At 44.8% G+C, this 144,179-nt stretch overlaps 4 protein-coding genes across 4 annotated transcripts in view; all 4 read right to left on the reverse strand.

The window, feature by feature from the left end:
- Positions 1-802: 802 nt before the first annotated feature.
- Positions 803-33,781, reverse strand: LOC121535708 (vesicle-associated membrane protein-associated protein A-like). The gene is made up of 6 exons (XM_045205928.1): positions 33,622-33,781; positions 11,959-12,111; positions 9,325-9,428; positions 8,388-8,468; positions 6,769-6,963; positions 803-1,875 (listed from the first exon to the last, which is right to left on the reverse strand). Exons 1-6 carry the CDS (start codon positions 33,677-33,679, stop codon positions 1,705-1,707), a joined length of 762 nt encoding a protein of 253 aa, XP_045061863.1. The 5' UTR covers positions 33,680-33,781; the 3' UTR covers positions 803-1,704.
- An 8,689-nt stretch (positions 33,782-42,470) lies between these two features.
- Positions 42,471-62,559, reverse strand: LOC121534512 (ras-related protein Rab-31-like). Its single transcript, XM_041841097.1, has 8 exons — positions 62,524-62,559; positions 61,833-61,912; positions 60,293-60,374; positions 59,719-59,780; positions 59,145-59,226; positions 57,810-57,916; positions 56,764-56,873; positions 42,471-42,568 (listed from the first exon to the last, which is right to left on the reverse strand). The coding sequence occupies exons 1-8, from the start codon at positions 62,557-62,559 to the stop codon at positions 42,471-42,473; spliced, it is 657 nt and encodes a 218-aa protein (XP_041697031.1).
- Positions 62,560-69,723: 7,164 nt separating this feature from the next.
- On the reverse strand, positions 69,724-115,441 carry ralbp1 (ralA binding protein 1). The gene is made up of 13 exons (XM_041842970.1): positions 115,375-115,441; positions 113,677-114,020; positions 110,191-110,324; positions 108,007-108,164; positions 107,701-107,843; positions 106,464-106,657; positions 104,541-104,696; positions 103,192-103,353; positions 87,616-87,747; positions 83,622-83,732; positions 79,132-79,253; positions 71,545-71,665; positions 69,724-70,225 (listed from the first exon to the last, which is right to left on the reverse strand). The coding sequence occupies exons 2-13, from the start codon at positions 113,918-113,920 to the stop codon at positions 69,902-69,904; spliced, it is 2,001 nt and encodes a 666-aa protein (XP_041698904.1). The 5' UTR covers positions 113,921-114,020; positions 115,375-115,441; the 3' UTR covers positions 69,724-69,901.
- Positions 115,442-134,271: 18,830 nt separating this feature from the next.
- LOC121534742 (twisted gastrulation protein homolog 1-B-like) overlaps positions 134,272-144,179 on the reverse strand; it is a 93,305-nt gene continuing 83,397 nt past the window's right edge. Inside the window, exons 3-4 of the mRNA XM_041841320.2 lie at positions 142,302-142,401; positions 134,272-134,709 (exon numbers count right to left, since the gene is read on the reverse strand). Of these exons, the coding sequence (XP_041697254.2) occupies positions 134,528-134,709; positions 142,302-142,401 (282 nt within the window). The 3' untranslated portion in view covers positions 134,272-134,527. The remainder of the gene's footprint in view (positions 134,710-142,301; positions 142,402-144,179) is intronic.

Genomic DNA, 144,179 nt, shown 5'->3' on the forward strand with positions numbered 1-144,179 from the left:
CAGAACAGCGCAAACTGGCTCTAACCAGAATAGAAAGAGGAGTGGGAGGCCCCGGTGCACAACTGAGCAAGAGGACAAATACATTAGTGTCTAGTTTGAGAAACAGACGCCTCACAGGTCCTCAACTGGCAGCTTCATTAAATAGTACCCACAAAACACCAGTCTCAATGTCAACAGTGAAGAGGCGACTCCAGGATGCTGACCTTCTAGGCAGAGTTGCAAAGAAAAAGTCATATCTCAGACTGGCCAATAAAAATAAAAGATGAAGATGGGCAGTCTGAGATACAACTCTACGTTGGGGCCTCCCACTCCTCTTTCTATTCTGTTTCCAGCTACAATAGCCATTTACAACGTCTACACTGTATTTCTGATCAATTTGATGTTGTTTTAAATGGACAAAAACATTGCTTTTCTTTCGAAAACAAGGACATTTCTAAGTGACCCCAAACTTTTGAACGATAGTGTACTTATATAGTGCACTATATAGGGAATAGTAGTACCACTTTGGACAGACTATTTCAGAGGCGATCCTGCATTAAGAAGCGAGGCGGTCGGTGTTTTGACAATGGAAGAAGTAGTTCTCGCCTTTTAAAAGGATTAGAGAGAGAGAGGTGGGCGAGAGAGAGAGAGAGAGAGAGAGAGAGAGAGAGAGAGAGAGAGAGAGAGGTGGGCGAGAGAGAGAGAGAGCGCGAGAGAGAAAGGAGGGGTAGAGAGAGAAGTGGGGTAGAGAGAGAAGTGGGGTAGAGAGAAATAACATTTACACTTAACATTTCATTCAACTCCTACTAAAAAAAAAAAAACAGAGAAGACGATTGGTTTATTTGACTGCTTCATGCCCCATGATGAGACTCTAGGGCCCTGTTCCAATACTAAAGAAATGCATAGTTCCTTCCTACCCATAGTTCCTTCCTACCCATAGTTCCTTCCTACCCATAGTTCCTTCCTACCCATCTTCCTTGAAATAATCACAGATCTGAATTGGTGGAAGTAATAGAACCTTGCTTTTCTAACCACTTGTAGATCTTCGCTCCTCAAAATAAGGTATGAACGCTACTGACGTATTCTAACAGTGTCCTCCATGTTGATCGATAGTGTACCACTTCCTGTGTGTGCCAAATGGCACTCTATCCCTTTTATAGTGCACTACTTTTGACCAGGGCCCATAAAAGTAGTGCACTATAAAAGGGAATAGGGTAATATTTGGGACGTATACCTCATACCTGCACAAACCTGTCTGTCCATCAAAAAAGCAGAAAAACTAAAATGGAGCAATCTTTTTCCTCTCTCATCCTTCCTTCCTTCCTTCCTTCCTTCCTTCCTTCCTTCCTTCCTTCCTTCCTTCCTTCCTTCCTTCCTCTGTGTGTACACTAACCGTGTAAGCGCTTGTAAAAAGGCAGCGGGGCCCTGGTACTTCAGATGCAGTACAGACAGACGACGTGGCTACTGCAGACAGAGCACTACTTCTGATATGGCAACAGAGTCAACAGAAAGACGACTTCTTCTTGGTTTAGTCAGTTCCATCTAGGCATTTTGATTCCGGAGCCGAGGGGTTGTCTTGAGTCTCCCAGGGCGCTCTGTCCGAAACGGCACCCTATTCCCCACGTAGTGCACTATTTTTAACCAGAGCCTTATGGGACTCCCTATCAGTTCTGTTCAAAAGTAGTGCACTACATAGGGAATAGGGTGCCGTTTCAGAGCTCCAGTTTACAAGATAAACTTCCCAATGAAGAATCCGATGAAGATGGCTGCTATGACAACGAGGAGAGAGGGAAGGGAGGTCGTCTGTTGCATCATGGAGGAGGAGGAGGAGCCAGTCTGGTTTGATGCCATGTGGTCAGAACGCTGGGCAGCCCTTCTCATTCTAACACCGTCGTCCTTGGATGGGTAGAAAGAGGAGACAGGAGAAAAAGGAGAGAGGAGAGAGGAGGGGTAGAGAGAGAGGAGGGCCAGAGAGAGAGAGAGAGAGAGAGAGAGAGAGACAGAGAGAGAGAGAGAGGGCCAGAGAGAGAGAGACAGAGAGAGAGAGAGAGAGGGCCAGAGAGAGAGAGAGAGAGAGAGAGAGAGAGAGAGAGAGAGAGGCCAGAGAGAGAGAGAGAGAGAGAGAGAGAGAGAGAGAGAGAGAGAGAGAGAGAGAGAGGGCCAGAGAGAGAGAGAGAGGCCAGAGAGAGAGAGAGAGAGGAGAGAGGGCCAGAGAGAGAGAGGCCAGAGAGAGAGAGAGGGCCAGAGAGAGAGAGAGAGAGAGGGCCAGAGAGAGAGAGAGAGAGAGGCAGAGAGAGAGAGAGAGGGCCAGAGAGAGAGAGAGAGGCCAGAGAGAGAGAGAGAGAGGGCCAGAGAGAGAGAGAGAGAGGGCCAGAGAGAGAGAGAGAGAGAGGGCCAGAGAGAGAGAGAGAGAGGCCAGAGAGAGAGAGAGAGAGGGCCAGAGAGAGAGAGAGAGAGAGAGAGAGAGAGAGAGAGAGAGAGAGAGGGCCAGAGAGAGAGGAGGGCCAGAGAGAGAGGGGGGCCAGAGAGAGAGGGGGGCCAGAGAGAGAGGGGGGGAAGTGGAGAGAAGAGAGAAGGGGGAGAAGGGAGAGAGAGGAGAGTGATAGGAGATAGTGAGACAACGAGAAAGGAGGGTTACAAGTAAAGTAGAAATACACAATGTTAAATGGCAACAGAAATAACGTGGTTATTAGTACTTATTTAATATTAAAACAGCTGATATTCCAGAGAAGCGAAACACCAGAAACCCATTTAAGCCAATATGGAGTAAACTGATCTCTTAAGACGAGCTCCTGGAAAACACACCAATAATCAACATGTAGCATGAACTGTTTCCATACATAGACTGTCACATTAGGTGGCTCAGAGAGCAAGGCATGAAGTGACACAAACTGCTCTGTGTTCTGCACCAGCAGAGGACCTGAGCTACTTCTCCCTGACATCCTAGTCATCCACCTTGGTGGAAACGACTTGGGATACACCAAGGAGAAGGCACTGGTGTGGTCATCCAAATGTTTCCCGGGACGGTGAAAGAGGAGAGAGGAGAAAGAGAGGAGAAAGAGGAGAGAGGAATAGAGGGAGATAAAGAGAGTGGGGGAAAGAGGAGGGAGGAGAGATGGGTGAGGGGGGAGAGAGGAGAAAAAGGAGAGGGAAAGAAGAGAGAGAGGAGAGCGAGAAAGAAAGAGGAGAGAGCGAGAGACGAGAGGGGGAGAAAGAAAGTGGGAAAGAGAGAAAGGAGAGATGGGGAAAGAGGAGAGAGGGAGCGAGAAAGATAGGGAAGAGAGAGGAGGGGGATGCACATATCAAACACTGCACAACACAAGAAAAAAAAAAGATCAAACAAGAAAATAGTTGTAGTAGTTCTCTACAGAAAACGTTTAACTGCTGCTTCTTCTGTTTAGTTTCCCCTTTAAATACTATGTACCGACTAACCCTTAGTTGCTAACAGTTCAAATCAGTCTGTTCTCCTAAGTCCGTTTTTCCCATTTCAGCCTGCAGTCTTGTTCATCTATGACCCTAAACCTGTAGTTATCAGTTACCAATAAAACGTCACATTACGGTGCAAGGCAGGGCGACCCACAGCTCCGCTACATACCGTTTTCAAGGGATTGGTGAATAAATTTAACTATTTGGTTTTAATATCGTCACTACACATTTCTGATTATTCCACATTTAGCTCCATCACAATTATACAGCAAGTAACTGTTATGCTTTTCATGATCAGTAAACATCAAGTGATCGTGTATTTTCAGATAATTGAGGGTAGCCTATACATCTGGCTTTTGGAAAGAGTTTGACGTCGGCAAGTCCTCGTCCTGGTAAAGTTGTCATCACCACTATAGTATAGATGGCAAGCAAATCAAACAACATTTAGCCATCTAGTTTATCCCCTGCAAGTTAGCTTGTTAACTAGCCATATTGATGTGATCTGTTATTAGAAGGTTTGAATCCTAAGCAACCTGCATTCATATTGTTTTCAGTACAATAGACCCACATAGCTACTGTGCACATATTGGTTCACATCCCCGTTAGTGAGCGTTTCTCCTTTGCCAACATAATCCATCCATCTGTCAGGTGGATTATCAAGAAGATGATTAAACAGCATGATCATTACACAGGTGCACCTTGTGCTGGGGACAATAAAAAGGCCACTAAAATGTGCCGTTTTGTCACACAACGCCACAGATGTCTCAAGTTGAGGGAGCGTGAAATTGGCATGCTAAATGCAGGAATGTCCACCAGAGCTGTTGCCAGATAATTAAATGTTCATTTATCTACCATAAGCCGCCTCCAACTTTGTTTTAGAGAATTTGGCAGTATTTAAAAATGGACAGTCTGTTGTTGTCTATCTTGCTTGGTTGGTTACAAAACAGTCTAAAAACAGTTGGTGTGTTGAAAACATTCACATAGCTAACCATGTTGGCAAGCATGGTGTTGTTTTCTTTTGCCTGCGCAAAGGTCGCGCAAGCAATGATGTTGGTGTCATTTTAACCTGGGTGCACCCGCACCCCCTGGCTACTTTTTACTTGGATGGGAACACATTGAAAAGTAACTTGACACTGTTAGTCAGAGAAAATCTGGCGTATAATGACAAGAAAATGTCATTGACAGAGGGAGCGTGCTGAATTAATGCATAAGGTAAGGGCTGTAAAGTTAGCTAGCTACATTGCTAAGCAAGATAGGTTGACTAGTGTATGGAGTAACTTTAACTTTAGATGAGCAATGCCCATTGCATGTATTATACATTAGCAGTGTGACAGGTTCCCAAAGTTTTGGTGTTGACTATTAACTTTACTTAGCTAGCTAGCTGTGCTTTGTGGAAAAATGTGGGAGAAAGTCAACATGGGCGGCAGGTAGCTTAGTGGTTAAGAGCGTAGTGCCAGTAACCGAAAGGTCGCAGGTTCTAATCCCTGAGCCGACTAGGTGAAAAATCTCTCGATGTGCCCTTGAGCAAGGCACTTAACCCTAATTGCTCCTGTAAGTCGCTCTGGATAAGAGCGTCTGCTAAATGACAAAAAAAACAACAACAAAAAAAAAACATTGAGTTGTGCTGGTGCATCGCAATCTGTCCATACAGCTAATGTTAACCCCTTGTCGGCTTGAAGCTAGCTAGCTAACGTTACTGGCTCACGTTAGTTAGCTAGCTAACGTTACTGGCTCACGTTAGTTAGCTAGCTAACTGGCAATAGTAGCGAAGGACGTTCGCCATCTTATTTATGCTTATTTGTTTGTGCTCTGATTACATGAAAGTGTCAAAGCCAACAGTTTACACAGCCAGTTACACAGCCATGTGAAAAACCTTTCATAGCAAAATCTAGCTAGCTTTTTATTGTAGCCTCTCATCCGACTGGTGTTCGCTAGCTACTAGCGCTGTTGCTGTGCAACCCAAGTGTTTGGTCCGGTTTTAGAACTCAAGAGATTTGGCTGAAAATATGTTAGCATGCTACAAAAAGGTAGCACCTCGTTGGTTTTTAAAATGGACAGAAATGAGCATGTGAGAGCGATAAATTATATATTTAATCAAAACTGTTGCCCCCTACAATTTTATTCAGTCTGAAAAGGTGGCAAGTCTAACGGTCACTTTATGGACGATGTAGTCTCGTTCTTACCCGATGCCAAGATATTGAGCTAGGTAGGGGCAAGAAATTGTATATCTTTTTTTTTTTAAATCCAGTATGTGGTTCTCGGTAACGGTTGGACGGCGCATGACGAGGGGCGTGGGAGTGGGTTGTGTTCGTCCAATCAAGTTGATTTACAAATGTTCATTGACATTGGTGTCACATTGGCTTAGATATGGTTTGAATTTAACGTCGAGCTTCAACCAATGCTATCGCCCCAACAATAATAATGTGACTAACCTCGAGTTGTCGGTTAAGCTTGTGGATCCATCTGTGCCTCTAAACGATGAGTTGTCTGTTCTGTCAGTTTCCCCATCTCAGCCTGCAGTCTCCTGTTTACCTAGTAACCTCGTTGCTAACAGTTAAATTAGTCCTCTAGTTAATAAGTACGTTTACCTACACACTTATAATTCGATATTAAACTGATTGTGTCAGAAGGCCGAGTATGGCAACAGTCACGTAAACACCTTACTCTGCTCATCTTTAAAAATCGGCGTTAAGTCAAAATGGAAGTGAACATACGGCAATTAAAACCTGCTTTTCTGAGAAATCTTTCTAATTAGCAGAAAGCTCATTGGGCGCGCCAGCAGCGTATCTGATCTGCGCATGTGCCAAGCCTCCCTCTTGTGCGTGAGTGAAGTGAGTTCGGAAAAACCGACATTATGAATCTTAGAAATAGTTTTCACATGTCCGAACTCAGAATCAAATAGGCTTCGCAAACAATAACATGGTCGCTTGTGGGAGAACGTTCATTTGGATGGAAACAGGATTATTAGGGAAATCATTATTCTTGCAAAAGCATGTAAACGTTTTAAACAACTATTATATTAAATCTGACCATCAACAATCGTATTATCGTGTGCATGTAACCATACTGTCTACCTCTAGCAGTCTCTACGGCAGAGATAACCTCCTCTGGCAGTCTCTACGGCAGAGATAACCTCCTCTGGCAGTCTCTACGGCAGAGATAACCTCCTCTGGCAGTCTCTACGGCAGAGATAACCTCCTCTGGCAGTCTCTACGGCAGAGATAACCTCCTCTGGCAGTCTCTACGGCAGAGATAACCTCCTCCGGCAGTCTCTACGGCAGAGATAACCTCCTCCGGCAGTCTCTACGGCAGAGATAACCTCCTCTGGCAGTCTCTACGGCAGAGATAACCTCGAGGCCTTACCTTGAGTTGTAGGTTCTCGTTGGTCAGCTTGTCCATCTCAGCTCGCAGTCTCTTGCACTCCCCCGTTAGTTTCTTCATCTCGGAGTCGTCCATCGAGGCGCTGATGGTCTTAGCTGCTGTTACCACGGGACCGTCCACCGCCTTGGACAAGTTCAGCACAGGGGCTGCCGCTTTGCTGCTGGCATCCACCTCATTCTGGATGGAGGGACAACGGAGAGAGAAACCACTAAGGTCACGTCCCAAATGACACCCTTATATATTTAAGCGCACTACTTTTGACCAGGGCTTCAAAAAGGGGCTCTAGTCACAAGTAGTGCACTATATAGGGAATAGGGTGCCATTTGCAGACATGGAGAACGTTAAAAAGAAAAACCACTAAACAAAAACCCAGCAGTGTCCTTAGCCAGATCTGTTTGTGCTGTCTGGCCAACTAGTGACCATTTGAGTTGGCCAGACAGCACAAACAGATCTGGGACCAGGCTAATGTGTCCTGGTCTGGTGCTGAGGACAGGAGGTTAGGACACTGTCCAGACTAGACCTGGGGTTCAAACAGTACTTGTTTTTCCCCCCTAAGTCCTTTATCTGATGCTGACTTGAGTTTGCCTGGCTGCAATATAACCATCGAAATAATCCCACAAATGCAAACACCAAACATCTGGGCAGGCTCAAATCAAATATATTTTTTTAAATGAAAGATAACAAGTACTGTTGTTCAATGTGTTTACGTCGCATTTTCAACTCTACCGATAGTTTTGTCCGAAAAACTGTTGCATTAAATAGCAAATGTGGCTCTTCTGGTGCTCTCCAGCCAACAGCAGGCAGATACAAGGTGTCCATTTGGTGGAGGCAGGCGTCTTTGCATTACATTATTTTGAACTTTTAGATTTGTATCATTTTCATTTAGATAGAATTTAGATTTAGCCACATGACAATGATTATAAGATATGAAGACGTTATCATAATTGAAATGTGCATATGAAAGTGATAACAGGCACGCAGACTGGTAGAAATGTTTAACCCTCGCTCGCGCTCTCTCCAAAAACACAAATGGTGGCATTTGGTTATGTTGAGATGGTAAACGTGGTAAGCTCTCAAGACTTCTCTACCTCCCTCCCGCTCTCCCTCCGTTCCTCTCCCTCCCTCCCCCTCCCGCTCTCCCTCCGTTCCTCCCTCCCCCTCCCGCTCTCCCTCCGTTCGTTCCTCCCCCTCCGTTCGTTCTTCCCCCTCCGTCCTCCATCCGTCTTCCCCCTCCCTCCCCGCTCCCTCCGTTCTTCTCTGTTCCTCCCCCTCCCTCCCGCTCTCCCTCCGTTCCTCTCCCTCCCTCCCGCTCTCCCTCCGTTCCTCTCCCTCCCTCTCCCGCTCTCCCTCCGTTCCTCTCCCTCCCCCTCCGTACCTCTCCCTCCCTCTCCCGCTCTCCCTCCGTTCCTCTCCCTCCCCTCCCTCCGTTCCTCCCCCTCCCTCTCTCCCTCAGTTCCTCTCCATCCGTTCCACCCCCCTCCTTCCCCCCCTCCCTCCATTCCTCCCCCGTTCCTCCCCCCCCCTCCCTCCCCCTCCCTCCATCCCCCTCTCCCTCCGTTCCTCCCCCTCCCTCCGTGCGTTGGAGCAGCAGCAGGACTTACCACTTTATTGTTTTCAGAAGGCTGGTCAAATACACATCTCAGCTTGGAATCCATGAGATCATCTGGTTTTGCATCTTTCCACTGGAAGAGGGGAGGGGAGGAATACATACGCATGTTATTCATCAGACTAAACTACTAGCAGCTGAACTCTATATACACACCCCATCTCTCTCTCTCTTGCACACAGACACACACACAGACAGACAGACAGACAGACAGACCATGGCGGGTGGAGGAGAAATCTTGCAACAAACTATTCCATTATCATTCAACTATTCAGCTCTTAGCCAATCATTGAAGCTCTGTAGATATCTTCCCTGTACTTGTTGTCACTGTGATGTTGTGTGGGGAGATAAACTGCAGTAGAGGAGAGATTCAGAGAATGGGCTTGGTTTTGACAGAGGATTGCTGCCCTCTGCTGGACTAGAGGGGAAACTACCACGACTGTTGCTGCCCTCTGCTGGACTAGAGGGGAAACTACCACGACTGTTGCTGCCCTCTGCTGGACTAGAGGGGAAACTACCACGACTGGGTTAAGTCATAGATAACACAGTGAGGTGTAAGATCGAAGTCAGTACCACTACTTTTTTTCTTTCTTCCCCTCTAAATCAGGGACCGATTTAAACCTGGGACACCAGCTGGGTGCACTTAATTATCAGGTAACAAACACAAAACCAGCAGTAGTCCAGACCTCGTAGGGGCGGCAGGTGGCTTAGTGGTTAAGAGCGTTGTGCCAGTAAACGAAAGGTCGCTGGTTCTAATCCCCGAGCCGACTAGGAGAAAAATCTGTCGATGTGCCCTTGAGCAAGGCACTTAACCCTACTTGCTCCTGTAAAGTCGCTCTGGATAAGAGCGTCTGCTAAATGACAAATGTAAAATGTAATTAGAATACACTTGATGTGGCAGATCACGACAGTAACAAGTTAGAACCACTCACCATTGCATCCATCTCGGCAACATTGGGAGGAGCAAAGATGCTCTGGACCATGAATTTGTGTTTGCTTTTCTCATTGGGGTCGTAGTCAAAGGGCTGGAGCATTACTGGAATAGATTGAAAACAAACTCGTCTGCAAAAAAACAATCAAAAGAGTGCTTGATTTACACTATAAGTAATCCGTTTTTTTGTGTGTTTTTTTTAACTACTACAACTATAAACAGGGATTGACATAAAAACTATAAATTGAAGAAGAAATAGAGAAAGAGAGAGAGGAGAGTGAGAGACTTGCGCAGCAGGTCAAATAATGATACACAGACTAACTAGATGACCAACTCAAAACATAGTGTAGTTTGGCTGCTTCTCGCTAGTTAGCTATTTAGCTATTAGCATGTGTTAATGTCACTCATGTCTGATGTTTTAAAATAACTTTCGACCATATAATCCCAAACGGCCAACAAGCAGTTGATTAAACCAGTGCTGCACACACCGGTTGTTAAACAGTCTCAAGAGCTCAACATTGGCTAGGATTCTCCTCTATTCAATACTGGCCATGTATTTCTGACAAAGTTAAAAAAAAAAATATATATATATATATCAGAATAGCCTAATTGACAAGTAGCTCGTACGCTGTCAAGATCTCCCTGGAACACTTAATATTTTAACCTTCCAAATAGATCAACATCTCAGTTAGCTACCTCGCCCCACCTTAGCCATTGATCGATCCCTGGTTCATTGAATGAGGGAATTATTTTATAAAAAGACATAAAAAGTATTTGGTTGTAATTGTAATGTTGCATGGTGGTCTGGAGAGATACTGGGCGTGCAGGGAGGCCAACCGTCCTCCAGGAGAGATACTGGGCGTGCAGGGAGGCCAACCGTCCTCCAGGAGAGATACTGGGGCGTGCAGGGAGGCCAACCGTCCTCCAGGAGAGATACTGGGCGTGCAGGGAGGCCAACCGTCCTCCAGGAGAGATACTGGGCGTGCAGGGGAGGCCAACCGTCCTCCAGGAGAGATACTGGGGCGTGCAGGGAGGCCAACCGTCCTCCAGGAGAGATACTGGGCGTGCAGGGAGGCCAACCGTCCTCCAGGAGAGATACTGGGCGTGCAGGGAGGCCAACCGTCCTCCAGGAGAGATACTGGGCGTGCAGGGAGGCCAACCGTCCTCCAAGAGAGTCCAGGAGAGATACTGGGTGTGCAGGCTTTTACTCCAGCCCTGCTCTAACACACCCACATTGTCAAAAATCCGCTGCTCAACAGGACCTTGATTAGCTGACACGTGTGTTTGAGCAGGGTTGGATCAAAAGCCTGCACGCCCGGTATCTCTCCAGATGAAAGGTTGATGGACCACATGCGTTTTATACAGCAGCCTCTCAGATCAGTATTTTACTTTGTGTGGGGGGGGGTTAAGTGCCTTGCTCAAGGACACAACGGCAGGAGATATAATACATGGGATCAGAGAGCAGCAGCCTTCCATTGTCAACACCAGTGACAATAATGAAGGTTATTTTATGAAGTGGTTCCTTGCATCATTACAACACAACTTTTTGGCCTGTGACTTGAGCTTTCAGACAAAAAAAACCCAAAATCTGGAGGGAAAAGTGGCTAAAAGAAAAAGTGAATGTCAATCCCTGTATAAGCTAAAGGACTAGTCCTGGCTGCACTAAAAAGCACTTGATCCTCCATTGAACATGTTTTTTTAGACCAGGACAAGCTAACCTAGTACAGTTTAGATGCCGTTCATACTTCAGGACACCATCAGATAATAAATTAATGAATAATGGTTTCCCCAGTTCGGGACTACTGACCGCGAGTTGGGAAGACTGGGCGTTACAGTCCAAGTTTATCGCATGGGGGATGTCATGCAATATTATTCCAACACTACGTAATTCCAGCCCGAGAGTCCCATTCTCTGAGCGGTTGCTGGTAGGGATGTGACAAATGGACAGCTTTGCTTAACGTTTAAAAAAAACAGCCACTTTATTGGTTTTCCATTTTTAAAACCCATAAGAAAACAAATCTAGAATCCCACGCAGAATAATGGTCCTATTACGTATGCGTGAGCGCTCGGGCCGGCCAACAAAGTTCTATCTACCGCAGCCTTCTACCTTTAAAAGCATCTCGGCTACGGCTTGTTTGTTTACACTACAATTTGTTTGTTTGTTTGTTTGTTTGTAAGGGTACACTACGGCTTTTTAAACACTAGACCCGCCTTTACCCTCCCAGGTGCATAATCAACCCGCAACATCAGCACCAAGGTGTGATAAATAGTGAAATAAATTGTAAACCATGAATTGCATGAATAAATATTTGTGGAAATATATCCATGTAAAAAAAATATAACAGTTATTGGTTTAGACACTGATATACGTTCTGTATAATTCTACAAAGTCCTAGTGTAAAAATGTATGGCTATAGCCTATTTTCAGTAAAGCAGCGCCAATCATCAATGAATACATTCTACACGCAACAGACCGAAGACAGAAGACACACTCGAAGTTAGCGAAAGAGCAGGCACTGGGATTTTTATTTTGCGGAGGGAAATAAAAATATAACGTTTTTCCCGTTAGCGATTTTTCTAAACATTAAGGATACCAATTTAAAAAACGTTCACACCCCCTAGTAACTGGACTCACCAGAGATGGTGACGGTAGCACCGGCATCGATGATGCCGCTGTTTGGCCGTACGCAGTATCTCCTGGGAGCTGTGGTCTTCACTTTGAAACATACTCTTCCATCAGATGGGTTCTTTAGCTTCAGGTTGGTGGTGACTACATCAGTGAAGGGACCTGGCGGGGGGGAGAAAGCGAGGGAGAGGGAGAGAGAGAAAGCGAGAGGGTGAACATGTGCTTCCAGTGTAGCACCGAGGGGAGCTGAACACAATTGGATAACGCATCCATCCATCCATCCATCCATACATCCATGCCACAATTTCAAAGATTTTACTGAGTTACAGTTCATATAAGGAAATCAGCCAACTGAAATAAATTCATTAGGCCGTGATCTGTGGATTTCACATGACTGGGAATACAGCTCTGCATCGGTTGATCACAGATACCTTAAGAAAAAGATAAAGGTGTGGATCAGAAAACTAATCATTATCTGGTGTGACCACCTTTTGCCTCATGTAGCGTGACATCTCCTTCGCATAGAGTTGATCAGGCTGTTGATTGTGGCCCTGTGGAATGTTGTCCCACCACGCTTCAATGGCTGTACGAAGTTGCTGGATATCGGCGGAAACTGGAACACGCCGTCGTACACGTCAACCCAGAGCTTCCCAAACATGCTCAATGGGTGACGTTTCATGGAAGAACTGGGACATTTTCAGCTTCCAGGAACTGTGTACAGATCCATGCGACATAGGGCCGGCCGTTCATTATCATGCTGAAACATGAGGTGATGGCGGCGGATGAATGACATGACAATGGGCCTCAGGATCTCATCACGGTATCTCTGTGCATTCAAATTGCCATCGATAAAATGCAATTGAGTTCATTGTCTGTAGCTTATGCCTTCCAATACCATAACCCCACAATGGGGAACTCTGTTCACAACGTTGACATCAGCAAACCGCTCGCCCACACATCATCATGCAGGTGGGTCTGCGATTGTGAGACCAGTGGGACTTACTGCGAAATTCTCTTTAACGACGTTGGCTTATGGTAGAGAAATTAGCATTCAATTCTCTGGCAACAGCCCTGGTGGACATTCCTGCAGTCAGCATGTCAATTGCACGCTCCCTCAAAATTTGAGACATCTGTGGCATTGTGTTGTGTGACAAAACTGCACATTTTAGAGTGGCTTTTGTCCCCAGCACAAGGTGCACCTGTGTAATGATCAGCTTCTTGATATGAAGAATAAAAAGCCATTGCTTAAAGAAAAGACTCCCCAAACATATGGAAGAAGGTACTCTGGTCAGATGAGACTAAAATTGAGCTTTTTGGCCATCAAGGAAAACGCTATGTCTGGCGCAAACCCAACACCTCTCATCACCCAGAGAACACCATCTGCACAGTGAAGCATGGTGGTGGCAGCATCATGCTGTGGGGATGTTTTTCATTGGCAGGGCCTGGGAAACTGGTCAATTGAAGGAATGATGGATGGCGCTAAATACAGGGAAATTCTTGAGGGAAACCTGTTTCAGTCTTCCAGAGATTTGAGACTGGGACGGAGGTTCACCTTCCAGCAGGACAATGACCCTAAGCATACTGCTAAAGCAACACTTGAGCGGTTTAAGGGGAAACATTTAAATGTCTTGGAATGGCCTAGTCAAAGCCCAGACCTCAATCCAATTGAGAATCTGTGGTATGACTTAGATTGCTGTACACCAGTGGAACCCATCCAACTTGAAGGAGCTGGAGCAGTTTTGCCCTGGAATGGGCAAAAATCCCAGTGGCTAGATGTGCCAAGCTTATAGAGACATTGTTAGATTAATTTGGATTTTAAGAATAATGACTAAAGAATTTCACCCCAAATACAGTATAAATGTTAGAATTATCATGTAGTGTCAACCCACTAACAGAAGGGGCGTTACTAACCATTCAAGGGGGAAGGCGGGAACTGTTTAAGAAAGCCACCTAAAGGTGGGAGGAGCATAGTGTCTTTGTTTGTCAAGGAGTATAAAAAACAGGATATTTGTGTTTTTGAGGAGAGCTCTCCATGAATAAATTTACTGATAATTACTTGTGGATTGTGGACCTTGAATCATTGATGATTAAAACCAGAGCTTTACAACCTCTGGTAATGATTCAAGCTTAGGTCGAATTAGAGATAGAAATTCACATGACAGATTGGTCCTTCTGAGCGGAGCTTAATACATCTTTATCGTTCTAGAGACACCGAAGTCCGTGCACGGCCGGGTGAATGCATCCGTGAAGAATAGTCCTGGCCTTCGACGTTAAGGTTAATAAACAGGCCGGTGATTACTCTTTATGAACGATAAAGACGTTAACAAGTTTGAAAAAGCATTTTAATCCAGACTGCGAGGAAAAGGTCAGTAATTTTTATTCATGGATTTTGGTAAAATGAGTTGAACTTAGTTACCAAAGTCAAAGAAGGTAATAATTATTACGACAGGGAGGGTCCGCAATTGATCCTAGAGGTAAATAGCTATTACAAAAAAAAACTAGTCCGAAATGACATGGTAGTGAATTGCAATCACAAATGTAAACTAAGTTAATATTGTCATTGTACGAATTGCAATGTTCAGTATAAACAGGGAAATAATTATCATCGTATGAGAGGGATATGTCGGGAGTTCTATATGCGACTGGGCATTTGCTAGAACTTTGCAAACAAGTTTAACAGATGATAAGGTCGTATATGTGTGAGACTTAATCCCTCGGGAGACGTGATTATTATTTCAGGGGTGGAGGAAAAAATAAGTCGCGTGAGGAAAATTGGGTAACTTACTCTTTTCATGAAACCGGAGTTTTAAATAGAAACTCTGGGTTAGGGGTTAAATAATGTTAAAGGGTTAATTACAAAAGCAAGAGGCGCACTAAGAGATTAGCTCCTACGAAAATAATTCGGGAGTGAATTATTTAAAAAACAAAAATGGGGGGAGGGATTTCTTATTGTTCCGCCATGGGAAAGACATCTTCTAAACAAGTCCGAGAATTAACGGGAGATGAGAGAAATATGTTTTATGGGTCCATTTGGGAGAAGAGGTATGGATTTATTGGGCATCTCGATGTTGCAAAGTTAGAAAATATGATTACGCAAATGCATATCAACTGTGGAGCAAATGTTAAAAAACAGCGAAAGGAGGGGCTAGAGACAGCGAGTGTGTTTTTTTTAAGCGCGAAAATGCTTTAACGGGGACAAAGGAATATTTAACTATCGTGACTGCAGGGGAAAAGGAGGATGACAGTCAATATTTTGGGTTCGAACAAATGTTTGAAAAAATGATTCGTGTCAATTAAGAATTGGCTAAAAACACCACAAAGCGATTATTTGAGAGGTACCTATAAAGTCCAACGATGTGGTCCTCTGTAGCCCAGCTGGTAGAGCACGGCGCTTGTAACGCCAAGGTAGTGGGTTCGATCCCCGGGACCACCCATAATAAAAAATTTATGCACGCATGACTGTAAGTCGCTTTGGATGGAAGCGTCTGCTAGATGGCATATTATTATGCATGTGTCTGGACTTTCGCACTCAAACGTAGACGTACGTAATGAGTGAGAAGGTGGAGAATATTTGCATTTTTGGTCAGTTGGCAGACGCTCTAATCCGGAGCGACTTGAAAAACCAATAGAGAGTTGAATTGAACTATTCTGTTGTGTTGGGCATTTGAATGGCATAAGGTGAAATATGTGTGTATGAGGAAATTCAACGGCGGGTATGAATGATAACCGGATACTACTTAGTATTTGGTTGGTTAAATGCTAAATAAAAGAGTTGAGGCGTGGTTATGGGGTAACTAGGAAGACGCACTTATTCAATAGAGAATGGGTGGAGAGAGAGTTTTTACGTGTATTAAAAGTTGCATAAGATAACTAGTAGTATTCTAAATAATCTATGAAAATATGTTACAAGTACGAATGAAATTATTTCCTAAGAAGGTAGATTGTAGGGAAGTTTCCTGCGCCTCCCCCATAATGTAGGAAAGAGCAGGAGAGGGGGGGGAGTGAGAGACAGGAAAATACAAATAATTGGAAAATTTTAAAACGATAATTTATTTTCGTTACAAGGAAGCAAGTGGCATTGGCTGTTGTGCTGGGGGAATAGCGCCAGCCTGTGGTGGGTTCTGGATTTGTTATAAATACATTTATATTTTAAACTAAAATGAATAGACTACAATTGGAACATCAGAAAAAGGACAATATAATTCGTAATAGTTATTATAATTATTATTGATAGTTATTGCAGTTATTATTATCCTGAGAGGCGCAGTGGTCTAAGGCACTGCATCGCAGGGCTAACTGTGCCACTAGAGATCCTGGTTCGGATCCAGGCTCTGTCGCAGCCGACAGCGACCGGGAGACTCATGGGCGGCGCACAGTTGGCCCAGCGTCGTCCAGGGTAGGGGGTAAAATGGCAGGCAGGGATGGAGCTCAGTTGATAGAGCATGGTGTTTGCAACGCCAGGGTTATGGGTTCGATTCCCACGGGGGGAGGCCAGTAAAAAAATAAATAAAGATTAAAATAATAAAAATGTATTCACTAGGTTGCTCTGGATAGGAGCGTCTGCTGGGTGACTAGAATGTAAATGTATTATCATTGATTCAGTAATGATAGGAGGGAAGTAGCGATAGAGCTGTGAGGGTTGAGTTGAGGACAAGGAGAATGATTTGTGGCTCTGGTTGGCGGGAAAAAGGAGAGGCAGAGACAGACTTAGAGAGACAGAGGAAGTTAGAGAGGGAGAGAATACAAGAAAAAGAGAGAAGGAAACTGTTTAGGTTTGAAAAACAAGCAGGCTGAGAGAGATTTTACTAGGGGGTGGATCAAATAATTGATAATGGATCATTTGAATGAGATCACATGTAGCAGATTTAGAGTAATCAATTAAATAATCATTGTATACTCGAGGAATTTTGAGGGATTTTATGAAGTTAGGCAGTATTTAGGTCATAAGAGGGAGCTACCAAATTAAGTTGAGCCTAACTATCTTTGATTGTTATTTTTCAATTGGGTTTTTCAAATAAAATAAAAACACACCCAGCATGATGTTTATAAAGGGTTGTTATGTTGAATTTAGGGAATTTTCAACAGTTCATAGGTGGTGTTTACTATGCTGTGGGATGGAACGGTTTATTGGGTGATATTTGAAACTAAATTCATGGAATAAGCTGCAGTAATCAGAAGAATGTACAATCTAAGGCGAGACAACTATTGCCTAGATCATTGATTTAGCAATAGGGTCAGGTAGATAAGGACTAGAAAAAATTTTTTGGATGAAGAATGATGAGCTTTTTGGTAAGGATAGACTGCTGTAAAGCTTGGGTCGTCATTAGGTACTGCATACGGGTAAATTAAGTGATCTTATCTATGGGAAGGCAATGGCAGCCCATGGTAAAATCATTTGGAACTCTGAGGAGGAAGAACAGGTTATGTTGTTGCTCTCTTCCCAAACAGTCTTAGCTTTTAATAAATATATCAGGGATGTTACCCAAATGGTAGAGAGTAAAGAGGGATGACATTGGTCGTGGTTTAAAGATGATGGGGTTTTTTTGGTGGGCTATTAGAGATAACTGGGTTAATCACGAACATAGAGGTTTTTATTCTTTGTTGCTAGGCAGAATACTTAAGTGACCTAAAAAATGGACTTGTCATGTCCAACAATCAGTCTTCAGGTCAAGCCCGGGAGAGCCGGGTAGAACAGAGGTTGAACTAAACATAAGTGTTTTTACAAGATAAGAGATTGTTTGATTGGATTACTAATTGATTCTGAACTGAATGAAAGTCGAATTTAGCCGCCATAAAGACAAAAGGAAGTGGGAGGAGCAATAAAGAAGCAAAAAGAATCTAAAGAATGAAAGGCATGGCAATTGGTTGATAAATAACCTAAGGGAATGTTTAGGAAGGTGGAAAAAATTGACACATAAGCAGAACTATGTGTCAAGAGGGGGGAAGAGGCTAATTGTATTAGATAATATACGAAGGAGAGGACAAAATACTTAAAAAAAAAAAAAATGTTTAGATAGTCTAAAAAGAGAATGCAGTCAGAAATTGTTACATTAATCTGAACATGTGTGAAGATAGTTTATTAACCACACCCGTATGTCAGAAGTTTTGTGCCCCACAGGTGAACTAAAGGAGAAGGTGACCCACTATCTAACCAGGTGACTGGTGAGCATCCAGTCACTAGAAGGAAAACTGGAAGCAGGCCTGTTGGGAAGGGCCCTATCAGGTTATGTTGGTCACCGCCTTGGCCATTAGAATAGCAGAGAGAGGAACCTGGGTCCATGTTACCCACTGCAAGAAGGTAAGACCACATACAAGCACCGCTTTGCACACGCAGAGTTGACGAGCGGAACTGCGCCACAGGGTGCGGGGGTCACCTCTGTCAACGAAGATCTCCTACCCAGACCTATCATCACTGTAGTGTGTTCCTAGGGTGTGAGTATGGGGTGGTACCGAGCAGAAGGACTCAAGACAGGAGAGGGTTGGCGGTTTTTGGGAATATGGGTGACCCTGAGCTGCATCATAGTCTCGGCAATAGTCGTGGTAGGTCAAAATCCACCACCACCTCGCACCAATTACGCTATGGCCTTACAACATTTTTAAGAAATAAAGGGAAGCGACCCGACATACTGACCGTCAAGGGCGAGTGATCTACAAAATAGGAGTCAGAGAGGGGTGGGGAGTAAGATTCAAAATTAGGATTAGGGATCTTATCAGAGCGGATAAGCAAGCAACAGGGGATTATAAAATCCCGTTGTATTTATGTTCAGCTCCCTCGGCAGATTGTTCCTGGGCTCAGGTATTTAGATATACTGGGGGACGGAGATATGAGACGGGGGGGCTGGACGTCCAGATGGAGGATAAGAAGGTATAACGACATCCCCACGGAAATGGTAGTAACAATAGTAAAAGTCACTAAAGAGGACATGAGAATAACTTACTGGGCTGGCGCGGACGTATACGGACGGGATACTTGTCTAAGATTATATTTGATGGAGTCAAAAGATATAGAGGGAGCAGGTACTGTCATTAATCCATTAATGACAATAGACCGAGTAAATCAGTCAAGGGATGACGGAGTCAATTCGACTAACCCGTCCACTATGAAATATTTTCTCCTCCAAGAATGGAACAATGGGGAAGTGGAGGGGGTCCCTGATGAGAATCTCTGGTTAAAGTGGATGAAATACACCGCTAGGGCCTTGGGGGAGACCAATTGTTATGCATGCTCCATTGGGCGACCAGCAATGTTGACCGCCCCAATGCCAAAGGCAATGTTTCCCTGTGTATTAGACCTGGGGTCCAATCAAAAAGAGCCAAATTGCACAGGGATTGGGCTGGCAAAATTGACATACTCGGCCAGCCCACCTAGATTCACTTTAACTCCTGGCGAATACCAGTGTTACAGACATAGAAATGGCACCCGTAACTTGGGTGATTTTGATGGCTGTAAGGAGATAATTAATGTGACTGATTTAGATAAGGAAGGAAGGGAAAAAGATTAAGAACCTAACCATCCCTCTGACTGATGTGTGGTGGGCATGCACTAAACAGGGAGCATTCGGCAGACATTACCAGAGGGATGGGTGGGTACTTGTGTACCAGTATTGTTGGTCCAACCTGTAAGAATTAGTCATCAAAGACCAGTGACAGGAAGAATAATTAGGAGAAAAATAAATAAGTCAGGAAGGAAATAGCCCAATTTGGATAGATGGTATCGGCATCCCCAGGGGTGTTCCAGGCGAATACAAAGCTATAAATCAAACATGGGAGAGTTTTACTACAACATTTTTCTGGTGGGTGACAAACAAAAATATGGATTGGATAAATTATATCTATTACAACCAACAGCGATTTATTGACAAGACTAGTGATGCAGTAAAGGGGATCTCTGGGCGATTATCCGCCATCCCGCTCATAACTTAGTAGAGGTTGGGTCTAGATCAGGCAGAAAGGGCCGGTGTCTATAGAAAGATAAGCCATTGTTGCATATTTATCCCTAACAACACCACACCGGATGGGACAGTCACCAGAGCTCTTACAGAGTTAACTGCACTAAGTGAAGGATGAACTGAACTCAGAAGTTAGTACATTGTGGATAGGGTGGTTTGATTAAATATTTGGTAAATGGAAAACCCTAGCAGCCACCATCTTAGGAGCGATCAGTGTTTGTATGGGTATTCTTGTATTATGTGGTTGTTGTCTTGTTCCCTGTGTCCGAGGATTGGTGAGTCAGGCGTTGGTGAAATGCAGTATCTAAACAATGATGAGAGATGGACTGACTCCGGACTCTGACCAGGGGAATGTGAAAAACAATCCTCCAGGCTTGGTGGATGACGAGGATTTGGACCCTGAAAGACCGCAATTGGATGAAATGTTTATTAGTTCTGATGTGATCTCTGAGATTAATCATGCTTGTAAAATACATTTATCCTGAATGTGGGAATATTTAGTCAAAGGGGTGGATTGTTAGATTAATTTGGATTTTAAGAATAATGACTAAAGAATTTCACCCCAAATACAGTATAAATGTTAGAATTATCATGTAGTGTCAACCCACTAACAGAGGGGGCGTTACTAACCATTCAAGGGGGGAGGCGGGAACTGTTTAAGAAAGCCACCTAAAGGTGGGAGGAGCATAGTGTCTTTGTTTGTCAAGGAGTATAAAAAACAGGATATTTGTGTTTTTGAGCAGAGCTCTCCATGAATAAATTTACCGATAATTACTTGTGGATTGTGGACCTTGAATCATTGATGATTAAAACCAGAGCTTTACAACCTCTGGTAATGATTCAAGCTTAGGTTGAATTAGAGATAGAAATTCACATGACAGACATACCCCAAGAGACTTGCAGCTGTAATTGCTGCAAACGGTGGCTCTACAAAGTATTGACTTTGGCAATCAAATAGTAACTGAAAGCAATCAGATTACGTTACTGAGTTAGGGGGAAACTCGTAACGTAATCAGGTAAGCCAGTTGAGAACAAGTTCTCATTTACAACTGCGACCTGGCCAAGATAAAGCAAAGCAGTGCGATAAAAACAACACAGAGTTACATATGGGGTAAACAAAACGTACAGTCAATAACACAATAGAAAATCTATATACAGTGTGTGCAAATGTAGTAAGTTATGGAGGTAAGGCAATAAATAGGCCATAGTGCAAAATAATTACAATTTAGTATTAACACTGGAATGATAGATGTGCAAGAGATGTGCAAATAGAGATACTGGGGTACAAATGAGCAAAATAAATAACAATATGGGGCTGAGGTAGTTGGGTGGGCTAATTACAGATGGGCTGTGTACAGGTGCAGTGATCGGTAAGCTGCTCTGACAACTGATGCTTAAAGTTAGTGAGGGAGATAAGTGTCTCCAGCTTCAGAGATTTTTGAAGTTCGTTCCAGTCATTTGCAACAGAGAACTGGAAGGAATGGCGGCCAAAGGAGGTGTTGGCTTTGGGGATAACCAGTGAGATATACCTGCTGGAACGCATACTACGGGTGGGTGTTGCTATGGTGACCAATGAGCTAAGATAAGACGGGGATTTGCCTAGCAGTGATTTATAGATGACCTAGAGCCAGTGGGTTTGGCGACGAATATGTAGTGAGGGCCAGCCAACAAGAGCGTACAGGTCACAATGGTGGGTAGTATATGGGGCTTTGGTGACAAAACGGATGGCACTGTGATAGACTACATCCAATTTGCTGAGCAAAGTGTTGGAAGCTATTTTGTAAATGACATCGCCGAAGTCAAGGATCGGTAGGATAGTCAGTTTTACGAGGGCATGTTTAGCAGCATGAGGGAAGGAGGCTTTTTTGCGAAATAGGAAGCCGATTCTAGATTTAACTTTGGATTGGAGATTCTTAATGTGAGTCTGGAAGGAGAGTTTACAGTCTAACCAGATACCTAGGTATTTGTAGTTGTCCACATACTCTAGGTCAGACCCGCCGAGAGTAGTGATTCTAGTCGGGTGGGCGGGTGCAAGCAGCGTTCGATTGAAGAGCATGCATTTAGTTTTACTAGCATTTAAGAGCAGTTGGAGGCCACGGAAGGAGTGTTGTATGGCATTGAAGCTCGTTTGGAGGTTTGTTAACACAGTGTCCAATGAAGGGCCAGATGTATACAAAATGGTGTCGTCTGCGTAGAGGTGGATCTGAGAGTCACCAGCAGCAAGAGTGACATCATTGATATACACAGAGAATAGGGTCGGCCCGAGAATTGAACCCTTACGTTACTGAGTTTGGGTAAAGTGACCTACCCAACCCTGGTGATAAGACATCCCTCCCGACAGACAAGCAAAAACTCTTTACATAAACGTTGCAGAAGCCTACACCTAAACATTAGCGATTTGACATGCTTTACGGGTTGAAAACAAGATGATTTTTCAGTCTGATCAACTGTAGGCTACTGATAATACATCGCTGCATGTCCCTCTGGGTAAACAAAGTGGTAACGTTGTGTAGTTATAGCCCATTTGTTTGTGTTGGGTGGGAAAAAAATTAAGCTTTGTTATTGTTTCAACTGCGGATTGAAGCTTTAAAAAGGTGTAAATGGATTCGATACCAGCACACCAACAGCTGACTGTAAACAGGCCACTCCATTCGTTACCAGCACACCAACAGCTGACTGTAAACAGGCCACTCCATTCGATACCAGCACACCAACAGCTGACTGTAAACAGGCCACTCCATTCGTTACCAGCACACCAACAGCTGACTGTAAACAGGCCACTCCATTCGATACCAGCACACCAACAGCTGACTGTAAACAGGCCACTCCATTCGATACCAGCACACCAACAGCTGGCTGTAAACAGGCCACTCCATTCGTTACCAGCACACCAACAGCTGACTGTAAACAGGCCACTCCATTCGATACCAGCACACCAACAGCTGACTGTAAACAGGCCACTCCATTCGATACCAGCACACCAACAGCTGACTAAACAGGCCACTCCATTCGTTACCAGCACACCAACAGCTGACTGTAAACAGGCCACTCCATTCGTTACCAGCACACCAACAGCTGACTGTAAACAGGCCACTCCATTCGATACCAGCACACCAACAGCTGACTGTAAACAGGCCACTCCATTCGATACCAGCACACCAACAGCTGACTGTAAACAGGCCACTCCATTCGATACCAGCACACCAACAGCTGACTAAACAGGCCACTCCATTCGATACCAGCTGACTGTAAACAGGCCACTCCATTCGATACCAGCACACCAACAGCTGACTAAACAGGCCACTCCATTCGATACCAGCACACCAACAGCTGACTGTAAACAGGCCACTCCATTCGTTACCAGCACACCAACAGCTGACTGTAAACAGGCCACTCCATTCGATACCAGCACACCAACAGCTGACTGTAAACAGGCCACTCCATTCGATACCAGCACACCAACAGCTGACTGTAAACAGGCCACTCCATTCGTTACCAGCACACCAACAGCTGACTGTAAACAGGCCACTCCATTCGTTACCAGCACACCAACAGCTGACTGTAAACAGGCCACTCCATTCGATACCAGCACACCAACAGCTGACTAAACAGGCCACTCCATTCGTTACCAGCACACCAACAGCTGACTAAACAGGCCACTCCATTCGTTACCAGCACACCAACAGCTGACTGTAAACAGGCCACTCCATTCGATACCAGCACACCAACAGCTGACTGTAAACAGGCCACTCCATTCGTTACCAGCACACCAACAGCTGACTGTAAACAGGCCACTCCATTCGATACCAGCACACCAACAGCTGACTGTAAACAGGCCACTCCATTCGTTACCAGCACACCAACAGCTGACTGTAAACAGGCCACTCCATTCGATACCAGCACACCAACAGCTGACTGTAAACAGGCCACTCCATTCGATACCAGCACACCAACAGCTGACTGTAAACAGGCCACTCCATTCGATACCAGCACACCAACAGCTGACTAAACAGGCCACTCCATTCGTCACCAGCACACCAACAGCTGACTAAACAGGCCACTCCATTCGTTACCAGCACACCAACAGCTGACTAAACAGGCCACTCCATTCGATACCAGCACACCAACAGCTGGCTGTAAACAGGCCACTCCATTCGATACCAGCACACCAACAGCTGACTGTAAACAGGCCACTCCATTCGATACCAGCACACCAACAGCTGGCTGTAAACAGGCCACTCCATTCGATACCAGCACACCAACAGCTGACTAAACAGGCCACTCCATTCGATGCCCAGCACACCAACAGCTGGCTGTAAACAGGCCACTCCATTCGATACCAGCACACCAACAGCTGACTGTAAACAGGCCACTCCATTCGATACCAGCACACCAACAGCTGGCTGTAAACAGGCCACTCCATTCGATACCAGCACACCAACAGCTGACTAAACAGGCCACTCCATTCGTTACCAGCACACCAACAGCTGGCTGTAAACAGGCCACTCCATTCGATACCAGCACACCAACAGCTGACTGTAAACAGGCCACTCCATTCGTTACCAGCACACCAACAGCTGACTGTAAACAGGCCACTCCATTCGTTACCAGCACACCAACAGCTGACTGTAAACAGGCCACTCCATTCGTTACCAGCACACCAACAGCTGACTGTAAACAGGCCACTGTGCTACAAGCAAAATCATCATAATAAATTAAACCAATTTAAGGTTCCCTTAGCTCAGCTAATAACATCTGGAGAGGAGATCCCATGTCCTCCATATTGGAGATTTAAGGTCTCAGGCAGCCCAATTCTGATTTTTTTGCCACTAATTTGTCTTTTGATCAATCAGATCAGATCTTTTGCCAATGAATTGGTCTGCCTGTGTAAACGCAGCCTTTGTGATCTGATTGGTTGACTCAGGTTGACTGACTCCAGTAAAAATGTTAGCTCCAAATCATTAGCCTGCTGCTGCGTGTCCCTCTTGGTGACAGCTAGTCTGCTGTTTCCTGTTAGGCCCTTAACCAGTCAGCATGGTCCCGACCCGGTCCAGCTTTAACCAGTCAGCATGGTCCCAACACGGTCCAGCTTTAACCAGTCAGCATGGTCCCGACCCGGTCCAGCTTTAACCAGTCAGCATGGTCCCAACCCGGTCCAGCTTTAACCAGTCAGCATGGTCCCGACCCGGTCCAGCTTTAACCAGTCAGCATGGTCCCGACCCGGTCCAGCTTTAACCAGTCAGCATGGTCCCAACACGGTCCAGCTTTAACCAGTCAGCATGGTCCCAACCGGTCCAGCTTTAACCAGTCAGCATGGTCCAGCTTTAACCAGTCAGCATGGTCCCAACCCGGTCCAGCTTTAACCAGTCAGCATGGTCCCAACCCGGTCCAGCTTTAACCAGTCAGCATGGTCCCAACCCGGTCCAGCTTAACCAGTCAGCATGGTCCCAACCCGGTCCAGCTTTAACCAGTCAGCATGGTCCCAACCCGGTCCAGCTTTAACCAGTCAGCATGGTCCCAACCCGGTCCAGCTTTAACCAGTCAGCATGGTCCCAACCCGGTCCAGCTTTAACCAGTCAGCATGGTCCAACCTCCAGCTTTAACCAGTCAGCATGGTCCCAACCCGGTCCAGCTTTAACCAGTCAGCATGGTCCCAACCCGGTCCAGCTTTAACCAGTCAGCATGGTCCCAACCCGGTCCAGCTTTAACCAGTCAGCATGGTCCCAACCCGGTCCAGCTTTAACCAGTCAGCATGGTCCAGCTTTAACCAGTCAGCATGGTCCCAACCCGGTCCAGCTTTAACCAGTCAGCATGGTCCCAACCCGGTCCAGCTTTAACCAGTCAGCATGGTCCAGCTTTAACCAGTCAGCATGGTCCCAACCCGGTCCAGCTTTAACCAGTCAGCATGGTCCCAACCCGGTCCAGCTTTAACCAGTCAGCATGGTCCCAACCCGGTCCAGCTTTAACCAGTCAGCATGGTCCAGCTTTAACCAGTCAGCATGGTCCCAACCCGGTCCAGCTTTAACCAGTCAGCATGGTCCTAACGCGGTCCAGCTTTAACCAGTCAGCATGGTCCAGCTTTAACCAGTCAGCATGGTCCCAACCCGGTCCAGCTTTAACCAGTCAGCATGGTCCCAACCCGGTCCAGCTTTAACCAGTCAGCATGGTCCCAACCCGGTCCAGCTTTAACCAGTCAGCATGGTCCCAACCCGGTCCAGCTTTAACCAGTCAGCATGGTCCCGACCCGGTCCAGCTTTAACCAGTCAGCATGGTCCCAACACGGTCCAGCTTTAACCAGTCAGCATGGTCCCACAGCTTTAACCAGTCAGCATGGTCCCAACCCGGTCCAGCTTTAACCAGTCAGCATGGTCCCAACCCGGTCCAGCTTTAACCAGTCAGCATGGTCCCAACCCGGTCCAGCTTTAACCAGTCAGCATGGTCCCAACCCGGTCCAGCTTTAACCAGTCAGCATGGTCCCAACCCGGTCCAGCTTTAACCAGTCAGCATGGTCCCAACCCGGTCCAGCTTTAACCAGTCAGCATGGTCCCAACCCGGTCCAGCTTTAACCAGTCAGCATGGTCCAGCTTTAACCAGTCAGCATGGTCCCAACCCGGTCCAGCTTTAACCAGTCAGCATGGTCCCAACCCGGTCCAGCTTTAACCAGTCAGCATGGTCCTAACCGTCAGCTTAACCAGTCAGCATGGTCCGAGCATGGTCCCAACCCGGTCCAGCTTTAACCAGTCAGCATGGTCCAGCTTTAACCAGTGAGCATGGTCCCAACCCGGTCCAGCTTTAACCCGGTCCAGCTTTAACCAGTCAGCATGGTCCCAACCCGGTCCAGCTTTAACCAGTCAGCATGGTCCCGACACGGTCCAGCTTTGATGGGGTGATGTTCCATCATGTTGTCAACACAGCTGGAGGCCAAGTCAAATTCCACCAAACTCAATCAGATGAATTAGTGGTTAGTTAGATCTGCACAGATGAATGGACGTTGTTGTGTACCCGTTTTCCCTGCTGATAGGTTTACGGCGGCATGTTTTGCTGTGACCTGGCTTGACGATAACACCGTTTCAGATCAGATGATATACTGAAAGACTGGGTCTATGTCTGTCATTGCACCAAACATCCTGACTCACTCAAGAAACATGGTTCTACGCTCATTTTCCACCTCTAGTGCCACTACGCGCCTCAGTTTTCACTGCTGTTCCATCGATACCCAGGGAGGAAATTATTCCATCAAATCAGGAAGAGTTTCCCATTGAATCTGTTGTCTGCTTTAGGCACAACAAGATCTGAGGGCCACTGGGACAGCATTTAATTCATGCATTTGGTTATACTCCCACAGAAACCTTGGGCTTTGTTTTGGTTATACTCCCACAGAAAGCTTGGGCTTTGATTTGGTTATACTCCCACAGAAACCTTGGGCTTTGATTTGGTTATACTCCCACAGAAACCTTGGGCTTTGATTTGGTTATACTCCCACAGAAACCTTGGGCTTTGTTTGATACGGACGCGCCTACATGACAACACAGGTCAACAGATTGAACCCATGATCACATCCTCTGCTTCGAGACAAGCTGAGGAAATGCAGATAGGATTCTGTTTTTGCTTCAGGATCAATGACCATTCATCAACCCTCTGCAAGAATCAATAACCAACGTTTTCTAGATTACTCTGGCCTACTCAATACACTGATCATCACAGCGACGTGAGATTACGCCCGGCAGAGCTTTAGATCTGAGGGGTTAACAGTAACAGAGCTAGACGGCAGGGGGTATCCCACCTACATAATGGTAGGGAAAACCCTTCACCCACCTGTGAAAAACCATGATTACCACTGGGTTAGCCCAGGACAGGACCATGACCATTGGGTTAGCCCAGGACAGGACCATGACCATTGGGTTAGCCCAGGACAGGACCATGACCATTGGGTTAGCCCAGGACAGGACCATGACCATTGGGTTAGCCCAGGACAGGACCATGACCATTGGGTTAGCCCAGGACAGGACCATGACCATTGGGTTAGCCCAGGACAGAACCATGACCATTGGGTTAGCCCAGGACAGGACCATGACCATTGGGTTAGCCCAGGACAGAACCATGACCATTGGGTTAGCCCAGGACAGGACCATGACCATTGGGTTAGCCCAGGACAGAACCATGACAATTGAGTTAAGGAAAGGACAGTCACAGAACCATGCATTGTTAAGAACAGCATGGCTAGAGGGGACCAAACATCCTTAACATTATTTCTGAACTTCTTGCCCAGCAATCTGTTCCTATGAGTCTGTGAGGGGCCGTTTCCCAGACACAGATTAAGCCTCTTCCCTGGACTGATGGAGAATCTCTATTGAAAGTACTATTTAGTCCAGGGCAAAGCTTAATCTGATAGTTGGTCTCTGTCTAATATCACAGTTCAGTTCACACCCATAGCAGTGATAAGTGACAGCACACATGACTGACTTGGTTTCGGTCAGCCTCAAATGGCACCATATTCTCTATACACCCTAGCACCATATTCTCTACACAGCCCTATTTGGGATACACCCTAGGTCTACATGGCTTGGCTACATTCACAAGATGATTCATGTGGGTCTACTAAATGTAGGATAAATGACAAAATGTTCTGATCGTTAGAGATGCCAGAGCGTAGATAGGTTGTGAAGAATGTGGTGGAATGGAATTCCTCCAACCAAACCTGAAAACCCACTGTGTCACCATCTATGCCAGAGAGCATCACCATCACAACACTGTCTATCCATCAGGAAGTTTCCCCACTTCCTGTTCCCTATTTCATATAGGCCTATAGTTTAACAGTGAATTGACTACATCTAAATCAACATATATGGCATTTTAGCCTTGAGAATGACTAGGCCTACATGGGTTTATTTTTAGGACTACACCATTGACATATAGCCTGATAAATGCCACTTAGCAGATGCTTTTATCCAAAGTCACTCAAAATACAGTGAGTTCATGCATGTGAGTTCAATGCAAATAGTCCGGGTAGCCATTTGATTAGCTGTTCAGCAGTCTTATGGCTTGGGGGTAGAAGCTGTTTAGAAGCCTCTTGGACCTAGACTTGGCGCTCCGGTACCACTTGCCGTGTGGTAGCAGAGAGAAGTCTGACAATTTTTAGGGCCTTCCTCTGACACCGCCTGGTATAGAGGTCCTGGATGGCAGGAAGCTTGGCGCCAGTGATGTACTGGGCCGTACGCACTACCCCCTGTATTGCCTTGCGGTCGGAGGCCGAGCAGTTGCCATACAAGGCGGTGATGCAACCAGCCAGGATGCTCTCGATGGTGCAGCTGTAGAACCTTTTGAGGATCTGAGGACCCATGGCAAATCTTTTCAGTCTCCTTAGGTGGAATAGGTTTTGTCGTGCCCTCTTGATGTGCTTGGACCATGTTAGATTGTTGGTGACGTGGACACCAAGGAACTTAAAGCTCTCAACCTGCTCCACCACAGCCCTGTCGATGAGAATGGGGGCATGCTTGGTCCTCTTCTTTTTGCTGTATTCCACAATCATCTCTTTTGTCTTGATCACGTAGAGGGAGAGGTTGTTGTCCTGGCACCACACAGCCAGGTCTCTCACCTCCTCCCTATAGGCTGTCTCATCGTTGTCGGTGATCAGGCCTACCACTGTTGTGTCATCGGCAACCTTAATGATGGTGTTGGAGTCGTGCGCGGCCATGCAGTCATTAGTGAACAGGGAGTACAGGAGGGGACTGAGCACGCACCCCTGAGGGGCCCCCTTGTTGAGGACCCGCGTGGCGGATGTGTTGTTACCTACCCTTACCACCTAGGGGCGGCCCGTCAGGAAGTCCAGGATCCAGTTGCAGAGGGAGGTGTTTAGTCCCAGGGTCCTTAGCTGTAGCCAATGAATAGCATTCTCACATAGGTGTTCCTTTTTTCCAGGTGTGAAAGGGCAGTGTGGAGTGCAATAGAGATTGCATCATCTGTGGATCTGTTGGGGGGGGGTACGCAAATTGGAGTGGGTCTAGGGTTTCTGGGATAATGGTGTTGATGTGAGCCATGACCAGCCTTTCAAAGCACTTCATGGCTACAGACGTGAGTGCCTTGGGTCGGTAGTCATTTAGGCTGGTCACCTTACGTGTTCTTGGGCACAGGGACTATGGTGGTCTGCTTGAAACATGTTGGTATTACAGACTCAGACAGGGAGAGGTTGAAAATGTCAGTGAAGACACTTGCCAGTTGGTCAGCGCATGTTCAGAGTACACGTCCTGGTAATTAGTCTGGCCTTTTGAATGTTGACCTGTTTAAAAGGTCTTACTCACATCGGCTACAGAGAGCGTGATCACACAGTCGTCTGGACTCTCATGCATGTTTCAGTGTTACTTGCCTCGAAGCGAGCATAGAAGTAATTTAGCTCGTCTGGTAGGCTCATGTCAGTGGGCAGCTCGCGGCTGTGCTTCCCTTTGAGGTCTGTAAAAGTTTGCAAGCCTTGCCACATCCGACGAGCGTCGGAGCCGGTGAAGCAGCTAATTAAACATCATATTCAAACATTTGCCCAAATGCAATTAGAGGAAAACAGAGTTCTAAACAACGCACCTAATGCGAGTTCCATATCTGACAGATGAAAATCTCTGTTAGAAACTTAGAAAGAGGGGGAATCTAATAGCAACTACTATGATGGATTGCTAATATGACTAGGATTGTGCCTTTGGCTTCTGGACAACAAAATAAAGTTGATATGAAAACCAATAAAAACAGGAGAGAAATGCTGGTTAATACCATGAGGAAGTATTTAAAACAATTGCCTCCACGTTTCTATGGATGGAGTTTCGCAAGGCTACTTTGAAACAAGGTAAGACATGCCTCATTAAGTAAAGTAAAACGTTCAAGTTTCAAACAATTATACTGCCTCAAGCTCACATTGCAAAGTGGTGGGTGAACCGCTGATGATAGTCAACGGTAGGCAGCCTATAGCCTGTGCAGCCGAATGGGAGGCGCGCTTTACAAGTTGAGATTGAGAAGGAAAACAAATCTTTTTTTTTAATCGTGGCCACGAGTTTTTAAACACGCGATTGCATTTAGATTTGTTATTTGTTGCGCAATGACTGGGCTTACAAAAGCAGGTTTCACTCAAATAGCCAACAGGGTTTTTTGAGGAGCTACTCTGATGCCGTCTGGCAGGTGATATTCCTCTCCTCTAACTAGTCTCTGTGTGCTGTGCGCGTGTGATAAATAAAAACGCATGAGGCCAAGTGAAAACACACGAGCCAATTTAATTCCACAAAATGTTGCTAATTAACCTATAAATCGATAAGCATGACCGGTCAAATGCATTTCGGTGGCTAAAGAATTAAACTGTTAACATCCTCATCTACCTAGAGAATACAGCTTTTTATTGCACAGCCTTGAGCCTGTGTTGAAGTTAAATTCAGAAAGAGCGGTTGAGACAGCTCTGTCAACTCCTATATTGTTCGTTTGTGACAGGATCTAGGCTGTTTTGTGACAGGATCTAGGCTGTTTTGTTACAGGATCTAGGCTGTTTTGTGACAGGATCTAGGCTGTTTTGTGACAGGATCTAGGCTGTTTTGTGACAGGATCTAGGCTGTTTTGTGACAGGATCTAGGCTGTATAGGGCCATCCTAGAGAGAATGTACTAAGCTATTAAACCTTCTCAGGTTCACTTCAGAAAGAGGTTTGAGAGAATTCTGTTACGAGAGCTTAAAAAAAAAAAAAAAAAGTCATTCAAATCCTAGTTTTTGCGGCAAGACACGTGGTACTCTCCCGAGTGGCGCAGTGGTCTAAGGCACTGCATCGCAGTGCTAGCTGTGCCACTAGAGATCCTGGTTCGAATCCAGGCTCTGTCGTAGCCGGCCGCGACCCGGGAGACCCATGGGGCGGCGCACAATTGGCCCAGCGTCGTCCAGGGTAGGGGAGGGAATGGATGTAGCTCAGTTGGTAGTATGAAAAATAAACTAACTGTAAGTCGCTCTGGATAAGAGCGTCTGCTAAATGACTTAAAATGTAAAAAAAATGTAAATGGTATTGGAGCGAGCAGTCTTGCTACTTATGCTACCTACACACAATGATTTGCATTTCAAGAGATTTGCATTAGGTTTTTCCATCTGGTGTTGAGGTTAAAGAGAAGATACACGTCTTCTCCCCTGACTGGGTGATCCTGACATGGCCTATTTACCTTCTCATTGAGCCTGGGAAGGGAAGGAGCTGGCCTATCATGTGACATGCTATTTATTTTCCTAAAATCGTTGCATGCTCTCCTATCGTTGTCCACCGGTTCCAGAAAGCAGTTAGCTAGCTAGTCTCAGGTTTCATTTAGTGAGTGGTAAATATAAAGCTTGTGACTGATGATCAGAAGACGTAACACTCAGGACCAGAGCTATCAGGGGCACTGCTAGCTCTGGTCCAGGTCGTTAGTAACACTCAGGACCAGAGCTATCAGGGGCACGGCTAGCTCTGGTCCAGGTCGTTAGTAACACTCAGGACCAGAGCTATCAGTGCCCCTGATAGCTCTGGTCCAGGTCGTTAGTAACACTCAGGACCAGAGCTATCAGGGGCACGGCTAGCTCTGGTCCAGGTCGTTAGTAACACTCAGGACCAGAGCAAATCAGCGGCACATCTAGCTCTGGTCCAGGTCGTTAGTAACACTCAGGACCGGAGCAATCAGCGGCACATCTAGCTCTGGTCCAGGCCACACCAGTCAAGTAGGCTTTCATCTCATCTATCAGTCATCACAATCCATAGATAGCCTGAGGGTTGGTATTAATGAGTTGAGGTGCCTACTTTAATATTGCCTCTACCAATACAGCTGCTGCTCACCAACAAAACAAAATGTTTTGTCTTTCAACAGCAGAATGTTGGTTTCAATTGTCAAGCCAATTAATGTATTTTTAGGACTTGTTCAAGTCACATCGAAACAAAAATGTCAGCACCTTTTTAGGTAACGCTAACTAGCTACAACTGGTATGTACGTAAGACAATCAGTACACTTCACTAAACCAGTTTTGACATCCCGAACACAACCATGTAACGTTGGGTGGAGCACCCCGCCCTCTGAACGAACCAGTATCTAGCTGAGCGTTAACCCAGAAAGCTCCGATTGACCAGCTAGGTGGCGAATACACATTTATTCGGTTACTTGTACATTTCGACTTTTTTTTTTTGTAAGTGCATAAACGGCAAGCTAACTAGTTAGAACTAACAGCTGACGTTAACATTAGCTACCTAACTACGTTCAAACTTTGCAACCTTTCAACCAACTGACTGACTGACAAGTTACATTAGTTACATACCTAGCTAGCTAGCTAGTATAACCACCAATGACTGCTTGACAGGCAGGACACCTTTAGCTAGCTGGTTAACTACATGTCCTCCTTGTATGTTAGTTGTTGGTTAACAAGTTGTAAACTTTTGCGCTGGTTAGTTAACGTTAGCCAGCCGCCCCAGACATTCCTTATCTCGACTGTCTGTCACAGGAAACGGGAAAGATGGCATGCAGTCAGAGGCAAAACGATTCCGCAGTTTTATGACAAGAAGCCAAGACCCACGCTGGTTGACCCACGTCACTACAGTACCGCGATTCACACAGCGGCCCGTCTCCGTTCCCGAACAAAATGGCGGTGGTGGCCGGCTAACGCGTTAGCTGCGAACCGAAACGAAGAGTGAAATCATTCGAGAGAATTCCTGGCTTGTCTCGGAGATGTAAAACATGTATAGGTAAAAACGCACTTACCTTTAAATCTGAGGTCATAGGGGGGATCGAGAACAAGGATCTGCTCCAACTTTGACATATTTCGCTAGCGTTGTCAGAGAGACACTGACAAGATGTAATCCTACTAGCTAGCTAGAGCTGAACGAGTCGCTGACTGGTCTCTGGGCTAGGGACGTGAACGAGCACACGGGAGCAAATATTTGAACGCGCGATTCTAGTGCGCGCTCACGTGGTGGGTCTTCACTAATTAATAAATAAACTCATTTTGTTGGGGCTGATTTGATAAGTTAGTTAGTTAATCAAATACGCAATAGTCATGTAGGCTACTTTTTGCCACAGATCCTTCTTGGAAAAAAATATGTGATTTACAGATAGGCCTAAATGCCATATTGGTTCAAGTTTGTTGATTTCAGCTAATTTGACTTGAGTTATGGGGTATTTTGGTAGGCAGTGTTCCAAGTACGGTATTGAGATTGCTTCAATTGATACTTCTCTGGATACATGTGTGTGTTGAGAGCAATGCCTGTATATATGAAGGGGTTGAAAAATAACTTGTGCATGTACAAGAAGGGTGTGTGTGTGTTAAAGGCTAGGGGTGTGTGCATGCATGCATGTGTGTGTGTCTGTTCTCTCTCTCTCTCTCTCTCTCTCTCTCTCTCTCTCTCTCTCTCTCTCTCTCTCTCTCTCTCGCTCTCTCTCTCTCTCTCTCTCTGTGTGTTACTGAAACGCCTAACCCTATTTGTTTTCAACTTTATACCCAGAACACTCTCTACTCTGCCTTTCTCTCTTCAAATCAAATGTTATTTGTCACATACACATGTTTAGCAGATGTTATTGCGGGTGTAGTGAAACGCTTCAGACCTTTGACAGGCGTGTCTAGCGTTAAGTCAATCTTCGTGACATAGCGGCAGTGCAGACCTCCCTGCCTGCAGCATGTGTAAACTGTTGAGAGGAGGGTAATCTGGAGTAGAGCACGGCTGAAAACCGAGCCTGCTCCACTCTCCATCTATTTACAGCATTCCCAAAGGTCAGAGACCAATACCTTCACTAAATAGGACAAACTCTTAAGACAAACCTTTGGTTTCCTTGAAATGAGAGGTGAAAGATAAGGGGAAGTTCAAGTGTGATAACTGTGCAGAAAATGTTTACTAAAACAGTAGTTATACTGTATGTCAGACTATGTTAGAAAGTTAGCTGAAAACTGTGAAAATGTCAAATAAAGTTGAAATATTTCACTGTTTCCCTACAGTAAGTTTGGGATAAATTCCATGTCATCTGTAAAATCAGGAGGGGGGAAAAAAAAACAGGAAATATATTCCAATTGAATTGTGTGTACTGTAAACAGCCAATCAGAGCAGAGCGGACAGTGTCTTTGCCACACTAGTTCAGTGGGTTGATACAAAGTATCATTTTCCAGTTACTGTCCTTGGAGCCATGAGACATGACACTGATTTCACTCACAGATCGTTTTACACGTGTTCTGGTTTCTCAAATAGCATCTGACACGTGTCAAATAAACTGTCACCACCATTTCCTATTGGATGTTAGGTGCTTATACCCTATGTAATCGCATATAACTACAAACAGCCTTTCCCCTAGTTTAATATATAGGCGGGTTGCCAAGGCCCCAACCGACCCAATCAACATCCAGGCACTCTGACATCAAAATGTCAAATGAAACCAATACAGTAAACACCAGGAAGGAGGTAACCTGCCTAAATGACCTCCGACCCCGTAGCACTCACGTCTGTAGCCATGAAGTGCTTTGAAAGGCTGGTCATGACTCACATCAACACCATTATCCCAGAAACCCTAGACCCACTCCAATTTGCATACCGCCCCAACAGATCCACAGATGATGCAATCTCTATTGCACTCCACACTGCCCTTTCACACCTGGGCAAAAGGAACACCTACGTGAGAATGTTATTCATTGACTACAGCTCAGCGTTCAACACCATATTGCCCTCAAAGCTCATCACTAAGCTAAGGACCCTGGGACTAAACACCTCCCTCCAGCTGGACTTCCTGACGGGCCACCCCCAAGTGGTATGGGTAGGTAACAACACATCTGTCACGCTGATCCTCAACACGGGGGCCCCTCAGTGGTGCGTGCTCAATCCCCTCCTGTACTCCCTGTTCACCCATGACTGCATGGCCAGGCACGACTCCAACACCATCATTAAGTTTGTTGACGACACAACAGTGGTAGGCCTGATCACTGACAACGATGAGACAGCCTATAGGGAGGAGGTCAGAGACCTGGCCATGTGGTGCCTGGAAAACAACCTCTCCCTCAACGTGATCAAGACAAAGGAGATGATTGTGGACTTCAGGAAAAAGAGGATCGAGCACGCCCCAATTCTCATCGACGGGGCTGTAGTGGAACAGGTTGAGAGCTTCAAGTTCCTTGGTGTCCACATCAACAACAAACTATCATGGTCCAAACACACCAAGACAGTCGTGAAGAGGGCACGACAAAGCCTATTCCCCCTCAGGAGACTGAAAAGATTTGCCATGGGTCCTCAGATCCCGCACTATTTTCAATGCCCCCCCACCTCCTCTTTTACGCTGCTGCTACTCTCTGTTTATTATCTATGCATAGTCACTTTAACTCTACCAACATGTACACATTACCTCAATTACCTCGACTAACATGTGCCCCCGCACATTGTCTCTGTACCGGTACCCCCTGTATATAGCTGTATATAGCCTGTATATTGACTCTGTACCGGTACCCCCTGTATATAGCCTGTATATTGACTCAGTACCGGTACCCCCTGTATATAGCCTGTATATTGACTCTGTACCGGTCCCCCCTGTATATAGCTGTATATAGCCTGTATATTGACTCTGTACCGGTCCCCCCTGTATATAGCTGTATATAGCCTGTATATTGACTCTGTACCGGTACCCCCTGTATATAGCTGTATATAGCCTGTATATTGACTCTGTACCGGTACCCCCTGTATATAGCCTGTATATTGACTCTGTACCGGTACCCCCTGTAAATAGCCTGTATATTGACTCTGTACCGGTCCCCCCTGTATATAGATGTACAGTGAGGGAAAAAAGTATTTGATCCCCTGCTGATTTTGTACGTTTGCCCACTGACAAAGACATGATCAGTCTATAATTTTAATGGTAGGTTTATTTGAACAGTGAGAGACAGAATAACAACAAAGAAATCCAGAAAAACGCATGTCAAAAATGTTATAAATTTATTTGCATTTTAATGAGGGAAATAAGTATTTGACCCTCTGCAAAACATGACTTAGTACTTGGTGGCAAAACCCTTGTTGGCAATCACAGAGGTCAGACGTTTCTTGTAGTTGGCCACCAGGTTTGCACACATCTCAGGAGGGATTTTGTCCCACTCTTTGCAGATCTTCTCCAAGTCATTAAGGTTTCGAGGCTGACGTTTGGCAACTCGAACCTTCAGCTCCCTCCACAGATTTTCTATGGGATTAAGGTCTGGAGACTGGCTAGGCCACTCCAGGACCTTAATGTGCTTCTTCTTGACCACTCCTTTGTTGCCTTGGCCGTGTGTTTTGGGTCATTGTCATGCTGGAATACCCATCCACAACCCATTTTCAATGCCCTGGCTGAGGGAAGGTGGTTCTCACCCAAGATTTGACGGTACATGGCCCCGTCCATCGTCCCTTTGATGCGGTGAAGTTGTCCTGTCCCCTTAGCAGAAAAACACCCCCAAAGCATAATGTTTCCACCTCCATGTTTGACGGTGGGGATGGTGTTCTTGGGATCATAGGCAGCATTCCTCCTCCTCCAAACACGGAGAGTTGAGTTGATGCCAAAGAGCTCGATTTTGGTCTCATCTGACCACAAAACTTTCACCCAGTTCTAATATACCTACCATTAAAATTATAGACTGATCATTTCTTTGTCAGTGGGCAAACGTACAAAATCAGCAGGGGATCAAATACTTTTTCCCCCTCACTGTATATAGCCTGTATATTGACTCTGTACCGGTCCCCCCTGTATATAGCCTGTATATTGACTCTGTACCGGTACCCCCTGTATATAGCTGTATATAGCCTGTATATTGACTCTGTACCGGTCCCCCCTGTATATAGCTGTATATAGCCTGTATATTGACTCTGTACCGGTACCCCCTGTATATAGCTGTATATAGCCTGTATATTGACTCTGTACCGGTTCCCCCTGTATATAGCCTGTATATTGACTCTGTACCGGTCCCCCCTGTATATAGCCTGTATATTGACTCTGTACCGGTCCCCCCAATATATAGCTGTATATAGCCTGTATATTGACTCTGTACCGGTACCCCCCTGTATATAGCTGTATATAGCCTGTATATTGACTCTGTACCGGTCCCCCCTGTATATAGCCTGTATATAGACTCTGTACCGGTACCCCCTGTATATAGCTGTATATAGCCTGTATATTGACTCTGTACCGGTCCCCCCTGTATATAGCTGTATATAGCCTGTATATTGACTCTGTACCGGTCCCCCCTGTATATAGCTGTATATAGCCTGTATATTGACTCTGTACCGGTCCCCCCTGTATATAGCTGTATATAGCCTGTATATTGACTCTGTACCGGTACCCCCTGTATATAGCTGTATATAGCCTGTATATTGACTCTGTACCGGTACCCCCCTGTATATAGCCTGTATATTGACTCTGTACCGGTACCCCCCTGTATATAGCCTGTATATTGACTCTGTACCGGTACCCCCTGTATATAGCCTGTATATTGACTCTGTACCGTACCCCCTGTATATAGCCTGTATATTGACTCTGTACCGCAGTTCCCCCTGTATATAGCTGTATATAGCCTGTATATTGACTCTGTACCGGTCCCCCTGTATATAGCCTGTATATTGACTATGTACCGGTACCCTGTATATAGCCTGTATATTGACTCTGCACCGGTACCCCCTGTATATAGCTGTATATAGCCTGTATATTGACTCTGTACCGTCCCCCCTGTATATAGCTGTATATAGCCTGTATATTGACTCTGTACCGGTCCCCCCCTGTATATAGCTGTATATAGCCTGTATATTGACTCTGTACCGGTCCCCCTGTATATAGCCTGTATATTGACTCTGTACCGGTCCCCCTGTATATAGCTGTATATAGCCTGTATATTGACTCTGTACCGGTCCCCCTGTATATAGCTGTATATAGCCTGTATATTGACTCTGTACCGGTACCCCCTGTATATAGCTGTATATAGCCTGTATATTGACTCTGTACCGGTCCCCCCTGTATATAGCCTGTATATTGACTCTGTACCGGTCCCCCCTGTATATAGCCTGTATATTGACTCTGTACCGGTCCCCCCTGTATATAGCCTATCTACTGCTATTTTACTGCTGCTCTTTAATGATTTGGTATTTTTTAGTTATCTATTTTTTACTTAACACTTATTTTTCTTAAAACGGCATTGTTGGTTAAGGGCTTGTAAGAATTTCACTGTAAGGTCTACACCTGTTGTATTCGGCGCATGTGACAGATACACTTTGATTTGAAGAATACAGTAGACACCAGGCAGGAGGTTAGAGGGGGCTGAAACCAATACAGTAGATACCAGGCAGGAGGGAGCTGAAACCAATACATTAGACACCAGGCAGGAGGTTGAGGGGGCTGAAACCAATACATTAGACACCAGGCAGGAGGTTGAGGGGGCTGAAACCAATACAGTAGACACCAGGCAGGAGGTAAGAGGGGGCTGAAACCAATACAGTAGATACCAGGCAGGAGGTTGGAGGGGGCTGAAACCAATACAGTAGACACCAGGCAGGAGGGGGCTGAAACCAATACAGTAGACACCAGGCAGGAGGTTGAGGGGGCTGAAACCAATACAGTAGACACCAGGCAGGAGGTTAGAGGGGGCTGAAACCAATACAGTAGATACCAGGCAGGAGGGAGCTGAAACCAATACATTAGACACCAGGCAGGAGGTTGAGGGGGCTGAAACCAATACATTAGACACCAGGCAGGAGGTTGGAGGGGGCTGAAACCAATACAGTAGACACCAGGCAGGAGGTTAGAGGGGGCTGAAACCAATACAGTAGACACCAGGCAGGAGGGGGCTGAAACCAATACATTAGACACCAGGCAGGAGGGAGCTGAAACCAATACATTAGACACCAGGCAGGAGGTTAGAGGGGGCTGAAACCAATACAGTAGACACCAGGCAGGAGGTTAGAGGGGGCTGAAACCAATGCAGTAGACACCAAGCAGGAGGGGGCTGAAACCCCCCGTGGGAAACGAACCCACAACCCTGGCGTTGCAAGCGCCATGCTCTACCACCTGAGCTACAGAGGATGGTGGGAAAACACTCCATTTGTGCATCGGAGGGATAGTGATTACCTTTACGCTTGTCATTCTATGAGGCAACAACACAACAGAAAAAATAGATAGACAAGAACAAGAGAACATTTAAATGTTACCACTTTATTATCATACAGATTAATATATAAAATGGTTACAGAAAAGGGAATAACTTGACTCAATCACACAAAAATGTAACAATTCAAACTATTAATAATAATAATAAATGGTATATTAGATTGTGTCTACAGAGGGAAAACAAAGTCACTTGTTTGCATTGCAGAGCGGACGGTACTGTATGTATACATGGTTACAGGCGATCTCAGGCTGGGAAGTTTCCAAGTCTAGTTTTATCAGATTATCGATTGATGCCACACTTGGACATTAGATATTGGTCAAGTCTGTACAAAATACAATACATCTCAGTATTGTGAGCTAACACCTCTGTGTGTATAACTGTACACTGAAAAATGTCAAACATGGTACAAAACCCGAATAGTAACAAAAAAAAAGAAAAACATGGACCCTTTTTTCTCTCATCTACAGTATCTTCCACAAAGTACATTTATAATAAAAAAATAATAATAATAATATATATATATATATATATGGCACTGCTAGTTCCGCAAGGACTGTTGCTGTAAACTCAGCTTCATTCTTTCAAAAGGCACACCTGTTGTACAGTTCGACATTATACCAATTCAGCTATCACCAACACCTCATTGGTGTGGGGTTGTAAGGAAATGTAGTCATTAATACTGTATCAATGTTTTTCATGAGAAAGTGCAGAAACTACCTACATAAAAGTGCCCCTATAGCCAATTTAAAGTCCCCAAGTCTATGTCCAAAAGGCTTCTTAACAGCTTCTACCCCCAAGCCATAAGACTCCTGAACAGCTAATCATGGCTACCCGGACTATTTGCACTGCCCCCCCACCCCATCCTTTTTACGCTGCTGCTACTCTGTTAATTATTTATGCATAGTCACTTTAACTCTACCCACATGTACATATTACTTCAACTACCTCAACTAACTGGTGCCCCCGCACATTGACTCTGCACCGGTACCCCCCTGTATATATAGCCTCCCTACTGTTATTTTATTTTACTTCTGCTCTTTTTTTCTCAACACTTGTTTGTTGTTGTTGTTTTATTTTACTTTTTTATTAAAAAATAAATGCATTGTTGGTTAAGGGCTGTAAGTAAGCACTTCACGGTAATGTCTACACCTGTTGTATTCGGCGCATGTGGCAAATAAAATTTGATTTGATTTGATATGCCTACTGTAGCTTTCTATGGGTTATAGGTGAGAGGTTCTGGACCTGGACACTGGTTACTGTGCTATAGGTGAGAGGTTCTGGACCTGGACACTGGTTACTGTGCTATAGGGGAGAGGTTCTGGACCTGGACACTGGTTACTGTGCTATAGGTGAGAGGTTCTGGACCTGGACACTGGTTACTGTGCTATAGGTGAGAGGTTCTGGACCTGGACACTGGTTACTGTGCTATAGGTGAGAGGTTCTGGACCTGGACACGGGTTACTGTGCTATAGGTGAGAGGTTCTGGACCTGGACACTGGTTACTGTGCTATAGGTGAGAGGTTCTGGACCTGGACACTGGTTACTGTGCTATAGGTGAGAGGTTCTGGACCTGGACACTGGTTACTGTGCTATAGGTGAGAGGTTCTGGACCTGGACACTGGTTACTGTGCTATAGGTGAGAGGTTCTGGACCTGGACACTGGTTACTGTGCTATAGGTGAGAGGTTCTGGACCTGGACACTGGTTACTGTGCTATAGGTGAGAGGTTCTGGACCTGGACACTGGTTACTGTGCTATAGGGGAGAGGTTCTGGACCTGGACACGGGTTACTGTTCTGTCCTCCTCCTCTCCCCTGAGACCAGTATACGCATAATAATATAATATAATATGCCATTTAGCAGACGCTTTTATCCAAAGCGACTTACAGTCATGCGTGCATACATTTTTGTGTATGGGTGGTCCCAGGAATCGAACCCACTACCTTGGCGTTACAAGCGCCGTGCTCTACCAGCTGAGCTACAGAGGACCACATGGTACATGAATGGTATATGAATGGTACATGAATGGTATATGAATGGTACATGAATGGTATATGAATGGTACATGAATGGTATATGAATGGTATATGAATGGTACATGAATGGTATATGAATGGTATATGCATGGTGGACTGTGTGGAGGGGACACAAGTAGTTGAGCCATGCAGCAGTGCATTGTGGACCCGGTGTCAAGAGGATGTGTGGACTTGATCCATGCAGATGCGTGGAACCAAGGACAGCGATAATCTCACTGGCAATCTGATGCTGAATTCTGAACCGACCCCTTGCTCCCTAGGCCTTCATGTAGATCCAAGAGGAAATGTGGTGATATCTCCAACTTGAAGTCAGATAAGCTAGGTAGGTGGATCACACACCCTCTCCACTTTACAATTTTCTAATTGTAAGGTGACTAGGTGTTAGGGGGTAGGGTGCTCGGGGACTATTTGGGACTCAACAGTGGTCTTACTAGCAGCAGAGTTGATTAGACGGAGGGGGCTGCCGGGTTATCTTGAAGGACTCGTTGCTGTCAACGTCTGGATTCTCCAGAGGCGGTATCTGTTTACCTTGTTGATAAACACAAGTTTACTGGAGAACGGAGACCAAGTAGAGACTTTTGGACAAGGTGGATAATTGTATAATATAAGGCAGTTTATTCAGAGGTAAAGATATCTGGAATCGCGTGCACGGACCCGTTCGTCAATCTCGTAGGGAGATATCTGAGAGAGCCCCAAAACATTGTGTGCTGACATTTTATACAATAAAATGAAGTAGGTTGAATCTAGTAGTTCTGATCTTCTGATTGGTCCTGATGAGTTGGGCGAGGTCACCTCCAGGCTAGTGTCACTGTTGCATTGGCTCTGAGTCGGGTTCTCTGTCTTCAGATGTTCAGCCTAAGAGAAGGGGATTTTTGTGTGTGTGTGTGTGTGTGTGTGTGTGTGTGTGTGTGTGTGTGTGTGTGTGTGTGTATGTGTGTGTGTGTGTGTGTGTGTGTGTGTGTGTATGTGTGTGTGTGTGTGTGTGTGTGTGTATGTGTGTATGTGTGTGTGTGTGTGTGTGTGTGTGTGTGTATGTGTGTGTGTGTGTGGGGGTGTGTGTGTGTCCTCAGAGCAAGAACTCGTGAGTTGGAAGAACTGAGAGACCTATGGCGTGGGTGTTGTCCATAGCCACCTGCTGACAAGGCTGACAAGATAGGACTCTTTTTGTCCATTGTATTGAATACAAAGGCCCAACACAAAATGGGTCATGCACAAGATTTTAGTCAGACCAAGCTATAACATTATATATTTACTACGACAAATCCCTCTCTTCACGTCTCCCCAGAGACGTGACCAAGTAACAGTAAAGAAGGAAAACTTAAGACGTGACACAAGCTAACAGTGTAATTGGCAAAATAGGGAAAACTTTATCAGAAGATAAAGTTTTGATTCCCCCTCTTCACGTCTCACAAGAGACGTGACAAAAAGCTTAAATGCTGCAATTTGGCAAAATAGGGAAAACTTTATCAGAAGATAAAGTTTTAATTCCCCCTCTTCACGTCTCACAAGAGACGTGACACAAGCTAATAGTGCAATTGGCAAAATAGGGAAAACTTTATCAGAAGATAAAGTTTTACATTCCCCTCTTCACGTCTCACAAGAGACGTGACAAAAAGCTTAAATGCTGCAATTGGCAAAATAGGGAAAACTTTATCAGAAGATAAAGTTTTACATTCCCCCTCTTCACGTCTCACAAGAGACGTGACAAAAAGCTTAAATGCTGCAATTGGCAAAATAGGGAAAACTTTATCAGAAGATAAAGTTTTACATTCCCCCTCTTCACGTCTCACAAGAGACGTGACAAAGCTTAAATGCTATTCATCATCCAGATATCCTTGGTCAGCATCGTCAATAGCAAGCAAAGGAAACATCTGACCGTTATCTGCAGGATTTGGATCAATAGCGGTGGTTATAATCCTGGTTGTCAGCGTCCGTATGCATGGAATGCAACAGCATCCACAAAGCACTAGAATTGCAGCAAAAACAGAGATGGATACAAGTATAGAAGAAACAAGCGTTTTATATTTACCAAACGCATCCATCCAAGAGTCCCACATTGAAGTATCCACCCCTGAGTGGCTCTTCATTTTGCCATTAAGAGTTCGTAACCCTTCCAGGGCGACAGTCAAGCTGCCATCTGAGGCTGTATTGTTGGGAATAAAGGTACAACATTGTTCACCAAACATAGCACATACTCCTCCTTTTTCAGCCAGGAGCATGTCGACAGCAATACGATTTTGGAAAGCCATGAGAGGTTGCAGCCAACTGGCCATGCACCTCCTCAAAACCTTGTTGTGTCCAATTGCCTAATTTTTTGAACATTAATGTATGTAGTTAATTCTATCGACGTTTTTATTAATGGTATAACAGTCAGCACCCAAAAGACACTAACTGTACTCCATGTACCCATGTTCAAGGACAGTTTCACAGACAACAAAGAGAGAGTGTTCTTATCAGCCTGTTATGTGAAACAATCCATATCAGTACAGTGCTCCTCCTTAATGCATTCCTTCCAAGCTATTCATCACATACAGATCCAATTAAAAATAAAAGCCAACAATTTTATTGTGTCACTCTAAACAGAGTATAATCACCCTTAAGAATAACAGGATATGGAAATTAAATCACAACATTTAATGTTAATAAAAATAAAAATAATAATTTTAACCCTCTATTCCTCCCCTACACCTAACATGTACTGAGTTGGCTACCAGCCACCCAGGAATCCTTTACCTTCACATCAGGAAGAATAAACAATCACAGTGGTTAGTAAAAACATAAGGTAATAAATGAGCAAGAACTGAAAATAAATGCGTGTATGTATTTTACTAGGCAAAACATGGATCATCCAGCTTGGTCTCAGAGTCAGTAGCAGAGTCACCTGCATCATCCTGGGCCGGTAACAACAGCATCATACCTGACGCCTGCACCACTCCTACCACTGACCTCCTGAGACAGGGGACGATGCAAGCAGCACAACACATTAACAGCAAAAACACAATTACTAGGGTCAGAAATCCAGTAACCACCATAGAAGAGTACTCACCAAACCAATCACTCAGCCAGGAAATAAGGCAACATCCACAAAGAACAAGTATACCCATAGAGGCCATAACTTCACCCAGAATAGTCACAACAATAGTTTTCCATTTACCAAATATGTTATCAAACCAACCGTTTATGGAGCTATCAATACCAGAGTTCTCAACCAGTTCGTTCGAGGTGCGTGGTGATGGTCACTCAAGCGCTTTGGTCACGGGCCCGTCCGGTGCTATATTGTTGGAGATGAAAGTACAGCACATATATCCAAACAGAACACAAACCCCGTCCCGCTCAGCCAAAAGCATATCTAAAGCTATTCTATTCTGCCATGTCATTAAGCTAGTTGCCGCTGTCTGCTCAGCTAATCCCTTTATTGCATCACGAGTGTGGTTTATAAATATTTTGCTGGTTATATTAAATATAATTTATCCAATCTACATTTTTATTAATTGTTGACCACCAGAAAATACTTACATTTACATTTTTTTTACATTTTAGTCATTTAGCAGACGCTCTTATCCAGAGCGACTTACAGAAGCAATTAGGGTTAAGTGCCTTGCTCAAGGGCACATCGACAGATTTTTCACCTAGTTGGCTCGGGGATTAGAACCAGCGACCTTTCGGTTACTGGCACAACGCTCTTACCCACTAAGCTACCTGCCGCCAAGCTACCTACTTGATTCAAACCCAGCTGCGATCTGATTGTGGATCCCATCAATATATATCCTTTCATCAAAGGATCCCGGGAGGAGGTCCTACTTTCTATGTGACAACTCACCAGTCTCTGACACGTTTGATTGTTTGCGTATGTAGGTGAGTTCACAATCAGTTATCACCACACATCCATCAGATGTCAGCACGGGTCTGGTTTTTGGCTCCTAAAATCCTCTGGCTGCAACAAAGAGGAGAGATTAGTCATGGTCTCTTTAGGTGTGACATTCTCTGTGTGGGAGCAGGAGCTAAAAGGCCCTACCCTGTATCCTATCCTTACTAGTCCTAGAAAAACAATTAGAATCCCCTTTGACTTCAAACTGAGGCAACCCAGGTCGGGATGACTTTGTTATCGGGGAAACAGATAGTGCAAGTTACCATAAGACTCTTTCACCACATTCCCAGGGTGGCTTGCATGGAGGATAAACTTGACAGAGAGTCAAAGCCTGTCAAAGGGAACTGAGTAGTTGTTAACCTTGGTTTGGCTGTCCCACAGGCAAAACAGTCCTCTTTAGACATCGTTTTTGCCATATACTGAATCCATTCCAACCACAGGTTAAGATTTCTATACCCCGTTTCCACCTGTACCACTTCCTCCAGGTCTATAGTTTTGCACTATCTTTATCACAGCCCCGGTCTCACTACCTCCCTCAGAGAGGTTTACTCTAGAATTTCCCCTTTCCCTACGTCTAGCTGTCTCCTATGCCTTTTCAACTTGTGTTAGGTTAACTACCACTTCTGGCTGAAACAGGAGGGTCCGTGTGTGTTAGGAATATGGCCCCCACAATCAGACAGCTACCTACCGTCGGGAGACCTGTGAATCCCCACCCTTGCCCTGAGAACATGTCAGATGCCAGAGGCCAACCCATTGCTTTACCTTCTATCGACCTCACACAGGGATGATCAGACAGGGTAAGGGAATCTTCGTTAAGGAGCCAACCCCCGAGCCCTAGTGGTAATCGGATCTTTCTCCTAACTCTGTGTTTGTTCGTCAGGTGTAGCTGGTTTTGCCTTTTTACAGTGTGTGACATGGACCCAGATGGATCTCTCAGCTATTCTGCTGGCAAAGGCAGTACTTGGTAGGGCCCTTCCCGCCAGGCCTGATTCAGTCTCCTGGTTAGATAGAATAGGTCACCTTCTCCTTTAGTTCACCTGTGGGGCACAAAACCTCTGACATACAGGTGTGGTTAATAAACTATCATACAAGTTTTTTTTTTTTTTTTTAAGTATTTTGTCCTCTCCTTCGTATATATTTAATATTTAATCCAACCATCCCCCTTTTTGACACATGATTTGGCCATGTGTCAATATTACCACCCAGGGACGGCTTGTTCAATAGGGCGATATGGGCGACGCACTGCCAAACGGGAAAAGGAAGGGATTTTTTTTCTAATCAATTATAAAAAAATAAAAAATTATTTAAAAAATTTATAAATTTATAAAAAATTATATCACGGCAACAGCAGTTATCAGTGTTCACGTCTGATCTGACAGCCACTAAATGTCAAATCAGGCTAAAGTCGTGCTTCAAATGGCCCCGCCCCGTTTTTTGGGCGATTTCAGTCAGGTTGAAAATCGCCCAGAAGTCTCTCATAGCCTGTCATGTAAAATCTATTTGTTTCACATTTCAAAGCTTTCAATACATTCTCTATGGGTGTCTGTGGGCTTGCACTTACGCGCTTTCGTCATACATAACGTAACCACGAATGAACGTAACTAAGAAAAGACCAGGTAGCAGCCTCAATCAATTCACTACTACTATCAAAATGGCTAGGCTTCAGTCCAACTCGATTGTGTCTTTGAAAGAAGTTCCTTTTTGTCGGCGAACAAATTAAGATAAATTGGCAACGAAACAATTAGGACCTCCCAGACCAAATTTAATAATTCAACAGGTTTCTACTAAAGGCGGAAAGTCCTACACCCGAGGATTTTCCAAAAATTGGTACGAACGAAAAAAGACATTGCCACTCACTCAACTGGATGACGAGGGATACAGGCTAGCTGTCCGCCGCCACAACGATGAGGTTAGTGTTGATAATCACAAGTTTACTGGATGTGGATATGGTGTAATAAAGGCAGTTTATTCAGAGGTAAATATATCTGGAATCGCGTTCACGGACCCGTTCGTCAAACTATAAGCTATAAATTAAGCCCCATTACTTACCATATCAGATAAGAGAAATTGCTGCAGCTACATATATTTTACATCCTGGCCCTACATAGTTCACTATTTGCATCACTTACCAAAATATTAGCGTTTGCTAGCGAAGAGATTTGTTGTGGCAAATGAACTTGGGCTGGGAATTGCCAGGAACCTCACGATAAGATATATGCATCAGCATTGCGAGTCTCATGATTCTATACGTATTGCGATTCGATACTGTGATTTTATTGCGCACCATATGTCTGTTGCAGAGGGATCAGAAAGCCATGAGAACGAGTTTTGATCAGTCATGGAAATAAAAGTGCTGAAAACTAATTGGCTCCCAATGTGAAAAGATTGAGAACAAGCTATGAAGGAACAATAATGGTGTTTTGGTGCAGGTACAGCCAACTAGCGCTAAAATATTGCGATATTGTCAATACAGTATATCGTAAAGTATCACTATGTAACTCGATTTATTTCACCCCAATCCCTCAAATTAACGGTAAATAACTGAATTGTTTGCCCCACATTTAGCTAAGATGATTAGCTAGCCAGCTAAAATGTTTTATTTAGTTAGCAGTCGCATCTACAATAGTTTACTGTCAATAACATGTCTCCAAAAATGACGTGGTGTCTCCAATTGTGTTGACATTTTACAATTGCAATGCGCATCCATGAGTATCCACTTTCTGTAGCTCAGCTGGTAGAGCATGGTGCTTGTAACGCCAAGGTAGTGGGTTCGATCCCCGGGACCACCCATACACAAAAATGTATGCACGCATGACTGTAAGTCGCTTTGGATAAAAGCGTCTGCTAAATGGCATATTATTATTATTATTATTATTATTATCTGAAGAGAGCCCCGAAACATTGTGTGCAGACATTTTATGCAATAAATGAAGTAGGTTCAATCTAGTAGTTCTGATCTTCTGATTGGTCCTGATGAGTTGGGCGAGGTCACCTCCAGGCTACTGTCACTGTTGCATTGGCTCTGAGTCGGGTTCTCTGTCTTCAAATGTTCAGCCTAAGAGAGGGATTTTTGTGTGTGTGTGTGTGTGTGTTTAACAGTGATGATGAGTGTGTGTGTGTGTGTGTTTAACAGTGATGATGTGTGTGTGTGTGTGTTTGTGTGTGTGTGTGTGTGTGTCCTCAGAGCAAGAACTCGTGAGTTGGAAGAACTGAGAGGCCTATGGCGTGGGTGTTGTCCTTGGCCACCTGCTGACAAGGCTGACAAGATAGGACCCTTTTGTCCATTGTTATTGGATAGGAACAGAACTTATAACCAGCTCCTGACCTAAATAGATCTTAGCACAACATTTTACTCAACATATCATATTCCATATTCACTATAACAAATATATTTACTACGACATTAGCAAGAACCGCCACATCCTCAGCCGGCTAATCCAGTGTGTGAAGTTTTGCGGAGTGTTTGAGTTAGCTTTGCGAGGCAAAGATGAAACTGAGGGCTCCACCAACCCTGGTAAGCCAACACTTTTGAGATCAGTCAATAAATGCTTCTGGTATTGACTTATATGCTGCCCCTGTCTTCATGTTGTTGCTGGACATATCTTTTTTTTAAATGTGTGTAGGTCACCTAAATCATCAGAAAAATTGCCCCTCCTGAGAATTTTTTCAGGAGCCGCCACTGTTACCACCTACCTATTTTACCCTCAACTTAGTAAAATAAACTATCTTAAAGTCCTCCTCTCATGCCTTTAGAATTTACTAGTGTGGATGATTAAAATAACACCAGAATGTTAAAACAGAGTTCAGAGGCCATTGAAATCATTTAACGAACTGTTTAATCCCATAGTATACTAAACATTACCATTATTCTAAATATTTCATAAATGTTAGTTATCCCAAGTGTTCATTAAGTCCTCATGACATTCATTCTCATAAGAAATCATATATACCCCAAACTCAGCCAAAACCTAAAAAATCCATAAAATTCACTGTGTGCACCTTTAAGACCTATAACCCTTGACCTGCTGAAAACCCTCCAAAATTGAAACAACAAGACTTTATTAACATCATACTAGGTGTGTTGTTTTCTATTTGAAAACCCCAATTAAAAACAACAACCAAACAGCCAGGTCATGAGGACTCCTGATTTCTCTCTTCCCCTTCTGCCTACAGTTTCTTAACTGGTGCCCTTTCCTTGCAGTAACTACACGGTTCCTCACATTCTCTAGCAAAATGTCCCGTTTTGTCACAATTGTAACACTTCCACTCACTCCTGTCTCCACTATTACTATTTCCTTCTTGTCTGTCTTTGCTACCGTAACCTCTCTTCTCTCCTAGGTATTGACTAATAGTCTCACTGTCTCTAATTCAACACAAAACCCCATCATCCAATTAATTTTCATACCCATTACTGTCAATGCCAAATTAGGTTTCTCTGTTCCTGTTGAAGTGCTGAGTCAATAGTAGCCAATTCAAACACCTCACAATTTGGATCAAAAGGGTTCCTTAGTCTTCCCCCCACTAGAGTCTACTATTTCTCCCTCAAGGACTAATCACGCCTTATCTTCCTCTTTCTCACGCTCAAAGCTGGGGGATGGACTTCTCTCTCCTCTCTCCTGTCTGATGGATTGCATGTCTCTCTGAGACTATTACACAATTCAGTTATTTTCCCAACATACTCTCCGTAATCGGCCCATGGCAAAAGTGTCCTATGGGCATCCCCTGAAACCCACTGCCCTCTAACGGCAGCCCAAACCTTACTATTCCTGTCATGGGGTGGGTCATTCTTTCTACCGCTCTGGCCACGTCCTCTGTGTTCATGGCCTGTCTGCTAAATGGCATATTATTATTACTGTATACATCTAAGGTTGCTGGGGCCCCTTTCATTCCCCGCCAATAGATTAGGTAAGGCTATCAGTGGGTACTGGCCCCCTCCTTTGGTTATATAATGGAGATTTCTTCTATTCCTGGATTCCATTTTAATTACATCAAACATTTCTCGTCCCCAGTAAATTCTGGGACCTCTTGTGAGGATTTGCCCCCCATGGTTGGTACTGTTAAAAATCCCTTAGCCACCTCTTCTATATTATAAGTCAATTTAACAAGTAATTCAAAATAGCTTCACACAACAACCCCTCATAAGGAGTGCCCAGCAGGAGTCCAATTCCTATCAGAAAACATACATACAAACATTCAGACACTCCCAATCTCTCCCAGGGGGAAAAAAGTTATTCTTCACCCTGGGTGAGATTGTTGTTCCCATAAGGGTTTCTTCATTGTGTTGTCAGGATTGGTTCTCGCTGCTCAAATCAGCTCTTACTTCAGACAATGGTCTGGAAGGAGTGGGGGCTGGAGTGCAGTGTGTTAGATGGTGCCAGGGTGCGCCTGATTTACCTCTGACCTGGACTGAGTGTGAAGTAACCTCCTTCACTTCGTACGGTCCAGTCCACCTGGGTTCCAGCCACTTTCTTTTGTGGACTTTCACCCTCACCCAGTCTCCCACTTTTACCTTCAGTGGCGCCGGATCTCCCGTCAGCTCCCCCTCTTGGACCTTGTGAATCTGTTTGGAGAGAGCTGCAGAAAGTTCCGTCAGTTTTCTCACAATTTTACAGATTGGTATTCAGTTTCATAAGTTTCACTATAACTTCCCATCACCCATTAACGCGTTATAATACATAAAAACACACAACCCAAAAAAGCCAATTGGAATTACAATGCTTAATGTATTCAGGCTATCAAAGCGTCCTAGAACACATTCTCAGTTCGACTGCCACCCTTCACACAGCCTTATTTAGGCACCTTCATTATGTGAAGTCACAGAAGCAACTGGATCCCTTAGAGATTTTTTTTCTCAGGTTAACTGCACCTTTCACACAACCATTTAAATGGAATGTTTTAAATGTGAAATTACAGAGATAGCTGGCATCTCCGAGAATTTAGTACCTCTGGTCAATTTCGGTGATTCTCCCCCACCCAGTGGCGGCTCCTGAAAAAATTCTCAGGAGGGGCAATTTTTCTGATGATTTAGGTGACCTACACACATTTTTAAAAAGATATGTCCAGCAACAACATGAAGACAGGGGCAGCATATAAGTCAATACCAGAATCATTTATTGACTGATCTCAGGGAGTGCTCCTAATCTCAGCTTGTTACCTGTATAAAAGACACCTGTCCACAGAAGCAATCAATCAATCAGATTCCAAACTCTCCACCATGGCCAAGACCAAAGAGCTCTCCAAGGATGTCAGGGACAAAATTGGAGACCTACACAAGGCTGGAATAATAATAATAATAATAATAATATGCCATTTAGCAGACGCTTTTATCCAAAGCGACTTACAGTCATGCGTGCATACATTTTTGTGTATGGGTGGTCCCGGGGATCGAACCCACTACCTTGGCGTTACAAGCGCCGTGCTCTACCAGCTGAGCTACAGAAAGTGGATACTCATGGATGCGCATCGCAATTGTAAAATGTCAACACAATTGGAGACACCACGTCATTTTTGGAGACATGTTATTGACAGTAAACTATTGTAGATGCGACTGCTAACTAAATAAAACATTTTAGCTGGCTAGCTAATCATCTTAGCTAAATGTGGGGCAAACAATTCAGTTATTTACCGTTAATTTGAGGGATTGGGGTGAAAGAAATCGAGTTACATAGTGATACTTTACGATATACTGTATTGACAATATCACAATATAACCATATCCACCCTGTCCAAAGTCTCTACTTGGTCTCAGTTCTCCAGTAAACTTGTGATTATCAACACTAACCTCATCGTTGTGGCGGCGGACAGCTAGCCTGTATCCCTCATCCAGTTGAGTGGCAATGTTATTTTTTCGTTCGTACCATTTTTTGGAAAATCCTCGGGTGTAGGACTTCCCCCTTTAGTAGAAACCTGTTGAATTATTAAATTTGGTCTGGGAGGTCCTAATTGTTTCGTTGCCAATTTATCTTCATTTGTTCGCCGACAAAAAGGAAATTCTTTCAAAGACACAATCGAGTTGCACTGAAGCCTAGCCATGTTGATAGTAGTAGTGAATTGATTGACGCTGCTACCCTCTCTTTTCTTAGTTACGTTCATGTGACGAAAGCGCGTAAGTGCAAGCCCACAGACACCCATTGAGATTGTATTGAAGGCTCTGAAATTTGAAAAAAATAGATTTTACATGGGAGTCTATGACAGAAGTTCTGGGCGATTTTCAATCTGACTGAAATCGCCCCCAAAAGGGGGTGGAGCCATTTGAAGCACGACTTTAGCCTGATTCGACATTTAGTGGCAGTGTGGCACTGTGGCAGATCAGACGTATAGATTACAACACTGATAACTACTGTTGCCGTGATATAATTGATTAGAAAAAAAATCCCTTCCTTTTCCCGTTTGGCAGTGCGTCGCCCATATCGCCCTATTGAACAGGCCGTCCCTGCCCCCACCTAATGATGGGTAAAATCTTATCCACTCATACGTCAAAACACACCTACCACACAACCTATCTAAAATAGGACCTTTTAAATGTGGAAACAACCTATCAGGGATAGTAGTGACGGCCATGGCTATTTCAGTATATATATATATATATATATATGTATATAGAATTTCGGGTAAGGTCCGACTATCTTAGTGTACTTAGCCCGTCACTGGCCGAGGCCAGCAATGTATTCTTGGTGCCAACACCGACTTATCTCAGGTGCCCCACCCTCGTACACAAAGAATTTTCAATAATTTATTATTAGGAATTATTTTGCAAAAGGTATTATTGTTTTTCAGTTATTCGAGTTATTATATATTTTCCCAAAAGGTATCAGAATCGCCCTTTTGGAACAATATATTAGCAAACCCGAGCGCTCCCAAAACAATCATCAATTTAATCCCAGGAATTATTTTGCAAAAGTTATTATTGTCTTTCAGGTACTCGAGCTATTATATATTTTCCCAAAAGGTATCAGAATCGCCCTTTTGGAAGAATATATTAACAAACTCAAGCGCTCCTAAAATAATTATCAATCTAATTCTAGGAATTATTTGCAAAAGTTATTATTGTTTTTCAGGTATTCGAGTTATTATATATTTTCCCAAAAGGTATCAGAATCGCCCTTTTGGAAGAATATATTAGCAAACTCGAGCGCTCCTAAAATAATTATCAATTTAATTTTAGAATTTAGGGAAATACCAACACCACAAGAGGGAAAAAGTACAAGTCAGCTTTCAGCGCAGCGGCTACATAACAGGCCAAATAGGACTCGGTGGTCCTCTTAAAAGTTATCAACTAGTTAGTCTCATGAAACGGCCAATCTTACACAACATTCAGGTTAACATTTTCAACATTTACATTTTGCATTTACATATCAACATCAACACACGAATTCAGTTTGAGTTCCTCACAGTACATCTAGTTGAGTGCCAAGTCAACCATTGCCCGACTATCTGAACTTGTATTTTTATTTTATTTTATTGATTCTCCTCAAGGAGACTCCCAGTTGTTTAAACCATTCAACTGGCGTCTAGTTGGGAGAACCTTTTCTGGACTTGGATTCTCACGGAATTAACTCAATCCGACTATCTGAATCTTTTTATCAAGCCACCAGATCCTTCTCTTGTGGATCAAATAAAAGGGTCCATCTCTTGTGAACCAAACCTCTGTAATAGGCTCCTCACTAGAGAGCCACACTTCAACAGAAAATAAAAGTCGGTCCTTCTCTTGTGAACCACTGTAACTAGACTTCTTCTCTTAGAGTCACATTTCAACAGTAAAAACCTAAGATTTCAGATATCAACAGTAAAAATAAAAGGGTCCTTCTCTTGTGAACCAACACCTCTGTAACTAGACTCCTCACCTAGAGAGTCACATTTCAACAGTAAAAATAAAAGGGTCCTTCTCTTGTGAACCACTGTAACTAGACTCCTCACCTAGAGAGTCACATTTCAACAGTAAAAACCTAAAGAATTCAGATATCTTTACACATGTGCCTTTTGAGTCATAATAGATATGTTATAAATTTAACAGTAATCCATACTCACGCTCAGTACTACTGATCTTAATTTTGGTTTATCCTATAATACAATATGCAGATTTTGTTTTAACAGGTTCTGCTTACCTTTGTATTGACGGCCGTCTAGATCAGTTTCCTGAGGCGAGCTGGATTCCCGGCTGCTCCTGCGAACAGGTCACCCGTCCGTTCTGATCCGTCTCTTACTTGTCTCCTTTCTCTATCAACTTTCTATGGACCGAATTCAGAGAAGAAAACCATCCTCTGCTACCAATTTTGTTGATAAACACAAGTTTACTGGAGAACGGAGACCAAGTAGAGACTTTTGGACAAGGTGGATAATTGTATAATATAAGGCAGTTTATTCAGAGGTAAAGATATCTGGAATCGCGTGCACGGACCCGTTCGTCAATCTCGTAGGGAGATATCTGAGAGAGCCCCAAAACATTGTGTGCTGACATTTTATACAATAAAATGAAGTAGGTTGAATCTAGTAGTTCTGATCTTCTGATTGGTCCTGATGAGTTGGGCGAGGTCACCTCCAGGCTAGTGTCACTGTTGCATTGGCTCTGAGTCGGGTTCTCTGTCTTCAGATGTTCAGCCTAAGAGAAGGGGATTTTTGTGTGTGTGTGTGTGTGTGTGTGTGTATGTGTGTGTGTGTGTGTGTGTGTGTGTATGTGTGTGTATGTGTGTGTGTGTGTGTGTGTGTGTGTATGTGTGTGTGTGTGTGTGTGTGTGTGTATGTGTGTGTGTGTGTGGGGGTGTGTGTGTGTCCTCAGAGCAAGAACTCGTGAGTTGGAAGAACTGAGAGACCTATGGCGTGGGTGTTGTCCATAGCCACCTGCTGACAAGGCTGACAAGATAGGACTCTTTTTGTCCATTGTATTGAAAAGGCCCAACACAAAATGGGTCATGCACAAGATTTTAGTCAGACCAAGCTATAACATTATATATTTACTACGACAACCTGAAACACATCACAGGATCAGTTTGAAGGTGCAGTTTAAACAACCAGGTGCAGTTTAAACAACCAGGTGCAGTTTAAACAACCAGGTGCAGTTTGAAGGAAGTTGAGGTCGTGGGGGGAGGGGGTACTATTCCATGGAATAGTATAACAGTAATCCTTCTACACGCCCCCCCTCCCCATAAAAAAAAAAAAGGGTGGTTGTGTCCCACTGGCTATCCTAAGTTGAATGCACCAATGTGTAAGTCGCTCTGGATAAGAGCGTCTGCTAAATGACTTTAAATGTTTCTGGAGTAACTAGCGTTAGCAATGGCTCCAGAAGCTAAATGGTATCCATGAGTTCCTCTGACTCTGGGTATGTAGAAAAGGGGCTTAATTGACAAGATCTCGCACTACATCCCTTTAAGTGGTGAATCCTAACTTTCACTTAAGTTGAATTGTCACTTAGTCATACAATAATGTCAATGGGAGACTAAGTGAAAATCTGACTTAAAGTGGAAGTTAAGATGTGTCCAAAAGAGAGCTGTTAACAGGCACTGTGCCAATATAATATGCCATTTAGCAGACGCTTTTATCCAAAGCGACTCACAGTCATGTGCGCATACATTTTTGTGTATGGGTGGTCCCGGGGATCGAACCCACTACCCTGGCGTTACAAGCGCCGTGCTCTACCAGCTGAGCTACAGAGGACCACTACTCTGTCTTACGAGGTTGAATGGAATGTTGTGATGTCTACAACGAACAGACGTCAAAAGACATTCACAAGGGATGCTCTAGTTTAGAACACCTTATGGACGCATTAACAATTCACGATAAACAAACTAAACAGTGTTTGATGTGGTTCGGGTGGAATGAACCACCTTGCCAACATAAACGCTGAACTAGAAACACTTACTGATCTTCTGAAAGAGCTCCTCCACGTTGACAGCGTTTCTGGCGCTGGTCTCCATGAAGATAGCTGCAATGGACTCAGCAAAGTCCTTAGCTTCCTTCATAGGAACTTCCCTGTTAAAGGAGAAACTAAAACTACAGCTTAGGTTGACTCATTTACATTTACATTTTAGTCATTTAGCAGACGCTCTTATCCAGAGCGACTTACAGGAGCAATTAGGGTTAAGTGCCTTGCTCAAGGGCACATTTACGTCATTTAGCAGACGCTCTTATCCAGAGCGACTCACCAATTGGTGCGTTCACCCTATAGCCAGTGGGATAACCACTTTACAATTTTGGGGGGGGGTAGAAGGATTACTTTATCCTATCCCAGGTATTCCTTAAAGAGGTGGGGTTTCAAATGTCTCCGGAAGGTGGTGAGTGACTCCGCTGTCCTGGCGTCGTGAGGGAGCTTGTTCCACCATTGGGGTGCCAGAGCAGCGAACAGTTTTGACTGGGCTGAGCGGGAACTATGCTTCCGCAGAGGAAGGGGAGCCAGCAGGCCAGAGGTGGATGAACGCAATGCCCTCGTTTGGGTGTAGGGACTGATCAGAGCCCGAAGGTACAGAGGTGCCGTTCCCCTCACTGCTCCATAGGCAAGCACCATGGTCTTGTAGCGGACTCAACAACAGGGCTTCCATAACAAACTTAGCCTTTAACGTATAGGGGTGAGGTTACACACTCGTGAGAATGTCAGCTCAGAATAGTATTTTAGTTGTTAAGTAAAGAAAATGAAACCTTTGTTGTGAACTTCCTACACTTCCTTAGCTTGAGACTGGTAGCTAGGCTAATACTTCCTAGTCTTAAAATATAAGAAAGGTGGACATCGAGGTCCTGTCAATCAAAGGGGTCCTTAAGGACTACAGAGCAGAGTTGTTTAGCTGAGTCCCAGGAACAGCCATACACAACACCGTGGCAAGGTGACCAATCAACAGGGTTCCCATGACCACGTTAGGCCTTTAACATGGCTCATTCTACAGTGGTGGTGAAGTACCAACACATGACTGATACCTGATGTCCCCCAAATCCTTCTTGTTCCCTGCCAAGGCTACAATGATGTCCTCAGGACCGTGCTCCTTCAGCTCCTTCACCCATTTCTTTAGTGTCTGGAATGAGTCCTGATGGCCAGACAGACAGACAGACAGAACAGAAGAGGGCAGACAGAACAGAACAGAACAGGGCAGACAGAACAGAACAGGGCAGACAGAACAGAACAGGGCAGACAGAACAGAACAGGGCAGACAGAACAGAACAGGGCAGACAGAACAGAAGAGGGCAGACAGAACAGAACAGGGCAGACAGAACAGAACAGGGCAGACAGAACAGAACAGGGCAGACAGAACAGACATGGACAGAACAGGGTAGACAGAACAGAACAGGGCAGACAGAACAGACAGACAGGCAGGCAGGCAGACAGAACAGAACAGAACAGGGCAGACAGAACAGACATGGACAGAACAGGGCAGACAGAACAGAACAGGGCAGACAGAACAGACATGGACAGAACAGGGTAGACAGAACAGAACAGGGCAGACAGAACAGACAGACAGGCAGGCAGACAGAACAGAACAGAACAGGGCAGACAGAACAGACATGGACAGAACAGGGCAGACAGAACAGAACAGGGCAGACAGAACAGACATGGACAGAACAGGGTAGACAGAACAGAACAGGGCAGACAGAACAGACAGACAGGCAGGCAGACAGAACAGAACAGAACAGGGCAGACAGAACAGACATGGACAGAACAGGGCAGACAGAACAGAACAGGGCAGACAGAACAGACATGGCCAGACAGACAGAACAGAACAGAACAGGGCAGACAGAACAGACATGGACAGACAGGCAGGCAGACAGAACAGGGCAGACAGAACAGGGCAGACAGAACAGACATGGACAGACAGGCAGGCAGACAGAACAGGGCAGACAGAACAGGGCAGACAGAACAGGGCAGACAGAACAGGGCAGACAGAACAGACATGGACAGACAGGCAGGCAGACAGAACAGGGCAGACAGATCAGGGCAGACAGAACAGGGCAGACAGACCAATGACCAGATTACACTTTACTACAGGACTGATTTGTAAAGCTTTTTATACCCCAAAGCCTCCTTTCTCTAGTCTGGGCCCGTATTCATAAAGTAGAATCAGGATCAGGTCCCCACCTGTCCAATATCATCTTAATTATAATGATCTAAAAGGCTAAACTGATCCCAGATCAGCAGTGCTACTCTGAGAGGCTTTATGAGTGCAGGCCCTGTTCTCAAATCTGTCTGGCATGACAATGACCACAGGAGTTGTCAAGACAACACAAACGTGCTGTAATGTCTGGAGTCTGGGAATCCACGCAGAATATTGATGCGTTCCTTCCCAGTTTGGTGATGTCATAGACTATGACAGCAGCGGCAGAGCCTCTGTAGTACACGGAACTGGAATACAACCATACATTAACTTAGCTACGAACAAGGGGAGGTTGCAGTTCATATGACTGTTAACCATGTTTAACTAACTATTTCAGCTTTAGGGTTAAAAAAAAAAAATGAAACATTCAAGTTTAAATATAAAACAGGAAATAATATAAATTGATGATAAGATAGAAGCTATAGTGATTTACAAAACAGTATAACTGAGATATTATTTCCCCATGTGTTAAGGACGTAGTGATGAGTCATTCCAACAGCACGCATGGTCAGCATATTGCCCAGCCTACACACTTTTCCATTTACACTCACACGCACGCACTCACCTCACTCAAATGCACGTACGCACTTTTTTCCATTTACACCCCACCCCTGTGAGTCATCACACCACATCAACACTGTGAACCTTGAACTCTGAACCCATGGTGTGTCCCAGAATAACCAACCACATCTTCTCTAAGAATAGGAATCCTTCTCATGATGACATGAGACATATGTTACACAGTCAAGAAAAGCCACTTGAGCAGTGATTGGACAGATACCATCGGAACCAGGAAGTATGGCTGTTGCAACGCGAGACAAGACAACAACATCAAACTAAATCTCTGTCCAATGGACAGATCAAATAGTGAGTAGGGTTGTCCATTCCCAACCCCTCCGTAGTCTCCAGGAATCGGTCTTTACCTCCCGGAAAGCAGTGAAACTTATTTTGGAGATTGTTTTATTTGTATCCAGTCAACAAGAAAATAATGTGGACAGGTTTTTCTAATCTCCCAGAATGAGATTGGTCCTATTTTGAGATGGCAACCCTACCAGTGAGAGCAGTGGAGGCTGCTGAGGGGAGGACGGCTCATAATAATGGATGGAATGGAGTCAATGGAATGGAGTCAATGGAATGGAAACCATGTGTTTGATGCCATTCCATTGACTCCATTCCAGCCATTATTATGAGCCGTCCTCCCCTCAGCAGCCTCCATTGAGTGAGAGAGAAAGGTGGACAGGTGAAGAATGAGAAGGGAGGAGGAAATAAACAGATAAAGGATGAAGAAGAGGAGGAAGAGGAAGAGGTACCCACCCTTTCCTGTCCCGCTGTGTCCCAGATGAGGAACTTGTGTAGTTCATGTCCACACGGCACTGTCTTGGTTAAAAACGATGCCCTGCAAGTAACACAGAACATTAGGCCTAGCATAGCCTTAGCATTAAGACAACTGTCTGAATGTAGCATAGCCTTAGCATTAAGACAACTGTCTGAATGTAGCATAGCCTTAGCATTAAGACAACTGTCTGAATGTAGCATAGCCTTAGCATTAAGACAACTGTCTGAATGTAGCATAGCCTTAGCATTAAGACAACTGTCTGAATGTAGCATAGCCTTAGCATTAAGACAACTGTCTGAATGTAGCATAGCCTTAGCATTAAGACAACTGTCTGAATGTAGCATAGCCTTAGCATTAAGACAACTGTCTGAATGTAGCATAGCCTTAGCATTAAGACAACTGTCTGAATGTAGCATAGCCTTAGCATTAAGACAACTGTCTGAATGTAGCATAGCCTTAGCATTAAGACAACTGTCTGAATGTAGCATAGAATAGTGCTAACTGTCAAGGACAGAACAGGTCAGGACAAAACAGAGCAGGACAGGTCAGAGCAGATCAGGGCAGAGCAGGACAGAGCAGGTCAGGACAGAGCAGAGCAGGACAGGACAGGGCAGAGCAGGTCAGAGCAGGACAGAACAGGACAGGACAAAACAGAGCAGGTCAGGACACAGCAGGACAGGTCAGGACACAGCAGAACAGGACAGGACAGGGCAGAGCAGGTCAGAGCAGTACAGAACAGGACAGAGCAGGACAGAGCAGGTCAGAACAGAACAGGGCAGGTCAGGGCAGGTCAGAGTAGGCCAGAACAGGACAGAGTAGGCCAGAACAGGACAGAGCAGGTCAGAGTAGGCCAGAACAGGACAGAGCAGAGCAGGACAGGGCAGAGCAGGACAGAATAGTTCAGGACACAGCAGAACAGGACAGGACAGAGCAGGTCAGAGCAGTACAGAACAGGACAGAGCAGGTCAGAGTATGCCAGAACAGGACAGAGCAGAGCAGGTCAGGACAGGTCAGGACAGAACAGGGCAGGTCAGGACAGAGCAGGACAGAACAGGACAGGTCAAAACAGAATAGAAGAATAACTGTATTTTTCCCCATGTGGGATGATGACTGTTTTAGACTCAGTAACCACCAAGGCCTATTATGAGATACACTGGCCCTGTGTAGCTCAGTTGGTAGAGCATGGCGCTTACAACGCCAGGGTTGATGCACTCACTAAGTCGCTCTGGATAAGAGCATCTGCTAAATGACTTAAATGTAATACACAATCAGATATGGAATATTTGGACATAAAGCCCTTATTTCCTGGAAAATCCTTCCAACACATATTTTGCTAATTTCATTTTCTTCCTTGGATGTGGAAGACAGAGTTTGAGACACTGGTTTTATTTTGAGATTGTCATGCAATTAAACTTGATATTCCTGAAAGGTCTCCAGAACAGGACAGGCAGGAAGCTGATTACACACTTGTTGCTGCCTATTGCATAGAAAAAGGGTATTAATGCTCTTACAACGTACCCTATTGTTGGACTGACGTTGTGGTCGAAATGGTCTTGCACAAAACGACATACAATACTAGACTTGCCCACTCCTGTATCCTTAATAATAAAAAAAATAAGAATAAATTGGGTGAAATGCTATGTAGGGGTTGCTCTATCTGTACAGAAGATACAGTAATGTTATTGCCTAAAGCATCCTAGTAGCCTGTGTTGTTTGTGTAGCTTATGGTAACCAAGGAAACATACATACTGTATCTGTTGGTGTAGTCATGCAGGACCAAATAGTTACTTTATTTTTTTTTTAAACTCTAGCGGGATGGTGCCGTAACGGTTGGTATTTAATAGAAGAGCCATTCCAAAAATGCAGGTTAAGGGAAATCTCTAACAAAACAAACAATGTTGCAGTACAACAAACAACAACAACCCATAGCTGACAACACAATACAAAAGGGATTTTAAAGGCCTATGAAGGTCAGGGGAAAGGTTATGATTACGACTCCACATTATTTTACTAAATAAATCTTGTCTCAATGTACAACGATTCTTCGATAAGATAAGATAATAACAGTGCCGTTTATATACGATGTCAAATTATAGTTAGACAGATAGGCATTCAAACGGTCGTGTTCCCAGTGTAAAAAGATACAGCCGGACCGCAGACAGAAGGAATTTCCAAAGAGAATCACCGCCCAATACCTTATTTAATTTACCCCTAGAAGACACACTTTAAGTTCCCGTATGGCCATTTTAAAAGGTTACGGCAATCTAGGCATATTTCTTCCGTTTCTTTTCAACGCCTTTGTCTCTCCATGTTTGCTTACAACTGATTTTTCTTTAGATAAGAGAGAGAAAGAACCTCAGTCCCTAAACAGGACTTATGGCCATCTTTCCAAACAAAACGGAATCAGTTGGAGCAACCCCGAAACGCTCACTGTCACGTGACGGCCGTAACCTCTTCTGTTACTTTTATGTTCAAAAGAGAAGAGATTACAAGAACATCTGAAAAAGACAAGGAGATAAAGAAAATTAAGAATAGTGCCAGAGAAGAATAAAGAAACGGTTTATTTTAGGCTCAAGATAGCGGTCCCCCAATAGGAGTGAATATAGTGAGTAAAGAGAGAAGGTATTTGAGTGAGAGGACAAGCAGTGGAGAATATAACTGCAACATATTCAGGATATTACACTTAGTTCCAGGTGTAACCGGTGTGAAATGGCTGCGGTGCGCACTAGTAGCGTTTCAATCGGTGACGTCACTCGCTCTGAGACCTTGAAGTAGTTGTTTCCCTTTGCTCTGCAAGGGCCGCGGCTTTTGTGGAGCGACGGGTAACGGTGCTTCGAGGGTGACTGTTGTTGATGTGTGCAGAGGGTCCCTGGTTCAAGCCCAGGTAGGGGCGAGGAGAGGGACAGAAGCAACACTGTTACACAGGTGTGGCAATTATTATGTAGCCTGTGTGAGAATGTACTGGAGTTCGGTGAGGAGAGGAGAGGATGACTTTCGGCATAGCAACATTTAGTTTGTTCGGAAGTTCCCAGTACGACCTATCAATAAGTTTTGAAGAGACAGAGCTATGATACAGACTGCTACAGCCAGAAGATGATGCCCTTCCTCAAGAGTCTGGTTCATCTCCAGGTTTCTTCTGCCCACTGTGCTACAGCTTGCTCTTTTGGGGTCCAAGAGTCTGGTTCATCTCCAGGTTTCTTCTACCCACTGTGCTACAGCTTGCTGTATTGAGGTCAAGGTCAGGCTCTACAGTGTCTTCGGAAAGTATTCAGACTTCTTCCACATTTTGTTACGTTACAGCCTTATTCTAAAATGGATTCAATAGTTTTTCCCCCCCTCATCAATCTACACACAATACCCCATAATGACAAAGCAAAACCAGGTTTTTAGATTTTTTTTGCAAATGTATTACAAATAAAAAAACAAAAAAACAAATTTACATAAGTATTCAGACCCTTTACTCAGTACTTTGTTGAAGCACCTTTGGCAGCGATTTCAGCATCGAGTCTTCTTGGGTATGACGCTACAAGATTGGCACACCTGTATTTGTGGTCCTCTGTAGCTCAGCTGGTAGAGCACGGTGCTTGTAACGCCAAGGTAGTGGGTTCGATCCCCGGGACCACCCATAAACAAAAAAAATGTATGCACGCATGACTATAAGTCGCTTTGGATAAAAGCGTCTGCTAAATGGCATATTATTATATTTGGGGAGTTTATCCAATTCTTCTCTGCAGATCATCTCATGCTCTGTCAGGTTGGATGGGGAGTGATGCTGCACAGCTATTTTCAGGTCTCTCCAGAGATGTTTGATCGGGGTCAAGTCCAGGCTCTGGCTGGGCCACTCAAGGACATTCAGAGACTTGTCCCTAAGCCACTCCTGCGTTGTCTTGGCTGTGTGCTTAGGGTCATTGTCCTGTTAGAAGCTGAACCTTCGCCCCAGTCTGAGGTCCTGAGCACTCTGGAGCAGGTTTTCAGCAAGGATCTCTCTGTACTTTGCTCCGTTCATCTTTCCCTCGATCCTGACTAGTTTCCCAGTCCCTGCTGCTAAAATACATCCCCACAGCATGATGCTGCCACCACCATGCTTCACCGTAGGGATGGTGCCAGGTTTCTTCCAGACGTGACGCTTGGCATTCAGGACAAAGAGTTCAGTCTTGATTTCATCAGACTAGAGAATCTTGTTTCTCATGGTCTGAGAGACTTTAGGTGCCTTTTGGCAAACTCCAAGTGGGCTGTCATGTGCCTTTAACTCAGGAGTGGCTGCCGTCTGGCCCACTCTACTATAAAGGCCTAATTGGTGGAGTGCTGGATCTCACTGCAACTCCCCTCCAAGTCTCCAACCACTACTTTGAATCCTTTTCTCTCTCGCTCTCCTCCAACACTACTCACTCTGCCCCTACTCAGATGGTAATGTATCGTCACAACCTTCGCTCTCTCTCTCCCGCTACTCTCTCCTCTTCCATCCTATCATCTCTTCCCTCTGCTAAATCCTTCTCCCTCCGATCTCCTGATTCTGCCTCCTCAACCCTCCTCTCCTCCCTTTTTGCATCTTTTGACTCTCTATGTCCCCTATCCTCCCGGCCGGCTTGGTCCTCCCCTCCTTCTTCGTGGCTTGACGACTCATTGCGAGCTCACAGAACAGGGCTCCGGGCAGCCGAGCGGAAATGGAGGAAAACTAGACTCCCTGCGGACCTGGCATCTTTTCACTCCCTCCTCTCTAAATTTTCTTCCTCTGTTCCTGCTGCTAAAGCCACTTTCTACCACTCTAAATTTCAAGCCTCTGCCTCTAACCCTAGGAAGCTCTTTGCCACTATCTCCTCCCTGCTGAATCCTCCTCCCCCCTCCCTCTCTGTGGATGACTTCGTCAACCATTTTGAAAAGAAGGTTAACGACATCCGATCCTCATTTATTAAGTCAAATGACACCGCTGGTCCTGCTCACACTGCCCTAACCTATGCTTTGACTTCTTTCTCCCCTCTCTCTCCAGATGAAATCTTGCGACTTGTGACGGCAGGCCGCCCAACAACCTGCCTGCTTGACCCTATCCCCTCTCTTCTCCAGACCATTTCCGGAGACCTTCTCCCTTACCTCACCTCGCTCATCAACTCATCCTTGACCGCTGGCTATGTCCCTTCCATCTTCAAGAGAGCGAGAGTTGCATCCCTCCTCAAAAAACCTACACTCGATCCCTCAAATGTCAACAACTACAGACCAGTATCCCTTCTTTTCTCTCCAAAACTATTGAGCGTGCCATCTTTAGCCAACTCTCTTGCTATCTCTCTCAGAATTACCTTCTTGATCCAAACCAGTCAGGTTTCAAGACTGGTCATAAAACTGAGACTGCTCTTCTCTGTCACGGAGGCTCTCCGCACTGCTAAAGCTAAATCTCTCTCCTCTGCTCTTATCCTTCTAGACCTATCTGCTGCCTTTGATACTGTGAACCATCAGATCCTCCTCTCCACCCTCTCCGAGTTGGGCATCTCCGGCGCTGCTCACTCTTGGATTGTGTCCTACCTGACAGGTCGCTTCTACCAGGTGGCGTGGCGAGAGTCTGTCTCCGCACCACGTGCTCTCACCACTGGTGTCCCCCAGGGCTCAGTTCTAGGCCCTCTCCTATTCTCTCTATACGCCAAGTCACTTGGCTCTGTCATATCCTCACATGGTCTCTCCTATCATTGCTACGCAGACACACAATTAATTTTCTCCTTTCCCCCTTCTGATAACCAGGTGGCGAATCGCATCTCTGGCAGACATATCAGTGTGGATGTCGGATCACCACCTCAAGCTGAACCTCAATAAGACGGCGCTGCTCTTCCTCCCGGGGAAGGACTGCCCGCTCCATGATCTCGCCATCACGGTTGACAACTCCATTGTGTCCTCCTCCCAGAGTGCAAAGAACCTTGCCGTGACCCTGGACAACACCCTTTCGTTCTCCGCTAACATCAAAGCGGTGACCCGATCCTGCAATTTCATGCTCTACAACATTTGCAGAGTACGACCCTATCTTACACAGAAAGCGGCACAGGTCCTAATCCAGGCACTTGTCATCTCCTGTCTGGATTACTGCAACTCGCTGTTGGCTGGGCTCCCTGCCTGTTCCATTAAACCACTACAACTTATCCAGAACGCTGCAGCACGTCTGGTGTTCAACCTTCCCAAGTTCTCTCACGTCACCCCGCTCCTCCGCACACTCCACTGGCTTCCAGTTGAAGCTCGCATCTACTACAAGACCATGGTGCTTGCCTATGGAGCTGTGAGGGGAACGGCACCTCCATACCTTCAGGCTCTGATCAGTCCCTACACCCAAACGAGGGCATTGCGTTCATCCACCTCTGGCCTGCTAGCCCCCCTACCTCTACGGAAGCACAGTTCCCGCTCAGCCCAGTCAAAGCTATTCGCTGCTCTGGCACCCCAACGGTGGAACAAGCTCCCCCACGACGCCAGGACAGCGGAGTCACTGACCACCTTCCGGTGACACTTGAAACCCTACCTCTTCAAGGAATACCTGGAATAGTCTAACAGTAATCCTTCTACACCCCCCCTCCCCCAGTGGTTGTCCCACTGGCTATCCTAAGTTGAATGCACCAATTTGTAAGTCGCTCTGGATAAGAGCGTCTGCTAAATGACTTAAATGTTAAATGTAAAATTTAATGGTTGTCCTTCTGGAAGGTTCTCCCATCTCCACAGAGGAACTCTGGTGCTCTGTCAGAGTGACCATCGGGTTATAGGTCACCTCCCTGACCAAGGCCCTTCTCCCCCGATTGCTCAGTTTGGCCGGTGGCCAGCTCTAGGAAGAGTCTTGGTGGTTCCAAACTTCTTCCATTTAAGAATGATGGAGGCCACTGTGTTCTTTGGGACCTTCAATACTGCAGAAATGTTTTGGTACCCTTCCCAGATCTGTGCCTCGACACAATCAGGTCTCTGAGCTCTACAGACAATTCCTTCGACCTCATGGCTTGGTTTTTGCTCTGACATGCACTGTCAACTAAGGGACCTTGTATAGACAGGTGTGTGCCTTTCCAAATCATGTCCAATCAATTGAATTTACCACAGGTGGACTCCAATCAAGTTGTAGAAACATCTCAAGGATGATCAATGGAAACAGGATGCACCTGAGCTCAATTTCAAAACTCATAGCAAATGGTCTGAATACTTATGTAAATAAGGTATGTTTTTTATTTTTAAAACATTCGCTAAAATTTCTACAAACCTGTTTTCATTTTGTCATTATGGGTTAGTGTGTGTAGATTGCTGAGGATTATTTATTTTTTATCAATTTTTGAATAAAGCTGTAACATAACAAAATGTGGAAAAAGTGAAAGGGTCTGAATACTTTCCAAAGGCACTGTATATAATACTTACTGACAAATGTTAAAACAGCTATATAAATCAAATTTGATTAATTCATTGATTGACAAGAGAACCTTGGGGTAGTTTTACTGGTGTTTATAAAACAGATGACCAATAAGGAACCATACTGTTCAGTTGAACACTTTTATTTTTCACTGCCATGGGAATCTACGAAAGCCTTTAACAATATGAAAATAACCGAAGATGCCGAAAGATTAAACCACAGTTACGAGCCATATCCATTTCAAATCATGACAGATTCATTGATAAACAATATTTAACATTTCTAAAATCACATTTCCCTACCAACAGGATTTGCTCATACCAACAAGTTCCAATGCTGAAGAACAGAACGCTGTCACACTAGAATCTTCCTTCAGTTAATTCGGATCATTACTTATATAAAAAACAGAAACGCCAAAAACATCGTAAGAGTTGAAAATACAGTATCTTTTACATTTTACAATAATGTTCATGCTGTGCCGTCCTTCTCTCCTTCACTTTCACCCATCACAGATTTTACAACGATAGATAGATAGCATGTTTCCATTGTAAAAGGTCATAGACTATGCATTCTGAAATGACTGACTTATAATGTTGACTTGTGCCCACTTATAACAGGGTCTTATTTATTAGGGCACACAATGAAAAACATTTTTTTTTTTTTTTTATGTTTTGCAACGTAAAGTGAAAAATTAGCATTTCTTATTGAACAAGTCCAGGTAGTGCCTCCCCGTTTCAGTTTGGTTTTCTTCCGTTTGGTGCCTAATGAACACCACCCAGTCCTTCTGGCATTAAGAGATGTAATCATTCATGTAGAGAATAAAAGGCAAGGCTACATTTTACTTGAAGGCTACCTACATAAAAGGACTTCATAACACATTCATAACCCATCCATAACTCATTCATAAGCAACAAGCAAGTTGACAAGCACTTCGTATGCAATATCTTTGGGTTGTGAACGTGTTCTATAGATCATTCACTGGTTCGCATTAACAGGCACAGCACTGCTAAGTGAAGTTGACAATGTTTGTGCTACTTCTTTAGCTTAGCATCATCTACTATATATTATATTACTGAATAAATGGCATCAGGTAGGTACATTTAATCATTTTATATTTGCAATGATTAGTCTTCTCCAAATATCTACCAGAGTATTATGTAAATATATAATCTATAGATAGATCAATCATAAATTCTTAAAATGGAAATTTCTAAATATTGATATTTCATCTCCAGCACCACCCCAACATCCACATATGTGAAAATGGGGGCGTTTCTATGTTTAGTGGTAAAAAAAAATATGGAGGAAGATGTGTTTCCAATGACATCAACGGTGTGCATCGTGTGTGTCTAACAAACTACGAGGAGGCATTGCCCGTCATTGGAAACGCTCATCTTGATCTTTCTTACTACAAAACATAGAGACGCGCCATTTTCACATATGTTGACGTGGGGGTGGTGCTGGAGATGACGAATATGAAATATATAATATTTTTAGAAATTTCTCTTTAATTGATTCAAAAGACCATATATGTGGTTCTATAGACAGAGGAACTTGTCCAGTCCCCCTCTGTCAGTTATTAATGGACAGAGGTCACGTTCCATTCCATTCATTATTGGTTAAGGATTGGTGTTGGTTTTGCATGGGCCCTATTACAAAGCTGTCATCTATAGTAAGATGCTTTTCCATAACTTATAGGTCAGGGCCTGTATTCATAAAGCAACCGAATAGGAGCCGCTGATCTAGACTCAGTTTTGCCTTTTAGATTGTAGTGAATAAGACTACATGGACAGGGAGGGGACCTGGTCCAGGATCAGTACTCCTACTCTGAGACTCTTTATGAATATGGGCCCTGGAGCCTAACTCCTCCTACTGTAGAAGCCTCTCTCCTCTCCTCTCCTCCTCCTCCTCCTCCTCCTCCTCCTACTATAGAAGCCTCTCTCCTCTCCTCTCCTCCACCTCCTCCTCCTACTATAGAAGCCTCTCTCCTCTCCTCTCCTCCTCCTCCACCTCCTCCTCCTCCTCCTCCTCCTCCACCTCCACCTCCTACTGTAGAAGCCCCTCTCCTCTCCTCTCCTCTCCTCCTCCTCCACCTCCTCCTCCACCTCCTCCTCCACGTTTGGCCAGGGATAGGGGGAGAGGCGTGGATAGAGGCCAGGGAGAGGGCGAGATAGATAGATAGATAGAGGCCAGGGAGAGAGGGATGGATAGATGGATAGAAGTGGAGAGGAGCTCACAGGTTGGTCTCCCTCCTGTCTTTACTAGGGGAAGGTTTAGGGGGATCCTTGGCGGTTGTAGCTTTCCCGTTCTTGGCTTCGACCGTCACCGCTGGCTCTGCTGCTGCAGCGGGTACCACGGCAACTACGGAACGTTTGGTCTGCTCCTCACTCCTCACCTCTGGGCTGGCCTGTGTGGGCGGAGCCTGTTCTGCCGGAGGCGGGGCTGTCAGCTCCTGCTGCTGCAGCTTGTGGGTCTGGAGGAGGCGGAGCTGAACGCGCAGTTCCAAGATGGCTTCCTGTTCCTCGTGGATGGCCTGGTTGAAGTGGGTGTTCTTGTTCTGGAGGATGGAGAAATGGAGACAAGGAGAGAGAGTTCAGAGATATGGACAGACAGACAGACGGACAGAGACAGTTTAGGATCCCCCTAAACCTTCCCCTCTCTCCCCCCTCTCCTCTCTCCTCCCTCCCCCTCTCTCTTCCTCTCTCCCCCTCTCTCCTCCCTCCCCCTCTCACCTCCCTCCTCCCTCCCTCTCCTCCCTCCCCCTCTCCTCCCTCCCCCTCCCCCCCCGTCTCTCTCCCCCCCGTCTCTCTCCCCCCTCCTCCCCTCTCCTCCCTCGGTCTCTCTCCTCCCCCCTCTCCCTCCGTCTCTCTCCTCCCTCCCCCCTCTCTCTCCCCTCTCCTCCCTCCCTTCCCTCTCCTCCCTCCCCCCTCTCCTCCCCTCTCCTCCCTCGGTCTCTCTCCTCCCTCGGTCTCTCTCCTCCCCGTCTCTCTCCTCCCCGTCTCTCTCCTCCCTCCGTCTCTCTCCTCCCTCCGTCTCTCTCCTCCCCCGTCTCTCTCCTCCCCCCCTCTCTCTCCTCACTCCCCCCCCTCCTCGTCTCTCTCCTCCCTCCGTCTCTCTCCTCCCCGTCTCTCTCCTCCCTCCCCATCCCTCTCCTCCCTCCCCGTACCTCTCCTCCCCGTCCCTCACCTCCCTCCGTCTCTCATCTCCCTCCCTCCGTCTCTCACCTCCCTCCCTCCGTCTCTCACCTCCCTCCGTCTCTCACCCCCTCCGTCTCTCACCTCCCTCCGTCTCTCACCTCCCTCCGTCTCTCACCTCCCTCCGTCTCTCACCTCCCTCCGTCTCTCACCTCCCTCCTACCCGTCCCTCACCTCCCTCCGTCTCTCACCTCCCTCCGTCTCTCACCTCCCTCCGTCTCTCACCTCCCTCCGTCTCTCACCTCCCTCCGTCTCTCACCTCCCTCCGTCTCTCACCTCCCTCCGTCTCTCACCTCCCTCCGTCTCTCTCCTCCCTCCGTCTCTCACCTCCCTCCGTCTCTCTCCTCCCTCCGTCTCTCACCTCCCTCCGTCTCTCACCTCCCTCCGTCTCTCACCTCCCTCCGTCTCTCTCCTCCCTCCCTCCGTCTCTCACCTCCCTCCCTCCGTCTCTCACCTCCCTCCCTCCGTCTCTCACCTCCCTCCCTCCGTCTCTCACCTCCCTCCCTCCGTCTCTCACCTCCCTCCCTCCGTCTCTCACCTCCCTCCCTCCGTCTCTCACCTCCCTCCCTCCGTCTCTCACCTCCCTCCGTCTCTCACCTCCCTCCGTCTCTCACCTCCCTCCGTCTCTCACCTCCCTCCGTCTCTCACCTCCCTCCGTCTCTCACCTCCCTCCGTCTCTCACCTCCAGTTCTTCGTTCTGTTTCTGCAGCTCTTCCAGGATCATCTGGAGTTCCTCCTCGTCTTCACTCTCACTCTCACTGTCTGAAGAGTACTCCTCTGTCTCACTGCGACCCTGCTGACGACTACAGACACAGGGAGAGGAGAGCTGAGCGTAAGTTACATACACCATATACACAACGCCTCTCCCCTATCTGCCCTAGTTAAGGCATATGTATACACTGAGCGTACAAAACATTAAGAACACCTTCCTAATATTGAGTTCCACCCACCCTTTTGCCCTCAGAACAGCCTCAATTCGTCAGGGCATGGACTCTACAAGGTGTCGAAAGCGTTCCATAGGGATGCTGGCCCATGTTGACTCCAACGCTTCCCACAGTTGTGTCAAGTTGGCTGGATGTCCTTTCGATGGTGGACCATTCTTGATACACACATTTCACGGTAAAGTCTACACCAGTTGTATTCGGCGCATGTGACAAATAAAATTGTTATATCAATATGATATTTACACAGCATAAAATGTTTTGTCTTTGTAACACAAACACACCCATCGATGTTTAGTTGATATATGTATCTACACTCAAGTTGGGCGATGTTTGTGCAATGTCTACATGTCGATCCCCAGGGTAGTGGGTTCGATCCCCGGGACCATCCATACACAAAAAAAATTATGCACGCATGACTGTAAGTCGCTTTGGATAAAAGCGTCTGCTAAATGGCATATTATTATTATTATTATTATTTCGTTCTGGGATTTCCTCCAGGAAGATCTAACAGTGGATATAAGGAGAGACCCGACCAAACTAGCCAGTGATAGAACAGTGTTGCAGGACAGCTGAGCTGACTCAAGACTGGGCATTCAACTCGCAGTAGTTAATATCGTTTCCACTGTTAAAAATGTACACTGAACAAAAGTATAAACGCTACATGTAAATGTTGGTCCCATATTTCATGAGCTGAAATAAAAGATTCCCAAAATGTTCCATACGCACAAATAGCTTATTTCTCTCAAATGTTGTCCAGAAATGTGTTTACAGCCCTGTCAGTGAGCATTTACTACCCACTACTGGCCTTGTTTGTTGTGATTGGATGGCAAAGACACACCCAAGAAACACCCACATCAAACCACACCCCCAAAACAACTCGTTTGCCTTCAGTCATGGCCGCTAGCATTTTCTGAATGATCATTGCTGGAAATCAGGAATTGCACTTTCCCTTTAAGTGAACCAGCAGGTAACCTGCAGGAGCGTGTTAAGTTCTGCCTGTTGGTTGCCACGGAGCCTTTGTAACTAGAAGTGTCCGCAATGTAAATTGGGGGCTTATGTCATTGGGGGATGGTTTATACTGAGTAATGGGCCCGTGTGACCTCAGTTGGTAGAGCACCGCGCATGCAACGGTTCGATTCCCGCGGGGGACCAGTACAGGAAAAAAAAAAAGTATGAAAAATGTATGAACTCACTACTCTTAAGTCGCTCTGGATAAGAGTGTCTGTTAAAATTACAAAAATGTAATTACATTGCTACTGATTGCTATTTTTTCGTTACACTTGTAACCTATCGGTAATGCCGTTAGCGTGTAGCCTTGTTTACCTGTTTAGCTCAGGGATGCCATCTCCTAATTAACGGATTGCTAGACACTAACTGTTGCATGTTTGTAGCGATCATTAGCTACAACTTACTGTTAAGACTTAGAACAATAGATTGCACAATGGTTTTGCATCAGCAGGGGCTGAAAGGTCGCTGGTTCTAATCCCCGAGCCGACTAGGTGAAAAATCTGTCGATGTGCCCTTGAGCAAGGCACTTAACCCTAATTGCTCAGGTCACTCTGGATAAGAGCGTCTGCTAAATGACTAAAACGTAATGTCAGTGATTTAATTTTTTTTGATTGGTAAGATAGTCTTGCGGCCTTGCTATCTAAACTTGTAGTAATCATGGTTGAATTACCGACCGGGGTGGGGCCCATTGATCATCAGTTATCATATTAAAAACTGCAAACATTTGCCTCCACCCAATGGCAACGTGTAGAATTGGTGGAAATTAACTTTAAAATATACTTTTTTTTCTCTTCGCTGTCACGAGGGGGGGGCGCTTAAATGTTTTGATCACAAGGTGGGGGGGGCCCCTCAGGATGAGTTCCGTTTTTTTGTGACCCCCACACCCCAATCAAAGTTGCCCATCCCTGGTTTAGACCATTTTGACATGAAAACCCACTGTCATCGTTATGTCCACACACTAAACTTCGTTTTAGCACAGGGGTCCAAGACGCAAAAGGTTTGTTTTGACAGTTTTCATAACTTCTTTACCCGGTCATGCAAAAAGACAGCCATGCTTACTGAGGTTGGCAATACCATTCGGGTACCGGGAGGCTGTGCCACTCATTGGAACTTCACAAGTAGAGCAGTGCATGCTGTGCACGAAGGCCAGAGATCATTTAATCATCAAACTGAAACAACCTAAAAAAAAAGCACTAAATCGCTCAGCACTAGTAGCCGTGCCCAGCAGGTAGGCTATATAACCAGATGAGTCCATCAGTAGGTAGGCTATATAACCAGATGAGTCCATCAGTAGGTAGGCTATATATAACCAGATGAGTCCATCAGTAGGTAGGCTATATAACCAGATGAGTCCATCAGTAGGTAGGCTATATAACCAGATGAGTCCATCAGTAGGTAGGCTATATAACCAGATGAGTCCATCAGTAGGTAGGCTATATAACCAGATGAGTCCATCAGTAGGTAGGCTATATAACCAGATGAGTCCATCAGTAGGTAGGCTATATATAACCAGATGAGTCCATCAGTAGGTAGGCTATATATAACCAGATGAGTCCATCAGTAGGTAGGCTATATAACCAGATGAGTCCATCAGTAGGTAGGCTATATAACCAGATGAGTCCATCAGTAGGTAGGCTATATAACCAGATGAGTCCATCAGTAGGTAGGCTATATAACCAAATGAGTCCATCAGTAGGTAGGCTATATAACCAGATGAGTCCATCAGTAGGTAGGCTATATAACCAGATGAGTCCATCAGTAGGTAGGCTATAAAACCAGATGAGTCCATCAGTAGGTAGGCTATATAACCAGATGAGTCCATCAGTAGGTAGGCTATATAACCAGATGAGTCCATCAGTAGGTAGGCTATATAACCAGATGAGTCCATCAGTAGGTAGGCTATATAACCAGATGAGTCCATCAGTAGGTAGGCTATATAACCAGATGAGTCCATCAGTAGGTAGGCTATATAACCAGATGAGTCCATCAGTAGGTAGGCTATATAACCAGATGAGTCCATCAGTAGGTAGGCTATATAACCAGATGAGTCCATCAGTAGGTAGGCTATATAACCAGATGAGTCCATCAGTAGGTAGGCTATATAACCAGATGAGTCCATCAGTAGGTAGGCTATATAACCAGATGAGAGTTGTCTCTCTGCCGGTAGCTTAGGCTACTTTTATTCCGGTAAAACATAACTTTCAACAGGGCATTTTTATAAAAATAACCTAGCAAATTACATTGGTTGTCACTCAACTAATAAAGCCTAATATTGCGCAAGCCATTTTACAACCATTTGAATGTTGAAGGTGACAACGCAGCCTGGTCAGCGCGCGAAAAGTTTGACTAGGCTACTGATATTGCCTGGGGTTGATAGGTATGCAAAATGACTTGTTGATCAATGACTGTCAACACAGTTACGATGCTTAGTTCAACACTGAAGGAGAGGCCGCATCAGTTGTCACAAAAAGATGAGAGGTATTTTCAGGAAGTAGAAAGTAATATGAGAAATAACTATTATTTGTGGACCGGTGATTCGTATAGTTTAGATAGATTTTCTGACCAATGCATGCTAAGGTAGGATCAGTTTGGGGTCCAGCTCGTATCTTAAACATTTGAACCGGGTGAATCGTTACATCCCTATGAAATACATCTATACCCTAAATGTAGGCTAATTTTGCTGGGGGGCAATGAGGAGATTCGGGATCTTTCCCCCCACGCGTTTCCATGGCGTTTCAATTGTTTTGGTCGAGTTCAATTGACCTCTTTACCGCAACCATCTGCATTTACCTCATCGAAACCCTCCCCAAATACTCTGAATGCATAAAATGCTACAAATATACATTGTAACTTGTCTCTCCAAATATACATTGTAATTTGTTTTCTGGATCAAAATGGGGCTTAGATGGTGGGCGTGACGGCTGCGTGGTAGTGGGCGTGGCCAAAGGCGGGGTCTCGGACCAACATTATTTACTCTTCTTGGCTGCAGAGAACTTTGCTGTTTTAGAAGCTACATCCCTGCAGTTCTACACATTTTGCCATGGCTTATGCTGTGTTCTTCTGCTATCTGAGTGACTCAAACATTATAACCAAATCAATGGGGGACCCCATGCCATGACATTATTTCAATTCTGTAGTTTTTATTTGGGTGATTGTTAGTTCTCAGAGATGATCTTTATATACATATACCCTACATGATCAAAAGTATGTGGACACCTGCTCGTCGAACATCTCATTCCAAAATCACGGGCATTAATATGGAGTTGGTCCCCCCCTTTGCTGCTATAACAGCCTCCACTCTTCTGGGAAGGCTTTCCACTAGATGTTGGAACATTGCTGCGGGGACTTGCTTCCATTCAGCCACAAGAGCATTAGTGAGGTCGGGCACTGATGTTGGGCGATTAGGCCTGGCTCGCAGTCTGTGTTCCAATTCATCCCAAAGGTGTTCGATGGGGTTGAGGTCAGGGCTCTGTGCAGGCCAGTCAAGTTCTTCCACACCGATCTCAACAAACCATTTCTGTATGGACCTCGCTTTGTGCACGGGGGCATTGTCATGCTGAAACAGGAACGGGCCTTCCCCAAACTGTTGCCACAAAGTTGGAAGCACAGAATCGTCTAGAATGTCATTGTATGCTGTAGCGTTAAGGTTTCCCTTCACTGAAACTAAGGGGCCTTGCCCAAACCATGAAAAACTGCCCCAGACCATTATTCCTCCTCCACCAAACTTTACAGTTGGCACTATGCATTGGGGCAGGTAGCGTTCTCCTGGCATCCGCCAAACCCAGATTTGTCCGTCGGACTCCCAGATGGTGAAGCGTGATTCATCACGCCAGAGAACGCGTTTCCACTGCTCCAGAGTCCAATGGCGGCGAGCTTTACACCACTCCAGCCGACGCTTGGCATTGCGCATGGTGACCTTATGCTTGTGTGCGGCTGCTCGGCCATGGAAACCCATTTCATGAAGCTCCCGACGAACAGTTCTTGCATATATTATCATCATTATTATTATTATTATTATTTATGTATGTCCATTATCTTTTCTACATATTTTATATCTGGTTTTAGTCGTTAAGTTCACAATGCAAACAAAAAGAAATACAACTTTGGCTGCTAAATTAAAATACGGGAAACACTGCGATGTAAAATAAGATTGTGGTGGTGGTGATAGAAAAAGGGCTGGACTGAGTTGCATCTGTACTGTTGTTGCTGAACAGTCTGTAGCAAGTCAGAACCAGGTTAAGGAGAATACCTCGTCAGTCGTACAACTGAATGCATTCAACTGAAATGTGTCTTCCACATTTAACCCAACCCATGCAATGTAGGCCTGCACTGAACACCACCTATAGGCTACTGTAGGCTATATCATAGACATCAAAAGCTATTTCCATGTGTAAATGTTATGGGATTCGCTCCGTTGGTTTTGTAGGTAGGCCTACATTATGCTCAGATAGCCACAATAGACTATTGGCTAATGTCTAAAACTGTCAGGGTACAGCCTGTTGGCTAATGTCTAAAACTGTCAGGATACAGCCTGTTGGCTACTGTCTAAAACTGTCAGGATACAGCCTGTTGGCTACTGTCTAAAACTGTCAGGATACAGCCTGTTGGCTAATGTCTAAAACTGTCAGGATACAGCCTGTTGGCTAATGTCTAAAACTGTCAGGATACAGCCTGTTGGCTAATGTCTAAAACTGTCAGGATACAGCCTATTGGCTACTGTCTAAAACTGTCAGGGTTCAGCCTGTTGGCTACTGTCTAAAACTGTCAGGATACAGCCTGTTGGCTACTGTCTAAAACTGTCAGGATACAGCCTGTTGGCTACTGTCTAAAACTGTCAGGATACAGCCTGTTGGCTACTGTCTAAAACTGTCAGGATACAGCCTGTTGGCTAATGTCTAAAACTGTCAGGATACAGCCTGTTGGCTACTGTCTAAAACTGTCAGGATACAGCCTGTTGGCTACTGTCTAAAACTGTCAGGATACAGCCTGTTGGCTACTGTCTAAAACTGTCAGGGTACAGCCTGTTGGCTACTGTCTAAAACTGTCAGGATACAGCCTGTTGGCTACTGTCTAAAACTGTCAGGGTACAGCCTGTTGGCTACTGTCTAAAACTGTCAGGATACAGCCTGTTGGCTACTGTCTAAAACTGTCAGGATACAGCCTGTTGGCTACTGTCTAAAACTGTCAGGGTACAGCCTGTTGGCTACTGTCTAAAACTGTCAGGATACAGCCTGTTGGCTACTGTCTAAAACTGTCAGGGTACAGCCTGTTGGCTACTGTCTAAAACTGTCATACAGCCTGTTGGCTACTGTCTAAAACTGTCAGGATACAGCCTGTTGGCTACTGTCTAAAACTGTCAGGGTACAGCCTGTTGGCTACTGTCTAAAACTGTCAGGGTACAGCCTGTTGGCTACTGTCTAAAACTGTCAGGATACAGCCTGTTGGCTACTGTCTAAAACTGTCAGGATACAGCCTGTTGGCTACTGTCTAAAACTGTCAGGGTTCAGCCTGTTGGCTACTGTCTAAAACTGTCAGGATTCAGCCTGTTGGCTACTGTCTAAAACTGTCAGGATACAGCCTGTTGGCTACTGTCTAAAACTGTCAGGGTTCAGCCTGTTGGCTACTGTCTAAAACTGTCAGGATACAGCCTGTTGGCTACTGTCTAAAACTGTCAGGATACAGCCTGTTGGCTAATGTCTAAAACTGTCAGGATACAGCCTGTTGGCTACTGTCTAAAACTGTCAGGATACAGCCTATTAGCTAATGTCTAAAACTGTAAGGGTACAGCCTATTGGCTACTGTCTAAAACTGTCAGGATACAGCCTGTTGGCTACTGTCTAAAACTGTCAGGATACAGCCTGTTGGCTACTGTCTAAAACTGTCAGGATACAGCCTGTTGGCTACTGTCTAAAACTGTCAGGATACAGCCTATTGGCTAATGTCTAAAACTGTAAGGGTACAGCCTATTGGCTACTGTCTAAAACTGTCAGGATACAGCCTGTTGGCTACTGTCTAAAACTGCCAGGATACAGCCTGTTGGCTACTGTCTAAAACTGTAAGGATACAGCCTGTTGGCTACTGTCTAAAACTGTCAGGATACAGCCTATTGGCTACTGTCTAAAACTGTCAGGATACAGCCTGTTGGCTACTGTCTAAAACTGTCAGGATACAGCCTCAGTGTTCACTGTAAACACGTGCTGGAAGTTGAACAAAATTCTCACAACGATCAAGTTTTCGCTCACAATTTGCTCAGTGCCCCCCCAAAATTAGAGGGAACACTGTTCACAACGCATAGTACTGTCTGCTAGAGTTCTGACCTCTGTATGTCAGCGATCTCGGCCCTCAGCCTCTCGATCTCCTCCTTCTCTGTAGCTATCTGTCTCCTCAACACCTGCTCCAGAGATATCAGCTCCTCCTGCTCCGTCAAGATCTCATTCTCCTGGAGAGGGAGGTAGAAAAAGCACTGTTCAGCATACAGTTGAAGTCGGAAGTTTACATACACCTTAGCCAAATACATTTAAACTCAGTTTTTCACAATTCCTGACATTTAATCCTAGTAAAAATTCCCTGTCTTAGGTCAGTTAGGATCACCACTTTATTTTAAGAATGTGAAATGTAGAGAGAATGATTTATTTCAGCTTTTATTTATTTCATCACATTCCCAGTGGGTCAGAAGTTTACATACACTCAATTAGAATTTGGTAGCATTGACTTTAAATTGTTTAACTTGGGTCAAACGTTTTGGGTAGCCTTCCACAAGCTTCCCACAATAAGTTGGGTGAATTTTGGCCCATTCCTCCTGACAGAGCTGGTGTAACTGAGTCAGGTTTGTAGGCCTCATTGCTTGCACAAGCCTTTTCAGTTCTGCCCACAAATTTTCTATAGGATTGAGGTCAGGGCTTTGTGATGGCCACTCCAATACCTTGACTATGTTGCTTCAATATATCCACATAATTTTCCTTCCTCATGATGCCATCTATTTTGTGAAGTGCACCAGTCCCTCCTGCAGCAAAGCACCCCCACAGCATGATGCTGCCACCCCCGTGCTTCACGGTTGGGATGGTGTTCTTCGGTTTGCAAGCCTTCCCGTTTTTCCTCCAAACATAACGATGGTCATTATGGCCAAACAGTTCTATTTTTGTTTCATCAGACCAGAGGACATTTCTCCAAAAAGTACGATCTTTGTCTCCATGTGCAGTTGCAAACCGTAGTCTGGGTTTTTTATGGCGGTTTTGGAGCAGTAGCTTCTTCCTTGCTGAGCGGCCTTTCAGGTTATGTTGATATAGGACTCGTTTTACTGTGGATATAGATACTTTTGTACCTGTTTCCTCCAGCATCTTCACACGGTGCAATGGGTCCGCGGTCAAACGACCACCCCTCATCACTGTCAAACGCTCCCTAAAACACTTCAGTGAGCACGCCTTTCTAATTGACCTGGCCCGGGTATCCTGGATGGATATTGACCTCATTCCGTCAGTAGAGGATGCCTGGTTGTTCTTTAAAAGTGCTTTCCTCTCCATCTTAAATAAGCATGCCCCATTCAAAAAATACAGAACTAAGAACAGATATAGCCCCTGGTTCACCCCAAGACTTGACTGCCCTTGACCAGCAAAAAAACATCCTGTGGCGTACTGCATTAGCATCGAACAGCCCCACGATATGCAACTTTTCAGGGAAGTCAAGAACCAAAATTACAAATCAGTTAGGAAAACAAAGGCTAACTTTTTTCAAACAGAAATGTGCATCCTGTAGCACTAACTCCAAAAGGTTTTGGGACACTGTAAAGTCCATGGAGAATAAGAGCACCTCCTCCCAGCTGCCCACTGCACTGAGGCTAGGAAACACTGTGACCACCGATAAATCTACAATAATCGAAAATTTCAACAAGCATTTTGCTACGGCTGGCCATGCTTTCCACCTGGCTACCACTACCCCGGCCACCAGCTCTGCACCCTCCGCTGCAACTTGCCCATGCCCCCCCCCCCGCTTCTCCTTCACCCAAATTCAGAAAGCTGATGTTCTGAAAGAGCTGCAAAATCTGGACCCCTACAAATCAGCAGGGCTAGATAATCTGGACCCTTTCTTTCTAAAACTAGCCGCCGAAATTGTCGCAACCCCTATTACCAGCCTTTTCAACCTCTCTTTCGTATCGTCTGAGATCCCCAGAGATTGGAAAGCTGCCGCGGTCATCCCCCTCTTCAAAGGAGGTGACACTCTAGAGCCAAACTGTTACAGACCTATATCCATCCTACCCTGCCTTTCGAAAGTATTTGAAAGTCAAGTTAACAAACAGATCACCGACCCTTTCGAATACAACCGTACCTTCTCCGCTATGCAATCTGGTTTCCGAGCTGGTCATGGGTGTACCTCAGCCACGCTCAAGGTCCTAAACAATATTATAACCGCGATCGATAATAGACAGTACTGTGCAGCCGTCTTCATTGACCTGGCCAAGGCTTTCGACTCTGTCAACCACCACATTCTTATTGGCAGACTAAATAGCATTGGTTTCTCAAATGAACGCCTCGCCTGGTTCACCAACTACTTTTCAGATAGAGTTCAATGTGTCAAATCGGAGGGCCTGTTGTCTGAACCTCTGGCAGTCTCTATCGGGGTGCCACAGGGTTCAATTCTCGGGCCGACTCTATTCTCTGTGTATATCAACGATGTCGCTCTTGCTGCTGGTGACTCTGATCCACCTCTACGCAGACGACACCATTTTGTATACATCTGGCCCTTCATTGGACACTGTGTTAACAAACCTCCAAACGAGCTTCAATGCCATACAACACTCCTTCCGTTGCCTCCAACTGCTCTTAAACGCTAGTAAAACTAGCTTGCACCCGCCTGCCCGACTAGAATCACTACTCTCGGCTGGTCTGACTTAGAATATGTGGACAACTACGAATACCTAGGTGTCTGGTTAGACCGTAAACTCTCCTTCCAGACTCACATTAAGCATCTCCAATCCAAAGTTACATCTAGAATCGGCTTCCTATTTCGCAACAAAGCCTTCTTCGCTCATGCTGCTAAACATGCCCTCGTAAAACTGACTATCCTACCGATCCTTGACTTCGGCGATGTCATTTACAAAATAGCTTCCAACACTCTACTCAGCAAATTGGATGTAGTCTATCACAGTGGCATCCGTTTTGTCACCAAAACCCCATATACTACCCACCATTGTGACCTGTACGCTCTCGTTGGCTGGCCCTCACTACATATTCGTCGCCAAACCCACTGGCTCCAGGTCATCTATAAATCACTGCTAGGCAAATCCCCGCCTTATCTTAGCTCATTGGTCACCATAGCAACACCCACCCATAGTCTGCGTTCCAGCAGGTATATCTCACCGGTCATCCCCAAAGCCAACACCTCCATTGGCCGCCATTCCTTCCAGTTCTCTGCTGCCAATGACTGGAACAAACTGCAAAAAAATCTCTGAAGCTGGAGACACTTATCTCCCTCACTAACTTTAAGCATCAGTTGTCAGAGCACCTTACCGATCACTGCACCTGTACACAGCCCTTCTGTAATTAGCCCACCCAACTACCTCATCCCTATATTGTTATTTATTTTGCTCATTTGCACCACAGTATCTCTATTTGCACATAATCTCTTGCACATCTATCATTCCAGTGTTAATACTAATTGTAATTATTTTGCACTATGGCCTATTTATTGCCTTACCTCCATAATTTACTACATTCGCACACACTGTATATATATCTTCTGTTGTATTTTTTACTTTATGTTTTGTTTATTCCATATGTAACTCTGTGTTGTTGTTTTTATCGCACTGCTTTGCTTTATCTTGGCCAGGTCGCAGTTGTAAATGAGAACTTGTTCTCAACTGGCTTACCTGGTTAAATAAAGGTGAAATAAATAAAAAAATTAAAAAAAATGTCCTTTGCTGTTGTTCTGGGATTGATTTGCACTTCTCGCACCAAAGTACGTTCATCTCTAGGAGACAGAACGCGTCTCGTTCCTGAGCGGTATGACGGCTGCGTGGTCCCATGGTGTTTATACTTGCGTACTATTGTTTGTACAGATGAACGTGGTACCTTCAGGCGTTTGGAAATTGCTCCCAAGGATGAACCACACTTGTGGAGGTCTACAACTTTTTTTTTAGGTCTTGACTGATTTCTTTTGATTTTCCCATGATGTCAAGCAAAGAGACACTGAGTTTGAAGGTAGGCCTTGAAATACATCCACAGGTACACCTCCAATTGACTCAAATGATGTCAATTAGCCTATCAGAAGCTTCTAAAGCCATGACATCATTTTCTGGAATTTTCCAAGCTGTTTAAAGGCACAGTCAACTTAGTGTATGTAAACTTCTGACCCACTGGAATTGTGATACAGTGAATTATAAGTGAAATAATCTGTCTGTAAACAATTGGTGGAAAAATTACTTGTGTCATGCACAAAGTAGATGTCCTAACCGACTTGCCAAAACTATAGTTTGTTAACAAGAAATTTGTGGAGTGGTTGAAAAAACGAGTTTTAATGACCCCAACCTAAGTGTATGTAAACTTCCGACTTCAACTGTACATCAGCAGATCACTTACACTCCATAATGTTCATGTGTTACCTGTGTGTGTGTGTTACCTGTGCCAGCAGTATGTTGATGTGTTACCTGTGCCAGCAGTATGTTGATGTGTTACCTGTGCCAGCAGTATGTTGATGTGTTACCTGTGCCAGCAGTATGTTGATGTGTTACCTGTGCCAGCAGTATGTTGATGTGTTACCTGTGCCAGCAGTATGTTTCATGTGTTACCTGTGTGTGTGTGTGTGTGTGTAATACCTGTGCCAGCAGTATGTTGACCACCTCTTCTTCGTTCTCAGTCATTTCTTCTTTAGACACGTCTTCTTTAGAGAGACTGGCTATCTCCTGGGCTATCTTAGTCTCACACTCCTAGAGGCACACACACACACACACACAGGTTAGAGAGACTGGCTATCTCCTGGGCTATCTTAGTCTCACACTCCTAGAGACACACACACACAGGTTAGAGAGACTGGCTATCTCCTGGGCTATCTTAGTCTCACACTCCTAGAGACACACACACACACACACACACAGGTTAGAGAGACTGGCTATCTCCTGGGCTATCTTAGTCTCACACTCCTAGAGACACACACACACACACACACACACACAGGTTAGAGAGACTGGCTATCTCCTGGGCTATCTTAGTCTCACACTCCTAGAGACACACACACACAGGTTAGAGAGACTGGCTATCTCCTGGGCTATCTTAGTCTCACACTCCTAGAGACACACACACACACACACACAGGTTAGAGAGACTGGCTATCTCCTGGGCTATCTTAGTCTCACACTCCTAGAGGCACACACACACACACACACACAGGTTAGAGAGACTGGCTATCTCCTGGGCTATCTTAGTCTCACACTCCTAGAGACACACACACACACACACACACAGGTTAGAGAGACTGGCTATCTCCTGGGCTATCTTAGTCTCACACTCCTAGAGACACACACACACACACACACACACAGGTTAGAGAGACTGGCTATCTCCTGGGCTATCTTAGTCTCACACTCCTAGAGGCACACACACACACAGGTTAGAGAGACTGGCTATCTCCTGGGCTATCTTAGTCTCACACTCCTAGAGGCACACACACACACACAGGTTAGAGAGACTGGCTATCTCCTGGGCTATCTTAGTCTCACACTCCTAGAGGCACACACACACACACACACACACACAGGTTAGAGAGACTGGCTATCTCCTGGGCTATCTTAGTCTCACACTCCTAGAGGCACACACACACACACACTGGTTAGAGAGACTGGCTATCTCCTGGGCTATCTTAGTCTCACACTCCTAGAGGTACACACACACACACACAGGTTAGAGAGACTGGCTATCTCCTGGGCTATCTTAGTCTCACACTCCTAGAGGCACACACACACACACAGGTTAGAGAGACTGGCTATCTCCTGGGCTATCTTAGTCTCACACTCCTAGAGACACACACACACACAGGTTAGAGAGACTGGCTATCTCCTGGGCTATCTTAGTCTCACACTCCTAGAGGTGGCACACTAGGGCTGGCACAACTACTGTATAACCGTGTAACTGACGGTTATGGATTAAATAAATGAAATAACCGTCATTTTGGAACGAACAGCTAACTGAAGACGGGAACGGCCGGGAATTCGCGCGGTTTGAGTTTCTGCTCTATAACACGGACTCTTAAGGGGGATGAAACTGTGTTGCTTCTTGCTGAAACGAGCAGGTCTGTTTTAGTAAACAAGTCTTTGGTTGCCTAGGCAATGACCTCCACAATGCAGCAGCGGCAGCACACATAGAAATAGAATGAATAGAACAGGCTTGGAATCTCTAGCCCTACAATGACTGTATATACGAAGGTACACTCGCAAGGATAACACAGGAAACATGACTCCCGAGGGTCTTGGGAGTGAAATTCTATTGTCAAGTTCGGGACAGGACAGGATCAACTGTCCACAGGAACTGGCAGTACAGGAATTATTTTTTTAAACAGTTATTTCTGTGTATACACTGCCAGGTCTCTGACCTCCTCCCTATAGGCTGCGTCATCGTCATTGGTGATCAGTCCTACCACCGTCGTGTCATCAGCAAACTTGATGGTGTTGGAGTCGTGCGCGGCCACGCGTTCATGGGTGAACAGGGAGTACAGGAGGGGACTGAGCACGCACCCCTGAGGGGCCCCCGTGTTGATGGTCAGCGTGGCGGATGTGTTGTTACCTACCCTTACCACCTGGGGGGCGGCCCATCAGGAAGTCCAGGATCCAGTTGCAGAGGGAGGTGTTTAGTCCCAGGGTCCTTAGCTTAGTGATGAGCTTTGAGGGCACTATGGTGTTGAACGCTGAGCTGTAGTCAATGAACAGCATTCTTACATAGGTATTCCTCTTGTCCAGGTAGGTGAGGGCAGTGTGGAGTGCGATATGGAGAGGTATGCGACTTGGTCTGGGTCCAGGGTGTCTGGGATGAAAACGTTGATGAGCCATGACCAGCCTTTCACGGCTATACATGCGAGTGCTACAGGGCAAAAGTAATTTAGGCAGGTTACCATGGCGTTCTTGGGCACAGGAACTATGGGGGGGTTCTGCATGAAGGAAGTTGGTATTATAGACCGGGCCAGGGATAGGTTGAAAACGTTAGTGAAGACTCTTGACAGCTGGTCAGCGCATGTTATTGAAGTGTGGGTTTTATGTAAAACCGTTGATTATGATGTTATATGTCCATGGAAAATTATGCAGTTATGGTAGAAATGTGTTTTGGGGTTATCATGAGGGAACATTCCTAGAGGAAGGGAGTTCCTTAGGTGCTCAGTTGGCCTTTGCCTGGGAGGAGAGCAGGCTGGGTAGGCAACAGGTTGGCTAGAGTAGAGCCATACCTGAGTTTGGTTATAGGCAAAGAGTTGATGCCTGAATAGTTTATACTGAGAATATCTTTATGTCAACGTCCTCTGTTATTTTTCTGGACAGATAATCTGAAGTCATCACGGGAGGCCGCAGTGGCTCGTGGATCTGCATACACACATCCATATCCATACATACAGTCTGCCCTAAAGTTTTGGGAGTCCTAAGCGAAATTTGAAGTTTGAAAGTTAATATCCTGCAATTCTACACATTTTCCATGGGGAATAGAGAACGTTTTTGCAGTTTTATAACTAATTTCATGCAATTCTACTCATTTTGCCATGGGGGTGGAGAGAAATGTTTGCAGTTTTTTTTTGTTGCACTCAAAAAGTATAAAAAAGAAAGGAGGATCATGAAAATCGAAGCCAGTGTGTCTTATTTGCAATGAAAACGTCGCTGTTTGCAAATAACTCAATCTCAGACGTCATTATGAATCTAAGCATGGAACTTTCAGAGTGTTCTTCCCTCCCCAGACAGAGGCCCGACCCAGACAGAGGCCCGACCCAGACAGAGGCCCGACCCAGACAGAGGCCCGACCCAGACAGAGGCCCGACCCAGACAGAGGCCCGACCCAGACAGAGGCCCGACCCAGACAGAGGCCCGACCCAGACAGAGGCCCGACCCAGACAGAGGCCCGACCCAGACAGAGGCCCGACCCAGACAGAGGCCCGACCCAGACAGAGGCCCGACCCAGACAGAGGCCCGACCCAGACAGAGGCCCGACCCAGACAGAGGCCCGACCCAGACAGAGGCCCGACCCAGAAACACACAGCTTTTTTTGGGCTGACATATTCTGTCACTTAAAACGGGTTAAATCTCCAGTTACAAGGAAGAGGGAAAACAGTCGTGGACTCGGTGGAACAACTTGAGGCCTTTACTAGGAAGCTTGAGTTGTTGGATTTGGTACTTGTCATCTGGAAGGTTGCTGCACTTCAGCACACTGAAGAAACGACCGGCTGAGGGACTAGGCCGCGGCATTATCACAGAGGACAGGCAGAGGGACCAGGCCGCAGCATTGTCACAGAGGACAGGCTGAGGGACAAGGCCGCAGCATTGTCACAGAGGACCGGCAGAGGGACCAGGCCGCAGCATTGTCACAGAGGACAGGCAGAGGGACCAGGCCGCGGCATTGTCACAGAGGTGATGGAAGATTTCGTCAAGCAGCTGAGGGATCAACTTCTTCTTCTTGTGTGTAGATTGATGAGGATCATTTTTTTTATGTAATCCATTTTAGAATAAGGCTGTGACGTAAAACAAAATGTGGAAACGTGAAGGAGTCTGAATACTTTCCCGAATGCACTGTATGGTGTGTGTGTGTGTGTGTGTGTGTGTGTGTGTGTGTGTGTGTGTATCTTGCCTGTCTCTTGGCTTCCCGTAGTTTGCGTTTTAAAGCCGTGAGGATGCGTTGAACCTCCCAGAGCCTCTCCTCTTTAGATAGATCCTTCACCCCAGCCTGGAGGTCCCTGTGGAGGCAGTTCAACAGGAACTCCTGGGGGGGGAGACACATTTTCATACAGAATTATATTAACCTTTAATATAGCTGGGTTTCTCAACCACACAATATGTCTACTGAACAGAAATATAAAAACGCAACATGCAACCATTTCAAAGGTTTTACTGAGTTACAGCATTTAGAAGGAAATCGGTCAATTTAAATAAATAAATTAGGCCATCATTTATGTATTTCACATAACTGGGCAGGGGCGCAGCCATGGGTGGACCTGGGAGGGCATAGGCCCACCCACTGCGGAGCCAGTTTGAGTTTTTCCCCACAAAAGGGCTTTATTACAGACAGAAATACTCCTCAGAACCCGAAGGACAAAATGGTAGAGACAAAAACATCACGCAAAGCAGCCACAACTGTCAGTAAGAGTGTCCATGTTTGAGTCTTTCAATGAAGAGATGGAGATAAAACTGTCCAGTTTGAGTGTTTTTTTGCAGCTCGTTCCAGTCGCTAGCTGCAGCGAACTGAAAAGAGGAGCGACCCAGGGATGTGTGTGCTTTGGGGACCTTTAACAGAATGTGACTGGCAGAACGGGTGTTGTATGTGGAGGATGAGGGCTGCAGTAGGTATCTCAGATAGCATCAGCCAGTGGGTCTTGCGCCGGGTATACAGAGATGGCCAGTTTACAGAGGAGTACAGAGTGCAGTGATGTGTCCTATAAGGAGCATTGGTGGCAAATCTGATGGCCGAATGGTAAAGAACATCTAGCCGCTCGAGAGCACCCTTACCTGCAGATCTATAAATGACGTCTCCGTAATCTAGCATGGGTAGGATGGTCATCTGAATCAGGGTTAGTTTGGCAGCTGGGGTGAAAGAGTAGCAATTACATTTACGTCATTTAGCAGACGCTCTTATCCAGAGCGACTTACAAATTGGATTACGATAGAGGAAACCAAGTCTAGATATAACCTCAGCCTGCAGCTTTGATATGTGCTGAGAGAAGGACAGTGTACCGTCTAGCCGTACTCCCAAGTACTTGTATGAGGTGACTACCTCAAGCTCTAAACCCTCAGAGGTAGTAATCACACCGGTGGGGAGAGGGGCATTCTTCTTACCAAACCACATGACCTTTGTTTTGGAGGTGTTCAGAACAAGGTTAAGGGCAGAGAAAGCTTGTTGGACACTAAGAAAGCTTTGTTGTAGAGCGTTTAACACAAAATCCAGGGAGGGGCCAGCTGAGTTTCAGACTGTATCATCTGCATACAAGTGGGTGAGAGAGCTTCCTACTGCCTGAGCTGTGTTGTTGATGTAAATTGAGAAGAGTGTGGGGCCTAGGATCGAGCCTTGGGGTACACCCTTGCTGACAGGCAGTGGCTGAGACAGCAGAAGTTCTGACTTTATACACTGCACTCTTTGAGAGAGGTAGTTAGCAAACCAGACCAAAGACCCCTCAGAGGCACCAATACTCCTTAGCCGGCCCACAAGGATGGAACGGTCTACCGTATCAAAAGCTTTGGCCAAGTCAATAAAAATAGCAGCACAACATTGCTTAGAGTCAAGGGCAGTGGTGACATCATTTAGGACCTTTAAGGTTGCAGTGACACATCCATAACCTGTGCGGAAACCAGATTGCGTACAAGACAGAATACTATAGACATCAAGAACAGTCAGTTGATTATTGCCAAGTTTTGATAAACAGGGCAAGAGACATTGGCCTATAACAGTTACAGTGAGGGAAAAAAGTATTTGATCCCCTGCTGATTTTGTACGTTTGCCCACTGACAAAGACATGATCAGTCTATAATTTTAATGGTAGGTTTATTTGAACAGTGAGAGACAGAATAACAACAAAAAAATTCAGAAAAACGCATGTCAGAAATGTTATAAATTGAATTGAAATGTTATAAAAAGTATTTGACCCCCTCTCAATCAGAAAGATTTCTGGCTCCCAGGTGTCTTTTATACAGTATACTGTATAAAAGACACCTGTCCACAGAAGCAATCAATCAATCAGATTCCAAACTCTCCACCATGGCCAAGACCAAAAGAGCTCTCCAAGGATGTCAGGGACAAGATTGTAGACCTACACAAGGCTGGAATGGGCTACAAGACCATCGCCAAGCAGCTTGGTGAGAAGGTGACAACAGTTGGTGCGATTATTCGCAAATGGAAGAAACACAAAAGAACTGTCAATCTCCCTCGGCCTGGGGATCCATGCAAGATCTCACCTCGTGGAGTTGCAATGATCATGAGAATGGTGAGGAATCAGCCCAGAAGTACACGGGACGATCTTGTCAATGATCTCAAGGCAGCTGGGACCATAGTCACCAAGAAAACAATTGGTGAACTACGCCGTGAAGGACTGAAATCCTGCTGCGCCCGCAAGGTCCCCCCTACAGGGTCGTCTGAAGTTTGCCAATGAACATCTGAATGATTCAGAGGAGAACTGGGTGAAAGTGTTGTGGTCAGATGAGACCAAAATCGAGCTTGTTGGCATCAACTCAACTCGCCGTGTTTGGAGGAGGAGGAATGCTGCCTATGACCCCAAGAACACCATCCCCACCCTCAAACATGGAGGTGGAAACATTATGCTTTGGGGTTGTTTTTCTGCTAAGGGGACAGGACAACTTCACCGCATCAAAGGGACGATGGACGGGGCCATGTACCGTCAAATCTTGGGTGAGAACCACCTTCCCTCAGCCAGGGCATTGAAAATGGGTCATGGAACGGTATTCCAACATGACAATGACCCAAAACACACGGCCAAGGCAACAAAAGAGTGGCTCAAGAAGAAGCACATTAAGGTCCTGGAGTGGCCTAGCCAGTCTCCAGACCTTAATCCCATAGAACATCTGTGGAGGGAGCTGAAGGTTCGAGTTGCCAAACGTCAGCCTAGAAACCTTAATGACTTGGAGAAGATCTGCAAAGAGGAGTGGGACAAAATCCCTCCTGAGATGTGTGCAAACCTGGTGGCCAACTACAAGAAACATCTGATTGCCAACAAGGGTTTTGCCACCAAGTACTAAGTCATGTTTTGCAGAGGGGTCAAATACTTATTTCCCTCATTGAAATGCAAAATCAATTTATAACATTTTTGACATGCGTTTTTCACTGTTCAAATAAACCTACCATTAAAATTATAGACTGATCATGTTTTTGTCAGTGGGCAAACGTACAAAATCAGCAGGGGATCAAATACTTTTTCCCTCACTGTAGAATCAGCTTGATCTCCCCTTTTTAAATAAAGGACGCACCGTGGCTGCCTTCCAAGCACTGGGAACCTCACCAGAGAGGAGAGAGGTTAAAAAGGTCAGAGACAGGCTTGGTGATGATAAGGGATGCAACCTTAAAGAAGACAGGGTCTAAACCATCTGACCCAGAGTCTAGTTTAAGAAGACAGGATCTAAACCATCTGACCCAGAGTCTAGTTTAAGAAGACAGGATCTAAACCATCTGACCCAGAGTTTAGTTTAAGAAGACAGGATCTAAACCATCTGACCCAGAGTCTAGTTTAAGAAGACAGGGTCTAAACCATCTGACCCAGAGTCTAGTTTAAGAAGACAGGATCTAAACCATCTGACGCAGAGTCTAGTTTAAGAAGACAGGATCTAAACCATCTGACCCAGAGTCTAGTTTAAGAAGACAGGGTCTAAACCATCTAACCCAGAGTCTAGTTTAAGAAGACAGGATCTAAACCATCTGACCCAGAGTCTAGTTTAAGAAGACAGGGTCTAAACCATCTAACCCAGAGTCTAGTTTAAGAAGACAGGATCTAAACCATCTGACCCAGAGTTTAGTTTAAGGAGCTCCTTTAGCACCTCGGTCTCAGTGACCCCCTGCAGGGAGAAACTTTGTAGCGGGGCAGGGGAAAAAGAGGGAGGAGCATCGGGGATAGTCGCACTAGAAGGGGTGGGAGATGAGGAAATGTTGGACGGGCAAGGAGGCGTGGCTGAGTCAAATAGGAATCTTGACTTAATGAAGTGGTGATTAAAGAGCCATAAAAAGAGCTCCTTGTCCAAATCAAATCAATTATTATTTGCCAAAGTCGCGGAATACAACAGGTGTATACTTTACTTTGAAATGCTTACTTACTTTCCAAACAACGCAGAGATAAAAAGTAAGAAAAATAGCAAATAAAAAAATTGAAAATAGTAACACAATAAATAACTAGAAAAGGACGTTTCAGTAGAAACATTGTGTGCTTGCTCAGCTGGCTCTAAGCAATACTATGAATAGTAGTGGAAGAAGTTCACAGTGAGACAGTATCAATAAAACCAAAGAAAAGTAAATATTTGGTGACCATTGAAACCGATGTTCCAATGTTGATTATGCAACTTTAAAAAATGCTTAGAGTTTAAAAAGTATAGCCTAACAGCTATTAAAACGCTGCATCGAAGCAGCTAAAGTAAGAACCAGTGTGTTATGGATGTCTACCTTAAAAGGCGAATGACACCAGTTTAACCGTCCTCGTCTTGACATTCAAATGAAAGCACCTGCTTTGTGTTATCACACAACAACAAAAAAATACACCTTATAAAAATACACCTTGTGGAACAGCGAGGCCTGAGAAGCAACACAAAACACAGGCACATGAAATCAGCAGGGGATCAAATACTTTTTAGAGAAACGACCCGACGAGTGACCTACAAAATAGGAGTCAGAGAAGGGCAGAATGTAGGATTCAAAATAAGGGTTAGGGACGTAGCCAACGGGTAAATGTCAACAAGCAACGGAATGGAATAAAACTCCATCATATTTGTGTTCGGGCCCCACGGTGGATTGTTCCTGGACTCAAGTGTTTAAACACACTTGGGGACGGGGATATGAGACCGGGCGGGACTGGACATCCAGATGGGGGGGGGTAAAGAGAAACAAAGACATCACCAATTATCAATTGGAAGTAGTAGTAGTAGTAGTAATGTGACTGACTCAGGTTTGGAAGCACAGGAGAGAAGTCTGAACCTTACAGCCCTGTAACCGATGTGTGGTGGGCGTGTGCCAGTAAAGGCCGTATAAGGCAGATATTGACAAAAGGCTGGGTAGGTACCGGCTCCCCGGTTCTACCGGTTCAGCCAGTTGGAATTAGTCACCAGAAACCAAGGAAGGGGTTAAACAGACATAGGAGGAGTTTTGACCAGAAGGAGAATAGCCCTATTTGGATGGATACATTTGGGATACCAATGGGGTTACCGGATGAATACAAAGCTATGAATCAAGTAGGGGAAGGATTTACTTCTGTTGGTGGGTAATAATCAATACAAATGTGGATTGGATTAATTATATATATATATATATATATATATATATATACACACACATACATATATATATATACATATACACACACACACACACACACAGTGGGGAGAATAAGTATTTGATACACTGCCCGATTTTGCAGGTTTTCCTACTTACAAAGCATGTAGAGGTCTGTAATTTTTATCATAGGTACACTTCAACTGTGAGAGACGGAATCTAAAAAAAAATCCAGAAAATCACATTGTATGATTTTTAAGTAATTAATTAGCATTTTATTGCATGACATAAGTATTTGATACATCAGAAAAGCAGAACTTAATATTTGGTACAGAAACCTTTGTTTGCAATTACAGAGATCATACGTTTCCTGTAGGTCTTGACCAGGTTTGCACACACTGCAGCAGGGATTTTGGCCCACTCCTCCATACAGACCTTCTCCAGATCCTTCAGGTTTCGGGGCTGTCGCTGGGCAATACGGACTTTCAGCTCCCTCCAAAGATGTTCTATTGGGTTCAGGTCTGGAGACTGGCTAGGCCACTCCAGGACCTTGAGATGCTTCTTACGGAGCCACTCCTTAGTTGCCCTGGCTGTGTGTTTCGGGTCGTTGTCATGCTGGAAGACCCAGCCACGACCCATCTTCAATGCTCTTACTGAGGGAAGGAGGTTGTTGGCCAAGATCTCGCGATACATGGCCCCATCCATCCTCCCATCAATACGGTGCAGTCGTCCTGTCCCCTTTGCAGAAGAGCATCCCCAAAGAATGATGTTTCCACCTCCATGCTTCACGGTTGGGATGGTGTTATTGGGGTTGTACTCATCCTTCTTCCTCCAAACACGGCGAGTGGAGTTTAGACCAAAAAGCTATATTTTTGTCTCATCAGACCACATGACCTTCTCCCATTCCTCCTCTGGATCATCCAGATGGTCATTGGTAAACTTCAGATGGGCCTGGACATGCGCTGGCTTGAGCAGGCGGACCTTGCATGCGCTGCAGGATTTTAATCCATGACGGCGTAGTGTGTTACTAATGGTTTTCTTTGAGACTGTGGTCCCAGCTCTCTTCAGGTCATTGACCAGGTCCTGCCGTGTAGTTCTGGGCTGACCCCTCACCTTCCTCATGATCTTTGATGCCCCACGAGGTGAGATCTTGCATGGAGCCCCAGACCGAGGGTGATTGACCGTCATCTTGAACTTCTTCCATTTTCTAATAATTGCGCCAACAGTTGTTGCCTTCTCACCAAGCTGCTTGCCTATTGTCCTGTAGCCCATCCCAGCCTTGTGCAGGTCTACAATTTTATCCCTGATGTCCTTACACAGCTATCTGGTCTTGGCCATTGTGGAGAGGTTGGAGTCTGTTTGATTGAGTGTGTGGACAGGTGTCTTTTATACAGGTAACGAGTTCAAACAGGTGCAGTTAATACAGGTAATGAGTGGAGAACCGGAGGGCTTCTTAAAGAAAAACTAACAGGTCTGTGAGAGCCGGAATTCTTACTGGTTGGTAGGTGATCAAATACTTATGTCATGCAATAAAAAGCAAATTAATTACTTAAAAATCATACAATGTGATTTTTTGGATTTTTGTTTTAGATTCCGTCTCTCACAGTTGAAGTGTACCTATGATAAAAATTACAGACCTCTACATGCTTTGTAAGTAGGAAAACCTGCAAAATCGGCAGTGTATCAAATACTTGTTCTCCCCACTGTATATATATATTTTACAGCCAACAACGGTTTGTGAACCACACTAGAGATGCAGTGAGGGGAATCTCAGATCAATTATCCACCACCTCGATCATGACTTGGCAAAATAGGTTGGCTCTAGATATGTGGCTGGCAGAAAAGGGCGGTGTCTGCAGAAAGGTGGGGGGCCATTGTTGCACATTTATCCCCAACAACACAGCAAGAGCTCTGATGGGGTTAACAGCTTTAAGCGAAGAGTGGGCTGAGAATTCTGGAATCAATACCTCTGTGAACAGATGGTTTGATGAAATGTTTGGGAAATGGAAAAGCATAGTAGCCTCAATTTTGGAGGCAGTTAGCGCTTGTATGGGTATTCTTGTTTCATGTGGTTGTTGTCTTATTCCCTGTGTCCGAGCGTTGGTGAGTAAGGCGTTGGAGAATGCAGTGTCTCAACAGATGGGATATGGACGGAATCCGGACTCTGACCAGTGGAATGTGAAAAACGATTCTCCAGGCTTGGTGGATAACGAGGACTTTGACCCTGATAACCTACAATTAGATACAACTTTTATTGGTTCTGACGTGTGAAGATCATAGGGAAAATCTCAAAAAGAAGACCTATGATTGAAAAGTAGTTGATAGAACTAATCTCTGAGGTTAATCAGTCTCCCGAGTGGTCTAAGGCACTGCATCGCAGTGCTAGCTGTGCCACTAGAGATCCTGGTTCGAATCCAGGCTCTGTCGTAGCCGGCCGTGACCGGGAGACCCATGGGGCGGTGCACAATTGGCCCAGCGTCGTCCAGGGTAGGGGAGGGAATGGCCGGCAGGGATGTAGCTCAGTTGATAGAGCATGGCGTTTGCAACGCCAGGGTTGTGGGTTTGATTCCCACGGGGGGCCAGTATAAAAAAAAAGATATGTATTCACTAACTGTAAGTCGCTCTGGATAAGAGCGTCTGCTAAATGACTAAAATGTAAAAAATGTAAATGCTCAGTTGGTAGAGCATGGCGTTTGCAACGCCAGGGTTGTGGGTTCGATTCCCACGGGGGGCCAGTATGAAAAAAATAAAAAATAAAATAATAATAATAATGTATGCACTCACTAACTGTAAGTCGCTCTGGATAAGAGCGTCTGCTAAATGACTAAAATGTAATCATGCTTGTAAATACATTTATCCTGAGGGTGTAAAAATTTAGTCAAAGGGTGGATTGATAGATTAATTTGTATGTTTATAGAAATTCTCGTGACAATATTGTATACATGTTCGATGTATTTATGCAGGGCTCATCTGAAAAAGAGACCCTAGAGTGTCGGTATGACTTCCCTGTCAAAATAAAAGGTAAAAAAAAGTAGTTGTGTTGTTCAGTTGTTGTGGTCAGTAGTTGTGTGGTTGTGGTCAGTATGTGTGGTTGTGGTCAGTAGTTGTGTGGTTGTGGTCAGTAGTTGTGTGGTTGTGGTCAGTAGTTGTGTGGTTGTGGTCAGTAGTTGCGGTCAGCTGTGTTGTGGTCAGTAGTTATGGTCAGTAGTTATGTTGTGGTCAGTAGTTATGTTGTGGTCAGTATTTGTGATTAGTAGTTGTGTGGTTGTGGTCAGTAGTAGTGGTCAGTAGTTTTCTTTAAAAAAACTGAGCTAGCTTTTGCAGTGAAAAACATCAGGTATTGAATTTACAAGCCTTATTTTAACAACATTTGCATAAAACGAGTTACTTGTTCATCTAAAACTGGTTGCTAGGCAATTAAGTTTAGTTTTGAAACACCACGTTAACTAATTAGAGTTTTTGTAGTTACAAAAAGTTGAGTATTGTAAAAGGTATAATAGCTAATAGAATGATTTTTACGAGGTTTGTGATTTGTGGGAATAATAAATAATAATACATATTTAATAATAATACATCATCAATAATAATAGAAGTATGAGGAATAACAGTAGTGTGTTGCTTCGTGATCACACTAACAATAACGAGGCTATATACAAGGTGTACCCGTACAATGTGCAGGGGTACAAGGTAGTTGAGGTAATATGTACATGTAGGTAGGGGTAAAAGTGACTAGGTAATCAGAGATAGATAATAAACAGAGTAGCGGCGTGCGTTGGAGTGTCAGTATGTGCGAGTGTGTGGGTGGAGTCCAGTGAGTGTGTGGGTGGAGTCCAGTGAGTGTGTGGGTGGAGTCCAGTGAGTGTGTGGGTGGAGTCCAGTGAGTGTGTGGGTGGTGTCCAGTGAGTGTGTGGGTGGAGTCCAGTGAGTGTGTGGGTGGAGTCCAGTGAGTGTGTGGGTGGAGTCCAGTGAGTGTGTGGGTGGAGTCCAGTGAGTGTGTGGGTGGAGTCCAGTGAGTGTGTGGGTGGAGTCCAGTGAGTGTGTGGGTGGAGTCCAGTGAGTGTGTGGGCGGAGTCCAGTGAGTGTGTGGGTGGAGTCCAGTGAGTGTGTGGGTGGAGTCCAGTGAGTGTACATAGAGTCGGCGTAAGAGTCAGTGCAAAAAAGGGTCAATGTAAATAGTCTGGGTGGCCATTTGATGAACTGTTCTGCAGTCTGATGTCTTGGGGGTAGAAGCTGTTAAGAAGCCTTTTGGGGGCGCTAGAGAGCGTGCTATGGAGTAGACGTGCATTGCTAGAGCTCCGCTCAATTTTGAAACAAATTAATATTTATCTTAACCTCTCACAACCTATAACTTCAAACAAATATGACAAAGGGAAAAGGCAACAAAAAAGGGGGCGCTAAACAAGATAATTGGAATGAGATAGACAACAAACCAATTTCAACGTCGCCGACCCACGAGGAGCTAGCTGAAGAGGCTAGCTTCCAAGAGTTCCCCACAGATCCTACTCAAAGTGACATACTGGCTGCCATAAACGCACTAAGCAAGAAGGTGGACACAAGGTTGGCTGATATCTCAAAGAGTATTGGGACTTTGGCCGAAACTGTGAAGGCAACTAAGGGAAGGGTGCACGAGGTTGAGCAGACGACAATCGATCACGAGGCCAGGCTACAGGACATAGAGAAACAGTGCGCAACGTTCAAAAATGACAACAAAACCCTGAAGGCCCGACTGGAAATGCTCGAGTCGCATTCAAGACGCCAGAACATCCGAATATGTGGGATCCAGGAGGACACGGAGAAAGGGAAACCCACTGAATTTGTCTCGGAGCTGATACCGGCATTGCTGGGGAGTGAACACTTCAAAACGGCCATCCTGATCGACCGCGCACACAGAGCACAGGCAACGAAGCCGGCCAAGGGCGGGCCACCAAGGCCATTCATTGTAAGGCTGCACTATCCCCACACCAGGGATCTCATCCTCAAGCTGGCTAGTCAAAAGTTCCCCCTTAACTACAACGGAGCCAGGGTGTCTTTCTACCCAGATCTTACCTTGGAGGTGAGGAACCAACGGAAAGAGTATGATGAGGTACGCAACAAATGCAGGGCGGCCAACATCCGATATGGATTCCTCTTCCCAGCCCGGTTTAAGGTGACAGTCGAGGGATCAACACGTACGTTTGACAACGCAAAAGAGGCAGATCTGTTCTTGACAAGCAAGCTCCCCGGCTGAGGATACAGAACGGCTGTGCCAGCAGGCTAAATGGCCAAATACAGGCCAGGAATGTGTGTGAATTGAATTTCCGGCCTATGTCTTTTCAATCAGAAATTGGGACTTATAGGATAGGTGAGATGTTGTGGCTAATATAGCATTGTTTGGCATGTCATGTTTTAGCGCCACTCACCCCCTAACATGAGAGTTAAGTTAAGTGTTATTTAATATTAGTTTATATGCGGAGCATCTATAGACGACGAGTTAGTTCAAGCTTTATGTCTAGACACCCTAACGTTTGTGTGTTAGCCAAGGAGTGCTTCGTTTGGGGAAGTCACTCAGTAAAGGGACGGGAGGGGGGTTGGGGTCTGTGTTTTATGTTCACGTTTATTAGTACAGGTGGCATGACAAGCTCCGCACGGCGGGACGTTTTTCTTCTGGGTTTTGTATGACAGCAGCAATTTGCTTTAAAATAAGAAATGCCACATAGTGACCGAGCACAGAGTAGACCAGGTGGAATAAAGATAGTCAGCTGGAACTGTAATGGATTAGGGCATGTCGTGAAACGAGCTAAGGTTTTTTCTCATCTTAAATCACTGGGTGCTGACATAGTGCTTCTTCAAGAAACTCATATTAAACGCCCGCGCAGGCCAAGCTACGAGTCGGCTGGATCGGTCAGATATACCAGTCTAACTTTGATGCAAAAGCGAGAGGGGTAGCAATCCTGATAAGGAAAAACATTCCTTTTGTTTACTCAACCTCGATTTCAGATCCTAATGGTCGGTATATTATTGTGGCTGGTACACTGAATTCAAAACCAATAACCTTGGTCAATTTATATGGACCCAACTTCGATGATCCATTATTTTTTCAAAGGGTATTTAAGGCCATACCAAATATCTCGGATACAAGTGTTATTGTTGGAGGTGACTTTAACTGTACGTTAGACCCTCTTTTAGATAAACAGCTATCAAGGTCACTTCAACAATCAAATGCCAGTGTCTGTCTAAATACATTGATGACAAACCTTAACATTGTCGATATTTGGAGACTGACGCACCCAACAGACAGGGATTATTCTTTCTTCTCATCAGTTCATAAATCATATTCCAGAATTGACTATTTTTTTGTTGGACTCCAAACTAATCTCAGCAGCTGAGTCGGTTACCTATCACCCCATTCTAATTACGGACCACTCTCCTCTGTCCATGGTGCTGAAACTCGACAATATGTCGACAGGTCGGCGACCGTGGCGCTTAGACGCATACCTGTTGAAAGATGAGGCTTTTTGTCAGTATTTGGAGGAGCAGATTGCCTTTTTCCTCAGTACTAACGACACGGGGGATGTTGACGACTCCACCCTTTGGGAATCTCTAAAGGCTGTGATTAGAGGTTACATTATTTCTTATACATCAGAGACGAAGAAACGTGCCAATACTAGGCTGAGAGAAATTGAAAGAGAGTTAGGGGAACAGGAGAACGTTTTTAGGACAAATTCCTCGTATACAGTCCTTGAGAAGATCACAAAGTTAAAGTATGAATACAATACCATCCTTTCGAAACGGGTGGGCTCTTTACTTGCTAGAACGCAACAAAGTTATTTTGAACTGGGGGACAAACCACATAAATTATTAGCAAGACAGCTAAGGCATGTACAAGCATCTAGAGCTATTCACAAAATAAAAGACAAGAAGGGTAAAATAGTAACAGATCCGCAGGACATTAATAAATGCTTTGCACAGTTTTACTCAGAGCTATACCAATCAAAATGCGATGCTACTGATCCACAAACTATGGAACGCTTTCTCGCTGATTGTGAACTTCCTAAACTAGACAGGGGGCAGCTGCCGCACTCGATGCAGGGATAACCTTAGATGAAATTAACACAGCGATAGCACAATTTCCAAACAGCAAGGCCCCTGGGCCCGATGGATATGTAATAGAATTCTATAAGAAGTACTGCGCTAGTCTATCTCCACTTATGCTGCGAATGTTTCAACAATCCAAAGAAAATACCAAACTCCCGCAAACACTGTATGAGGCTACAATAGCCCTGATCTTGAAAAAAGATAGAGATTCCATGGAGATGTCGTCGTATCGCCCCGTGTCGTTACTCCCCATAGAAAACAAGGTGTTGACAAAGATATTGGCAAACCGATTGAAAAAAATATATTTCCGACATCATACACCCTGACCAGACAGGTTTTATCCCGGGCCGACATATATACTACAATTTGAGACGCCTTTTCAACGTAATGTATCATGATCATAAAGTTGAGGCAGTGGTAATAGCTCTTGATGCAGAGAAGGCGTTTGATCAGATTGAGTGGAAGTATATGATGTCGGTTCTGGAGCATTTCGGATTTGGAAAGGAATTTATTAATTGGATAAGAATTATTTATGCACACCCAATGGCGTCCGTGGTGACCAATCAGGAAATGTCGCAGTCATTCCGCCTGTTCAAGGGGTGCCGACAGGGGTGCCCTATTTCGCCTGCTCTCTTCGCTATAGCCATGGAACCCCTTGCTACGCGCATTCGGGCATGTGCCGATATAGCTTCTGTTAAAATAAAAGACACACAGCACAAAATTTCCCTATATGCAGACGATGTTCTTTTGTTTTTGTCCAAGCCTAAAACGTCTATTCCACCATTACTTAACTTGATAAACACATTCGGCTCCTTCTCTGGCTACAAGATAAACTGGCAAAAAAGTGAGATGATGCCAATATCACGGCCTGTGGATATGCAATTTCTGCAATCTACCCCGCTTAGAACAGTGAGGGACAAGTTCACAAGCCTTGGCATTGTAGTGACAAGAGACCTTGACCAGCTATTGAAAGTGAATTGGGACATGAAAATATATCAGCTTAAACAAAATATAGATTTCTGGAAAACTCTGCCTATTTCCTTGGTTGGTCGTATAAACGCTATTAAAATGGTTGTCCTACCCAGGTTTCTTTACCTCTTCCAATGTCTACCCAATTTCATACCACAAAGCTATTTTAAGAAACTGGATTCAATAGTAACTCCATTTTTATGGGATAACAAGGCAGCCAGAATTGCAAAGAAGCATTTATGCAAGTACAAGATAGAGGGGGGCTTTGGCCTTCCTCACTTCAAACTGTATTATTGGGCTGCTAATCTGAACATTGTGTCTTTCTGGAGGGAAAGTTTACCTGAGATGAGACGGAAGGATATGCCTTCATGGCTTTTGATTGAGCAGGCCTCCTGTCAACGTTCCTCACTCCCTGCACTTGTTAATAGCCCATCATATGTGAAAAAAGCCACTTATGACTCCAATCCAGTCATTTGTCATACTCTTAGGATCTGGAAACAGATTAGGGATTTTCTTAACATACCCACTGTGTACATAGACAGCCCGATTAGCCGGAATCATGCTTTCCACCCTGCAATGGATGATGTGGTGTTTTCACAGTGGAGGGAGAAGGGGCTCACAACAATTGGTAATCTATACATAGATGGTCAGTTAGCTTCATTTCAACAACTACAGGCAAAGTTCAACATGCCAACAACACATTTTTTCAGATACCTCCAAATCAGGAATTTCTTAAGGACACACATCCCACAGTATGGCATGAAGCCAAATAGTCCTACATTAGATAGCTTGATCCTTGTCAAACCCCATTCAAAAGGGTCGGTCTCCAGACTGTATGATGTGCTACAGGCCCACATAGAGGTATCCACAGACACCATTAAAAGGGCTTGGGAACAAGAACTTGGTTCAGAAATCTCAAATGAGGACTGGATAGAAGCTCTCAGGAATATAAACCACAGTTCAGTGAATGCCAGACACAACCTTGTACAGTTTAAGGTGATACACAGGTTACACTACTCAAAAGTAAAACTGCATAAAATATTCCCGGACACCTCACCACTGTGTGAGAGGTGCAAGCAGGAGGAGGGGACGTTGTCCCACTTATTCTGGACATGCCCTAAATTACAGGCTTACTGGGCTCTCATTTTTGATTACTTATCTAAGGCCTTTGATAGAGTTCTAGCCCCAGACCCATTGATCGCTCTGTTTGGTACAGTTGATGGGAATAACCAGGAGGGGAAAGCTGTCTCTCTTTGTACTCTATTAGCCAAAAGGCTCATATTGCAATTTTGGAAATTGGAGACTGTACCTACCTTTGAAATGTGGTTACGGGATTTAGGGAATGTAATCCATATGGAAAAGATTCGATACAACACCTCCAATAGAAGTCCATTGTTTTACAAAATATGGCAGCCGATACTGGATAAATGGTCTAGTCCCGCTTCATAACTGGGCTGACGATCTGCTGCTACTCTGTGCTGTACTCCACTCAATATTTATTTTTGGCTGAACTACACTGCTTGTAATGACTATATGCTGTCTTCTTATACACGTACCACCTAATAGGATTTTGTTTTATTTTGTGTATGTGTGAGTTAACTTTTGTTTTGTCCTCTAAACTGGCCATCCCATCCAACAGTACAATGAATATCATTGTTTGTATTGCTGTCTCTTTTACTTTATTTTTATTGGAAAATAATAAACATATTATAAAAAATAAAAAAAAGAAGCCTTTTGGACCTAGACTTGGCGCTCCGGTACAGCTTGCCGTGCGGTAGCAGAGAGCAGTCTGATGTCTTGGGGTTAGAAGCTGTTAAGGAGCCTTTTGGACCTAGACTTGGCGCTCCGGTACCGCTTGCCGTGCGGTAGCAGAGTGAACAGTCTATGGCTTGTGAGGCTGTGGTCTTTGACAATTTTACGGGCCTTCCTCTGACAGCGCCTGGTACAGAGGCGTGGGCGGCTGTGAGGAGAAGGGTTTATTCTCCAGGTCTTTCACCGTTTTCCAGAACCTTTTGGGGTCAGACCCACAGAAAGAGAACTGTATTTGACAAAAGCTTTATTAAAAAGTATGGTTTTCAGATGCCATCTGCTGCCCTTGAGCAAGGCACTTAAAACCCCTTAAACTGCTTTAGTGGCAGTTAGCCCGCTTCAGTGACTAAGTTTTATTGAAAATATCTGTTCAAACCCCACCTGTCGTCGTATCTCCTCCTTGATGCTGTCCTGCGTCTCAGGCAGGGCCGGCATGGTGGCAGCATTGGACCAGCGGAGGGGGCGGGACACGGGCCTCAGAAACACCTCCCCAAACAGCTCCCGGACGTGGGTGAAGAACATGTACAGGACCCTGTTACCAATCTGGAGGAGAGAGGACATGGGGACAAAAAGACAGGAGGACGGACAGATAGATGGACAGACAGGGGAACAGACAGAGGACAAGGCGAGGAGATAGGTCACTTGCATTTAATTGCACTGACACAGTGTTAGCCCTCTGAGCTATAGTCTAGTAGTTTGTAGGGGTGATAATGAAGTCTGCTCCACTTACACTGAACCAGGACTAGCAACCAAAGTTGTCCCCCTGTGGGGATGCATTAGCTCTACAGAACTGGGCCAGGATTTCACTGAGGACCACTCTCCCTCTCTCCCTCACACCACTTTCCCCTCCCTCCCTCCCTCCCTCTCTCCTGCTGTCTGACCTACACAGATCTTTGTGATTGCTGTATGTAATGAAAAGCGCTCTACAAATACAATTTATTATTTTTACTTGTACAGTGGGGTTGAGTATGATGGATATATTCTGGATAGTCATCTTGGTGTCTGCCTCCCTCTCCCTCCTATATTCTGGATAGTCATCTTGGTGTCTGCCTCCCTCTCCCTCCTATATTCTGGATAGTCATCTTGGTGTCTGCCTCCCTCTCCCTCCTATATTCTGGATAGTCATCTTGGTCTGTCTCCCTCTCCCTCCTCCCCCTTTACCTGTACAGTGGGGTTGAGTACGATGGATATATTCTGGATATTCATCTTGGTGTCTGTCTCCCTCTCCCCCCTCCCCCCTCCCCCCTCCCTCCTCCCCCCTCCCCCTCCCCCCTCCCCCTCCCCCTTCACCTGTACAGTGGGGTTGAGTATGATGGATATATTCTGGATAGTCATCTTGGTGTCTGCCTCCCTCTCCCTCCTATATTCTGGATAGTCATCTTGGTGTCTGCCTCCCTCTCCCTCCTATATTCTGGATAGTCATCTTGGTCTGTCTCCCTCTCCCTCCTCCCCCCTTTACCTGTACAGTGGGGTTGAGTACGATGGATATATTCTGGATAGTCATCTTGGTGTCTGTCTCCCTCTCCCCCTCCCTCCTCCCCCTTTACCTGTACAGTGGGGTTGAGTACGATGGATATATTCTGGATATTCATCTTGGTGTCTGTCTCCCTCTCCCCCTCCCTCCTCCCCCTTTACCTGTACAGTGGGGTTGAGTACGATGGATATGTTCTGGATATTCATCTTGGTGTCAGTCTCCCTCTCCCCCCTCCCCCTCCCCCCTCCCCCTTCACCTGTACAGTGGGGTTGAGTACGATGGATATATTTTGGATATTCATCTTGGTGTCCGTCTCTCTTGTGATAACATGGTCCATGTGAGTGACCAACCAGGACAGGAGCAGACGGCTGCCAGGGGGCACCTCCGCTAAGAGACGCTGGAACTCGGTCACCTGACAAATAAAACATTATTTTAGAACTCCTTTTACAAAACACACACAGGGGCCATACTTTTTCTTAGACCATGGTTTCAACCATTGGTCTAGAAAGGGCTAGGTGCTAGCTTTTGTCATAGGCCAACCTGGCCAAATTAGCCACGATGCTGAGGACGGCCAGCTGAGTAGATAATTCGGTAACAAATTCCGTCTCAGCCAATTAAAATCGTCCACGTAGTTGGACGTGATCCAATACCATTTCACTAAAGCGTCCTTACCAGAAGTCCACCAGCAGGTTCTGATACTCAAATGACCTACATCACGTGCAAACCGGACAATTAGCTCAACGCCTAGTTTGTGACACTTTTCACCACTTGCAACCTAAGTTCAAATCCCCAGTGAGATCATCCTTTTTCCTTTGACATGTGAACTCACATTCATTGTGGTACTGTGTTGAGAAGGAAAGTGCAGTCATCCCCTTAAAAATGAAGATTAAGAATGAATTTAATGAGGAGCTAGACCTCCGACTTCCTATAATGTTTCAGCCTTCTCCACAACCACACTGCCAGGACCTAATAATGTATCAGCCTTCTCCACAACCACACTGCCAGGACCTAATAATGTATCAGCCTGACTCCACAACCACACTGCTAGGACCTAATAATGTATCAGCCTTCTCCACAACCACACTGCCAGGACCTAATAATGTATCAGCCTGACTCCACAACCACACTGCTAGGACCTAATAATGTATCAGCCTGACTCCACAACCACACTGCTAGGACCTAATAATGTATCAGCCTGACTCCACAACCACACTGCCAGGACCTAATAATGTATCAGCCTGACTCCACAACCACACTGCTAGGACCTAATAATGTATCAGCCTGACTCCACAACCACACTGCTAGGACCTAATAATGTATCAGCCTGACTCCACAACCACACTGCCAGGACCTAATAATGTATCAGCCTGACTCCACAACCACACTGCTAGGACCTAATAATGTATCAGCCTGACTCACAACCACACTGCCAGGACCTAATAATGTATCAGCCTGACTCCACAACCACACTGCTAGGACCTAATAATGTATCAGCCTGACTCCACAACCACACTGCTAGGACCTAATAATGTATCGATAATTGTGCCTCGACACAATCCTGTCTCGGAGCTCTACGGACAATTCCTTCGACCTCATGGCTTGGTTTTTACTCTGACATGCACTGTCAACTGTGGGACCTTATATAGACAGGTGTGTACCTTTCCAAATCATGTCCAATCAATTGAATTTACCACAGGTGGACTCCAATCAAGTTGTAGAAACATCTCAAGGATGATCAATGGAAACAGGATGCATCTGAGCTCAATTTCGAATCTCATAGCAAAGGGTCCGAATACTTATGTAAATAAGGTATAATTTTTTATTTTAATCTTTTTGTTTTGCAAACATTTCTAAAAACCTGCTTTTGCTTTGTCATTATGGGGTATTGTGTGTAGATTGATGACAAACTTTAAACATTCAAAAAATGTCCTCATCGTGAGATAATAAGATGAGGAGTATGTAGTGGGAGTGGCAGGCACCTCCCCTGCAAGTTCAACAAATATCATATTCTTAGTTGCCATAGCTCAAAAGAACAGCCCTCACTAAACCAACTCCATTAATGCAACTAAACCAACTAATTCGTTAAAACCAATCCCCAATGGAACCGTCAACATGTGCAAAATGAAGTGCAACCTCTGCGCCGTACTATCTAAAGCTGGCCGTCGGATCATCTCCTCACCTTCTCAGCCTCGGCTGATCGACTGCAGGCGTCCTCAAAGCGTTGCGCCAGGTCTCGCCCCAGCATGTTCTCAGGCAGCTCTCGGAGGTACTGTTTCAACAGGCTGGCTACGGTGTGAGGGTCGTACTCCTCCAAGCAGGGACATTCCTCACGGTCATACGACGCCTTCAGCTCATCCACTTTAGACTTCATACCTGGGAGGGAAGGAGAGAGAGAGAGAGAGGAGGGAGGGTTAATACACACTATACACTGGCACTCCTCACTGACATACGGTAGATTCCCTCACACACACCAAGCCATACCTGACATACGGTAGATTCCCTCACACACACCAAGCCATACCTGACATACGGTAGATTCCCTCACACACACCAAGCCATACCTGACATACGGTAGATTCCCTCACACACCAAGCCATACCTGACATACGGTAGATTCCCTCACACACACCAAGCCATACCTGACATACGGTAGATTCCCTCACACACCAAGCCATACGGTAGATTCCCTCACACACCAAGCCATACCTGAGACGTGGTAGATTCCCTCACACACCAAGCCATACCTGACATACGGTAGATTCCCTCACACACACCAAGCCATACCTGACATACGGTAGATTCCCTCACACACCAAGCCATACCTGACATACGGTAGATTCCCTCACACACCAAGCCATACGGTAGATTCCCTCACACACCAAGCCATACCTGACATACGGTAGATTCCCTCACACACCAAGCCATACCTGACATACGGTAGATTCCCTCACACACCAAGCCATACCTGACATACGGTAGATTCCCTCACACACCAAGCCATACCTGACATACGGTAGATTCCCTCACACACCAAGCCATACCTGACATACGGTAGATTCCCTCACACACCAAGCCATACCTGACATACGGTAGATTCCCTCACACACACAAAGCCATACCTGACATACGGTAGATTCCCTCACACACACCAAGCCATACCTGACATACGGTAGATTCCCTCATACACCAAGCCATACGGTAGATTCCCTCACACACCAAGCCATACATGAGACGCGGTAGATTCCCTCACACACCAAGCCATACCTGACATACGGTAGATTCCCTCACACACCAAGCCATACCTGACATACGGTAGATTCCCTCACACACCAAGCCATACCTGAGACACGGTAGATTCCCTCACACACCAAGCCATACCTGAGACGCGGTAGATTCCCTCACACACCAAGCCATACCTGAGACGCGGTAGATTCCTTCACACTTCATTCCGTAGCTCTCGATGTAGTCGATACACTCTCTGAAGACGGCAGGGAGCTGGATCCCGTCGTACAGGGCTGTTCTCTTCACTGCCTCAGCCAGGGGGGCCCCGAAAATGGGTCTGACGAAGAACAATAATACTTAAAATGACCCATTTTATGTCAAAGAACGGATATTAGTACTTTTTTTTTGCTTTTATCCCTGAGACACACACTCAGGTTGGAAGCAAGGAGTCCAGCCACACCCACACACTCAGGTTCGGACCTTCAACCCCCAATCTCTACCTGAATGTAGGTATCTCCACGGAGACGGGCTCTGGCTCTGCTATAGGCTGCTGCTTCTTCTTCTTCTTCTTCTCCTTCCACTGTTTCACCACGTCAGCTGCTGTCAGGTCTTTAGACTTCTTGTCCTTCTTGTCCTCCTTGGGACCCTTCTCCTTCACCTGGAAGACGGGAAAACACACAAAGCGTGGTCCTCTTCGCAGCTCAGTTGGGAAGCATGGTGCTTGCGACGCCAGGCTAGTGGGTTTGATTCCCGGGACCAACCGTACGTAAAAATGTATGCACGCATGACTAAGTCACTTTGGATAAAAGTGTCTGCTAAGAAATGGCATATACAGTGGGGGAGAACAAGTATTTGATACACTGCCGATTTTGCAGGTTTTCCTACTTACAAAGCATGTAGAGGTCTGTAATTTTTATCATAGGTACACTTCAACTGTGAGAGTCGGAAACTAAAACAAAAATCCAGAAAATCACATTGTATGATTTTTAAGTAATTAATTTGCATTTTATTGCATGACATAAGTATTTGATCACCTACCAACCAGTAAGGATTCCGGCTCTCACAGACCTGTTTGTTTTTCTTTAAGAAGCCCTCCTGTTCTCCACTCATTACCTGTATTAACTAAACCTGTTTGAACTCGTTACCTGTATAAAAGACACCTGTCCACACACTCAATCAAACAGACTCCAACCTCTCCACAATGGCCAAGACCAGAGAGCTGTGTAAGGACATCAGGGATAAAATTGTAGACCTGCACAAGGCTGGGATGGGCTACAGGACAATAGGCAAGCAGCTTGGTGAGAAGGCAACAACTGTTGGCGCAATTATTAGAAAATGGAAGAAGTTCAAGATGACGGTCAATCACCCTCGGTCTGGGGCTCCATGCAAGATCTCACCTCGTGGGGCATCAATGATCATGAGGAAGGTGAGGGATCATCCCAGAACTACACGGCAGGACCTGGTCAATGACCTGAAGAGAGCTGGGACCACAGTCTCAAAGAAAACCATTAGTAACACACTATGCCATCATGGATTAAAATCCTGCAGCGCACGCAAGGTCCCGCTGCTCAAGCCAGCGCATGTCCAGGCCCGTCTGAAGTTTGCCAATGACCATCTGGATGATCCAGAGGAGGAATGGGAGAAGGACATGTGGTCTGATGAGACAAAAATAGAGCTTTTTGGTCTAAACTCCACTCGCCGTGTTTGGAGGAAGAAGAAGGATGAGTACAACCCCAAGAACACCATCCCAACCGTGAAGCATGGAGGTGGAAACAAGATTCTTTGGGGATGCTTTTCTGCAAAGGGGACAGGACGACTGCACCGTATTGAGGGGAGGATGGATGGGGCCATGTATCGCGAGATCTTGGCCAACAACCTCCTTCCCTCAGTAAGAGCATTGAAGATGGGTCGTGGCTGGGTCTTCCAGCATGACAACGACCCGAAACACACAGCCAGGGCAACTAAGGAGTGGCTCCGTAAGAAGCATCTCAAGGTCCTGGATTGGCCTAGCCAGTCTCCAGACCTGAACCCAATAGAAAATCTTGGAGGGAGCTGAAAGTCCATATTGCCCAACGACAGCCCCGAAACCTGAAGGATCTGAAGAAGGTCTGTATGGAGGAGTGGGCCAAAATCCCTGCTGCAGTGTGTGCAAACCTGGTCAAGAACTAAAGGAAACGTATGATCTCTGTAATTGCAAACAAAGGTTTCTGTACCAAATATTAAGTTCTGCTTTTCTGATGTATGAAATACTTATGTCATGCAAGAAAATGAAAATTAATTACTTAAAAATCATACAATGTGATTTTCTGGATTTCTGTTTTAGATTCCATCTCTCACAGTTGAAGTGTACCTATGATAAAAATTACAGACCTCTACATGCTTTGTAAGTAGGAAAACCTGCAAAATCGGCAGTGTATCAAATACTTGTTCTCCCCACTGTATAAAGTGGTAAATCAAAAATTGTTACGATCCAAAAAATGGTTTAGTGCTGGATCCTCATAAGTAATCCACAGCAAATAATAACATTTAAATAATTCTAAAGAATAAGCTTCACTGGTTATCGTAACTAACAGTTAATAGCAGTGCATTAAGCAGAGTGGTACACAGAGTTCTCAAACAAAAATGTGTCCAGCAAAGGAAAATAAATTAAACACGGAGTGCTGTCCATGTCCTTTGTTCTTTACCTTGAAGTCCTTCTCTTTCTTCTTGGAGAAGCTGGGTTTCTTAAACACGTGAATGCCCTTTGAACGCTTCATCTTGGAGGGGCTCTCTGCCTCGTCCGCCGAGCTGTCCTCCTGGAAGGCTGCGTATCCTTCCGCTACAGGACGAATGGATGGAGAGGTTAGAGGAGGTTAGAAAGCAAACCCCTTTTACACCTCTCTCTGATTCTCACTAATACCACAGATGTAGTAAACAAGCACAGAGAGAGAGGAGAGAGAGAGAGGAAATATAGCAGAGAAGAGAGAGACAGCGAGAGAGAGAGAGGAAATATAGCAGAGGAGAGGGAGAGAAGAGAGAGAGAGAGACAAAGAGAGAGAGAGAGAGAGCGCGATCGAGAGAGGACTAGGAAAAGAGGTCAGCCTCCAATGTAGCACAATTTCCACAGCACCTGGCAGCGGCTCGATTTCCTGAACCAAACTCAGAGTTGTGATACTTCCACACATCCAATCGCAAACTGGTGTCCAAGATCAGATCATTGGTGACCTACTCAACACCTAACTTGTTGCCTCTTGCCAGATAGGGACGCTGTGTATCGGACTGCTATCTATGATACACCTTCACTGGGTACAGGGTGTACCCTCAAACGGTCCATGTCCTCCCCTCTCTCGCTAGTCACTACGCCCTGGGAGGGAAAGCTACATTTAGCCTCTCTCTAGTCACTACGCCCTGGGAGGGAAAGCTACATTTAGCCTCTCTCTAGTCACTACGCCCTGGGAGGGAAAGCTACATTTAGCCATGTCCTCCTCTCTCTCTAGTCACTACGCCCTGGGAGGGAAAGCTACATTTAGCCATGGTCTCTCTCTCCCGAGAAATATGACAACTTTCAAGGACAGCGGAGATGAGAGAAGGTGAATGTTGAACTGTTGGCGGGTCTGAAGAAACAGCAGTCTGTGTTTACTCACAGCCGAGACATCAGTGACGCTGCAGTGAAAGCTAGCTAACTCATTGCTAATGAAATCGCAGTGGCTTCAAAACCATTTAGTGAGGGTGAATTTGTAAAAACATGCATGATGAAGGCAGCAGAGATTGTGTGCCCTGAAAAGCGGCAGGCTTTTGCAAATATCAGCCTGACAAGAAACACAGTTGCAGACAGGATTTCCGATCTTTCAGTGGATTTGGACAGCCAGTTGAAGCAAAAAGTAAAGTCATTTATTGCGTTTTCGTTGCAATTGATGAAAGCACGGACATTACAGATGTTGCACAACTGGCCATTTTTTCATCCGCGGGAGTTGATGACACATTGACCGTCACCGAGGAGTTCGTGGAGTTGGTGCCGATGACAGATACAACGACAGCAGCTGATATTTTTACCGCACTCGTCGGGCGCGCTGGACAGGGTCGGAGTGGACTGGTCCCGCGCTGTCAGCCTGGCTACAGATGGTGCGCCCTCAATTATCGGGAAAAAAGCAGGCGTTGTGACAAAGTTCAGAGAGAAAGTGCAATCTGCAAATGGAGGATGTGATTTTTTGACTTTTGACTGTATTTTGCACCAGGAGGCTTTGTGTTGCAAGTCATTAAAGATGGATAACGTCATGAAGGTGGTCATCCAAACTGTTAATTTCATCCGATCCAGAAGCCTGAATCACCGTCAGTTTGACAGCCTTCTCAGAGAGAAAGACCACATCTATGGCCTGCCATACCACACTGAGGTAAGATGGTTAAGCCGAGGTGCTGTGCTGAGGCGTTTCTTTGATTTACGAGAAGAAATTGAACAGTTCATGGAAGAAAAGGGCAAACCAGTGTTAGAATTTCATTCCGCAGAATGGATGCCGGACCTTGCATTTATGGTGGATGTTACAGAGCACCTGAATAACTTGAACAAACAGCTGCAAGGGCGCAACAAAGTTGTCACGCAGTATTATGACAGCATACGTTCTTTCAAGTTGAAGCTGTCATTGTGGGAGACGCAACTTGCCGGTGGTGATGCAGCTCACTTCCCCTGTCTGAAAAATGTGTGCGCGACCCAACATGTGGCAGACATGAAGCGGTTCAAAGATAAAATAACGGGACTGTTACGGGAGTTTGAGCAACGCTTTCAGATTTATGTTTATATGTTGATGTGCTATTGTTTTTAATTGATTTTATTTTATTTGTATATTTAACCTATTCTTGACTCTGTGGTTCTTGCACTTGTTTGGGGAACAGGATTTCATTATTTTTATCTACATTTCTGCCTGAGAAATGACACCCTGATATAGTTCTGTGATCTGTGATATACTTCTGTGAATCACTGAGGCATTGTGTGTTTGTGTGTTCTTTGTCCTCAGAACTTTCAAATAACTTGAGGTGTTTTATGATTAATAGTGATGTTGTGCTTTTGGACACTGTCCTCAGGCTCCAGCTTTATGTTTATATGTTTTTATGTTGATGTGCTATTGTTTTTAATTGATTTTATTTTATTTGTATATTTAACCTATTCTTGACTCTGTGGTTCTTGCACTTGTTTGGGGAACAGGATTTCATTATTTTTATCTACATTTCTGCCTGAGAAATGACACCCTGATATAGTTATGTGATCTGTGAAACAGTTCTGTTAATCACTGAGGCATTGTGTGTTTGTGTGTTCTTTTTCTTTAGAATTTTCAAATAAACTTGACGTGTTTTATGATTAATAGTGATGTTGTGCTTGTACTATTTTGGACACACTGTCCTCAGGCTCCAGCTTTATGTTGTATGTTGATCGTATTAAAACAAAGAAAACAATCTGAAGTTGTTGTTTTTAAGTTATATATATATACCATGATTTTTCCGGTCCGGCCCACTTGGGAATAGATTTTCCTCCATGTGGCCCCTGAGCTAAAATGAGTTTGACACCCCTGCACTACGCCCTGGGAGGGAAAGCTACATTTAGCCATGGTCCATGTCCTCCCCTCTCTCTCTCTCCCTCTCTAGTCACTACGCCCTGGGAGGGAAAGCTACATTTAGCCATGGTCCATGTCCTCCCCCCTCTCTCTCTCTCTCTTTCTCGCTAGTCACAACGCCCTGGGAGGGAAAGCTACATTTAGCCTCTCTCTCTCTCTAGTCACTACGCCCTGGGAGGGAAAGCTACATTTAGCCATGGTCCATGTCCTCCCCCCTCTCTCTCTCTCTCTTTCTCGCTAGTCACAACGCCCTGGGAGGGAAAGCTACATTTAGCCTCTCTCTCTCTCTAGTCACTACGCCCTGGGAGGGAAAGCTACATTTAGCCATGGTCCATGTCCTCCCTCTCTCTCTCTCTCTAGTCACTACGCCCTGGGAGGGAAAGCTACATTTAGCCATGGTCCATGTCCTCCCCTCTCTCTCTCTCTCCCTAGTCACTACGCCCTGGGAGGGAAAGCTACATTTAGCCATGGTCCAATATGAGTTTTTAAGCATTAAAGGATGATGGTGCGTTGATCAGTTATACAGTTTAATAAGAACGACTTGTATAAATCACAGCTAAATAAATAAACTGTAATAAGGTATCTTACTCCTCTTCTCCTTCTTCTTGAACTTGTTCTTCTTCTTCCCGTGTTCTTTATCTTCATCTGACACGGCGTCGATGACCTCATGGTGTCCGTCGTGGGGGGGCGAGGGCTCGCCCGTCCTGTACAGCCCGGGGAACTTGGTGGGGCTGATCTCCTCCGAGCTGGGGGTACGAGCCACCCCTCCTGGGTGCTCCGCCCGACGTACCTCCGCCGGGCTGCTACTGGGGGGCAGGAAGCATTCCGTCATGGCTGGGCTAGGTCTCACTGGCCTGGGCACTGCTCCTGACACAGAGTCCTGGGTGTCTCTTCAGTCCTCGGCTCAGGGACACATCACCGGGCCATTACACCTACATGGGGGTATGCACACACAGAGTTCATACTTAGTCAAACATTTCATTCACATATCTGGTAGTTACAGCTGCTGCATCAATTTGTAACCAGCAGATGGGGCAGTGTTATAGTAGGTGTTTCTCAACTACTACTGCATCCACACAAACCCATATCAACCGTGGGGGGTAGTACACAAACACTTAGTTAAACAGTACTGTTCTGTCTCCGTCTTAGTGCTTTAATTAGACGGACTGAATTAAATGATTAATTAAATAAGACTCAGACAGACCGCATGACTGTATGTCCAATTTACTGCATGCATATCCACTTTACTGCATGGCACACAATGTACATATATTCCGTAGTCCCAGAATACAACCCATTAAGATAGTAATGTCATACGTTAAGGATGCCCACAGCGATCAAACCCTAACTCAGTACATAACTACAGCACAACAACAGCTGGATATATCCAAGCCACCAGAGGGGGCTCTAATATCGTTTGGACCTCGTCAACTCAACAACACATCCACGCAAAACCCCCCCATACCCGCAGACACATTAAAAACAGTCACACAGACACCACTAAATGTATCTAAAATCACCTAACCAGGCTGTTCTCTCCTACAGTTCAATAACACTACCTACCATTTAAAGGTCACTTTTTATGAAACCAAACTATAAAAGGAAATTAAATGGATCTAGCGGTGGAAATGGTGGCTACTCCCTTTGACTGACACACCTCCACACATTTCTAAGGGGTTCCCAATGTCTAAATTGTTAGATACCTAGTCCAATGTATTGTTTCAAAACAACTCCCATTAACCCATATAGCCTTCAAACACTAGTTGTGCAGCAAGATACAGGCCCTAGCAAACTAATATGTAGATAAAAAATCGAATGTGGTTCCTTTCCCAACTATCACTGGGGTCAGCCCGTCATCCTCATCATGGCTGTCCCATGGAGATAACCCGTGTTGTTGATAAAGCATTATGACTCCCGTTCAATACAACCACCACAAGTAGCTGACCTAAGGCACAGCCAGGAGCAAGTAAACGTAATACAACAGACTTAAACGGATGTGCAAACTTGCTAAACTACTCATTAAAAATACCAAAGTTGTAGCTAGCCACTCGGCTTTGAATGGAGGCCCAGATGCTAACTGCTGCTGTTACTGTACAGCTGATTTGTTAGCTAGCCAGATAGCTACCTAGCTTACTTTAGCTATCAGCCACCCGCGGGTAATATTGCTCACAGATTCATGAGAATAAATCGACATGAGGTAGCTAAAAGTACTCGAATGTATATAACCCCATTTTTATTAAAATTCGACTTTGAGATGGGATCAGACATATTACTTTGCCAACTAACCTGTTCTGGTCAATTCCTTAGCGGGGCTTCCTGCTAGCTGTTTGAGTACCAAATAAACAGACCTGAGTCTGCGCAGTGAGGCCATAGGTGCTTTATTGGAGTTGTAGTTTAGAGTGCAATCATTGGAAACTACAACTACAAGTCCAGTTTTACCAACTTTATCAACAACAAAAAATAAAAAAGTGTATTCAACTATCTAAATATGAATTTATATTTGATCAGATACATGATGAAAGCCAACTAGGTGAAAAATCTGTCGATGTGCCCTTGAGCAAGGCACTTAACCCTAATTGCTCCTGTAAGTCGCTCTGGATAAGAGCGTCTGCTAAATGACTAAAAAATGTTGTTGTTTTTATGTAAAAATGGCTGACAGATTTTACACAAAGGTTGTCTTCATTGTGTCTTCATTGTGTCTTCCGTTGTGTCTTCCGTTGTGTCTTCCGTTGTCTATTTGACGCTACTTCCACAGATCTAACAGCCTCTACCAGCTGTAACATGGTCGCGTGACTCAATATCAATAAAGATGAACAAAGCGTCATTGTGTGGTTGGCAGATTCACAGACTAGTGTTTGTTCCTCGCCAATTGGGCACAGCATCAGTGGCAGGCAGGCAGGACAACCAACCATCTGCAAACTTCACTTGCACTAAAAATAGGAGATGGAAAGGCTCCACCCTTTCCAGGAGGAGAAAGAGAGAGAGAGAGAGAGAGAGAGAGAGAGAGAGAGAGAGAGAGAGAGAGAGAGAGAGAGAGAGAGAGAGAGAGAGAGAGAGAGAGAGAGAGACAGAGAGAGAGAGAGAGACAGAGAGAGAGAGAGAGAGAGAGAGAGACAGGGAGAGAGAGACAGAGAGAGAGAGAGAGAGAGACAGAGAGAGAGAGAGAGACAGAGAGAGAGAGAGAGACAGAGAGAGACAGAGAGAGAGAGAGAGAGAGAGAGAGACAGAGAGAGAGAGAGAGAGACAGAGAGAGAGAGAGAGACAGAGAGAGAGAGAGACAGACAGACAGCCAGCCAGACAGACAGACAGACAGCCACAGACAGACAGCCAGACAGACAGACCTCTGTGGTCCTCTGTGGTCCTCTGTGGTCCTCTGTGGTCCTCTGTAGCTCAGCTGGTAGAGCACGGCGCTTGTAACGCCAAGGTAGTGGGTTCGATCCCCGGGACCACCCATACACAAAAATGTATGCACGCATGACTGTAAGTCGCTTTGGATAAAAGCGTCTGCTAAATGGCATATTATTTATTATTACAGACAGACAGACAGACAGACAGACAGAGAGAGAGAGAGAGAGAGAGAGAGAGAGAGAGAGAGAGAGAGAGAGAGAGAGAGAGAGAGAGAGAGAGAGAGAGAGAGAGAGAGAGAGAGAGAGAGAGAGAGAGAGAGAGAGAGAGAGAGAGAGAGAGAGAGAGAGAGAGAGAGAGAGAGAGAGAGAGAGAGAGAGAGAGAGAGGGTGGGTGTGTGTGTGTGTGTGTGTTTTAGTTGTACTATCCTTGTAGGGACCAGAAGTCCTCATAAGGATAGTAAAACAAAGAATATTCGGACAAGTGGGGACATTTCGCTGGTCCCCACAAGGAAAGGGGCTATTTTAGGCTTAGGGGTTAGGTTTAGGGTTAGAGGTTAAGGTTTAGGGTTAGGTTGAGGGCTTTGGGAAAATATGATTTTAAAGGTTAATCAATTGTTTGGTCCCTACAACAATAGTAAAACAAACGTGTGTGTTTGTAGTTAAGTGCAGCAGTAAAAACATTGGCATCAGTCAGTTTAAAAAAAAACTCCCCCTTTCCCCCTCTTCCCGAGAAGGATGCAGGACACTCTGGTTCACTTGCTGAACACCTGTGTAGCAGAATGCTGTAATAACAGCTGTGTTTCTCTAGGAACTGATGTGCTTCCCGTCACAGTAAAACTCAGATTAGATTAGATTAGAGTGGGAGACTGGATTCCTGTCACAGTAAAACTCAGATTAGATTAGATTAGAGTGGGAGACTGGATTCCTGTCACAGTAAAACTCAGATTAGAGTGGGAGACTGGATTCCTGTCACAGTAAAACTATGATTAGATTAGAGTGGGAGACTGGATTCCTGTCACAGTAAAACTATGATTAGATTAGAGTGGGAAACTGGATTCCTGTCACAGTAAAACTAAACTAAGATTAGAGTGGGAGATTGAATTCCTGTCACAGTAAAACTAAGATTAGATTAGAGTGGGAGACTGGATTCCTGTCACAGTAAAACTAAGATTAGATTAGAGTGGGAGACTGGATTCCTGTCACAGTAAAACTCAGATTAGAGTGGGAGACTGGATTCCTGTCACAATAAAACTAAGATTAGATTAGAGTGGGAGACTGGATTCCTGTCACAGTAAAACTAAACTAAGATTAGAGTGGGAGACTGGATTCCTGTCACAGTAAAACTATGATTAGATTAGAGTGGGAGACTGGATTCCTGTCACAGTAAAACTAAGATTAGATTAGAGTGGGAGACTGGATTCATGTCACAGTAAAACTATGATTAGATTAGAGTGGGAGACTGGATTCCTGTCACAGTAAAACTAAGATTAGATTAGAGTGGGAGACTGGATTCCTGTCACAGTAAAACTAAGATTAGATTAGAGTGGGAGACTGGATTCCTGTCACAGTAAAACTAAGATTAGATTAGAGTGGGAGACTGGATTCCTGTCACAGTAAAACTCAGATTAGAGTGGGAGACTGGATTCCTGTCACAGTAAAACTAAGATTAGATTAGAGTGGGAGACTGGATTCCTGTCACAGTAAAACTATGATTAGATTAGAGTGGTAGACTGGATTCCTGTCACAGTAAAACTAAACTAAGATTAGAGTGGGAGACTGGATTCCTGTCACAGTAAAACTAAGATTAGATTAGAGTGGGAGACTGGATTCCTGTCACAGTAAAACTATGATGAGAATAGAGTGGGAGACTGGATTCCTGTCACAGTAAAACTAAACTAAGATTAGAGTGGGAGACTGGATTCCTGTCACAGTAAAACTATGATTAGATTAGAGTGGGAGACTGGATTCCTGTCACAGTAAAACTTAATTAAGATTAGAGTGGGAGACTGGATTCCTGTCACAGTAAAACTAAGATTAGATTGAGTGGGAGACTGGATTCCTGTCACAGTAAAACTATGATTAGATTAGAGTGGGAGACTGGATTCCTGTCACAGTAAAACTAAACTAAGATTAGAGTGGGAGACTGGATTCCTGTCACAGTAAAACTTAATTAAGATTAGAGTGGGAGACTGGATTCCTGTCACAGTAAAACTAAACTAAGATTAGAGTGGGAGACTGAATTCCTGTCACAGTAAAACTATGATTAGATTAAAGTGGGAGACTGGATTCCTGTCACAGTAAAACTAAACTAAGATTAGAGTGGGAGACTGGATTCCTGTCACAGTAAAACTATGATTAGATTAGAGTGGGAGACTGGATTCCTGTCACAGTAAAACTAAGATTAGATTAGAGTGGGAGACTGGATTCATGTCACAGTAAAACTATGATTAGATTAGAGTGGGAGACTGGATTCCTGTCACAGTAAAACTAAGATTAGATTAGAGTGGGAGACTGGATTCCTGTCACAGTAAAACTAAGATCAGATTAGAGTGGGAGACTGGATTCATGTCACAGTAAAACTATGATTAGATTAGAGTGGGAGACTGGATTCCTGTCACAGTAAAACTTAATTAAGATTAGAGTGGGAGACTGGATTCCTGTCACAGTAAAACTAAGATTAGATTGAGTGGGAGACTGGATTCCTGTCACAGTAAAACTATGATTAGATTAGAGTGGGAGACTGGATTCCTGTCACAGTAAAACTAAACTAAGATTAGAGTGGGAGACTGGATTCCTGTCACAGTAAAACTTAATTAAGATTAGAGTGGGAGACTGGATTCCTGTCACAGTAAAACTAAGATTAGATTAGAGTGGGAGACTGGATTCCTGTCACAGTAAAACTAAACTAAGATTAGAGTGGGAGACTGGATTCCTGTCACAGTAAAACTATGATTAGATTAGAGTGGGAGACTGGATTCCTGTCACAGTAAAACTTAATTAAGATTAGAGTGGGAGACTGGATTCCTGTCACAGTAAAACTAAGATTAGATTGAGTGGGAGACTGGATTCCTGTCACAGTAAAACTATGATTAGATTAGAGTGGGAGACTGGATTCCTGTCACAGTAAAACTAAACTAAGATTAGAGTGGGAGACTGGATTCCTGTCACAGTAAAACTATGATTAGATTAGAGTGGGAAACTGGATTCCTGTCACAGTAAAACTTAATTAAGATTAGAGTGGGAGACTGGATTCCTGTCACAGTAAAACTAAACTAAGATTAGAGTGGGAGACTGGATTCCTGTCACAGTAAAACTAAGATCAGATTAGAGTGGGGGACTGGATTCCTGTCACAGTAAAACTATGATTAGATTAGAGTGGGAGACTGGATTCCTGTCACAGTAAAACTATGATTAGATTAGAGTGGGAAACTGGATTCCTGTCACAGTAAAACTATGATTAGATTAGAGTGGTAGACTGGATTCCTGTCACAGTAAAACTAAGATTAGATTAGAGTGGGAGACTGGATTCATGTCACAGTAAAACTATGATTAGATTAGAGTGGGAAACTGGATTCCTGTCACAGTAAAACTAAACTAAGATTAGAGTGGGAGACTGGATTCCTGTCACAGTAAAACTAAACTAAGATTAGAGTGGGAGACTGGATTCCTGTCACAGTAAAACTAAACTAAGATTAGAGTGGGAGACTGGATTCCTGTCACAGTAAAACTATGATTAGATTAGAGTGGGAGACTGGATTCCTGTCACAGTAAAACTTAATTAAGATTAGAGTGGGAGACTGGATTCCTGTCACAGTAAAACTAAGATTAGATTGAGTGGGAGACTGGATTCCTGTCACAGTAAAACTATGATTAGATTAGAGTGGGAGACTGGATTCCTGTCACAGTAAAACTATGATTAGATTAGAGTGGTAGACTGGATTCCTGTCACAGTAAAACTAAACTAAGATTAGAGTGGGAGACTGGATTCCTGTCACAGTAAAACTATGATTAGATTAGAGTGGGAGACTGGATTCCTGTCACAGTAAAACTATGATTAGATTAAAGTGGTAGACTGGATTCCTGTCACAGTAAAACTAAACTAAGATTAGAGTGGGAGACTGGATTCATGTCACAGTAAAACTATGATTAGATTAGAGTGGGAAACTGGATTCCTGTCACAGTAAAACTAAACTAAGATTAGAGTGGGAGACTGGATTCCTGTCACAGTAAAACTAAACTAAGATTAGAGTGGGAGACTGGATTCCTGTCACAGTAAAACTAAGATTAGATTGAGTGGGAGACTGGATTCCTGTCACAGTAAAACTATGATTAGATTAGAGTGGGAGACTGGATTCCTGTCACAGTAAAACTAAACTAAGATTAGAGTGGGAGACTGGATTCCTGTCACAGTAAAACTAAACTAAGATTAGAGTGGGAGACTGAATTCCTGTCACAGTAAAACTATGATTAGATTAAAGTGGGAGACTGGATTCCTGTCACAGTAAAACTAAACTAAGATTAGAGTGGGAGACTGGATTCCTGTCACAGTAAAACTAAGATTAGATTAGAGTGGGAGACTGGATTCCTGTCACAGTAAAACTAAGATTAGATTAGAGTGGGAGACTGGATTCATGTCACAGTAAAACTATGATTAGATTAGAGTGGGAGACTGGATTCCTGTCACAGTAAAACTAAGATTAGATTAGAGTGGGAGACTGGATTCCTGTCACAGTAAAACTAAGATCAGATTAGAGTGGGAGACTGGATTCATGTCACAGTAAAACTATGATTAGATTAGAGTGGGAGACTGGATTCCTGTCACAGTAAAACTTAATTAAGATTAGAGTGGGAGACTGGATTCCTGTCACAGTAAAACTAAGATTAGATTGAGTGGGAGACTGGATTCCTGTCACAGTAAAACTATGATTAGATTAGAGTGGGAGACTGGATTCCTGTCACAGTAAAACTAAACTAAGATTAGAGTGGGAGACTGGATTCCTGTCACAGTAAAACTTAATTAAGATTAGAGTGGGAGACTGGATTCCTGTCACAGTAAAACTTTTTTTTTTGAGAACTCTGTTTATTAAGTTTTACACACACACAGACAAGACAAAGCAATATAAATAATATACTCAACTAGACAAAAGTACAAATAATACATATATAAAATAAAAAAAATAAAAAATAATAAAAAATAATAATAATAATAATAATAACTTTAAAGATACCATACTTTAGACAAGTTAAACACACCAGGCAGAAGGCTACAAAAGGTTAAAGGGCAATCTATAGTATAGGGACAGAGCAAACACCTCACCATTGTTCCTGTAAACAGTTAAGGGATGGGGTGGAGAAATGCAACCACTCACAGACAGTCAAGGCCACAGACCAATCATCCACTGGACCAAAATAAAAAGTTACAATGCTTTAAAATAAAAAATGAATATTGATAATTTTATGTAGGCGTGAACAGAATTAAAAAATAAAAATAACTGGGAAAAACAAGCTCACACCTTAGTCTCTGCCCGGGCGAGATGAACAAGGCATCCGCAGGTCACAATCAATAAGCACATCAACCTTAATGCCCCCCACCCCCACCCCAGAAAAAAACACAGAGAAATGCTCATCCAACCCCTAAGTCACAGGGGGGTCAAATACAGACTTATTTTGGTTTTAATAGGAATGCTATCCCGAGGATGGACTGTTTAAAGTAAGACCGGAATGGAGCCCAAGCCTCATTAAACAGTTTGGGGTTCCTACGTGAATTGAATTTAATTTTTTTCTAGTTTCAGAGAGCACAACACATCTCTCACCCAATATTTATAAGATGGGGGAGCTGCCATCTTCCAGTTCTGTAGTATTAGCCGTCTAGCTAAAAGAGTTGTATAAGCAACAGTGTCCGACTGGATTCTTGACAGGGGGGGTGCTTATGGGCAGTACTCCAAAAAAGGGCTGTAAGGGGAGAGGGATCTATAACAGTGTTATATATATCAGAGAAACATTTAAATATTAATTCCCAGAAACCTGACAGTTTATGACAGCCCCAGAACATATGCAACAGTGTGGCCGGGTTCAATTTTACATCTGACACAGGTAGGATCAAAATCAGAGAATATTCTTCCAAGTCTGGCCCCAGACCAGTGGATACGGTGAACCACCTTGAATTGAATGAGGCTGTGTCTAGTGCTAAAAGAGGACGAATGCACCCTGCGCAGCACAGATTCCCAGGTGTCTTCCCCAAGTTCCTCCCCCAAATCCTTTTCCCATCGAGTCTTTAAAGGCACCAAAGAAGGGTTCTGTAAGTCATGAATGATTGTATATACATCTGAAATTGCGCCCTAGGAAGCTTGTTCAGCTCCAGGATGCTCTCTATAGCTGTATTCACAGGCCTATGGGGGAAATTCAGGTGTGTTAGCTCTGACAAAGTTCCTAGTCTGGAGATAGCGGAAAAAGTGGGATTGGGGGAGGTTGAACCTTTCCTGTAGCTGAGCAAAAGAGGCAAATGTATCATCAAAGAATAATTGGGCTAGTGAGGAGAGGCCTAGTGAGTGCCAGATGTCAAAAGCCCCATCATTCAAAGATGGAGGAAATAAAATGTTCTGATTGATTGGGCCTGATAGAGAAAAGCCTCGGAGGCCAAAGGCTAAGCGGAACTGATTCCAAATTTTAAGAGACTGCTTTACAATTGGGTTGACACACCTTTGCCTAGGGACACTGGGAGAGACGAGCACAACACAGAAGAAAGTGCAGCAGGTTTACACGATTCAGACTCCATCTGGACCCAGATTGGTCTAGGGCCAGTAGGATCAGTCTGCAGCCAGTACAGAAGGGCTCTGAAATTTGCAGCCCAATAGTATGTCTGAAAATTTGGTAGAGCTAAACCCCCCAATGACTTAGGCTTCTGTAAATGTTTTCTACCAATCCGTGGTACCTTGCCATCCCAAATAAAATGCATGAATGTTTGATCCAGTGAAATAAAAAAGATTTTGGAATAAAAATGGGTAGACATTGAAATAAATATAGAAATTTGGGCAACACACTCATTTTAATGACATTAATCCTTCCGATAAGAGAAAGAGGTAGCGCATTCCAAAAAGCAAAAGATTGTTTCAAACTGTCTGCTAGAGCAACCAAGTTTTCCTGAAACAGATTTGAATATTTCCTTGTCACTTTAACTCCCAAGTAGGTGAATTGATCCCGGACAATCCTAAACTGAGAGCTTGTAAAAGAGCACTTTAAAGCAGCCTTGTTTACAGGAAAAAGCTCACTCTTGCCTAGATTCAGCTTGTACCCTGAGATTGATCCAAACCTTTTAAGAACAGATAAGGCGCGTGGCAATGAGGTATCAGGGTTAGAGATAAACAAAAGGAGGTCATCCGCATATAGCGAGACTTTCTGCTCTGAGCCCGTCCGGATTATTCCTTGAATGGCATCATTAGAGCGTAATGCAATGGCGAGAGGTTCGATTGCCAAAGCAAACAACAAGGGGGAGAGTGGACAGCCCTGTCTGGATCCCGCGGTGCAAGGGAAAATAGTCAGAGGACAAGTTGTTAGTCCGTACCGAAGCCATGGGGGAAAAATAAAGAATCTTTATCCACGCAATGAATTTGGGGCCAAAGCCAAATCTATAAAGGGTGGCTGTTAGGTAATCCCACTCAACGCGGTCAAACGCTTTTTCTGCATCAAGTGAGACCACCACCTCTGGGTCCTCCGACGCAGGGGAGTACAGTATATTCATAAGGCGCCTAATATTGAAAAATAAATGCCTATTTCTCACAAAGCCAGTCTGGTCAGAGTGTATTACTTGATGCAGCGAGCCTTCCATACGGATGGCTAAAAGCTTGGCTAGGATTTTGTAATCACAGTTTAAAAGCGAGATTGGGCGAAAGGATCCACATTCCAGAGGGTCTTTGTTTTTCTTTAATAGTAATGAAATTGAAGCTTGATAAAGACTAGGCGGTAGCTTTGAGGTATTAAGGCACTCTGCAAATAGTCGAGACAAGAACGGGCAAAGCAGACCAGAAAACGTCCTGTAAAATTCGGTTGGAAAACCATCCGGACCCGGTGATTTACCTCTTTTCATTGCGGACACTGCTGTTGCAATCTCCTCAGGTGTAAATTCTTCTTCTAGATAGTCATGGGTGTCTGTATCAATTGAAGGCATATTCAGGCCATTAAAGAAGGAATCAATCAGCAAAGGGTCTTGAGGGGATTCAGAGGTGTATAGCGCAGAATAAAATTGTTTGAATTGATCATTGATCTCTTTATGTATAACTGTGGTGGCACCAGACGGGGTCCTTATTTGTGGGATTAAACGTGAGGCCTCAGATTTACGGATCTGATGTGCAAGGAGTTTACTGGCCTTGTCGCCTTGTTCATACACTCTGTACCGAGCTCGCAAGAGTAGCTGTTCAGCTTGCCTGGTAGAAAGCTCATCAAATTCAGATTGGAGTAGTTGGCGCTCTTTATGCAGATCAGAGGAAGGAACCGTGGCATACTTCTCATCCAATGTGGCTATGGATTCGCTCAGGTCCCGAGAGTCGCTGAGAGCGAACTCTGTTTTGGTTGGCTGTATAAGAAATAATTTGGCCACGTAGGTATGCTTTGAGAGACTCCCATATGGTAGAGCAGGACATACCTGGTGTTGAATTAGTTTCTAGGAATAAGGTGATTTCAGAAGAAATGAAATTGACAAACTCCTTATCTGAGAGTAAAATGGGGTTAAGACGCCATTGATAACACATAGGAGGTCGCTGGGGAAACTCTAGTTCAAGCACTAATGGTGAATGGTCCGAAATAACAATACTCTTGTAAGTACACTGCCGAAGGTTAGGCAAAAGTTTTTTGTCCAAAAAGAAGTAATCAATCCGGGAGTATGTTTGATGAACATGAGAATAAAAGGAATACTGTCTATCTGTAGGATGTAGGAAACGCCAGGCCTCAAACATGGCATATTTCTGAAGAAAGGCTTGAATAAGTAGGGCACATTTAGATGGGCCTGTAGTTGTTCGTGAGGACTTGTCAAGAACTGGGGACATTTTGCAGTTGAAATCCCCCCTAAAATCAATAAATGAGAATCTAAATTGGGTATAGCAGACAAAAAGGAAGAAATGAAACTTGTGTCATCCCAATTGGGAGCATAAACACTAGCCAAAACAAGAGGGGTAGAAAACAGTTTACCGGTTACTATGACGTATTGTCCCTTAGGATCAGCGATAACCTCAGAAGCTACAAAGGGAGTGACTTTATCAACCAAAATGGCAGCCCCTCTTGATTTACTATGAAAGTTAGAGTGGAACACTTGACCAACCCAGTCCCTACGCATCCTAAAGTGCTCACCAGTCCTCAAGTGAGTCTCTTGTAGAAATGCAACATTTGCATTCAAACCCTTTAAGTGTGTCAACACCCTCTTACGTTTCACTGGGTTATTAACCCCTTTGGTGTTCCACGAAATGTATTTGATCGCATTGTTTCGGCCCCTCTGGGCATTCCCGTTATACAACCCCGTCATTAGAGCATAGAATGGAAAAGCAATGAGCGCCCAGAAACCCCAGAATAACTTGTCTCAGAGTAATAATGTACGGTGGTAGATGTTGAGAAAAAGTACCGAAAAAAAACAAAAAAGACAGAATGACAACATTAGAACTGAACAATTCAACCCCTCCCCCCACCCCCTCCCCCCATCCCAGACAGTACCTCCCCAAACGAGGTACAAGCCTAAATAGAGCATGTTCTCTTCGCACAGTATGTCTGTGAGAGTGCGGTCTTAAACCTAAACCCACAGTCCCGCTCTTTAAAGTCGTGTTTTGTTAGTGGATCAAACAGCAAAAAGAGATAATCATTTTTTAAATAAAAGAAATTAAGGTGAATCCCTTGTGCAGACGAAATTACAAAAGCACCACTTGTAGATGTATATAATTATAATTATATTCCCAGTCTTATAACAGGCATTTGAGAGAGAAAATAAAGAAAATAAATAGAATGTGTAACGGCTCTCAGCCGAAAACCTAATTTGAAGTAAGGAAATCGTAGTAAGACAATCAAAAAAGATAATAATTATTATTATTATAATAGTTGTCTAGTTGAATGCTGAGAAAACTTACAACCAAGACCAAAAAAACTACGTGTGCGCAACATTTAACGCTTGCTGGGCATAAATGACGCTCTGAGCCTTAAAATTTAAGTGAAGACCCCAAAAAAACGTGTCGCCTCGGGAAGCATTTACTGTTTACTGGGTCAATGCAAACGGATGCAGTAAGCAAATAACCAAGAATATTTTGAGTCACTGAGACACTATGTAAACAAACTGAATAGGTGAGCAAGACAGCCTAGAAAACACAGGAGTATAGTAAAACCGCAATACAATGAGATTAAAATGACTGAATGCTTGTAAGGCAAGCACACTAGATGATCAAAACATTAGATCACATCAAATAAGCCTGAATGGGTACGCCAACCCCCCAACTATACAAAATTAGCATGTTGTAGCTAAACATAGTTGTACCACAGGTGGGTTACTTACTATCCACAGTTCGCTAGCAATGCTGAACTATGAGCAAGTTCAAGACTTCTTGATGTGACGTTGAATGTGAGAGAGAGCCTCATCCGGAGATTCAAATGTGTAGTCTTTACCATCATGAGATAGCCATAAACGGGCCGGGAATCGCAGTCCATACTTCACACCTGGATGGTCCCGAAGTAGTCGTTTGGCCTGTCCAAAGCTGCGCGCTGCCTGGAAACAGTGGGGGAGTAGTCCTGGTAGATGGAGAAGCTCTGTCCTTGAAAGCTCAGAGTGGTATTGCGGGCTCGTCGGAGAATCTCCATCTTCTCATGGAAAAAGTGCACTCGAAGAATTATGTCACGGGGCCTCTCCCCATCCCGGGGCTTTGGGCGCAGCGACCGGTGGGCACGATCAATCAGGGGCTTTTCATCCAAGGCTAGAACATCCTTCAGCAGCCCAGAAACGAAATCCGTGGCGCGAGGCATTTCCGCTGACTCTGGGACTGATACCAGTCTCAGGTTATTGCGGCGAGAGAATCCCTCCAAACTTACACAGCTCTCCTTCACCTTTTTCAAGTCCGCAGCTAGGCGTTTCACGTCAGCCTCCAGGGATGTAGTTAAGTCGGAGACATTTGTAGCGAAGGTCTCCAGTGCTGCAATCGTTGTAGTGTGCGACTCCATTGTTGTTTTGAGTGATGCGATTGCCGGCACCGTCTCGTTCCGCAGGATGGTTAGATCTGCTTTTTAAAGTATCAGAAACCTCCTTTATTCGGGCCTCAATCGTAGCAACCACCTCCGTTTTCATTTCAACTATCTCAGAGCGTAGTAGTTTGATGGCCTCGAGAATGTTCACTTCAGCGCCGCCAGGCTAGCCGCCCCTCCGGGTAGAGTATCAGTCCCCGGGTCGTCAGGCTCAGGGGAGGGCGGTGATGAGAGTGTGTCTTGTAGGCCGGGTTTTCTCAAAGTCATGTTTTTGGCCTTATGTTTCGTCGACATGCTGATATTTGGAAGTAAAGTAGTCTTGGTTTTTACGGGAAGGGATCACCAAAATAATATATGAAAATAAATACGGTTTTGCTGCAAAATTCACATACATTTTAAAAATACCACGGGAGCAAACGGAAAACACGTCAGTCGCACATGGCGTCCCTCCAATTCCCCCCCTGTCACAGTAAAACTAAGATTAGATTAGAGTGGGAGACTGGATTCCTGTCACAGTAAAACTAAACTAAGATTAGAGTGGGAGACTGGATTCCTGTCACAGTAAAACTATGATTAGATTAGAGTGGGAGACTGGATTCCTGTCACAGTAAAACTAAACTAAGATTAGAGTGGGAGACTGGATTCCTGTCACAGTAAAACTATGATTAGATTAGAGTGGGAGACTGGATTCCTGTCACAGTAAAACTAAACTAAGATTAGAGTGGGAGACTGGATTCCTGTCACAGTAAAACTATGATTAGATTAGAGTGGGAGACTGGATTCCTGTCACAGTAAAACTTAATTAAGATTAGAGTGGGAGACTGGATTCCTGTCACAGTAAAACTAAGATTAGATTGAGTGGGAGACTGGATTCCTGTCACAGTAAAACTATGATTAGATTAGAGTGGGAGACTGGATTCCTGTCACAGTAAAACTAAACTAAGATTAGAGTGGGAGACTGGATTCCTGTCACAGTAAAACTATGATTAGATTAGAGTGGGAAACTGGATTCCTGTCACAGTAAAACTTAATTAAGATTAGAGTGGGAGACTGGATTCCTGTCACAGTAAAACTAAACTAAGATTAGAGTGGGAGACTGGATTCCTGTCACAGTAAAACTAAGATCAGATTAGAGTGGGAGACTGGATTCCTGTCACAGTAAAACTATGATTAGATTAGAGTGGGAGACTGGATTCCTGTCACAGTAAAACTATGATTAGATTAGAGTGGGAAACTGGATTCCTGTCACAGTAAAACTATGATTAGATTAGAGTGGTAGACTGGATTCCTGTCACAGTAAAACTAAGATTAGATTAGAGTGGGAGACTGGATTCATGTCACAGTAAAACTATGATTAAATTAGAGTGGGAAACTGGATTCCTGTCACAGTAAAACTAAACTAAGATTAGAGTGGGAGACTGGATTCCTGTCACAGTAAAACTAAACTAAGATTAGAGTGGGAGACTGGATTCCTGTCACAGTAAAACTAAACTAAGATTAGAGTGGGAGACTGGATTCCTGTCACAGTAAAACTATGATTAGATTAGAGTGGGAGACTGGATTCCTGTCACAGTAAAACTTAATTAAGATTAGAGTGGGAGACTGGATTCCTGTCACAGTAAAACTAAGATTAGATTGAGTGGGAGACTGGATTCCTGTCACAGTAAAACTATGATTAGATTAGAGTGGGAGACTGGATTCGTGTCACAGTAAAACTAAACTAAGATTAGAGTGGGAGACTGGATTCCTGTCACAGTAAAACTATGATTAGATTAGAGTGGGAAACTGGATTCCTGTCACAGTAAAACTTAATTAAGATTAGAGTGGGAGACTGGATTCCTGTCACAGTAAAACTAAGATCAGATTAGAGTGGGAGACTGGATTCCTGTCACAGTAAAACTATGATTAGATTAGAGTGGGAGACTGGATTCCTGTCACAGTAAAACTATGATTAGATTAGAGTGGGAAACTGGATTCCTGTCACAGTAAAACTATGATTAGATTAGAGTGGTAGACTGGATTCCTGTCACAGTAAAACTAAACTAAGATTAGAGTGGGAGACTGGATTCCTGTCACAGTAAAACTATGATTAGATTAGAGTGGGAGACTGGATTCCTGTCACAGTAAAACTATGATTAGATTAAAGTGGTAGACTGGATTCCTGTCACAGTAAAACTAAACTAAGATTAGAGTGGGAGACTGGATTCATGTCACAGTAAAACTATGATTAGATTAGAGTGGGAAACTGGATTCCTGTCACAGTAAAACTAAACTAAGATTAGAGTGGGAGACTGGATTCCTGTCACAGTAAAACTAAACTAAGATTAGAGTGGGAGACTGGATTCCTGTCACAGTAAAACTATGATTAGATTAGAGTGGGAAACTGGATTCCTGTCACAGTAAAACTAAGATTAGATTAAAGTGGGAGACTGGATTCCTGTCACAGTAAAACTAAGATTAGAGGTTAAATTAATAACAGATTATTAGCCTTTCTTCTATTCTGTTTCAAATCAAAGCATACATCCTGGCTAGGAGTGTTACATCATCCTGGCTAGTGGCTCTGTTGAGTTACATCATCCTGGCTAGGGGCTCTGTTGAGTTACATCATCCTAGCTAGTGGCTCTGTTGAGTTACATCATCCTGGCTAGTGGCTCTGTTGAGTTACATAATCCTGGCTAGTGGCTCTGTTGAGTTACATCATCCTGGCTAGTGGCTCTGTTGAGTTACATCATCCTGCCTAGGGGCTCTGTTGAGTTACATCATCCTGGCTAGTGGCTCTGTTGAGTTATATCATCCTGGCTAGGGGCTCTGTTGAGATACATCATCCTGCCTAGTGGCTCTGTTGAGTTACATCATCCTGGCTAGTGGCTCTGTTGAGTTACATCATCCTGGCTAATGGCTCTGTTGAGTTACATCATCCTGGCTAGGGGCTCTGTTGTGTTACATCATCCTGCCTAGATTAGATTAGAGTGGTAGACTGGATTCATCCTGGCTAGTGGCTCTGAGGTTCGGCTCATGGGAATAAGAAAAAAAATGACTATTCAGCTTCAGCTAAACCATCCTAAAATCACACTATGAAGAGGTGTTATAGGTCTACCACGCTATGCTATTCGATTCAGTTCTGTTACGTAAAATACTAATGAATCATTGTGTGATCTTGTGAGACATTGATTCAGCTTCGATCTAACTTTACTAAATGACCACCATGGTGAGAAGTGATCGTCTTCTATTTGTAGTAGTAATAATAAGAAGAAGATGAGTAGGACTTTTAGGCTAGGCTAGAGGTCTTGATGAGATGTCCTTTTAAGTGATTGGAGCGCCCTTCGTGGTGCTGATAGGACAGCGCCAGGGACAGCGCAACGACGTTAAAGAGGTTGAACCAACTTGTGGTGCTGAAGGATAGCTGAAAGTTCTGCAATTCGGCCAGTTGAGGAACAAACTACTAAATAATTCGCAGTAGGCCTATAACCTAACAGGCCTACGACTACGTGGTATAGATATGTGTAGGCTATAGCCTAATGTAAATACAAGTACATGTACTGTAGCTTAACCGTGGCACCGTTTGCGAGGAGAGCTTTATTGTGAGTAGGCATTTCATTGTATTGTGTAGCTTACGCGCTGTATCGTAAATACACTTTGATTTGATTAGCTTGAAGACATGGTTACAATATACCCTATTACAGAATGAAAGAAAACAGAGGTGAACTATTCATCGAATTCGTTGAATTTATTTGCATAGATTAAACATGCTATCAAATCAATTTACCAAGTAGTGAACATGAATCATAACTACATAAAATTCCAGGAATGTCGTTTTTTTTTTTTTAAACAGCCATAAAAATCAAGCTTTTGGTGTGGTGCATATTCATGCGTCTCAATAAACTGCAACCTAAATGCATTATTACCTCCAACTTGGCCCACATTTCCAATTTGCTCACCCTGACATACGATGCTAGAACGGGCCCCCGCGTCTCAACCAATAGCCAATATAGGATACATATCGCAAGCAGGGCTACAGAAACTTCCAGAGAGTGACAGGCTCCCTGGGCTTCGTGATGGCCACTCTGGTTTGGGTGTCCTCGGCAGAACAGTCGCCGTACCAAGTGGTCACATATCGTTCTGGGTTCCACCGTGCGAAGAGAGGTTCGGTTCCATGGAGTTTTATGAACATCAAGGCAGGTGAATGTAGAAATGTTTTCAAAACACTCTGATTGGACAAAGTGGTCAAGCCTCGGACTTGCCTCCTCAGTGCACACACACACACACACACACACACACACACACACACACAGCCTAAAGTTGTTCATCACTCTCTCCCCCACCAGAGAGAAGACAGGAAGGAAACCACCATTTACCTCTAGGCTGCTGTTATATATATATATATATATATTTATTTGGTTTGTCATTCTATCGTTTTTCATGGAATTTTATTGGTCATTAAATATATATATTTAGAAGTTATCAGAATACATTTTTCAGAAATAGTTTTACCAGCTCCGTGTATTCTCAAATTGAAAAAAAGTGAGGGAGTGCCGCTCCTCTGTGCTCCGGCAGCACTACACCCCTGATTGTCGTGTCATTTGGTGAGGAAACTAGAAGTGCCACTTAAAATGTTGAAAGTATACGGTGTACAAAGCGTTTTTCTGACAATTCCAAACAACTCCATTTTGGTTACTACTGTATTATAAAAGTCTTATATTGTCAGAATAGAAAGGGTTGAATTGTAAGTCCCCTGTAGCTCAGTTGGTAGAGCATGGCGCTTGCAACGCCAGGGTTGTGGGTTCGTTTCCCACGGGGGGGCCAGTATGAAAAATGTATGCACTCACTAACTGTAAGTCGCTCTGGATAAGAGCGTCTGCTAAATGACTAAAATGTAAATGTAAAATGTTGACTTACCACATAGCATACCAAGACAAAAAATATGATGGGAATTAAGTGGACCATTATTGTAAAAAAATTATACATTATCAAAATATAGTACAGCCGCAGTAAAAACCTAAAATATGAAACATACAATAATAATAATCATACAGAAAAAAATCAGTGAGAAGAAAATATTTTTTACATTCAGACACAGGTGAAAGAGACCCACATAGATTCCTCTCAGTCAGCTAGGCCCAATGATTAACATATTGGACCTAGTCAGTCAGTCAGTCAGTCAGTCAGCCAGTCAGCCAGCCAGCCAGTCAGTCAGTCAGTCAGTCAGCCAGCCAGTCAGTCAGTCAGCCAGCCAGCCAGCCAGCCAGCCAGCCAGTCAGCCAGCCAGTCAGTCAGTCAGTCAGTCAGCCAGCCAGCTAGCAGTCAGTCAGTCAGTCAGTCAGTCAGTCAGCCAGTCAGTCAGTCAGTCAGTCAGTCTTCTCAGGTTTGGTCAGTGATGGCACCAGAAACCTTTCACTGAGGTGGCTAAGGAGTTTTCCACGTTTTGTTATGTTACAGCCTTATTCTAAAATGGATTAAATGGGGTTTTTCCTCATGAATCTACACACAAAAAAACGGAAAAATCACATTTAAATAAGTATTCAGAACCTTTACTCAGTACTTTGTCGAAGCACCTTTGGCGGTGATTACAGCCTCGAGTTTTCTTGGGTATGACACTTGAAATCCTCTCAAGCTCTGTCAGGTTGGATGGGGAGCGTTGCTGCACAGCTATTTTCAGGTCTCTACAGAGATGTTCGATCAGGCTCTGGCTGGGCCACTCAAGGACATTCAGAGACTTGTCCTGAAGCCACTCCTGCGTTGTCTTGGCTGTGTGCTTAGGGTCATTGTCCTTTTGGAAGGTGAACCTTCGCCCCCAGTCTGAGGTCCTGAGCACTCTGGAGCAGGTTTTCATCAAGGATCTCTGTACTTTGCTCCGTTCATCTTTCCCTCGATCCTGACTAGTCTCCCAGTCCCTGCCGCTGAAAAACATCCCCACAGCATGATGCTGCCACCACCATGCTTCACCGTAGGGATGGTGCCAGGTTTCCTCCAGACGTGATGCTTGGCATTCAGGCCAAAGAGTTCAATCTTGGTTTCATCAGACCAAAGAATCTTGTTTCTCATGGTCTGAGAGTCATTTAGGTGCCCTTTGGCAAACTCCAAGCAGGCTGTCATGTGCCATTTACTGAGGAATGGCTTCCGTCTGGCCACGCTACCATAAATGCCAAGAGTGTGCAAAGCTGTCATCAAGGCAAAGGGTGGCTATTTGAAGAATCTCAAATATAAAATATATTTTGATTTGTTTAACACTGTTTTGGTTACTACATGATTCCATATGTGTTATTTCATAGTTTTGATGTCTTCACTATTATTCTACAATGTAGAAAATAGTACAAATAAAGAAAAACCCTTGAATGAGTAGGTGTGTCCAAACCTTTGACTGGTAATGTAGACAGGTGTGTGCCTTTCCAAATCATGTCCAATCAATTGAATTTACCACAGGTGGACTCCAATCAAGTTGTAGAAACATCTCAAGGATGATCAATGGAAACAGGATGCACCGGAGCTAAATTTCGAGTCTCATAGCAAAGGGTCTGAATACTTACGTACATTTCTGTTTTTTTATTTTTAATACATTTGCAAAAATTTATAAAAACCTGTTTTCGCATTGTCATTATGGGGTATTCTGTGTAGATTGATGTGGGGAAAAAAATAATTTAATCCATTTTAGAATAAGGCTGTAACATAACAAAATGTGGAAAAAGTCAAGGGGTCTGAATACTTTCAGAATACACTGTATGGTGTACATGTGCATGTATTAATAAAATATTTATTGGGGATACTAACGGGGTGCTAGGTTATTGTTGAGGAAACTTCAGCATCATCTAGCCCCTCCCTGGAGCCACCCATTAGTTTGGTCCATATATTTGGTGCCCAGTCTCCCCCACCATGGTTCCATCCACCACCAGTCTTCAGAACAGACAGTTCATGCACTTAGCAGCCTTGCTGCCGTAGTCCAGACACTCCGGGCCGATGCACTGACAGCAGGCGTTGTGGAACCAGCGGTACTTCGACCCTCCCATCGACTCACAGTATAGTTTACACTGGCGGATGGATACGCAGTCGTCAAAGTAGACCACCGTACACATGTTATCTGGTGGAGAAGGGAGGAGGGATGCAGAGAGAAAATAGGGCACAGGTCCGTTATCTCAGTAACCGCATCTTTAAAACAGAACTAGTATTCCAGTAGTCCCATGAAAACATATTTAAAGCCGTAGTTAGTAGCTACCTGCTAAAAGCAGTTATCATTAACCCTCAATGTTTTCTTCAGGGTTTGACAATGGGTGTGCTGTTGACACTAAGTGTGACCATGTGTTCTGGGGTACGTCCCAAATGGCACCCTATTCCCTATGTAGTGCACTACTTTTCTTTGGAGCCCTGGCAAAAGTGTTTCACTACATAGGGAGCCATTTGGGATGCAGCCCTGGTCTCTCTCTCTCTCTCATTAAATATGAGAGTGTTAGTTGGTTCCCCCCCACAGTGTACAGCTGCTAGCTAGAGAGAGAGAGAGAGAGAGAGAGAGAGACAGAGAGAGAGACAGAGACAGAGACAGAGACAGAGACAGAGACAGAGACAGAGACAGAGACAGAGACAGAGACAGAGACAGAGACAGAGACAGAGACAGAGACAGAGACAGAGACAGAGACAGAGACAGAGACAGAGACAGAGAGACAGAGAGACAGAGAGACAGAGAGACAGAGAGACAGAGAGACGAGAGAGAGAGAGAGAGAGAGAGAGAGAGAGAGAGAGAGAGAGAGAGAGAGAGAGAGAGAGAGAGAGAGAGAGAGAGAGAGAGAGAGAGAGAGAGAGAGAGAGAGAGAGAGAGAGAGAGAGAGAGAGACAGAGACAGAGACAGAGACAGAGACAGAGACAGAGACAGAGACAGAGACAGAGACAGAGACAGAGACAGAGACAGAGACAGAGAGAGAGAGAGATCTTTAAATGATCTTTATTGGGTCTGGGAGCCCACCACACAATAAGTACTCATACAAAACCGTATTTACACATCAATTAAAAACACAACTCCAATTCCTCCTCCACAGTAACTGAACACAACAGCCTCTGAATGCCCCATATACTCATAAACAGATCAATATTGTTGACCAGTTTATAATAGGCAAACTCAACCCTTAGTCTCGCTGCCAACATTCCCTCCAGCATTTCCACCACATCCACAGACCCCTGTCCCCGAATACTGTTCTTTCGGGTCTTCCATATTGCTAATTTTGCTGCCCCTAACACAAAATTAAGCAACACAACTACACTTTTCTGACTAAACCTGTACTTTGGCCCAAATACATTTACATTTACGTCATTTAGCAGACGCTCTTATCCAGAACGACTTACAAATTGGTGCATTCACCTTATAGCCAGTGGCATAACCACTTTACACATTTTTTAAAAAAAAATTTAAAAAAATTTGGGGGGCTGTAGAAGGATTACTTTATCCTATCCCAGGTATTCCTTAAAGAGGTGGGGTTTCAAATGTCTCCGGAAGGTGGTGAGTGACTCCGCTGTCCTGGCGTTGTGAGGGAGCTTGTTCCACCATTGGGGTGCCAGAGCAGCGAACAGTTTTGACTGGGCTGAGCGGGAACTATGCTTCCGCAGAGGAAGGGGGGCCAGCAGGCCAGACGTGGATGAACGCAATGCCCTCGTTTGGGTGTAGGGACTGATCAGAGCCTGAAGGTACAGTTGAGAAGAGAAAACCTCTCCCAACGTTGAGAACCAATTAGTGATCAGGTCAATCATCCCGACCAACCTGGGACACTGTAAAAACAGATGTGCCAGAGTTTCAGACTGAGCACAGAATGGACACCCCTCCCCAACAGTAGGATCCAGGTGTACCAGATACATGTTGGTGGCTATGGCTCCATGTATTATCCTCCATTGGAGGTCAGCTGTCCTCTTATCAATAGGCAGTTTATTTAATGATCGCCAACAGCCTTTTGGGGAGGCACCTGGACCAAGCACACCCGCCCACCTCGTCGATTTTACCCCTTCCAGGGAAGAGGCATGGGACACCTTTACACATATTCTGTACATGGCCTTCTTTCCCACCTCCTTGAACTCCCCCAGCTCCGGGGTATCAAAGGAAAGCAGCATCCCCACATCCTCCTCGAATGCCCCTGCCGCAGCACTAACAATCAGTGCAGGGAACACATAATCCAGACCCTCCTTCCACCGATCAGAATTGGAAGTGTCAGTCACATACTGCAGATGAAGTACTGGCAAGGAGTCACAGACCTCAGCGACGACCTTCCTCAGTAGCCGAGACGATCGGATCCCCGCTCTTTCTCCCAGCTCCTCCAACGACCTATTCCTGTTCCGCATCAGATGACCCAGCTTAGTACACCCCACGCCTAACAGGCATGAACGTAGGCAAGCTGAACCCAGAACACGGGACTGGATGGCAGTGTTGTGAAAAATAGGCTCTTCAAAAAGCCACATCCCTGGTGGCGTGCAGGCCTTACGGGACTTGACCAGAACTCTCCAAGCCTGCATAACAGACTCATAAAATGGAGTCAGGCCAGGATATCTAACTACACAACACTCGCACTTAGCACTCACTCAAACAATTCCCAGCATAGAGAGAGAGATAGTCTCTTGCTCTTGCTTTGGCAATGTTTACATATGTTTCCCATACTAATAGAAAAGCCCCTTGGAGGGAGGGAGACGTGTTTCCAGGCTAGTGCCAAACAGCACCTGTTTTTGATGTGTGTATGTCTGTGTGCGTATGACGGCGTCTGTGAGTGGTCAGGGCTGACTGACGATGGAGAGGCAGAGGGGAAGCACAGTTTTGTATTTGGGAGGGAGAGTGGTCGGAGGAGTGGGCCGATTGTGTATGACGGTTTATCTGAAACAGCTGTCTTGGCTCTGTTTTTAGCATCTGTTGGTTTGTAATCCAATATTCCTCCGTCAAACTCTGCTGCTCATTGAATGATTTAGCGCATTCACTTGGACTCATTAAAATGTTAGGCTAATCATATCTGATGTTTCTCTGAAGTAACAGCTACTGTATATGATAAAGAAAACTATTTTAATTATTGCATAGAAACCATTCAACCTTTTAAAATATATAATTCTCTCTCTCCCTCCCTCCCTCCCTCCCTCCCTCCCTCTCTCCCTCCCTCCCTCCCTCCCTCCCTCCCTCCCTCCCTCCCTCCCTCCCTCTCTCCCTCTCTCCCTCTCTCCCTCTCTCCCTCCCTCCCTCCCTCCCTCCCTCCCTCCCTCCCTCCCTCCCTCTCTCCCTCCTCTCCCTCTCTCTCTCTCTCCCTCCCTCCCTCCCTCCCTCCCTCTCTCCCCTCTCCTCCTCTCTCTCTCCCTCCCTCCCTCCCTCCCTCCCTCCCTCCCTCCCTCCCTCCAGCTGTTAAAATGTATACTATATCCTAGCTGGAAACTACAAGGCTATCCTCCTTAGTCCTCCACAGTGTATTGTATCCCTGTTAAACAGGCCTGCCCTAAAGCCATAGCTGCAACATCGGCAACACATCTGTGTGTATATGTGTGTGTGACTCCTAGCTGTACAGTGTCTACACTGTAGCAGCCTGGAGTCATCACTCCCTCTGTCACATGCTTGGATCTGTAGATCTGTAGATCTGTGTCTCCCACATAAAAGGGGGTCAGAGAGGGAGCTTACAGCTGGCCTGGCTATCTACAGTCTGGTGGGCTGTCAACGCTTACAGTCTGGTGGGCTGTCAACGCTTACAGTCTGGTGGGCTGTCAACGCTTACAGTCTGGTGGGCTGTCGACGCTTACAGTCTGGTGGGCTGTCGACGCTTACAGTCTGGTGGGCTGTCGACGCTTACAGTCTGGTGGGCTGTCGACGCTTACAGTCTGGTGGGCTGTCGACGCTTACAGTCTGGTGGGCTGTCGACGCTTACAGTCTGGTGGGCTGTCAACGCTTACAGTCTGGTGGACTGTCGACGCTTACAGTCTGGTGGGCTGTCGACGCTTACAGTCTGGTGGACTGTCGACGCTTACAGTCTGGTGGGCTGTCGACGCTTACAGTCTGGTGGACTGTCAACGCTTACAGTCTGGTGGGCTGTCAACGCTTACTGTCAGAGTAGAGACACCAGAGTAGAGGCACCATAGTAGAGGCACCAGAGTAGAGGCACCAGAGTAGAGGCACCAGAGTAGAGGCACCAGAGTAGAGGTGTCAGAGTAGAGGTGTCAGAGTAGAGGCACCAGAGTAGAGGCACCAGAGTAGAGGCACCAGAGTAGAGGCACCAGAGTAGAGGCACCAGAGTAGAGGTGTCAGAGTAGAGACACCAGAGTAGAGGCACCAGAGTAGAGACACCAGAGTAGAGGCACCAGAGTAGAGACACCAGAGTAGAGGCACCAGAGTAGAGACACCAGAGTAGAGGCACCAGAGTAGAGGCACCAGAGTAGAGGCTGTCAGAGTAGAGGCACCAGAGTAGAGGCACCAGAGTAGAGGCGTCATAGTAGAGACACCAGAGTAGAGGCACCAGAGTAGAGGCACCAGAGTAGAGACACCAGAGTAGAGACACCAGAGTAGAGGCACCAGAGTAGAGGCACCAGAGTAGAGGCACCAGAGTAGAGGCACCAGAGTAGAGGCACCAGAGTAGAGACACCAGAGTTGAGGCACCAGAGTAGAGGCACCAGAGTAGAGGCACCAGAGTAGAGGCACCAGAGTAGAGGCACCAGAGTAGAGGCACCATAGAAGGTTCCTAGTTCCTAGGCCCAGTGGCCCCTTCTGGCTGTGTGTGTCTGGCTTTCCACACTCCCCCTATCAGAGCAACACTACGCCTCAAACTGACACTCCCCCCATCAGAGCAACACTCCGCCTCAAACTGACACTCCCCCTATCAGAGCAACACTACGCCTCAAACTGACACTCCCCCCATCAGAGCAACACTCCGCCTCAAACTGACACTCCCCCTATCAGAGCAACACTACGCCTCAAACTGACACTTTAAAACCAACCTGTGCAGAAAGCAGCTTGACAAGTGCACACAGTCATTTTAGTAACTCAACAGCCATTGCTTGACCCTGCCTAATTGATCACGCTGATAACAACTGCAGTGTTTTTGACTGAATAGCAGTATTGTTGTTTTATGAACAGAAGCGGCGCGTGGGTAACATCACTGGGGAAGCCAAGCCATATTATAACCTACACTATAGATACAGAAGTATGTGGACACCCCTTCAAATTAGTGGATTCGGCTATTTCAGCCACACCCGTTGCTGACAGGTGTTTAAAAAATGAGCACACAGCCATGCAATCTCCATAGACAAACATTGGCAGTAGAATGGCCTTAATGAAGAGCTCAGTGACTTTCAACGTGGCACCGTCATAGGATGCCACCTTTCCAACAAGTCAGTTTATAACATTTCTGCCCTGCTAGAGCTGCCCCGGTCAACTGTAAGTGCTGTAATTGTGAAATGGAAACATCTAAGAGCAACAACGGCTCAGCCGCGAAATGGTAGGCCACACAAACTCACAGAACGGGACCGCAAAGTGCTGAAGCGCGTAAATATCGTCTGTCCTCGGTTGCAACACTCACTACCGAGTTCCAAACTGCCTCTGGAAGCAACGTCAGCACAAGAACTGTTCGTCGGGAGCTTCATTAAATGGGTTTCCATGGCCGAGCAGCCGCACACAAGCCTAAGATCACCATGCGCAATGCAAAGCGGCGGCTGGAGTGATGTAAAGATCGCCGCCATTGGACTCTGGAGCAGTGGAAATGTTTTTTCTGGAGTGATGAATCACGCTTCACCATCTGGCAGTCCGAAGGACGAATCTGGGTTTGGCGGATGCCAGGAGAACGCTACCTGCCCGAATGCATAGTGTCAACTGTAAAGTTTGGTGGAGGAGGAATAATGGTCTGAGACTGTTTTTCATGGTTCAGGCCCCTTAGTTCCAGTGAAGGGAAATCTTAACGCTACAGCATACAATGACATTCTAGACGATTCTGTGCTTCCAACTTTGTGGCAACAGTTTGGGGAAGGCCCTTTCCTGTTTCAGCATGACAATGCCCCTGTGCACAAAGTGAGGTCCATACAGAAATGGTTTATCGAGATCGGTGTGGAAGAACTTGACTGGCCTGCACAGAACCCTGACCTCAAACCTCACTAATGCTCTTGTGGCTGAATGGAAGCAAGTCCCCGCAGCAATGTTCCAACATCTAGTGGAAAGCCTTCCCAGAAGAGTGGAGGCTGTTACAGCAGCATAGGGGGGACCAACTCCATATTAATGTCCATGATTTTTGAATGAGATGTTCGACGAGCAGGTGCCCACATACTTTTGGTCATGTAGTGTATGTTGTGATAGTTGCGTAGTTTGCTCTACAACCCATTAGTTCATACGTCAACGTGATATACAATAAGGCCGTGACAACAAATATACAACAGTCACACAGCGGAGGAATACATTTCAGCTGTTTGTTTAATCACAAAACCGGGAGCAACATCTGTCCAGTGAAGTCCACAAAGCAAATATTCCATATAAACAGTTATATCACCTGCAGCATGGTCAAATAAGTTACTGTTTTCGACTAAACAACTACTGATTTAGGAGTTACCGCAAGTCAACACAAAGACAACAGGAGCACTGCCTCCACTACTCCAGCACCATTTCAACTTAAATATTTAAACATCATCAAATCAACAAGCCTATATATGCTTAGTTTAATAACCTGAAAACAAACTTAAAGATACCAAAAACAATTTAGTCCAAGCAATGTTGGTAAATATCATGTGGCTGTCCATGGTACTGATTTCTGTGTGTGTGTGTGTGTGTGTGTGTGTGTGCTTGCATGCGTGTGCAAGTAAAAAAAACTTTTTTTGGACTCACCCTACTTGCAGACTAGTTGAATACTAATGCCATCCTCCTCTCTTTCATGTTGGCTCTATCATACAATACGCTTTCAGTTTTAGTTGTCATAGGCTACCTGGCTAAAACGCTTGCTAGCCTAACTTCCTCGCATGGTCAACAATGAACCAGCTAAGTTAGCTAGCTAGCTAGTTAACGTGGTCAACAATGAACCAGCTAAGTTAGCTAGCTAGCTAGTTAACGTGAGCCTAGTAGGCTACATCTAGGCTACATACTGAACTTCAATCGTCTCAGGCCAGTGGCACAATATATGAATTTATGGTTATATCAGAATCGCCGTCATAATCTTTGGCCTGTACAGAGAATTGAGTCAAATCCACATTTAGCCTAGGATTTGACTTGATTGGTGTGAAGTCAAATCCAAATTGGCCTCCCTCGGGGGGGGTTTTGCTGCGCCAGGACCACCCACAGTTGAGCTCAGCTCAACACTGATTGGCTAATTATTTTATAATTATTTTTTTTAATCAAGGAAGGCCAAATGATTGCTGCCATCAATCAATCAAACGCTACGGAGGCAACATGTCATACTCTTTTTGTCCAGACAGCATCAGATACATGGGCTACACATACAGAGACAGAGGGGGCGCTGTTTCCCTCGCTCTGATGATTTTCTCCAGTGAAATTCAACCACTTGCGAATTGACTGAAAATTATGAAAACACAGAGAGATGAAAGATAAATTATTTTATATATCTATTTATTTTTATTGATCAAATATTCTAAGCCTGGCTTCCCTTGGCATCTATGAAATACACACCGCTGGTTATGAATAACCCAGTCACAGCATACACTCCTTACAACAGAAACACACTCTTTAACCTCCGTGGTACTCACCGACACAGTCACAGCACTCCTCCCACAGTGTCCCCAGACACAGCATACACTCCTTACAACATGAACAGTTCCCATCGGACGGACGACACTGACACAGCTCCTGCAACACACACACACACACACACAACACACAAAACAATCAACTCAATTCAAGAAACTAGTTACATAGATATATTTGCCTCAAAGCAGAGGTTTTCATAGTTTTGGTCACGTAGGACTGGAGTTGCGGTGACTTGTTTCTGTGTGTTGTACTGTACTATAGAGACCAGACCAGAACACATCAACACACACACACACACACACACACACACACACACACACACACACACACACACACACACACACACACACACACACACACACACACACACACACACACACACACACACACACACACACACACACACACACACACATACCGGAGACAATTGCTACAGTGCCTTCAGAAAGTATTCCCCCATGACTTTTTCCACATTGTGTTGTGTTACAGCCTGAATTTAAAATGGATTACATTGAGATGTTGTGTCACTGGCCTACATACAATACCCCATAATGTTTACAAATTAATACAAAATGAAAAGCCGAAATGTCTTGAGTCAATAAGTATTCACACCCCTTTGTTAAGCAAGCCTAAATAAGTTCAGGAGTAAAAATGTGCTTAACAAGTCACATATTAAGTTGCATGGACTCACTCTGTGTGCAATAATGGTGTTTAACATGATTTCTGAATGACTACCTCATCTCTGTACCCAACACATACAATTATCTGTAAGGTCTCTCAGTCAAGCAGTGAATTTCAAACACAGATTCAACCACAAAGACCAGGGAGGTTTTCCAATGCCTTGCAAAGAAGGGCACCTATTGGTAGATGGGTAAAAAATTAAAAAAGCAGACATTGAATATCCCTTTGAGCATGGTGAAGTTATTAATTACACTTTGGATGGTGTATAAATACACCCAGTCACTACAAAGATACAGGCGTCCTTCCTAACACAGTTGCCAGAGAGGAAGGAAACCGCTCAGGGATTTCACCATGAGGCCAATGGTGACTTTAAAACAGTTAAAGAGATGAATGTCTGTGACAGGAGAAAACTGAGGATGGATCAACAACATTGTAGTTACTCCACAATACTAACCTAAATGACAGAGTGAAAAGAAGGAAGCCTGTACAGAATAAAAGTATTCCAAAACATGAATCATGTTTGCAATAAGGCACTAAAGTAAAACTGCAAAAAAAATTGCAAATAAATTAACTTTATGTCCTGAATACAAAGCGTTATGTTTGGGGCAAATCCAACACAACACATCACTGAGTACCACTATTAATATGTTAAAGCATGGGGGTGGCTGCATCATGTTATGGGTATGCTTGTCATCGGCAAGGACTATGACGTTTTTATTTTATTTTTTAGGATAGAATAGAGCTAAAATAAAGCATACCCATAAAGCAAAAATAGAGCTAAGCACAGGAAAAACCTGGTTCAGTCTGCTTTCCAACAGACACTGGGAGATGAATTCACCTTTCAGCAGGACAATCACCTAAACCACAAGGCCAAATATACACCGGAGTTGCTTACCAAGACGACATTGAATTTGGCCTAGTTACAGTTGACTTAAAAATCGGCTTGACAATCTATGGCAAGACTTGAAAATGGCTGTCTAGCAATGATCAACAACCAACTTGACAGAGCTTGAAGAATTAAAAAATAATAATAATGTACAAAGCTCTCAGACCTGGTTCCGTCTGCTTTCCAACAGACACTGGGAGATGAATTCACCTTTCAGCAGGACAATAACCTAAAACACAAGGCCAAATATACACTGGAGTTGCTTACTAAGATGACATTGAATGTTCCTGAGTGGCCTAGTTACAGTTTA

The sequence above is a fragment of the Coregonus clupeaformis genome, chromosome 21 (genome assembly GCF_020615455.1).
Source record: "Coregonus clupeaformis isolate EN_2021a chromosome 21, ASM2061545v1, whole genome shotgun sequence".
Taxonomy (NCBI): Eukaryota; Metazoa; Chordata; class Actinopteri; order Salmoniformes; family Salmonidae; genus Coregonus; species Coregonus clupeaformis.

Coding starts and splice junctions, on each gene's coding strand:
- LOC121535708 (XM_045205928.1), bottom strand. CDS start 33,679: ATGTCAAAGTTGGAGCAGATCCTTGTTCTCGATCCCCCCTATGACCTC. Junction 9,429..11,958: donor TGCTACCGTCACCATCTCTG/GTGAGTCCAGTT, acceptor AATCTATTCCAG/TAATGCTCCAGCCCTTTGAC. Junction 6,964..8,387: donor CTTCTGAAAACAATAAAGTG/GTAAGTCCTGCT, acceptor CCCTCCATCCAG/AATGAGGTGGATGCCAGCAG.
- LOC121534512 (XM_041841097.1), bottom strand. CDS start 62,559: ATGGCCATACGGGAACTTAAAGTGTGTCTTCTAGGG. Junction 61,913..62,523: donor TTAAAGTGTGTCTTCTAGGG/GTAAATTAAATA, acceptor TTTATTATTAAG/GATACAGGAGTGGGCAAGTC. Junction 42,569..56,763: donor GGAGCTCTTTCAGAAGATCA/GTAAGTGTTTCT, acceptor TTTATCAACAAG/GTAAACAGATACCGCCTCTG.
- ralbp1 (XM_041842970.1), bottom strand. CDS start 113,920: ATGACGGAATGCTTCCTGCCCCCCAGTAGCAGCCCGGCGGAGGTACGT. Junction 110,325..113,676: donor CAAGAAGAAGGAGAAGAGGA/GTAAGATACCTT, acceptor TTCGTCCTGTAG/CGGAAGGATACGCAGCCTTC. Junction 79,254..83,621: donor TCAACATACTGCTGGCACAG/GTATTACACACA, acceptor CTCCCTCTCCAG/GAGAATGAGATCTTGACGGA.